The sequence below is a fragment of the Bos mutus genome, chromosome 10 (genome assembly GCF_027580195.1).
Source record: "Bos mutus isolate GX-2022 chromosome 10, NWIPB_WYAK_1.1, whole genome shotgun sequence".
In the NCBI taxonomy this organism is placed as follows: Eukaryota; Metazoa; Chordata; class Mammalia; order Artiodactyla; family Bovidae; genus Bos; species Bos mutus.
In genome coordinates this window covers 3,746,978-3,891,156 of record NC_091626.1, presented here as the reverse complement: position 1 = coordinate 3,891,156, position 144,179 = coordinate 3,746,978, and the positions used below count along the sequence as shown (strand labels likewise).

The following is a 144,179-nucleotide window of genomic DNA, read 5'->3' as shown; positions in this document are numbered from 1 at the left end:
AGAGGTGATATTGAGAGAGCAAGAGAATTTTCTAGGAAGCAGTAATCCACGAGTCCAGGTCTTGGGGCAACTTCTTCTTATCTTGAGAAACAGAGTTTGGTGGCTTGTGCTCAGTGCAAGGAGGGAGAGCAATAAGACACAAGAGTTGATGGAGGCTAGAGATGTGGAGCTTTTTGAGTTGGGATAAGGATTTTGGATTTGATTCTAAGTGGACTTGGAAATAGTTAAAACCTTTAGGCAAGGGAATGATGTGACTCAGTTTGTGTTTTAAGATGTGCCCTCTGGCTGTCATTAGAAAGACTGAATGAGTTGGAAGAAGAGAGGGCGTGAGGTGTCCAGGTGATGGTGGTTGGGATGGTACAGTGACGTCAAGGCCAGTTTGAGTCTATGTTGGGATTAGAGAACGGAATGACTTTCTAATTAGTGTTAGTCGTATCTGGCCCAACTACATTTGGGCTCTTCTCATCCCACGTAGTCAGTTTTGAAGAATCTGTAATTTGCTTTTCAGTAGTTGTCTCTGATCTTGTTGTCATGGTGTTTTTGTTTGTCTTTCTGTTTTTGCCACACTGTGTGGCTTGCAGGATATTAGTTCCCTCTCCAGGGATTGAACCTGGGCCACCACAGTGAAAGCATCAAGTCCTCACCACTGGACCGCCAGGGAATTCCCCCATTTTCATGTTTGATCAGTATCAGCATCAGCTCACTCAGAAGTCTCCTGTCCTGGTTCTTACTCCTCACCTCCACGGCGTGGGTCTTTCCCTGTCCCCTTCCTGTGGGGCAGGAAGGAGGAAGATGATGGGAACCTGTGAAGGAGAAAGAAAAGACTGTAGGGAGGGAGCCAAATGAAGGCTGGCGCCCAGAGGAGCTTTGCTGACCTCTTCCGGGTTTTGCCACAACTTTTACTTTTTACTGCTGTTTGTGCTTGGAAACAGAGCTGCTGCGGGCAGATCACTTTTCACATCCTGCCTCTCATGTCCCCGCATAGTAGAGACAATGCTGAGAAGGCTGTGTGAGCAGAAGTACTGCCTTTGAGGCTTGGCAGCCAAAGTGGCTACAATTGTAGTGATTCCTTTGGAAAATGAGATACTCTCCAACCTCTCCCCCTCCCAGGGGAAAAGTTTTTGTTTTTTTTTTCACCGATGTCTGAAAATGTCTGAGGGAAGTGGGGAAGTGCTGCAGTGGGTGAGGATACAGTCGGGGATGAAGGGATGGACTGCAGGTGCCTGGGAACCTTCCCGGGAAGGGTTTAGAGTGGACTTCATACATGCTGGAGCCCTGGGCTTAACCTGAAGACTCCTGTGAGAAGTCAGGTGAATTTCCTAGAAAGGACAGTACACGAATGCATTGACCTTTTAACTGTAAACCCTTAATTAAATTATGGAATGGGAAGGTGTTGAGCATTTTCTTAGTGACAGAGCTTCGGCTGGACCTTGTGTCGGGCTTTGTTATTCACAACAAGCCCCTTTCCATCGTACCCCAGTTTATGCTGACAGAGCGACTCTGGAGTGTTGGTGGGGTCCTGGGTAGCTTCACGCTGGAGCTGAAAGACTGAACAGGTGAGTCGTGGGTTGGAACTTTAAGCCCCTGCCCCGCCCCCCCGCCCCCCCCGCCCCATTCTTCAGGGCAGAGAGAGAGGAGTTAGAAATTGAGTTCAGTCACCAGTGACCCATGGTTTGATCAGTTGTGCCTATGTAGTGAAACCTCCGTGAAAACCTCTAAAGCCTGGGCTTGGAGACTTCCAGGAAAGTGCTGACTGACCCACTTCCAACAATGTAAGTTGATCCAGGTGACCCGATAGTTTTGTTAAACGTATTTTTGTTGACTAGGTTTTGCTGCCCAGCATCCTTCATCCATTTCCCCTTTCCTCTGATAACAGGATATTCATTTTCCTGGAGAATACATCCTCCTGCTCTTTCAGGCCATGGGAGGAACTGACCCTCCCTATTCCCAGTAATAGGAGTAGTTCACAACCCATGGTGGCCAGTCAACAGAGTCCATCCTTTTAAATAATAATAATAATTGTTTCAAAAATGGGCACATGAAACAAGTTAGTTTAGTAAACTTAATCCTTGGATTTTTGCTCAACATTGCAAAAGAAAATTCTGTTTTCTTTTGAGATTGCTAACCTGGATGAATGTAAACAGAGACTTTCCCATGGCCATCTCACCTCCATGAGGGTGGTGGTGCCTGAGAATGGAGCCCAGACAAGAGGCAACTGAAGGCTGTGTTGCAGCGGGGAGGGAGAATCTTTCTATTGTAAGAGCCAATAAATTCTTATTTAGTGAGTTCAGGTTGGGTTTCTGTAACTTGGAACCAAATATATCCTTCTTAGCATTTTCAAATGCACCTTCCTCTTTAGTCTGAGATGGCTTGGGAGGAACATGGACAAAGCTCCTAAATCTATTGTCTGAAATTATTTAGGGTCAGGAGACTCAGTTTAAGTCCTGGTGCCACCCTTATTTACTAATAATGATCATGACAAGACATATAATCTCCCGAAAACTGTGGATGAAAATGCCTCCCCTGCCTGCCTCATGGGTTATGACTATACTAGAATGAGATGAAGGGCGTGCATATGCTATCTTAGCCATGTGAGCATACTAAAAACATTAGTGTGGAAAAGAGGAGAAAAGCACTAATGATATTTGGTCTCTGCTTGTGCCAGACACAAGGCCAGGCATTTCACATATGTAATCATATTTCATCTTTCCAGCAACCCCACACCTAGTATATTTCCTGGTTTGGAGAGGTTGTTAAGTATTTATTTCCTGTCATAAGTGTGCTGCCAGCTTAGGAATCTGAGATAAATAACATCTCCATTTCTCAGATTTCTTCAACTGAGGAGGAAGAATGGTGGCTTGAATGGTATTTAATTCATCTAAGCTGAATTGTTTAAGACAGATTTTGGAATTTGGCTTGAAAAAGAGTTCTATGATCACAAAAGTTTGGGACATGTGAAATCAGAGGTAAACAGGCTCTTGTCCAAGGTCATGTAACAAATCTGTAGGTGATGCGATGTTCTACATCTGATAGGGGTCTGGGTCAGCCAGGTGCATGCATTTGTCAAAACACAGCACCTGTTACCTTAGTATGTGTGCATTTCGTAGTATGTAAATTTTGTATCAGAAGTAAAGATCTGTAAAAAAAAAAACTGAACTCTAATTAATAATATGCTTCCTGAAGTATTTAGGGGGTAGGGTATTGAGGCCTGTACATCACTTTAATGCACCCAAGTTAGCATGGAGTAATGGATGGATAGAGGGATAGATGGATGGATGTGATCATGCAAGTATTGTAAAACGAGGGACCTCCCTGGTGGTCCAGTGGCTAAGACTCAGAGCTGCCAATTCAGGGGCCCAGGTTTGATGCCCAGTCAGGAATCTAGATCCCACATGCCACAACTCAAGACCTGCATGATCCCACATGCCACCACGAGGATCAAAGAGCTTGCATGCCACAAGAACCGGTGCAGCTAAACAAATAGGTGTGAAAAAAGAAAGTACAGTAAAACAATAATGATTGAATCCAGAGAGGATTGTGCCAGCGTCACTGCAAAGTGCTTTCAGCTGTGCTGTACATTTGAGATTTTTTATAATAAAACGATAGGAAAAAAATACCCCACAGCCAGGCTCAAATTCCAGGCCTGAGCTTTCTAATCTCTCTAACCAGCCCACGGCTGCGGCTTCCCTCTGGGCCCCCAGGAGAAGGCCCATGGCCCACAGACCCAAGAGCTCAGTCTCTGTAAGGCCCCTGAGCTGGAGCAGGCGCACTGTGTTTTGTGGTGATTCGCCTCCTAGGTAAGAGGGTCTCACCTTTTTTCATAACCAGAGAAGCGTAATTCCCATGTCACTAAGAGCCAGAGTGCTCTTCAGTCGCAGTGAGCAGGTCCGTGTCACCCCTCTGCCTCAGCTGTTGTCACCAGAGACTGTCTTGGCCGTGGCACCTCCTGTCCTTCAGCAGTCACTCTGCCGCCATCACGGCCACCTCAGCCTCCCCTGGGCCTGACTTCGGGGCCCAGCAAGCCCTAGACTCTTTGGAGCTTCTTCCTTTGCCTTCTGTCTTTCAGTCTCATCTAAGATGAACCCAGAGCTATAAGCAAACGGTTTTTAGTTTTCAGGTGTTTATGATTTTAATTTGTTTAATGAATTAATCAGGCATATCAAATCTGCTCCTGCTGTGTCTGAAACTCTGCTCTCAGTCCATTTTTGCACAGTAATAGTTCCTTTATTTGCGTATGTTTTTTTTCTTTCTTGTATATGCTTTTCTTAATACCAAGCAGCTTCTGCCTCTCTCCGTAGCTCATTTAAACTTTCCTAAGATAGACCGGTAAGTATCATTCCGTTTTCTCAGATGGAGAACCCGGGAGAGTGCAAGCTAACATCTATTGAGTTCCTACTGTATGCACTCACTTGCTGCTTGTCGCCCTGTACACTGTCCCACTGAAAGCCCACACCCTCTTTGTGAGGTGCTTAGTGTTTTGGTGCCACTGTAACAAATGAAGAAACTGAGGCCCAGAGAATGTTTCTTGAGGTCCAACAACCAAATGGCAACTGACCCCAGAAGTGCAGTCCCACAGAGCGACAGAGGAGGAGGGGACGCCAGTGGCTTCCTAGGCCAACCACTGCCTTTTCCACTTGAGGACCCTGAGGCCTCGGGAGTAGATGGGAGCTTTTTAGAAGAGAAGCTGGAATTAGAATTCAGGTCTAAGTTTTCTGACTCAATTTAGAAAATGAGATGCTCCATATAGACTTAGACATATGGGCAAAGTTGGAGTGTTTCACACCCACAGGGTAGCTGTGTGCCACTCGAGGCTGGTGTTACTGTTATTAAATCTGCCGTGAGCTGAGGGCCGGGTTGTGTTGAAAGCTTAGCCACTCACAGTCTGCGAGACACTTGAGCAGCCCAGACATAATTGATGTTCCTTGTGTGACAATCCATGTGCTCAGAGGCTCTGAAAGCAGGAGCAGAATCAGCACTTGTCATATAAACATTGACACGAGCAGTGAATGGAAAAATCACGGTACCAGCTCAGCACCTGGGCCTGCTCTTACAGCTTCTTGCTGTCACACCCTGACTCCACTTGGTTGGGCCTGAGGTTGAACAACTTGAGATCTCCCGAGTCATCCATGTGGGAACCGTTATAGCCAATTCACTCTTTCTCCCTGAGTGGTGGTTCCGAAACTCATCAGCACACGGGAACCATCTGGGAAGCTTCAAAATACATGGAGACCTGTGTCCCACCCCTGAGGCTGTGATTTAATTGGTCCATGGTGTGGCCTGCACTTAGAAATTTTCAAAAGCTCCCTGATGATGCTAATGTGCAGACACATTTGGGAAGCTCTGCTCTAAGAGTAAAGTCCTGCGGGACCTCAACTTAATGTGTGGATATTTATCAGACTCTCCACTGAGCAGGCCCTTTTGTCTGTTTTGCCTGCTGAGGCTGCCAAATACCCCAGCTCCACAGTGCAGCTGTTTGCTCCCAATCAGGGCAAAATGACTTTGAATTCTTGACATGGGACTCAGATTTGGCATGGTAATCCTTTGCCGTCTCATAAACAATTTGATGCTTTTAAGAAAAGTTAAAATATATTAATTATTCATATTTATAAAATATATTAATTATTATTTAATATATTTAAGTATATAATGCTACATATAGTACCCTGATAGCTCAGTTGATAAAGAATCCGCCTGCAGTGCAGGAGGCTGTGGTTCGATTCCTGGGTCAGGAAGATTCACTGGAGAAGAGATAGGCTATCCACTCCAGTATTCTTGGGCTTCCCTGTGGCTCAGCTGGTAAAGAATCTGCCTACACTGTGGGAGACCCTGGGTTAGGAAGATCCCATGGAGAAGGGAAAGGCTACTCACTCCAGTATTCTGGCCTGGAGAATTCCATGGACTGTATAGTTCATGGGATAGCAAAGAGTCAGACATGACCGAGTGACTCTCACTTCACTTCACAGTAATTATGTATATGTGTGTGTGTGTGTGTGTATATCTATATCTATATCTATATCTATATATAAGCTGAAACTCCAATATTTTGGCCGCCTGACGTGGAGAGCTGACTCATTTAAAAAGACCCTGATGCTGGGAAAGATTGAAGGCAGGAGGAGAAGGGGACAACAGAGGATGAGATGGCTGGATGGCATCACTCACTTGATGGACGTGAGTCTGAGTGAACTCCAGGAGTTGGTGATGGACAGGGAGGCCTGGCATGCTGCTGTTTATGGGGTCGCAAAGAATCGGACATGACTGAGCATTTGAACTGAACTGAACTGATGTGTGTGTGTGTGTGTGTGTGTGTGTGTGTATTCTATACATTCTTTTCCATTCAACAGTTGATCTAAATGGAAAGGTTACTCTAACCTGTCATTAAGGGATTTGAAAGTCCTCCAGTTGCTTTTTAAAAGAGGGAATAGGAAGTTGTATCATAGAGTTCTTATCCTTCTGAATATATCTTCTAGGTTGAAACTTAGTTTTCCTTCACTTATTTGAAGACAGTCTTATTGATCCCTAACATTCATTGATCTCTAGCACTCTGTAGCTGTTGAAAAATCCTAGTCCTCCTGATGCCTGTTTCCTTGTCAATGAGATTTTTTTTCCTCTGTGGGGACCATTATGATCGTTTCTTTTCCCTCAGAACTCTGACATCTCAACTTACGTATTTTGATGTGGGTCTTATACCATTCATTTTCTTAGGTATGAAAGAGACACTTTCAATTTGGAGATTTTTGTTTTTACTGCTAAGAAATGTTTTTACCATATTGCTTTGATATTTCCCACTTCTCAATTCTCTCTTTTCTCTTTTTTAAGAAATCATTTTGGTTGGGTGATTGACCTCTTGGGTTCATCCTCTACCGTAGTTATCTCTTCTTTCCTAATTTTTAGTGTTCTTTTTTTGTGCCAGTTCTTAAAAGAACTAGCTTTTTCCCAACTTTATTCTCCAACTTTTCTATTGAATGTTTTATTTTGATTAAAATTTTATTTCTAGAGGAAAAGTTTATTTTTTGTTCTTTGATTTATCCTTTTACATAACCTCTATTTCTGGGTGTAAAGAGACAGTATCTTCACTCATTTCCCTATAATCCTAGATTTTTAAATGTTAAATCCCCTTCTGTTTGTTTCTTCTAGATATTTTTTCCCCTTATTCTCATGTTGGTCTTTATCTTTTGTGGTATAGGTTTCCCTCTATTGTCTGGGAGCCTTGGTGCTCTGTTCATATTTAAGAGTGGGCCTCTAGTGTTTGGGGGCCTTTTGTGAGTGGACAGGACTTACGAACCTTGTCCGGCCCATTTAGGGGTGTTTGAGCAGAGGGGTTCATAATAAAGAGAAGGAGGGGACATAAAACTGGAAGCTTTTCTTTAGAGCCATTTAGTCGAGAATGAATCTTCTGCTGTTCTTCATGTGTCTGTCAGCTTAGGGGGGCAGTTTTGGGAGAGAGAACTATGTAATTCAACCATTTCTCTTTCGGACTTCCATGTGCCTCCCCACTGCTGCCTCCATCTGGGTAACCCTGAATCTGTCTTTCCCATCAAGTTATACAGAAAATAACTCTTAAATCACCAATCGGGAAAATTAGTAGCCTGACTATGTGCAGTGAGGGAAGGATATGATTACTCCATAAACAAACTTTCAACAACTATTTTTGGTCCCTCAGGATGACTGAGTCCTTCAGTGTACCTTCCATCTCCAAAGCTGAGTGTCTCAGGTTTTCCACTGAGGTGACCTGACTCACTTACTGGTGGTCATTCCCCTCCAGGTGACAGACCATTGCTTCCTCTGCCATGATAAGTCACTTACCTTTTCTCTATCTGTGGGTTTAAAGTTCTTGCTTCTTCTGTCTGCCATATGATGGATGAGGATAAGTGGCTTGTGCAGGCTTCCTGATGGGAAGGACTGGCTGTGGGGAAACTGGGTCTTGCTCTGGTAGGCAGGACCATGCTCAGTAAATCTTTAATCTACTTGTCTGCTGTGGAGCTGTGCTCCCTCCCTGCTAGTTGTTTGGCCTGAAGCAACCCAGTCCTCAGAAGAACTATAATCCCACAGTCTCCAGGATGAAAACCACAATCACAGAAAGTTAACTAAAATGATCACGTGGATCACAGCCTTGTATAACTCAGTGAATCTGTGAGCCATGCCATGCAGGACCACCCAGGATGGACGGGTCATGGTGGAGAGTTCTGACAAAACGAGGTTCACTGGAGGAGGGAATTCCAAACCAATTCTGTATTCTTGCCTTGAGAACCTCACAAACAGTATGAAAAAGCAAAAATATATGACACTCAAAGATGAAGCCCCCCAGGTTAGTCAGTTCCGTTGCTCAGTTGTGTCCAACTCTTTGCGACCCCATGGACTACAGCACACCAGGCCTCCCTGTCCATCACCAACTCCTGGAGCTTGCTCAAACTCATGTCCATTGAGTTGGGGATGCCATCCAACCATCTCATCCTCTGTCATGCCCTTCTCCTCCTGCCTTCAATCTTTCCCAGCATCAGGGGCTTTTCCAGTGAGTCAGTTAGTAGTTGTCCAATATGCTACTGGGGAAGAGTGGAGAAATAGCTCCAGGAAGAATGATGTGACTAGTGGTGAAGGTATAGCCCGATACTCTACAGAAAAAAATTGCATAGGAACCTGGAATGTTAGGTCCATGAATCAAGGTAAATTGGACATGGTCAGGCAGGAGGTGGCAAAAGTGAATATTGACATTTTAGGAATCAGTGAACTAAAATAGATGAGAATGGGTGAATTTAATTCAAATGACTGATATATTTACTGCTGTGGACAAGAATCCCTTAGAAGAAATGGAATAGCCCTCATAGTCAACAAAAGGGTCTGAAATGCAGTACTTGGGTGCAATCTCAAGAACAACAGAATGATCTCTGTTCATTTCCGAGCAAACCATTCAACATCACAATAATCAAAGTCTACGCCCCAACCACTAGTGCTGAAGAAGCTGAATTACAATGGTTTTATGAAGATCTACAAGACCTTCTAGAACTAACACCAAAAAAAAAAAAAAAAAGATGTCCTTTTCATCGTAGAAGATTGAAATGCAAAAGTAGAAAATCAAGAGATACTTGGAGTAACAGACAAGTTTGGCCTTGAAGTATAAAATGAAGCAGAGCAAAAGCTAACAGAGTTTTACCAAGAGAATGATCTGGTCATAGTAAGTACCCTCTTCCAACAACTCAAGACACAGCTCTACACATGGACATCACCAGATTGTCAATACTGAAATCAGATTGATTATACTCTTTGCACCCAGAGATGGAGAAGCTCTATACAGTCAGCAAAAACAAGACCTTGAGCTGACTGTGGCTCAGATCATGAACTCCTTATTGCAAAATTCAGGCTTAAATTGAAGAAAATAGGGAAAACCACTAGACCACTCAGATACGACCTAAATTAAATCCCTTATGATTATACAGGGCAGGTGACGAATAGGTTCAAGAGATTTGAGCTGATAGACCAAGGGCCTGAAGAACTTTGGATGGAGGTTCGTGACATGTACAGAAGGTGGTGACCAAAACCAGCCCCGAGAAAAAGAAATGCAAGAAGGCAAAGTGGCTGTCTGAGGAGGCCTTACAAATAGCTGAGAAAAGAAGAGACATGAAAGACAAAGGAGAAATGGAAAGATATACCCAACTGAGAGTAGGGTTCCTGAGAACAACAAGGAGAGATAAGAAAGCCTTCTTAAGTGAACAATGCAAAGAAATAGAGGAAAAACAATAGAATAGGAAAGAGTAGAGATCTCTTCAAGAAAATTGGAGATACCAAGGGAACATTTCATGCAAAGATGGGCTCAATAAAGGACAGATATGGTATGGACCTAATAGAAGCAGAAGATATTAAGAAGAGGTGGCAAGACTACACAGAAGAATTATACCAAAAAGGTCTTAAAGACCCAGATAACCACATTGGTGTAGTCACTCACCTAGAGCCAGACATCCTGGAGTGTAAAGTCAAATGGCCTTAGGAAGCATTACTACCAGCAAAGCTAGTGGAGGTGATGAAGTTCCAGCTGAGCTGTATCAAACCCTTAAAAAGATGCTGTTAAAGTGCTGCGCTCAGTATGCCAGCAAATTTGGAAAACTCAGCAGTGTCCACAGAACTGGAAAAGGTCAGTTTTCATTCCAGTTCCAAAGAAAGACAATGCCAAAGAATGTTCAAAGTACTGTAGAATTGTGTTCATTTCATGTGTTAACAAGGTCATGCTCAAAATCCTTCAAGCTAGCCTCCAATAGTATATGAACTGAGAACTTCCAGATGTTTAAGCCAGATTTGCAAAGGCAAAGGAACCAGAGATCAAATTGGCAACATCCATTAGTTCATAGAAAAGGCAATGGAATTAAAAAAAAACACATTAAAAAGAACATCTACTTCTGCTTCATTGACTACACTAAAGCCTTTGACTGTGTGGATCACAACAAACTGTGGAAAATTCTTCAAGAAATGGGAACACAAGACCACCTCACCTGCTTCATGAAAAGCCTGTATGCAGGACAAGAAGCAACAGTTAGAACTGGACAGTGAAACAGACTGGTTCCAAATTGGGAAAGGAATATGTCAAGACTGTATATTGTCACCCTGCTTGTTTAACTTATATGTAGAGTACATATGTGAAATGCCAGACTGGATGAAGTACAAGCTGGAATCAAGATTGCCAGAAGAAATATTAATAGCCTCAGATAAGCAGATGATACCACTCTAATGGCAGAAAGTGAAGAGGAACTAAAGAGCCTCTTCATGAGGGTGAAAGAGGAGAGTGAGAAAGCTGGCTTGAAACTTGACATTCAAAAAACTAAGATCATGGCATCCGGTCCCATCACTTCATGGCAAATAGAGGGGGAAAAAGTAAACAGTGGCAAATTTTGTTTTCTTGGGCTCCAAAATCACTGCAGATGGTGACTGCAACCGTGAAATTAAATATGCTTGCTCCTTGGAAGAAAATCTATGACAAACCTAGACAGTGTCTTAGCACTTTACTGACAAAGGTCTGTATATTCAAACTATGGTTTTTCCAGTAGTCATGTATAGATGTAAGTGTTGGACCATAAAGAAGGCTTTGTTGCTTCTTTATCAATGAAGAATTGATGCTTTTGAGCTGTGGTGCTGGAGAAGACTCTTGAGAGTCCCTTGGATTGCAAGGAGATCCAACCAGTCCATCCTAAAGGAGATCAGTCCTGAATATTCATTGGAAGGACTGATACTGAAGCTGAAACTCCAGTACTTTGGCCACCTGATGCAAAGAGCTGACTCATTAGAAAAGACCCTGATGCTGGGAAAGATTGAGGGAAAGAGAAGGGGACGACAGAGGATGAAATGATTGAATGGCATCATTGACTCAATGGACATGAGTTTGAACAAGTTCTGGGAGATGGTGAAGGACAGGGAAGCCTGGCGTACTGCAGTCCATGAGGTCGCAAATGGCTGGACACAACTTAGTGACTGAACAACACCAAACTTCTCTGGTTCTGTCTTCCAAAATTTCATTAAATTCTCTTGTCTGTTTGTCTTGTTTATTCTCTTTGTCTTTTATAGGTTTCTATTTTGTTGTTGTTGAAGTTTTATTATCAGTCAGTGGCATCCCAAGAAAAAATGGTGATAGAAATCTTTATTCTTAAGACATATCCCAATTAACTTTAGATGGCTTGTCTCTTAAAAAGAATTCTCTTGGGGCTTTTACTAAAATTGCTTTGGATTTATCAATTAATTTGAGAATTGTGGATTCTGTGCTACTGTGTCTTCTCATTCAAGAATAGGGTAAATCTTTCCATTTATTTTGATCATTTTGACCTTCTTCAAGTTTTTGCAGTTTTCTTCATGTTAGTTTTATTTATTTTTTTAATTTTATTTTATTTTTAAACTTTACATAATTGTATTAGTTTTGCCAAATATCAAAATGAATCTGCCACAGGTATACATGTGTTCCCCATCCTGAACCCTCCTCCCTCCTCCCTCCCCATACCATCCCTCTGGGTCGTCCCAGTGCACTAGCCCCAAGCATGTTAGTTTTATTACTGAAATATTCCTCTGCTGAAGAGCACAGCACAATGACAGAAAGGAAGAGTATGAAGGTTGACCTAAAAAACTGACCCAAAACATTGTGCATGCAAAAGGACAAAAAGAAAAAAAATAGGTGAGAAGAGTGAGGAAACTTGGGAAACTGAGCTAGCAATTCCCACAGCCTTCTAGTAAGAGTTTCACAAGGGAAGAACAAAGAGGGTAGAGGGAAGACGCCATCAAAGAAATGAAAGAATGAATATTCCTTAAGTTGTAGAATGAGGCACACACACAGACACCCTACTCCTGTGAACAACATTTCAGAAAGATAATGAGGAAATTCGAAAGGGTTCAAGAGAGTGAAGATAAGTTCCATTAATTTATACCCTAAAGACTTTCTCCACTCATCACAAACAGATGAGAATCACTGACGATAGAGCTGGCAAATAAAAACTGCAAATATTTGTGTCTTGGGAGCAAGCATCCTCTGTCAGCAGCACCAGGAGGCAGGTGAACATCTCAGTCGTCTGTCACTGTCCTCATGGCGAGACCACTGTTAGCAGCAGATAGCGCCGGACCCATCTGTCATCCAGGCAGCTGCAATGACTTCATACTCCCAAGTCTTTCATCAAATGTGCTCCACTTGGAGGATCACCTTTCTCCCTCATTCTTCCAACATCTCTCTGGAACAGAGTGAGGCTTGAACCCTTAGAGTTGAAATCTACCCATCATCAGAATGGTGAAGGAAGATACTTCACTTACTTTCTGACACCGGGAACTGGTTTCATGGAAGATAATTTTTCCACCTCCACGGGCCAGGGAGTGGAGGGGTTGGTTTGGGGATGATTCAAGTGCATTACATTTATTGTACACTTTATGTCTACTATTATTTCACCAGCTCCACCTCAGATTATCAGGCATCAGAGCCCGGAGGACCTCTGCTCTACATGAAGGAAAGGCCCAGAGCAAGACCCGAGGCTGCTCAGTTTCCAATCTTATATTTCCTCACCTTTCCTTCTGAGATCCAAGAAGAAAAGATGTTAATTCAGAGAACCTTTTGAGAGGTTTAAGTGCTCTTGCAGATATGTCACTAACAATAGATGTGATATATTTATATGCAAATGTAAGGTATATATGTAAATGTGTTCTAAATGGCAGCCTGAGAGGTGTAGGTGGACAGTCTCACTTGTCATGAGGGTTATGGAGAAGGCAAATTTTTATGCTGATTATGAGACACCTAACTGTTATAGCAGAAATTTTTGAAACGCTTTTCCTTTTTTTAAAAAAATATTTATTTGGCCACATTGGGGCTTACTTGCACTACATGGAATCTTTCATTGTAAGCTTCTCTGCAGCTGTGGCTCACGGGCTCCAGAGCACACAGGCTCAGTAGTTGTGGTGCCTGGGCTTAGTTGCTTTATGGCATGTGGGATCTAAGTTCCCCAACCAGGGATCGAACCTGCGTCCCTTGCATTGAAAGGTGGATTCTTCATCACTGGACCACCACCAAAGTCCTGGAAACCCTTTCCCTTTGCCTTCTTCAGATGCCCCTGAGTACTTCCCAGCTGCATATCTGGGACTCCATGAAGCATAAGCATCAGATCCATTAGGCTGAGAACCTAAACTAGCCTGAGGACATGAACCTATGTTTGAGACACAGTCCACTCGGTGTTCACTTGCTCAGTATAATGTGAGCTTAATGCCTTTAAGAAGAGAAAGATGAACTTGGCCCCATTCTAAGAACTTAACATATACTAACTTACCTGGTTCACAATAGCCCTGTATTATCCATGTCATAGAAAACTGAGACTCAGAGTATTTAAAAAACGTATTAAAAGTCACAAAGCTAGGGACTAGCAGAGCTGGGGTTTGATCCCAGGAAATGTGTCCCCTGAGTCTAGGCTCCTAACCACATTGTTATCCTAGCTCTAAAATTAGATTTGATTAACTAGCTCAGGGTCAAGAAAATCTCCCAGCCTTGACAGCATCTAGCAGGGTGCTGACATTCCTTGATTCTTTGATGATTTAAATACAAGTTAACTCTGAGGCTCCATCACTTCTGTACCCCAAACTCCAGCCTACTAGACCTCCTGGATACCTGAGTAGCAAGCTAATGGCATGTTGAACTGTATGAAATTGTCAGTATTTGGTCATTTTTGGTCTATACAAATGGCAGTTGCATATGATTCAACCTAATGTTACTGAGCTCCCACCTCCATGCGAGGCTTGTTTCCAGGAGTTCTCCATTTGTTATCTGTTTTAATCTTCACTATAGTACTTCATAGTGTTTCTTTCTTTTTTTTTTTTCAGTTCAGTTCAGTTGATCAGTCATGTCCGACTCTTTGTGACCCCATGAACTGCAGCACGCCAGGCCTCCTTGTCTATCACCAACTCCTGAAGCTTGCTCAAACGCATGTCCATAGAGCAGGTGATGCCATCCAACCATCTCATCCTCTGTCGTTCCCTTCTCCCACCTTCAATCTTTCCCAGCATCAGGGCCTTGTCCAATGAGTCAGCTCGTCCCATCAGGTGGCCAAAGTATTAGAGTTTCAGCTTCAGCATCAGTCCTTCCAATGAATATTCAGTACTGATTACCTTAAGGAAGAACTGGTTGGATCTCCTTGCAGTCCAAGGCACTGTTATTCTGTTTTTCAACTGGAGAAACAGGTGTCAGGAGGTTAAGTGCTTGCTGCAAGCAGGCTTCTCTCTAGTTGCAGTGTGAGGGCTTCTCATTGCAGTGGCTTCTTTTGTGTAGCCGGGGGCTAGGGTGTGTGGGCTTCAGGAGTTGTGGTTCATGGGCTCAGGAGTTGTGGCATCTGCAGGCTGAGCCCTGGGAGCTGAGCTGTGGCTGCTGCTCCTGGAAGCAAAAAAGAAGGGTCACAGTCAACTGGGACGTTCAAGTTATACTAGTTTTGAAGTGAAACATGAGTCAGAAAGGGGTAAGAATATCATCTCTGAAAAACAGATATGACTCAACTGTCAGTAAAAGTTCACTTTGGAAAACTGAGTCAAAACAGCTTGATTTAATTCAATATGGTCACAACCACTGGCCTCTACACACTTGGGGGTGTGCTGGCTGCACCTTTAAAGAGAAACTGGGAGTTGAAGAACGCTGTGCCTCATTGGAGAGCTCTGCTGTGGGTCGTTGGACAGGAGAGCCCGGATGAAGGGCACCTGGAAGAGCTGGAGACTCTTGGGATAATCACTTCAGGTCAGTCGCTCAGTCGTGTCCGACTCTTTGTGACCCCGTGGACTGCAGCACTCCAGGCTTCCCTGTCCATCACCATCTCCCAGAGCTGGCTCAGACTCATGTCCATTGAGTCGGTGTTACCATCCAACCATCTCATCCTCTGTTGTCTCCTTCTCCTCTTGCCTTCAATCTTTCTTTTTGTAAGGGTCTTTTCCAGTGAGTCAGCTCTTCACATCAGGTAGCCAAAATATTAGAGTTTCAGCTTCAGCATCAGTCCTTCCAATGAATATTCAGGACTGATTTCCTCTAGGATGGACTGGTTGGATCTCCTTGCAGTCCAAGGGACTCTCAAATATCTTCTCCAACACCACAGTTCAAAAGCATCAATTCTTCAGCACTCAGCTTCCTTTATAGTCCAAATCTCACATCCATACATGACTACTGGAGAAACCATAGCTTTGACTAGATGGACCTTTGTTGGCAAAGTGATGTCTCTGCTTTTTAATATGCTGTCTAGGTTGGTCATAGCTTGGGATAATGGGTTGAGACAAATACACCTAGAGACGTGAGGGGTCATGTGGGGAGAGCTGTGATGGGGAGGTCTCTTGCAAATACAACCAAAAGAGTGAAAATGTGTGGCTCAATCCTTGGTGCTGGCCAAACTGTTGGGAGCATGAGAGTCCAGTTAGACCTTCTAGAAATGTGTGGAAAGACTGTAAGTTGTAAGGTATGAAACTGGGACCAGGGAAGTAGGAGTGAGTGTTCAATGGGCGTGAACACATGGAAAGGTGTCCCAAATAATGGGACTGTCATTCAGCAGTAGATGCAGAAATAGTTGGAACAGTCTAGAGGCGTTCATTTTAATTCTTTGGTTTCCCTCTGTGGGTAACTGCTTTCATCGGGTCCTTTTGAATATGGATTGAGTCACATTCTTTTTATTTGACATAAGCATGTACTTGCCGTTAAGTATTTTAAAGCACTGGACAATTGCTGCCTCATTCTTAGGGCTTTGATTGGGGCACTCTTGCTGAGCCACTGTCTCGCCAAGTGGAGGAATTTGAGATGAATCCCCAGTCACTGGAACAAAACCTACCAAAAGAAAGTTCTCGATCAACCCAGATCTTTAACTTTTTTTCTGGGTCATCTGCCAGGTATTGGGAGTACAAAGGCTTGCAGGCTGCCTTTTAAGAGCTTATCATTTGTTTAGGGGAAAATATGACATATACACAGAACACAAGGCAATGTTTTACAAATGCCAGATGTATGGTGAAGAAAGAATGCAACTTACAGAAAGCAGAGGGACTGCCGTTTGCAATGCAGCTAATGAGACGAGGCTTCCTGAAGAGGGTAGGTTTGAGCTAATCGTTCAAGAATGAGTGTTTCAGGAAACAGGAGAGTGACAGGAAGTCATTGCAGGCAGAGGGAGTGATACACAAACATGTGCTTGCACACACAGTCCAGGGGTTGGAGAGCCCATATTTGCTTAGAACCTAAGTAGACTGTTTTGGGCAGAGTGAAAAGTTTGTTGGGAAATAGGATCAGTGGCCCCCTCTTTTTCTCACTTGCATGTTCTCCTGGGTGAACTCACTCAGTCTTGCACGTTTCAGTGGTATCCGCGTGCTCATCCCTGGACTTGGAACTCCAGTACAGACCTCCTATATGCTAGACTTCTTTATTCAACTACCCTACTCAGCATCTCCAGTAATCCCACAGGAATCTCACACTGAACACAGCTACAATGAAACTCTTGGATTTCCCCTCCTGACTGGTCCCTGCCCTCCCACGTTTTTGCCCTCTTGGTGAATGGCGTTGTGCTTCACCCTGTGATCAAGACAAAACCCTGGGAATCATGCTTGACTCCTTCTCTCACTTACTCCCCGACCTGTCCTCCATCCATGATACATGTCATCTCTTCCAGGAGAATCTGTGTCTTCCTGACTCTCATTGCTGTCACCCAGGTAGGCAAGCTCAAGGCACCAACCTCCCTTGTCTGTCATTCTGTAATGCTCCCTAATTTCAGTCCTTCCAGACCTTGCTCCCTGCAGTCCTTGCTCTGCCCAAATGCCATGTTTCATTTAGAGCACTGGTCAGAATCAGTATCTCACTTGCTTGTTATCTGGCGCCTCCATTGAAAATATGAGCTTTATGTTGGCAAAAATTTGTCTGTCTTGTTCAGGCTGTACCTCCAGGGTCTAGTGCCGTGCCTGGTATTGGTATGTGTGCTTAGTTGCTTCAATCGTGTCTGACTCTGTGACCACTTGGACTGTAGCCCACCAGGCTCCTCTGTCCATGGGGATTCTCCAGGCAAGAATACTGGAGTGGGTTGCCTTGCCCTTCTCCAGGAATCTTCCCAACCCGGGGATCAAACCCATGTTTCCTGCATCACAGGTGGCTTCTTTACCCACTGAGCCACCTGGGAAGCCTGCCTGGTATTCAGTAGCTGCTTAAATAAGTGTTTGTTAAATGACTGAATGCATGCATACATGCTTGGTTCCGTAGATTCACCTTAATGGGGAGGAAGAGATAGGAAATATTTGCCATAAAGGACAAGAGACACAGCTGGAAAAGGCGGTCCTCCCCTTTCTTGCAGGCTCTTACCTGGGAGCCGTGGCACAGAATGTCCTGCGGAGTATGTGACTGCAGCTGGCCGTGCTCACCACAAGCCTGGGGTGAGTCAGGGCAACAGACGGTTGACCCGGCTGGTATTCTCTGCTGGCCCAGGCCTGGGTGCCGCGCTCACCCTACCTGCAGGTCCATCTCGGGGCCACGTCAGGTCATGGACTGGTCTTGGCCAGGGTTGTTGTGCAGAGGTATCGGGTCAGGGTTACCTCTTCCTCTTTAAGACGTGAAACCACCCATTTATTTGAAGGCTTGTGGAGGGAGGGAGGCAGTCACCTGTGAAAGGCCTGGCTTCTCCAGCTTTTCCAGAAAGGCTTTTGAGTGTCCTGCTACTGACTAAGTGGTAGCACTGACAGCAAAGGGTTAGTTGCTCAGCCATGTCTGACTTTGTGACCCCCAAAGGGTAGCCCACCAGGCTCCTCTGTCCATGGAATTCTCCAAGCAAGAATACTGGAGTGGGTAGCCATTCCCTTCTCCAGGGGATTTTCCCGACGCAGAGATGGAACCTGGGTCTCTCACATTGCAAGCAAATTCTTTACCATCTGAGCCACCAAGGAAGCGTGTCTCCTGTACTGGCAGGTGGATTCTTTTACTGCTGAACTACCAGGGAAGCCAGCACTAACAGCAAATGTGTATTTGCTTCATGCTGGGACTGTTCTCAGTGTTTCTTGTGTATCAAGAGTTCTAATTCCCACAGCCACTGAGGTAGATGAACAATGCCCACAGATTGTTTGACACTCTTCCCACTGCGAATTGGGGTCTGTGTGCCCTCCCCTGGAATCTGGATGGCCCCCTGCTGCCTCTGATCCATAGAATGTGGCAGAAGTGCTGACAGGCCAGCTCTAAGCTGACTTTGGAAACCCTGGCTCTTGGACACTCACTCTTGGGGAACCACATAAGAGATTTGCCTGCTCTGCTGGAGCAACCATGGGGAGGGCCCTGAGACTACAGAGAGGGACGGGGCCGCCTCAAGCTGTTCCTTGTGAGGCATCAGACTCAGCAGAGAACAAGCCATCTTGGATCCCACCACCCCACCTGGGTGTCATCCCAGTACTGTGCAGCTGAGCCTGCTTAAATTCTTGACCCACAATCTTTTTTTTTTTGAAGTGAAGTACAGTTGATTTACTGTCCCACAGTCTTGTGAGCAAGCTAAAATGACTATTTTAAGTCACTACATTTTGCGTAGTTTGGATTCGGCAATAAATAACTAGAACAGCCACGCTACCTTATAAGTATTGTTATGTCCTCATTTTACGGACGAGGAAACTGAAACCAGAGACTTGTTCGAAGTAGCGCAATCATAGTGTCAGATGTGGAATTCAAGCCCAGGCAGTCTGGCGCCAGAGCCTGGCCCATTCCTATAGGGGCACACCAGGCTCTACTCATTCCTGGTGTCAGCTGCCAGCAGAGAGTTCTGCCTGCCCTGGGCTTCTTAGAGTCAGGATGGCTTAGCGCTTAGCACTTTCTTCTTCTCTGCCAAATGACTAGGGCTGAAGTAGGTTAAGGGCTTCCCAGGCGGGCACTAGTGCTAAAGAACCCACCTGCCAATGCAAGAGATGCGGATTTGATCCCTGAGTCGGAAAGATCTCCTGGAGGAGGGCAAGACAACCCACTCAGGTATTCTTGCCTGGAGGGCTGTGATCCGTAGGGTCAGAAAGAGTCAGATACAACTGAAGTGGACTTTGCACGCACGGACTAGGTTAAAAATCTAAAGCAGAGTTTCTCGACCTGCTTTTTGGCTGGGTAATTAGGCCAGATAATTCTTCACTGTGGGCCATGCTGTGATGCTCAGCAGCCTCCCTGGCCTCCACTCACCCTCGCTGAGTGGGTCCAGCCCCTCACTGTGACAGGCAGAGATGTCTCCTGACACTCCCTGGGCCGCCGCCAGCCGAGAACTGTCTCCAGTCCCTTCTAGCCACGCCTTCACGGTTTCCTCCCCTCTGCAGCGCTGCCCCCTCGGCTACTCTTTTTTTTTCTTTCTTTTTTTTAAATGTTTATGTATTGATTTGGCTGTTCCAGGCCTTTTGGGGCATACGGGATCTTTTTCAGTTGTGTCATGTAGGATTCTCCAGGCCAGAATGCTGGAGTGGGTTGCCATCTCCTTCTCCAGGGGATCTTCCTGACCCAGGAATCAAACCCTTGCAGGCAGATTTTTTTACTGACCAAGCTACAAGGGAAGCTCTAATTCCCTGACCAGAGATCAAACCCAGGCCCCCTGCGTTGGGAATGCAGAGTCTTTGCCACTGGACCACCGTGGAAGCCCCATCCTTAGCTACTCTTAACTCTTGTTTAAAACTGAGGAGGTACCATGCAGCCCAGTCCAGTGTTCTCGCCTGGAAAATTCCATGGACAGAGGAACATAGCCGGCAGTAGTCCATGGAGTAGCAAGAGTCAGACATGACTGAGCATGCACGTTGCATCTCGTATCCTCCATGACTCCTCCTCTCAGCCTCTTTGCCCCTGGGGTGAATTATGTGCCCCCCTTGTGCTCCATCATGCCTGGGGGTCTTTCCATGGTATGATATGGAGATGAGCCTGTGTCCCTGCTGGCTCATAAGCTCCATCAGATCAGAGACTATGTCTTAATTGTCTTTGTACCTGAAGTATTGAACACCAGTCCTGGCTGGCTCAGGGCTGGTGCTCAGCAAATTCTTATTAAAACAAGGAATGAATGAGGCGGTACCTGGTGGTCGTTTGAGGAACGTGGGCTGTGTGTCAGGCTGAAGCCAGTTTGAGTCTTGGCTCTCTGTTTGCTAGCACCATTCAAGTTGGCAAAGTTACATAACCTCCTCAACATTCCTCTCTGGAATAGAGACAGTGAAATCTCTACTTCACTGGGAAAGAGAAAAGGAGAGAGTAACACAGAAAGGAGATGAATTCTCTTAATTGCTTGGCACAGTTTGACACAGAGTCAATGCTCAGTAAGTGGTCTCTTTTACAAAACAAATGCATGTTAGCATTTCATGTCTCCTCCCCTTCACATGACTTATTCTGCCCCTGCAGTTCTGCAAGCCGAGTTTCTTGGCACAGACACTCATAGAAAGTCTCTTCTTCCTCTTTTCCTTGAGACTGCCTCAGTGTTGTTGTGGGCTTTACTCAGTCCTGGATTTGAATTTGTGCAGTTTTTTCAGCATTGGCGCCAGGTGCCATCCCACCCCTACATCCTCGGACAGACCCAGAGAGCAAGGGGCAGGGCACCTGAAGCCTTAGGGAGGCCTTGTGACTTGAGGCTGGAGAGAAGTGAGGCTCAGGCGATCAGGTGTGGCCCTTATCCTCAGACAGGCTGGACTGGGAACCAGAGCGAGGGAGCTGGCAGGCAGTGCAGGGCAGGGGAGATCGTGGCAGACTGTGGAGAGCTGTAGGGGAGCGGGGTGTGCTTCTAACCCTTCCGTCCTCTTCTGGGGGACATCAGTGTGCATGGCTGTTGCTTTCAGGGAGCATAGTTGCGTTTCATTCATGAACAATCACAGTGGTATTCAACAAGGCTGGGGTGGTAAGCCATTAATGGTAAACCATTGATAAGAAATCTGGCAGAAAGACTGCTCCAGGATTGGCTAATTTATTTAACAGTGTCATCAAAGACCCCGCTTCTTTTCGACTAGACTGTGTTGGCTTGTCTGGCTCCCCTAGTCTCAAAGTGGCTGCCATAGATCCAGGCTTCACACACAGTCATGCGCAGAGGCAAAAAAAAAAGGGGGGGGCACTCTTTCTTGCTTAGTCTCTTATCTCTTTTATTAAAGAGTTGAAAAAAAACGTTCCCAGAAGCCTCCCTGGCTGTCTTCCTTTGTGTCTCATTGCGTCGCTTCACATGTTCATCCTAACCCTACTCCTGGAGGCTCAGATCAGTCCCTGAGTGCACAGATCCTGGGGGGAGAGGGAACAAAATTTGGGTGCTGTTGAAAAGTGGACAGTCAGGTAAATGTTGGTTCGGATTTAACAGGGTCTGCTATATAAAGTTATCCTGTTTTGTTTTTTTGGGAAAAAAACAAAATGTGAAAAAAGAAACACATGAAAGAAACATGCGCTATAAATGTGAAAGGGGCCTAAAACCATGCGTAAGGGAAGGGACCTGTTAGTTGGCAAGAATTCAGAGGTGCTTCAGAAAACCTGCATGGAGCTCAAACTGACCACACTTTGTGTGTATGGCACAGTCTGTCTCAGATTTTAAAAGGGGTTTCTCTCTTCCCAAAGTCAGGAGCTTTAACTGCTTTATCGTATACTAACTGACCACACTTTGTGTGTATGGCACAGTCTGTCTCAGATTTTAAAAGGGGTTTCTCTCTTCCCAAAGTCAGGAGCTTTAACTGCTTTATCGTATACTAACTGTGTAGCCTCAGGCAAATTAATTAGCCTTTCTGAGCCTCAGTTTCCTCTTAGATAAAATGGGAATAATAATATATTTTCAGTCTTGATTTCTTAGTTCTTTTCGTTTGTTTTTGAAACAAATTTTATTGAAGTATAGTTGATTTATAAGGCTGTTTTAATTTCTGCTGTACAGCAGAATGATTCAGTTATATATATCTCTGTGTGTATATGTATATATATTCATTTTCATATTATTTTCCATTATGGCTTATCAGGGAATATTGAATATGGTTCCTAAATAGGGATAATTATAAACCTTCCTCCTAAGGGTTGTTGTGAGAATTAAATGGGGTAGAGTATAACCCAGGGGCTGGAGTATGGCAGCCAGTAAATACTATTATTATGGTTGTTACTGTGTTGTTACATCATCATCATTTATTATTATCATTATTATCTTTGTCATTATCTTTGAATATTCAGCACTTAAGTTGAGGTACATGTTATTTGTTCAATATATGTTTATTGAATGAAGATGAGTGTGGGAATGAATGAACAGGAAAAGGGTATATAAGTGTTAAATAATGGTCATAAAACTAATTATAAAGCAGGTTAACAGTGCAGGCAGACCTAACGAGATGGCAGGGTGTGTAGCTGGTTTCCCCAAGGGAGGTGCCTACGAGCAGGGCCGCAGAGTGAAGCGTCCCTGTGGGGTGGAGCAGGCGGGCAGCCTTCAGCAGGAGGCTCTGAGACCATCCGTCTAGGATGGTGGGCTGAGGAAGGAGACAGGGAAGGGGGACATTTTCAGGGTAGAGGTCCCCCCTCCTCCTCAGACCTGACAGCTTAGAAATTGCGAGCATCGAGGACGTACCCTCAGGGAGCTGAGGTCTGGTTTGGTTTTTAGATCCGTGGCTTACTTAGTTCCTCAGGTCCCAGCCCAATTCCAGCACCCGTTTGATTCTTGCAGGAAAGTGGGCAGCTGCCGCCGCGCCAGGCCCACACATCTGCAGAAGCGGTCCCTCAGTTAACCCGCTCTCTATGACAACCATTGCATGTGTTCTGGGGTAGGGGCCAGCTGACTCAGGAATTAATCAAACCCTTTTATGCCAGTTCTCATCAGCTTTCAAAGGGTCTTTACACAGAACACTCTGCACTGAGCAGCGGATGAATATTCATAGATACGGTTTCTCCACCGCTGATCCGGAAGGACCTGCCTTCAGAGCTGCTGGCTGTCTCTGGGTGCAGGGACCGCCTTTGGCCTTTGTGCTTACTGCCGAGCAAAGAGGGAAGTGAGTCACCCTCTGACACTGGAGGCACGTGTCCTCCCCCGCCGGTGCACCACTTGTCAGAGGCATGCAGTGCTGGGGAAGGGTCAGAGGGTTTCCAAGCAGAGCCTGTGTCTGCAGTGTGTAGAACAGGTTGGCTCACGTCTTCTGCACAGCTGACCCAGGTTATACCCGAGAGACCCATTTTCTCATAACCCGCTTGTCATGCATTTGCCCTCTGCCTGATCTGCCATCCTCGGCGTGCTGGTTGGACACCGCCTTTCAGTTAGAATAACTCCTACAACATCTCCCTGTTGGCTCAGCCGGTAAAGAATCCGCCTGCAATGCAGGAGACGCAGGTTTGATCCCTGGGTCAGGAAGATCCCCAGAAGGAGGAAATGGCAACCCACTCCAGTATTCTTGCCTGGAAAATCCCATGGACAGAGGAGCCTGGCGGGCTACAGTCCAAAGGGTCGCAAAGGGTTGGACACGACTGGGAGACTTAGCAGGCACATTATAGTTCGTGAGTGGCTTTCATCCATGTGATCTGATTCCCTAGACCACCCTGAGGGGAATGCAGGGCAAGGATAACAGAACCTATTGCTTGAGGAAGACACCCGAAGCTCGGAGAGCGACGTAGTCATTGCCAGGCTCAGGTGAAAGGAGAACTGTCAATCCTGAGCCCCGCCCACCGCCCTCCCATCATTCACAAGGGTTCCAGCCACTGGCCCTGAGAGGCTCATAAGCTCAAAAGCTCTTAATAGGCTTTTTCTTTTTTTCTAACAAGTATAGTTGACTTACAATGTTGTGTTAGTTTCTGGCATATAGCAAAGTGATTCAGTTACACACACACATATGTTCTTTTCCATTATAGCTGATTACAGGATATTGAATACAGTTTCCTGTGCTATACAGGGGTGCCTTGTTTGTTTATATATAACAGTTTGTATCTGCTAATCCTAAGCTCATAATTTATCCCTTCCCATCCCCTTTCCCCTTTGGTAACCTTAAGTTTGTTGTCTATATCTGTGAACCCATTTCTGTTTTGTAAATAAGTTCATGTGTATCATTTTTAGATTCCACGTATAAGTGATGTCTTAGGATATTTGTCTTCCTCTGACTTCACTTAGTATGACAATCTCTGTGAAAGTTGATCCATCACGTCCAACTCTTTGTGACCCCTGGACTATGCAGTCCATGGAATTCTCCAGGCCAGAATACTGGGGTGGGTAGCCTTTCCCTTCTCCAGGGGATCTTCCCAACCCAGGGATGTAACCCAGGTCTCCCGCATCACAGGCGGATTCTTTACCAGCTGAGCCACAAAGGAAACCCTCACCCTAATCTCTTTAGGTCCATCCATATGGCCACAGATGGCATGACCTCATGTCTTGAGGACATGAAACCATTGTTGGGTTCTTCTAAGGGTCTAAAGCAGTTGGTCATGTTCTGTTCTAAAATAGGCCCCCAAGGGGTGGCCATGCACAGGGCACTTTCTGAGCCCATGGGGACTCCAGTGGGCTTGTTCTCTCTGAGCCTCATTCCGGGGTTCTTCTGGATGCTACTCAGACAGCACCCAACTGCTGCTGCTCAGCGCTCTGTCTCAGGTTGTCTTCAGGGCTGCCCCTTCTCGGGGAACTGGCTCTCCTCAAACATTTCCCCTGCCAACACGCGCTTCCCTACGATGCTTGTGAGGCCACGCAGGCCAGCCTGATGGCAGACAGTTGGGTTTTATCCCTCAAAATTACAAATGCATTAGGCCGCGGGTCCATCAATCTCACTTCTGGGAATTTTTCTATACGTAGCTTTCATATATATAACAGGACGACTGTATTAATATAACATTTTCCATTGTAGCCCTTTTTTGTAATAGCAAAAATCGAACACAGTCTAAGAGACCATCTACAGGGGACCAGATAAATGAATTATGATGGAACCACATAAACCCTACATAGTTATAAAAATGAATAAGTTCTTAGTAAACTGAGAGAGAATGATTGCCAGCAAAAATGCAAAACAGTGTATACAGTTGGCTACATTTTGTGTAAGGGATGGGGAATGAGCATTTTCATATTTACTTGTATTTGCATAAAGGAACACTGCAGAGATACTGAGAAGCTAGTGAAATGCTTACTTTAAGGGGTGGAGAATGGGATGGATAGTGTGGTAGTAAGCAAGAGAACTGTAGATTTTTCAGTGGGCACATTTTATTCTCATTTTGAGTTTGGATTCTGCTCAAGTGCACGCATATATAGGAAGTCTCCACCTTGGCTGTCCAGGAGGGGGAAAGTTTTAAATATTTGTTTAGACATTAATGGATTGTTGTCATTACATTCAGCAAATTTTCCCCCTACCAGCTGTCAAGGCAGAGGCTTCCTAGATATGTGTACACTTGAGCTGAATCCAAATCCTTAACCCCTGAGCCATCAGCCAGGTACTTTGGTCAAGTCATACCTAACAGGAGCCAGTCAGGAGAGAATGTGTCCCTTCCAATGTAGATGTGATAAAAAGTAAGGCATGTCCTGAGCTGGGCAGGAGCAGGATTGCTTGCAGGATTGAGATGCTGCCCAAGGCTGTTGTGATGACTTTGGGATTTTGTGGAATGCAAGGCCTCACCCTTCAGAATCCCCAGGTCATCTTTCTGCTGTGCTCTGGCTTGACTGATTCCTGTGGCACCGAGATAATGCCGCTCAAAGAGTTAGTGGGCATTTGGATGCCAGCTCTGCTGCCAGCCCTGGCCCCGCCTGCAAAGAGGCCTGGTTTGACCTGGCTTCTGAGAGGGAGGTCTTGGCACCAACTATTCTGTTCTATTATTGGGCGATGCTGGAAACCTCAAAGCACCCCAGGGCATCAAGTTTTCCCACTTAGCAACCACCAGGTACCTGGCTGCTCTGGCCCTGCCCTGGGATGGCTAAATCATTCAGCTGCCCCTTAACCCCCCCCTCCTAACACAGACCATGCCCTCTCCTCTTGTTATTGGTCCGGATTCAATTCAGGAAGCCTCCTGCGTCTTAGTCTTACTTGACAGAATGAGTCCAGCCTTCGCCAGGAGCGCTGGCGGGAAGTCCTGATGGGCCTCCCTGCTTCTCCTGCCCGACCTCCACCTCACTGAGCCATGGGGACAGATGTGGGAGTAACTTTGTCATTCTTACAGTTTTCCTGAAGCAGTGAAAATAAGGTAGAAAAGTAGCAGATTTTTCCTGCCAGGCAAAATAGGCTTGCCCTTCACAGTTTAGAATGGCTCCAAGCTGGCGTCATTTGTTAGGCGTTTTGAACCATGTGGTTAGCACACGCTCTGCACCCGTGATCCCTCAGTAAGTGCTTGGGGATGGAGTGAGGTACACTGGGACCTCTGGCCTCCTCCTTCAGGTGTAACAGAAATGCACAAGGAAAGTGGGGTGTGCTGAGCAAAAGGGCTTAATTTGGCAGATCTGCTCTTTCATTTACCTCCACCATGAATGACAGAAAGGGACGTTTTCATCGGTTTCTTATTTCTCTCCCTTTATCCCAATAGAAGAAATACTTCTTTTGCTTCTTCCTGCTTTTTCAAAATATCTAAATGGTCAAAAGAAGACTAGACAGCTTAATAGAGAGCACGCTGAGTTGAAAGTCTAGGCTTATGAGTCTGTGGTTCCTTTCATCAGTCTGTGGGCCTCAGCATCCTACCTGAGGAATGGGTAGCATGAATCTCTTTTGAATGTTATGAAGGACGTTGTGAAAAGGGATGAGCTGGTTCTCCACCTCTGTGGTCCCTCTCTTCTTGTCTCCCTGCCCGTCGTGTTTTCTCCCTGGTACTGCCATAGGTCCCTTCAGAACACCCTGTGTTAAAGTCTGTGCAGTCTGGGCTTCCCTGGTGGCCCAATGGTTAAAAATCTGCCTTGTAATGCCAGGGACATGGGTTCAATCCCTGGTCAGGGAAGATCCCTTATGCTGTGAGGCAACTGAGCCAGTGCACCGCGGCTACTGAGCCTTTGATCTGGAGTCCCCAAGCCACAGCTCCTGAAGCCCTCACGCCCTCGAGCCCATGCTCCACAAGCAGAGGAGCCAGCGTAAGGAGAAGCCCGCACACCACGACTAGAGAGCAGCCCTGCCCTCTTGCAACTAGAAAAAGCCTGTACACAGCGGTGAAGAGCAGCAGAGCCAAAAATTAAAAAACAAATATTAAAAAAATCCCCTGCAATCCATGTCTTCAAAGCGGTCCCTGTTTCTAACCGGAAGGAAGCAAAGCCCATACTGACAGAAAAGACCGAGAAGAAACAGATGCTACACCCTTAACAAGATTAGAGTCATGTAGCAGGACAGTGACAGAGGAGCCCACGGGGCAGAGTCAGGAGTGGCTGGAAGGTGCAGAGACAGGACCTCAGAGCCAGCTATCTCAGGGGTAGGGGTGGGAACCTGCCCTTATCTTCACGATAGGAGTTAGTGCAGAGGGAGCTGCGCGGTGAAGTTTTGGTGGGGACACTCACCTGTGGGCATGTGGAATGGCTGAATGCAAAACAGTGAGCCAGCAGGACCTTTGGTGGATGCACAGACCTTCCTGCAGGCAGGGCCCAGCCCCTCAGCTGTCAGGTTGTGAGCTCAGGGCCGGCAGGACCCGAGCAGACATTCAGGGGTGGGAAGGAGAGGTGGCAGAGCTGACTTCTCAGCCAGTGAGGACAGTGTGGCACAGAGAGCTATGGGGGGTAGGTGCTTGGGGAGGAGGGGGTCAGCAGGCCCCCACCTAGGTTAGCACCTAGCCAGTGTCTCTGAAGCAAGGAGCCCCAGCTTATTCTCAGTCCTGCAGAAGGCCAGAACTGGGCATGCCTGTGTTATTATTTTTGTCATTTGTCACTGCTGTCACCAGGTAACTGCATGTGGGAGCAGGGTCTTTGTCTGGGTCTGCTGGTGCCCGCCCACAACCACTGCCAGCTCCTTAGGCTGGTCTGAGTCAGCCCAGTGTCCCAGCCCCCACCCACAGGAGAGGTCCCAGCGGCTGTGCTGTCCCTGCACATGTGGGAGGTGTTGGTGAATCAAATCAGTGACCTTTAGTCCCTCCACTGCCTGCCCAGCTGCATGGCAGATCATTTCTCATAATAACACGTGTCTAAGTATCTGTATTAGGTACATTTATGGTCACAAATAAGGCTAAGGAGAGAGTTTTTAAAAACCCCTGCTTCTTTAAAGTTGAGGCATCTGGAAAAGTGAGAGCATCTCACAGTCACTTTTAATACAAACTGTGTTTGTGTTAAAAAAACAACCAACCTAGCTCACATGTTCCTGATGCGTCTAGCTGTGTTTTCCAAAGTTCTGGAAGAAGAGTAACATAGTCAAATGTTAACCAATGTATGTACAATTATTAACCAATGTGTGTACAATATATATATATACATTTTCCCTGAGAAAAAACTAGCTGTGGATGAATCAGATTACAGTAAAACTTGAGGAATTTGATGGCATATTGGTTGAACATACTTCCAGTTGAAGATTTGCCCTATTTCGCTTTTCATCTTAACTGGGACCCCACTCAGCAATTTGCATTTCGTGTTCATCATTGGGGTTTCTGCTGTGCTGTAGAGTCAGAGTTGAGTCTGTTCACAGACCATACTGGCTTGTTCAGTGATGGAGACTGAGTGTGCAGTGCACTAGGTAACTGGATGGAAAGGGATAAATTTCATTAATTATCTGGAGGATTCCTGGGAGTCCCTGAATATCTGCTTTAGAAAAAAATAATCAGAGGGCTTCTAGGGCATTCACATTTTATCTAAAAACACTTCTGGATCCACTGGTGCTGAGTCCTTCATTTCCCCGTGCAGCCCCAGGGCCTCTGAGCCGTGTCAGACTGCTGTTCATGTTTGTTCTGCAGAGGTACTTGCACTGGAGATGGGTTGGCAGTCATTGTTCTAATTTGTTCTTTAAGGAGAGTGAAGATGAAAGCTTGTTTTTGTTTAGAATCTTGGCTTGCTTTTACTTAAAACAGAGGAGAAGAAAGGCTGAAGTAATCAGGATGAGATCACAGGCAGTAATTGGTGTAGGGAATGTCTCCACTGGCCCCTCTGAAATGAGTCTTCATGGGTCAGGCCAGAGATGAAGATCAGGGTGAAATCTGCAAGACTCTTTAGCATGTTTTTATAGGAAGAGCCTGACTGGTGGGTGAAATGAAGTTTTAGTTCTGAATGACTTAGATCAAGGGTTCAAAAATCCTGTAATGGGATCAGGCTTGTACATTAAATAGAGTGAGAAGGAAGTATGGCTAATTGGAGCATCTAGGCCCTGTCCCAAGGGGTGGGCACTTGCATTAGCTCCAGCCAAGTGTCGTCCAGTGAAGAATGCAGGTCCTGTGTTTCTCAATGTCACAGTTTTTCAAGAGAAGCTGGAAATCCAGCTTTTGTATGTGTATTTCTGATTTATTGAATGTTAAGCAACTAATTTAAAAATGTGTTTAAAACCTTATGAGAATCATCAAAGTATATTTGCAATCAGTATGTGGCCACTAGATAAACAAGATTAACACATACTTCTTTCTACAAAGATCTATGAAGTACCTTCTATGAGCAGCACTATGATCCTTTTTATGCATTGTTGGATTAAGTTTGCTAGTATTTTGTTGAGGAATTTTACATCTGTATTCATCAGAGACATTGGCCTTTACTTTTCTGTTTTGGTAATGTCTTTGTCTGGTTTTGGGGCTTCCCTGTGGCTCAGCTGGTAAAAGAATCTGCCTGCAATGCAGGAGACCTGGGTTTGATCCCTGGGTTGGGAAGATCCCCTGGAGAAGGGAAAGGCTACCCACTTCAGTATTCTGGCCTGGAAAATTCCATGGACTGTATAATCCATGGGGTTGCACATAGTCAGACATGACTGAGCAACTTTGACTTTCACTTTTCACTTGTCCAGTTTTGGTCAGGGTGATGGTGGCATCATAGAATAAACTTTGGAGGTATTCCCTCCTTTTCAGTCTTTTGGAATAATTTGAAAAGGATAGGTATAAGTTCTTTGTAATGTGGGTTGAATTCCCCAGTGAAGCTGTCTGGTCCTAGACTTTTGTTTGCAGGAATGTTTTTGTTTTTGTTTTTTTTAAATTACAGCTTCTGTGTTACTTCTAGTGATTGATCTGTTCAAGTTATCTGTTTGTTCTAGACTCAGTTTTGACAGGCTGTATGTTTCTAGAAACTTGTACATTTCTTCTAGATTGTCCACTTTGTTGGCATTTAACTGTTTGTAGTCTTTTCTTATTATTTTTTACATTTCTGTGCTATCATTTATTATTTCTTCTCTTTAATTTTTTATTCTATTCACTTGGGTCCTCTGTCTTTTCTTTTTGGTGAACCTAAGAAGAGATTTGTCAATTTTGTTTATTCTTTCAAAACAGCAGCTCTTGGGTTTATTGATCCTTTCTGTTGGCTTTCTGTCTCTATTTTACTTATTTGCTCTCTGATCTTAGTTCCTTCCTTTGTTGACTTTGAGTTGTTTGTTCTTTTGCTAATTCTTTTAGGTGGTAGTTTAGGTTTTTATTTGCATTTTTTCCTTATCTCTCAAAGAAGACCTATATTGCTATGAACTTCCATCTTAGAACTACTTTTGCTGCATTCCATGGATTTTGTATTTTCATTGCCATTTGTCTTGAGATATTTTCTGATTTCCTCTTTGATTTTGTTGTTGACTCATTTTTTTAATAGCATTTTGTTTAGATGCCACGTGATTGTTTTTTCCCCCCATTTTTCTTTCTGTAGTTGGTTTCTGGTTTCATACCACTGTGGTCAGTAAACGTGCTTGAAATAAACTCCATTCTCTTAAATTTGTTGAGACTTGTTTTGTGTCCTAGGGTGTGGTTTATCCTAGAGGAAGTTCCATGTGCATTTTAAAATAATGTGTACTCTGCTTTTTCGGATATAGGGTCCTGCAGATATCAGTTAAATCCAACTGTTTCATTGTGTCATTTAGGATTTCTGTTACCTTATTGATTTTCTGTCTGGAAGGTCTATCCACTGATATCAGTGGGATGTTAAAGTCTCCTACACTGATTGTGTTCCTGTCACTTTCTCCATTTATGTCTGTTAGTATTTGTTTTATATATTTAGGTGCTCTGATATTGGGTACATATGTGTTAATGAGTGTAATATCCTTTTCTTGTATTGACTCCTTTATCATTATATGGTACTTATCTTTTTTATGGACTTTGTTTTTTAGTCTGCTTTGTCTGATGTGATTATTGCTACCTCTACTTTCTTGTAGTTTCCATTTGCATTAAATACCTTTTTTCATCCCCTCACTTTCCATCTATGTGTGTCTTTCACCCTACAGCATGTCTCTTATAGACATTTTGTAGGTTCTTGGTTTTTTATCCAATGATAACTTTTTGACATATTGAAATTTAGGTACCAGAGGGACAGCTAGGTGGGGAGGTCCTGAATATGGGGAAAAAATATTAGTCTAAAGCTTATGAAAGAAGTTAGCGCTAGAAATACATGTTTTGGAGTCTTCTTTATCATGGTGATTAAGTTTGGGAGTAGATAAAAGTGTTACTTAGTGGTGGAGAAGAGAGCCCAGCTGAAGAAAAACTTTGGGAAATACCATGCTTAGGATGTCAATTAGAGATTTTCCTGCAAATAGAGAATCAGAGGGAAAAAGTCAAAAAGAAAGGCATAGTAACATTTCCAAAAGCAGCTAAGGGTCAAAGATACTAGGGACCCAAGAGAATCTTAAAGAGCCATCAAGAACTCCCCAGGGCATGGCTTCAGTTGGGTGGAAGTAGAAAGCAGAAGGCAGGGTGCAAATATATTTAACAGTAAGTGGGTGATGAAGATTTAGCAATAAGCCATAAAGGAAACTTTTTATAATTTGGGCAGGAAGAGGAAAAAAGAGGGCATAACTGAGACAGTACCGATGAATACCGATGGAATGTAATGGGGGCAGGTGATGTTCTGAAGGGCTGCTTGAGGATGTGGTTTCCCGTATGTGGTTGTACCCAGGCGTTTCCCCGACTTAGGCAGCTCCAGCCTTGGAGTATGTATGACTCAGGGAAAGGCTGCTGTAATAGACTAAAGATTTCTTAGAATAGCATCAATAATTTTGGGTGAATTTGAGGCTCCCTGGTTTCAGGACTAGAGAAAAACCCCCTGGTTAAGGAAGAAGGAGAGTGGAGGGGAAACAAAGGGTTATATAAACATTATATTTCCAAGAATGGGGTCCTGCTCTCTGCATCTCTGTGATGGTTAATTTTACATGTCAACTTAGCTAGGCTATGGTGCCAAATTATTTGTCAAACAGCAGTCTGGATGTTGCTGTGAAGGCATTTTTAAAGTTGTGGTTAGTTAATAGACTTTAAGTAAAGCAGATTACTCTCTGTGATGTGGGTCGGCCTCATCCAATCTGTTGAAGGCCTTAAGAATGAAGACTGGAATTTCCCAAAGAAGAAATTCTGCCTCATAGATTGCAACATAGAAACCTTGCCTAAGTTTCTAGATTTTAGACTTTAGACTGCAAGATCAGTTCTTACCTCAATTTCTAGCTTGCCTATAAATTTTGGACTTGACAGTCCCCACAATCACATGATCCAAATCCTTAAAAATCAATCAGTATATCTCTTTGCTCTTCTCCATCTGTAAGTACGTGTGTGTAGATAGATAGCTAGGTAGACAGATACAGAATATCTGTCTATATCTTTATCTATCTAATGATTTTCTCCAGAAAACCCTTACTAATACACGATTCTTAAAACTTTTATAGTTCAGGGAGTCTGAGAGCAAGGAAAACTTTCCTAAGACCCCAGAAAACAAATGATAACTGACGTGAGTGAAGTCGGAGTGACAGAGACAATGGTGAATTAGGGACCCAGACTCCTTCTAAAAGGAGTGATGTCTTCTCAACCCCAGGCAAGGGTTGCCATTTGGGCATGGAGTCTGGTGTTATTAGACAATGTGATTAATTAAGAGAAGCCAAAAATCTGAATTATTGTGAGAAATCACAATAGAAAGGATTTTGTAGAAGAGGTAGTTTTGAGCATGCCCACAGAAGTGCAGTCTACACTGAAGTGTAGGAAATACTGAGTTTGAAGCCATATAAAATAAACACAAATCCCCCTTTATACCCAAGGACCTCCCTACCCAAAGAGGGAAATAGGTCCCATGAGTTTGAGCCTCTTTGAAGAAAATAAATAAACTTAACTTTGGTCAACTGAGGCATGTGTTTTTATTTAATCACCAAATGTTTCCTTTTTAAATAAAAGAGAGAAGTGAATAGGGCTCACCTTTCCATCAACTTCATTTCTGTCATTTTTAAAAAATCCTGTCAGATATATTTTAAGAAGTCTTTGAATGAATGGCGTTTCATGAAGGCAAGGTAGCTTCCTGAAACTTCAATCGAAGTTATTTCTGGCTTGGTACTTTCAAAGGGCATCAGAGCTCACAAAGCAGAAAGAAGAAGGAACAAACAGCGAAGGTGAAAAGCAAGCCCTTGCACGTAGGAGGCAGGCTTGCATGGAACATGCGATTATGTGGCAGGAGGTATGGATATGAATCACAAAATTGTATAGCAATTTTTTCCTAGGAAAAAAAGTTCAGTGAAACAGACCAACCTATCATTGAAAGTGACATAAATGCTGGTTGGTATTATTGAACCGTAGAAAGCTCAAGTGATGATGATTTTTTTCTTTTAAAAAGCAGCTAATTGCCAAAAATATATTTCCCCCTGCTTTTCAATGCAGTCTTATGTTAGAAAAATTTGATGATTCATGTGATTGAACAAAAACATGTGTTATTACATAAGAGGAAAATGATTAAACTATCGCTTGGATGTGTCTCATTTCCTAGTTCATTATGCACCATGAGAAGTACCTTGAAGTTTTCTATTCTCTTAAGAGTGAAAAATATCCTTTGGCTGAAATGGTTTTAGGTGAGCCATTTTTTTTTTTTTGCTAAGAATTTAGCACCCAAAATAATACTACCTTAATTCTTGAAACCTGCTCTGAAATATGCTGAGTGCCAGATGGCACCAGTCACATCAATAAAAGACAGTAATTTCGAAGGCAGTCAGTGAAATGCTCATGGCAGATGCCACTAGCTGCAGGGCCACAGTGGCTGCAATGGGACCTCTGGTATATATTTTACAGGTCGAATTTTTCGCCCCATTCAGCTTGCTCTTCCAGAAGACTGCAGAATGAAATAGGATAGTAGTTCTTAACCTTGGCTGCAAATCACCTAGCGTGTATGTGCTGTGCTGTTGCTTCAGTCATGTCCAACTGTTTGTGACGCCATGGACTGGAGCCCTGCCAGGCTCCTCTGTCCATGGAATTCTCCAGACAAGAATAGTGGAGTGGTTGCCATTCTAGCTCTTATCATCAGAAATATGCATGCAATTGGTCTGAGTTGTGACCTAGGCATTGGGGGGGGGCAGTATATTTAATATTATTCATTCATTCAGCCAGCTGCGCTCAGTGTTAATTTCAGGATCTTAGATCTTCACTGTGGCTTGCGGGATCTTTTCTTCTTAGTTGCAGCATGCGAACTCTTGGCTGTGGCGTATGGAATCTGCTTTCCTGACTGGGGATCAAACCTGGGCCCCCTGCATTGGGAGCTCGGAGTATTAGTCACTGGATCACCAGGGAAGTACCCCTTGGGTTATTTTTTAAAGCTGTCAAGCTATTTCTAATGTTCAGCCAAGGCTAGGAGTCACTGCCCTGTTGCAGAGCTCAGGAAGTTGTGGATTGTAGACTGTCAGAGTTTACAGGGAATAAATTCCTTGTTTTATAGATTAGGTGACTGATGGTCAGAGAGACTAAGTGATTTGCTCAAAATCACACATCTTTATTAATAGCAACATGGTGACCAGAACCCACCCTGATGTTTTTTTTTATAACGCTCTATCACACAGGCTTTGGTTGATTGGCTAGTGAGAAAGTAGGGACTTCAAAATGCTTGTGAAGTTATCAAAATATTGTGTAAGGAGCTAACCAGTCCCCCTATACACAGGACCTTCCACAAGTTCACCAGTCAAAAATGGTGTTCTGGGGTATTGGGTATCTAGTCTAGATGGACTCAGATATCCTAGCCTATTTGGGCTTCTTGTTTGAAGTTAAAATGCTTTCTAAGGTAGGCAGGTATCTACAGAGACTCAACCTGTATGAGTCTTATTAACAACCTGTGTGTAAGTTCTGCCCTTTAGTGAGGTCCTTTGTCTTTGCAGACTGCCATACATGGCCCTTGCTCAAAGCAAACCCCTTGGTTTTTTATTGTTCTGAGGGAGTCAATCAATCGAGCAACAAATGGTGTTGAGCTTCTGTTAAGCTGAGGGTCTCTTCCCGCTGCTTTTAGCAGGAAGATGCAGGATATGGTTGAATGCTGCTTTCAGCCAACATAAGATATAAATGAGGGATAAGGCATCATGGTAAACATCTTTTCTTGCCGCCCAGCATCTCTTGCAGAATCACCTCTTCTCATTCTGTTTACATGTATGTGGGCAGCCCCGCCTCTAGATTTATGGCTGGGATTAACCCAGCCTTGGCCAAAATAGCCTGGAACTAAGGAGGGGCAAGTGATACAAGCTGAACCACACAGGGACAGCCCCAGACTTACTGAAGTGATGACGAGGAGGCTCCAGTTTGTAGAATGTTACCTCCCTTGTTCCAGGCAACCAGAGCTGAGAGAGGAAAGACAGGAGCAGTGTTCCTGCCCCTGTATTCAGACTGGCTTGAAGTCCCCTGACTTTCCTAAAGACCCAGGGGTCCCCGGGTACATTAACCATAACCTCCCCACCTCCTTTTTTATTTTGAGCTAGTTTGAGTTGGGCTTTTCTCCTTGTCGACTGAAAGAACCCTAAGATGTGGAGCTTTACGTCAGACCACTTGGATTGTTTGAACGGTTTGCTCCCATTCATCTCCTGGATGTCAAATCCAGCTGAGAATTTTGGCCAGCATGAGTGCTGATAAATCGGCTGTGCTGCCAGACCTGTCTAGTGGCTATTTTAGATTCAATTTGTTTTTGGTTGCTGGTAGAAAAACCTGGAGACATGTGTTGGGTTATATGTAGATTAATTTGATTTTTACTGGTAATACCCTCCTTTGCTGGAGCTCTGGCATCACAGTTAGCCATCCTTGGTGAGATTTGTCACTGTTTTGAAAAATAAATTCATCTCCTGTCTGAGTACCAACCAGAGGGCCACACTTGGAGCATCTTTTCATTCTTTGGCTATTGTGTGTATGGGATGTAGTTGAGTATGTGACTTGGGGCTTAATGGCCCATAGTCTTGGGTGTGCCACTGATGGGGCTACTGAACAGGCAAACTCAGCCTATAATTAGGGTTTCAGAAAAGACATGTTTTTGAAATATATTTGATATTTCAAGAAAGCATCAAAGTATGCACAAGAGGAAATATTAGAACTTTGTAGTCATTCTACTACTCATTTTGGGATTTAGAATTGTGTTAGTTTTCAATTATGTATCAGTAAGGAATGGGAAATGTATCATAATTTAGTCTTTGGAGGTTTTAATCTGTCTCTAAATGCTAAATAGCATAAAAGCAAGAACTGAAGAAGAAAAAAGTTTTCCAGCATGGAAAATGAGGGTTCAAAGAGGGGAGAAAATCACTGGGCTGCACAGTACTTCTTAGTAGAGAATATTTTAGAAATGTGTGAAAGGTTTGCATTATTTTATGTAGAAAGAGGTGTCTCAATTCTTTTGTAAATAATTTGAGGTTTCAAAGACTTTTGGCTTTCTGACTTATTTCAAACAGTCATTGCTTCATGAATTGGCCTCAAGCAGTCCTCGGTAAATTATTTATATGGTACTTGACTGCTGCTGCAGGCTTAGATCAAGTCACAGCTGTATAAACAGAGACTGTTAACCTGTTGGTTGGATTTAGCAGGCACTTTGGTCTATTTAAATCCACTGACATTTCAAATTACTTGTCCTCAGATTCTTCACAGAATAAGTACTGAAGGTGACACTGCTGATTTCTAAATAGCCCTAAGGACAAACGATATATGTTCTAAAGAACAGCCACCGAGTAAAGGGGAATGGCATTCGATTTACACTCAAAGACACGGAGAGAAATTTCAAAGAGGATGGACGGGAGTCAAGATGTCCCGGAGAGGAAGGAAGTTTCAGTCCTTATGTTAGTGATGCAAACTCTTGTATTTTCCACATAGAGTGAGTACTAGCAGCAGTTTATTGGCCAGCTGTGAAATACTGGGATTTTCCACATCTGTATTCTTTTTTAGGTAAGCTCTTGGGTGACTGTTTTTGTCTGAGCTCCCCCAAACAGATCTGCAGACAAGGCTGAGGTTAGTCAGTTCTTTGGGAGTGGATCCCAGGAAGCATCTCTGAAGGAATGGGACTAGTAAAGCAGGAGAGGAAAGCTGGATTACCCCTGCTGGCGACTGTGGCTCGGTCCCACCAGGACCATCAAGTAAGTGAGTAAAAGGAACATCACAACTTTCCCAGGGAGGGTCAAAGAAGTTGGAAGTATTTATCCATCAACTCTGCCCTCCTTGGTTGAGGATTTCCCTGGAGGCTTTGAATCCTGAAAAAAATCTCCAAGTAGAGAAGGAGAAAGGCTTGTTGCTTTAGGTGAGAAGCTGCCAGAGGGCAAGGAATGGGTCTGCCATCTTGTAGGTGAATAGATCAAGGGAAATATGGGCTGGAATATCAAAAGGGTCAGTTACACTGGCCATTTTTATATAGTTGGAAAACATCGGTTTGTCATGAGAAATCGTCGTTATTTTCTCCATTAGGAAGAGAATCTATTTGTCTGTTTCCTAACCAGAACTTCAATGGAATGATTTGGGGCAGGATTCCCAGTCTGGGACTCCTCCAGTAACATTAATATGAGGTGTGAAGAGAATAGTAATAGAAGCATGGCTGAATTATCAAAGTACCTCTGTGGTAAGAAATATGAAACCATTAACATCATGCTTTTGGAATTTTTAATAACGTGAAAAATGCTAAGTGAGATGTTACCACTAAGTGAAAAAAGTCAGGTTACAAAACTACAGTTTTTGTTACATTAGAAAAATATTTTTACACAAAAAAGAAAAAGACTGGAAAGAAATATACCAGCATGTTAGTGGTGCTATCTTCGGGTGATGAAATAATGTATAATCTTTTAACTTAGTCTTCTTTTCCTCATTTCCTAAACTTTCTATGTTGAACTTTTTAACCTTTTTTTTTTTTTTTTTTTTAAATTGGCTTTTTGAGTCACTGTGTTTTGGGTTTTTGTATGGTCAGATGGGGAGCTTGCTGGGTAGACAGGTGGGTTTACCCTTAGGCTTGCTGGTTGAGCACAGAGGGCAGGCTGTTACCCAGGGCATTCTGACAGTCTGTGGGTACTCATTTCAAGGTTAGCTCATCAGACTTTTCTACATGAACTTGACAGACAAAGTGGGCATTCAAGGATGGGTACCTGCCGAGCAAGACTCCTGCAAGGACTGTAGGGAGACAGTGGCTGTTATCTGCTTGGGTCAGAGAATACCACCAAGGAGGCAGTACCTGGGAGGGGTTATCTGTTTGTCCTTTTTGGATCAAGCTGAGAATCACATCATGATTCACTTTTATATCAATTTGTCATCTTCAGTTACAGCCATCAAAGCTAGTGGTGGTCACAGGCAGCTTCATCTTGGAATAAGCATGGTGCTGGGGGTGGTAGAGGAATACAGACAGGGGTATCCTTAAGGAGGTAATATTCCAGAGAGAAGATATTGTTATCCATTGAAAATAATTGTAAAGAGCATGTTATTAAAGACCAGCATAACATACAAATATAGTATGTGTTAGGAGTTTGAGAGGTGGTTGGGGAGGGGTGTGCTAGAAAAGAGTCCCTGTGGACTGGAGTGGTTGAGAAAGGCTTTTTGAAGAAGGTCATGCTTTGAATAATGAGTCAATGATGAAAATACATACCATTGTCTCAGGTCATGTAAGCCCTGAGTGTGTATCTAGAAGTCCAATCATGGTTCTGTCTCAGATTCCCTCTGTGTCATCAGGAGTATGTTTCCTGTTTTATAAAATGCCAGTGCTTACACTCCTCTGCCCAACAGGCATGTTAGGATGAGTAACTGATAGGAAACATCCTGGGGAAATTTGGTGGTGCTTTGCTAAAGGCTTAAAAATGTCAGATTAATTCAATAATTAAAAATGTCAATTAATTCAATAATTAATTAATTCAATTAATTCAATAATTAATTCAATATAGAGAATTCAATAATTCTCTAGAACTAGTAGGTTCTAGAGATAAAATACAGCGAGAGTGATAGAAGTCTCAGGTATGCTTAAGGTGGCATCCAGTATCAGCAAATTGATTCCGGAGGAGTTTTTCTCCTTGGACATTCTAGTTTCAGGCTAAATACAGAGAGGTGGAATCAACAGAGGACTATTTATTCTGTTCCTTGTGTGTGCTTAGCACTAAGTTGGGTAACAGGGAAATTTAAAACATTATTAGCAAGAGTGTTGTTTTGGCAACTTTAGATTCTGAAAGAGATGGGAATGCCAGACCACCTGATCTGCCTCTTGAGAAATCTGTATGCAGGTCAGGAAGCAACAGTTAGAACTGGACATGGAACAACAGACTGGTTCCAGATAGGAAAGGAGTACATCAAGGCTGTATATTGTCACTGTGCTTATTTAACTTATATGCAGAGTTAAAAACATCATGAGAAATGCTGGGATGAAGGAAGCACAAGCTGGAATCAAGATTGCCGGGAGAAATATCAATAACCTCAGATATGCAGATGACATCACCCTTATGGCAGAAAGTGAAGAGGAACTAAAGAGCCTCTTGATGAAAGTGAAAAAGGAGGGTGAAAAAGTTGGCTTAAAGCTCAACATTCAGAAAACTAAGATCATGGCATCCAGCCCCATCACTTCATGGCAAGTAGATGGGGAAACAGTGGCTGACTTTATTTTGGGGGGCTCCAAAATCACTGCAGATGGTGATTTCAGCCATGAAATAAAAAGATGCTTACTCCTTGGAAGAAAAGTTATGACCAACCTAGATAGCATATTAAAAAGCAGAGACATTACTTTGTCAACAAAGGTCCGTCTAGTCAAGGCTATGGTTTTTCCAGTGGTCATGTATGGATGTGAGAGTTGGACTGTGAAGAAGACTGAGCACTGAAGAATTGATGCTTTTGAAGTGTGGTGGTGGAGAAGACTCTTGAGAGTCCCTTGGACTGCAAGGAGATCCAACCAGTCCATCCTAAGGAAATCAGTCCTGGGTGTTCATTGGAAGAACTGATGTTGAAGTTGAAACTCCAGTACTTTGGCCACCTGATGCAAAGAGCTGACTCATTGGACAAGACCCTGATACTGGGAAAGATTGAAGTCAGGAAGAGAAGGGGATGAAAGAGGATGAGATGGTTGGATGGCATCACTGACTCAATGGACAAGAGTTTGAGTAAACTCGAGGAGTTGGTGGGGACAGGGAGGCCTGGCGTGCTGCAATCCATGGGGTCGCAGAGTCGGACATGACTGAGCGACTGAAGTGTGAGTGAAGGCACACAGACGTGGACTGGAAGCTATAATTCTCAGGAGTGCACACAGTCAGCTAGATTTGTATCACAGAGTTTACAAAGCCCTGGGGAAAAACCCCGAGAGAGGTCACTCTTCCCCAAAGATCTGATTCACCGCAGAATTGAATTCATCACCTCTTTGAGCATAGGAAAGCCTTATGCACCTGGTTATTCTATTAATGTGAAATGGATTCAAGCAATCAGGTAACCCTGCACCAAAAACAAAAAATAATAGAGAACTGACCCCAGTTCTCAAAGAGAGCATACATTTCTTTATGAACTGTTTACAGCCTGGCTGGATCACCCCTGCTCACAAGCTGGGTAAATATCAACAGCCAGCTCTCCTGCCCTTTGGGATTAGGCAGTCCTGCTGATTAAAGAACTGAGGAGACGTCAGGGTTTCCTTGGTCAGGTCTGGCTTTCAAGAGGGACTGTGTGGCTATTTCTTGTTCAGCAATGAACCTTTCTACCCCGAGCTGCAAACCACCTGATAAGAGACCTTATAATGAATCTGGAGTAGAAAAACAATAAACAAACAATAAAAATGGGGCCATGGAACATATTAATAACATTTCCTTGTGGTGATATTTGCAGCACTTTTGCAAATATTGGCTCACTAAATAGGAGAGTGAGAAGCTAAACTGTTTTAGAGCTGGGCCAACCATGTAGAGCGCTGGCTACTCACTTAGAGAGTTTTTCCTGGCCCAGGGATCAAGCCTAGAAACGAGCATTCCTTTATGTGCAACCCATATTGTCTTCTATACCCATCTAAATTCAAGAAGGGCTTACAGCCTTTTCTCCCAGTGATTAGAAACATAAGGAGGCTAGAGCAGCTGCATGTGGTGACATGTGGGCTTAATGGAAAGAAGCCTTCTATTTTAACGTGGAAATGTACTGTTTTCACTCCCCTCTGCCCTTTTTGTCTACATCAAATGGAGCTAACATAATCTTCTCTCTTCTTGGGAGTGTTTGCTGATCAGGGCCTCTACCCCATGCGTTTGGTTTATCTTCAGACTCGGGGTAGAGTAGACCAAAACGATTATCTTAAAAGAACGGAAAAGAGAAGAGGCAAGTGTCTTAAAGGAAGCTGCTTAGTGAAGAGGAGGGCGGTTCTCTCGTAGCATAAGAGGAAATAGGTCAGTGGGTTTCTGGAGAAGGGAATGTGCCCGCCATTTGGTCAGAAGTGTTACTGAGTCCAGGTTCATACTGCTTACTGCATAGCAGGCCAGTCAGGTGAGAGACAAGGTGTTGGGACAATGAATAGCAGTGTTATTTGTAAAGCCAGCAGACCAAGAAGATGGTGGACTAATGTCCCAAAGAACCATCTTGCTTGGATTTGAATGCTAGTTGTTTTAATAGAGCAGAGAGGGAGAGTTGAGGAGATAAAGTAAAAAAGGCAATTTGTTGTTGTTGTTGAGTCACGTCTTACTCTTTTGTGACCCCATGGACTGTAGCCCACCAGGTTCCTCTGTCCATGGGATTTCTCAGGCAAGAATACTGGAGTGGGTTGCCATTTCCTTCTCCAGGGGATCTTCCTGATCCAGGGATTGAGCGCACATCTCCTGCATCAGCAGGCAGATTCTTTATCACTGAGCTACCAGGGAAGCCCCCTAAGGCAGTAAGTTGTTACAGATATTTCCTGGTTCCAGCCAGACTCTGGAGGGAATGTGTTAATTTCTTCTTTCCTTGATAGGTGGGCCTAGTCAGGATGTTTTCTGTGATCTAAACAAAGATATTTTAGTTTAACACCCAGGCATGAGAGGCAGGGCTCTTGGAGATGGGCCATTATGTACACTTTAAGCTGTAGACAACACCCCTTTAATGATTAATTGGTAACAAAAGCAATAGAACGCAAAGGTTAAAAGTAAAAAAAACCAGATGCAGTATGGAGTCAGATTTGTTCTTCCCCGTCAGTGGAGCCCAAGGAAGTGGCTAATCCTCAGGGGGATGGTTGTATGCTGTGCCTGAGGGGATGGGGACACAGACTCTGAAGTTTTTGGTCTTGGCAGAAATTTGTGCCAAGCATGGACAGGGCAGCCACCCTCAGGGGTGTGTGTGCATGTGTGTGTGTGTGTTTGTGTGTGTGTGTGTCTGCGCACAACAGCTCAGCAGAGTGGGACGAAATCAGGTAGATTTCACAGAAAATAGAGAGATGTGGTCCTTGTAGTAAACCTAAGTGGAAGAGGCAACTCTGAGCGCTTCAGTCCAGGACCACATCAGCCTGCCCTGCACATGTGACTCTGCTACAGAATCTTGACCTGGCACACTCAGGGGCTAAATATGTAATCTGGAGAAGGGGTTTCTTTAAGGAAGGAAAAAAACAAACAAACGTATAAACATAAAATTAGCTAGGGAGCCTTTGAAGGAGCCTTGTGTAATTGAGGAAATCTGAGCTTGTGCCTCTTTGGGGTTTTTATTTATTTGTTATGTTTTGCTGTGCTGGGTCTTCATTGCTGCGCATGCTTTATCAAGTTGTGGGGAGAGGGGCCACGTTGCGGTACCCAGGCTTCTCACTGCAGTGGCTTCTCCTGTTGCGGAGCACGGGCTCTAGGGTATGTGGCCATCAGGAACTCTGGCTTGTGGGCTTAGTTGCCTCATGCATGTGGAGTCTTCCCAGACCAGGGATCGAACCCACGTCTCTTGCATTGGCAGGCAGATCCTTTACTGATGAGCCACCAACGGAAGCCCTACCTTTCTATGTGCAACCATTTGTAAAAGAAAATTTTGGTGTCAGCAAGCAACCCAGGAGATTGGAAGGAGGGAGGAAGGGGACTATATACCAAACCTCACTAGAATTGCTTATCTGGGTCTTGAAGGGAGACTGATTTGTTCTTGATCGTGAAAGCAGGCGTAGCTAGGTCTCTTTCCTGAAGTACAGGTTCCCTAAGATGGTTGGCTTCCTCAGAGCTGGAGGAATACTCAGTTTACGTAACTGGTCAACATTCTCTGTGTCATCATGGTTCACAGATGAAGGTGCACAGTGGAGTCTTTTTTTGGGTGGCCTTTGCTAGAGGAGGTGGTAAGAGCCCAGTTTCACCAAGGTATAGGGTCATTTCACTGAAGACACGCAAGTACTCTAAAGGAAATTATTAAGACTATTTAGAAAGAAGAATTCCAAGACATTCTGAGCTTGGTGTTTATTCCACTCATTCAGACGTTTGATTTCATTTGTATAAGGAAATCTCATTGGGAATCAGATTTCACTTATATGTTAAAAATACCACAGAATGTTTAAAGGTGTGGTACTTAATTGACATTTTCTAATCTTCCCTGCGTTGGGTGTAATGGGTAAAGAAATAGCATGCTGTCACTTCAGTCATGTCCAACTCTTTGTGACCCTACGGACCATAGCCCGCCAGGTTCCTCTGTCCATAGGATTCTCCAGGCAAGACCCTGGAGTGGGTTGCCGTGTCTACCTCTAGGGAAAGAAAGAGCAGGATCATGCAACAGAAAAGGAAGAACTTGTGTTTATTTTCCACATTTGGGTTGATGATCTTGCCTCTATTTTCTTTTTCAATGCCTTCTATAAAAAGCAATGGAAAATCCCAAGTCTATAGAAGAGGATTCAAAGGCCCCCAAAATAGCCTTGGCCTAAGGTGAAAGAGCAGCACACAGGAGCCAGGAGGCCTGGGACCTAGGTTCCCTTTGGCCACTGGCCAACCAGTCTGGGAATCTGATCCATGTCCCTCAAGCTCCCTACCTTGATTGCTTGTCAGTGCCATGAGAAGCTGGGCTAGATCATCCCTCAAGTCATTCCCAGCTCCAGTGTTTGTTTAATGCTTTTCCTTTGAGAATTCCAAAGCCTTTACATCACTCACAAGTAAGAGTCCATTTAGGGAAGTCCAAGAGCCTCAGCTGTGCTCTCATCACGTAGAACTAGTCAAGTTCAGAAAGGTTCCCTGGCCAAATGTAGGATGGGAACAGTGTGTTCAGACACAGACTGGGAGAGCGAAGAGGATTCATCATCCTTTGGAGGCAGGCTTTGGAATGGGGCTGTTGTCCAGCTTGGGGCTTGATAAGGGAAAAATGACCTTTGGTTGGAATCCTAGTGTAACGAATAGACGTGGAAGGAGACCTGAAGTCCAGGATGGCCCAGTTCTGACGCAAAGATTGTCCAGCCTTTGTCTAAGTCACTCACCTCTCTGGGACAGTTTGTTTATAGGTGAAGTGGGGTTGATAGAGTCAGACACTCCACATCTTATTTATCCATTCATATATCGATGGACACTTAAGTTGCTTTCGTATCTTGGCTGTTGGAAATAGTGCTGTGACATTGGAGTGCACATATCATTTTGCACTATGGTTTTCTCCAGGTATATGACCAGCAGTGGGATTGCTGGGTCATATGGTACATGTGTTTTTAGTTTTTAAGGAACTTCCATACTGTTCTTCATAGTAGTTATACCAATTTATATTCCCACCAACAGTATAGGAGGATTCCCTTTTCTCCATATCCTCTCCAGCATTTATTGCTTTTATTTCTTGACGTTGGCCATTCTGACTGGTGCGAGGCAATATCTCACTGTAGTTTTGATTTACGGTTCTCTCATGATTAGCGATGTTGAGCATCTGTTCAAGTGCCTCTTGGCCATCTGTATGTCTTCTTTAGAAAAATGTCTTTTTAGATCTTCCACTGATTCTTTGATTGAGTTGTTTCTCCTAGCTTATCTGCATGATAGAATTGACTTTGAACCCTCTTTGCTTGGATGGTAAATCCTATTCTCAATCATTGTGCTCTTCTGCTTCTCTTGGTTCCACAGATCCTTATCAAGTCATCCCAAAGTTGTCTAGATTTTAGTAGAATCCCAAAGTAAGGATTGAGTCAGTTCTGTACAGTGAAGAGACCAAGACACAATAGTGATTCAAAAACGGCCTGATTTGATCCTTTTGGGGGAACAAAGATAAAGTAAATAAAAATCCTGTAGTTCTACGCTGGTGTAGGAAAAGTGAGATGCCCTGGAAGAGATAGGAATGATTTGTGGTTGAGCATTCCAGCTCGTGGCCTACTGAGGAGACCTTTCACCGGCTCACATCTGCCTTCAAGAGCCAATTGTATGCATCTCCTCCCAACTCCATATTCAAGCAAGTTAGCTGAGTAGCTTGGTCTTGGCCTAGGTGGGAGTATTAACACTGTGGAAAATGGCAAACACAACAAATTGGAGTTTTATTTCCCTGTAGAGCCAGTTGTTACTCGGGTCCCTGCACTGATTCTAGCCTTGTCTGTCATCTTTTCCAGTAAATTATACTTTCCTATTAAGAGTTGCTTCTGGAGTTTGGTGTCTAAAAGGAAATCTTCATTCTACGTATGTGGATAGTTTACATGGATTAAAGGAGCCTTTCTAACATGTGCAAGTAAAGACAGCGCTGAAAGTTGCTCAATAACTAAACGTGCTCAAGACAAGGGACTTGGCTGCTGGTTCCAGAAGAGCATCCTTCTCAGCGATGCTGACCACCTGCAGTGGTCAGTTTCCTTTGGCAAGGCCTGGTGGCTTGGACTGTGACCAGGAGACTGTGTGTGTCTGTGTGAAAGACCTTTTCCTTTTTGGCATGTAAAAATAGCCTACTGAAGATAGCACAGGTAAATGAATTGAAGCACGGAGCTGAGAGGATTCAGTTGAGACAAATATTTTGCCAGATCACGTAACTTTTCAAGTACATGTGCCTTCACCAGTTACGGCACTTAGGATGTTATCTATAGAATCACCTCCCCTGATTTTCCATGGAACTGGGAGTGAGGAATAGAAGGAAGAAGTAGATCTGCTAGTGACCTGCATCTTAGTTTTCCTGTTGCTTCCAGAGTCTCTCCTGTTAAGGCTTTTCTCTGAACTGGAGGAGAACCATGCATTTCAGGTGGCTTTCCAGCTCCTTCCTTCATTCCTCTCTGCATGCAAGGGCTCTCAGGGAGGTGGCGATGTCTATTAGACAGTTACCCTGATGTCCTTTAACAACAGTCATGAGAGAGTTGCCCGGCACCATCTCTCTTCCTCAAGTCCCTTCTAGTTCAAGGATTCTGTGCCTAAATAGCTGTCCTCCATGGGGCTTGCAGTTCAGCCCATCCCTTGAATAAATGTGCTGCTGCAGCCACTCGGGGTAGGGATGGGCCTGGGTTTCAGTCCTAGTTCTCTGGCCCGGTCAAGAACGTTGTCCTTTCAAAGAGTTCTTGCTTTCTTGATCTGGACTTAGCAAGTAGACGGATACCTTCCCTCAGATTCCCTAGTAAGGTAGCAGCCAGAGCTGTAGTGGAAATAACAGGTGATGAAATTAACCACCCTGAGTTAGCCAATAGCTCGCATGGCAGGGGCAGGGAGTGCTGGGCCAGCTGGGAGGCCCTGCCTGGTGCGGTCCTACGTCTGCTGGGCTCTGCACCTCCCTGGAGAGTTTTATATAAGTCTCGGTCACAGCAGCCTGCCCCCTCCACGCTGGGACAGTTCACAGGACCCAGGATTAGCCGGCTCTAGCCAAGCTCTATTTCTGGAAGGCAGAAAGTTCACTGAAAGGGTAGCCACTGAGAAGGTACTCGTTTACACCATTGAAGGGAGCAGAGACAGAGACTCCTAGAGGGGAAATTATTTTAGGAGACTGTTTTGTACAGATAAGCCAAGAACATTTAGGATCAGAGCAGAGGAAGAAAGCAGAGCGTGAATACACTTGAAGAGTAACGGTGTTTCTCCCATTGTGATCCTTTCTTTGGCTACTGCACTAATTCAGCCCCAGGATTTTAGAAGTATAATTTATCCAGTAAGGCTGCTGAAACAAGACTCTTACAATTTCGTCTTTGCCACCAAACTAAACTTATGTTTGGACACACATTATACATCAGTACATCATACAGTAAATTCTGATCATTCAACATCCCGGGGAGTCTCTGTACGCCAAGTAAATACCAGGTCCCCATGTCAGGCTGGACATCTGTTATTATATTCAGATTGTGGGGAGGGGCATTGCTGTCATGCATGCGTTTAGCCGTGTTACTGCCTCACCACGTGATTAATTTCTGCAAGACAGAAGGAAATAGGAGGTATGGTGATAACATGGCCAATTAAAGAGAAATGATTTGGCCTCATGTGTTTAGTGGTGATGACGGTCATGTGCATGTGCGTGTGTGTGGGAAATGACGGAAATGACAGTTTGGGAAAGGGGGTGGATCCGCAACTGGGACGAGGAGAGCCAAGCTGGGATCTAGGAACAGAGGTTAAAAACTAGCCACCAAGGCAGGTTGAAAGCAGGGACACGGCATGTGGGCATGGAAAAATCCAGAAGGCAGAAACCAAGTCAGGGAAGGGCAATCTTCCAGCCGGAAAGGATAGAGGATGTGAACCAGGAAACTGAGCTTTGAGGAGCCCTGGACATTCCTAAAGCCCAGAGGTTAGCCAAGAGGGTGCACACACCGAGGCCCAGACTAATTCTGTCTGAGCTATAGGCAGGGAATTGATTCTGTCTCCCAGATACTTGAACACGCTGCTTGATACCTGATACTATATATTCAGGTGAGCCTTTTTGGAGGACACATTCTGGAAATTGCTTTCAGAGACAAGATTTTGAACCATGCAGAACATGAAACATAAGTTCTTTGTCAATGATTTTATTATGTTACTCTTCCTATATTTAAGCAGAAGGGTGCAACACCAAATTTGGGCTGGGTGGGGGATAGACGGGTGCAATGCAGGGACCGTATTTGGGTTCTTTGTTTAAGCAAATTGTTAAAAAGTTGGAGACTTGGAAAGCTGAACACTGGCTTTTTGTATTAAGGAGTTTTTATTTTTACATGTGATGATGGCATTGTGGTGTTTTTGTGAGTCTGTTTTTTAGAGATATATGCTGAGATATTTATAGAGGAAATCATAGGACTGGAGTTTTCTCCAAAAAATATGGGGGAGTGGGAAGGAGTTAGCTGAAGCAAGATTGTCTCTGAGTTGAATTTTGTTAGAGCTGGAGGATGGATTTGCGGGGACTCATTATGCATGGAGCCAAGGCTTTCCTGGTGATGACAGCTGCCACTGCCATGCGCCAGAAGCTTCTCAGAGCTACATGTCTGCTCTGTGTATCGATGAACATTGCTGTTTCTCTCAGATGAAGCCATCCAAATGCCCGCTTTAATAGAGAGATGAAACAGAGCCATGAGAAGGTGGGAGTTGTAGAAGAGCTTTTTTGTTTGTTATAAATGTCTGTATCCAGCTCTTTCTGCTAAAAATTGAAGAGAAGAAACATTTTGGAGTTTATCAAGATGAGTAATGATGTGTGGGAAAAGCTCGTTGCCCCCTTTCTCTTGTACTTCCTTAGAAGCTGAACCTAATTGTTTAACAGGCTGAATGGCTGCCCAAATATTCCCAGCCCCCTTATTATAAGGCATGGTCATTTGATTTTGTTCTGGTCAATGAGATATAAGCAGAAATGTTATATAGGACTTTTTGGAAGGCTCTTTAAAGGGAGCTAACTCGTCTAGGAGGTGTGTCTCTCTTTTCTGTCCTCTCTTTCTACTGCTGCCTGGAATGCAGTTGTGAGGTATTGAGCTTCAGTAACTACACTGGACCACTGAGGGTAGAAGTCACATACCTGGTGTAGCAGAGCAGAGAAAAAGAAGGAACCTCGGTCTCTGATGACTTTCTGAAGTGCCAGTCTCTGATCTTATTTTACAAAGAGAAAATATACTTTCATGTAGTTAAGCCAAAACTACTCTAGGTTTTTAATTAGATACAGAAAGCCTAAAAACTAATTAATACAGGTAACAGATTGTTTATTGTACAATAAATACAGCACTAATCAAAAATAAAGGTGTATAGAGTTGTTGACTCAGCAATTCCAGTCAGGATTTCACCTGGTAGATATTCACCAAGAACCAGTATTGTTTGTAAGAGCCAACACTATAAGCCGCCTATGTATCCATGAATGGGGACTGGTTACAGTAATAAGCCTTCAGTGGGATATCAGGCAGCCAGGCAAACAGTGAGACCTGGGTTGGCATGAAAGAGCCTTAGGTCTTATCATTCAGTGAGAATGAGTAAGTTACAAAAAAGCATGTGTAGTTTGATCTCTTTTGTATAAATTGTATGATATAAATATAAATTGTGTATATAATTGTTGTTCAGTTGGTCAATCATGTCTGACTCTTTGCGACCCCATGGACTACAGTACACCACCCTTCCCTATCCTCTACTATCTCCCGGAGTTTGCTCAAGTTCATGTTCATTGGGTCAGTGATGCCAACTAACCATCTCATCCTCTGTCACCCCTTTCTCCTTTTGCCTTCAGTCTTTTCCAGCATCAGGGTCTTTTTCAATGAGTCGACTCTTTGCATCAGGTGGCCAGAGTACTGGAGCTTCAGTCCTTCCAATGAATATCCAGGGTTGATTTCCTTTAGGATTGACTGGTTTGATCTTCTTGCTGTCCAAGGGACTTTCAAGAGTATTCTCTAGCACAACAATTCAAAACCATAAATTTTTTAGTGCTCAGCCTTTCTTATGGTCCAGCTCTCACATTCATACATGACTTGTGGAAAAACAATAGTTTTGACTAGATGGACTTTTGTTGGCAAATTATGTCTCTGCTTTTTTAATATGCTGTCTAGGTTTGTCATAGTTTTTCTTCCAAGGAGCAAGCATCTTTTAATTTCATGGCTGCAGTCACCATTGGCAGTGATTTTGGAGCCCAGGAAAATAAAGTCTGTTACTGTTTTCACTTTTTCCTCATCTATTTGCCATGAAGCAAAGAATACCCAGCTGTGGATGTGACTGGTGATAGAAGCAAGGTCCGATGCTGTAAAGAGCAATATTGCATAGGAACCTGGAATGTCAGGTCCATGAATCAAGGCAAATTGGAAGTGGTCAAACAAGAGATGGCAAGAGTGAACGCCGACATTCTAGGAATCAGCAAACTAAAATGGACTGGAATGGGTGAATTTAACTCAGATGACCATTATATCTACTACTGCGGGCAGGAATCCCTCAGTAGAAATGGAGTAGCCATGATGGTCAACAAAAGAGTCCGAAATGCAGTACTTGGATGCAATCTCAAAAACGACAGAATGATCTCTGTTCGTTTCCAAGGCAAACCATTCAGTATCACAGTAATCCAAGTCTATGCCCCAACCAGTAATGCTGAAGAACCTGAAGTTGAACGGTTCTATGAAGACCTACAAGACCTTTTAGAACTAACACCCAAAAAAGATGTCCTTTTCATTATAGGGGACTGGAATGCAAAAGTAGGAAGTCAAGAAACACCTGGGGTAACAGGCAAATTTGGCCTTGGAATACGGAATGAAGCTGGGCAAAGACTAATAGAGTTTTGCCAAGAAAATGCAATGGTCATAACAAACACCCTCTTCCAACAACACAAGAGAAGGCTCTATACATGGACATCACCAGATGATCAACACTGAAATCAGATTATTATATTCTTTGCAGCCAAAGATGGAGAAGCTCTATACTGTCAGCAAAAACAAGACCAGGAGCTGACTGTGGCTCAGACCATGAACTCCTTATTGCCAAATTCAGACTTAAATTGAAGAAAGTAGGGAAAACCACTAGACCATTCAGGTATGACCTAAATCAAATCCCTTATGATTATACAGTGGAAGTGAGAAATAGATTTAAGGGCCTAGATCTGATAGATAGAGTGCCTGATGAACTATGGAATGAGGTTCATGACATTGTACAAGAGACAGGGATCAAGACCATCCCCATGGAAAAGAAATGCAAAAAGCAAAATGGCTGTCTGGGGAGGCCTTACAAATAGCTGTGAAAAGAAGAGAAAAAAAAGCAAAGGAGAAAAGGAAAGATATAAACATCTGAATGCAGAGTTCCAAAGAATAACAAGAAGAGATAAGAAAGCCTTCTTCAGTGATCAATGCAAAGAAATAGAGGAAAACAACAGAATGGGAAAGACTAGAGATCTCTTCAAGAAAATTAGAGATACCAAAGGAACATTTCATGCAAAGATGGGCTCGATAAAGGACAGAAATGGTATGGACCTAACAGAAGCAGAAGATATTAAGAAGAGATGGCAAGAATACACAGAAGAACTGTACAAAAAAGATCTTCATGACCCAGATAATCACGATGGTGTGATCACTGACCTAGAGCCAGACATCCTGGAATGTGAAGTCAAGTGGGCCTTAGAAAGCATCATTACGAACAAAGCTAGTGGAGGTGATGGAATTCCAGTTGAGCTATTCCAAATCCTGAAAGATGATGCTGTGAAAGTGCTGCACTCAATATGCCAACAAATGTGGAAAACTCAGCAGTGGCCACAGGACTGGAAAAGGTCAGTTTTCATTCCAATCCCAAAGAAAAGCAATGCCAAAGAATGCTCAAACTACCGCACAATTGCCCTCATCTCACACGCTAGTAAAGTAATGCTCAAAATTCTCCAAGCCAGGCTTCAGCAATATGTGAACCGTGAACTTCCTGATGTTCAAGCTGGTTTTAGAAAGGGCAGAGGAACCAGAGATGAAATTGCCAACATCCGCTGGATCATCGAAAAAGCAAAAGAGTTCCAGAAAAACATCTATTTCTGCTTTATTGACTATGCCAAAGCCTTTGACTGTGTGGATCACAGTAAACTGTGGAAAATTCTGAAAGAGATGGGAATACCAGACCGCCTGACCTGCCTCTTGAGAAATCTGTATGCAGGTCGGGAAGCAACAGTTAGAACTGGACATGAAACAACAGACTGGTTCCAAATAGGCAAAGGAGTACGTCAAGGCTGTATGTTGTCACCCTGTTCATTTAACTTATATGCAGAGTACATCATGAGAAACGCTGGACTGGAGGAAACACAAGCTGGAATCAAAATTGCTGGGAGAAATGTCAATCACCTCAGATATGCAGATGACATCACCCTTATGGCAGAAAGTGAAGAGGAACTCAAAAGCCTCTTGATGAAAGTGAAAGTGGAGAGTGAAAAAGTTGGCTTAAAGCTCAACATTCAGAAAACGAAGATCATGGCATCTGGTCCCATCACTTCATGGAAATAGATGGGGAAACAGTGGAAACAGTGTCAGACTTTATTTTTCTGGGCTCCAAAATCACTGCAGATGGTGACTGCAGCCATGAAATTAAAAGACGCTTACTCCTTGGAAGGAAAGTATGACCAACCTATATAGCATATTCAAAAGCAGAGACATTACTTTGCCAACAAAGGTTCATCTAGTCAAGGCTATGGTTTTTCCTGTGGTCATGTATGGATGTGGGAGTTGGACTGTGAAGAAGGCTGAGCGCCGAAGAATTAATGCTTTTGACTGTGGTGTTGGAGAAGACTCTTGAGAGTCCCTTGGACTGCAAGGAGATCCAACCAGTCCATTCTGAAGGAGATCAGCCCTGGGTGTTCTTTGGAAGGAGTGATGCTAAAGCTGAAACTGCAGTACTTTGGCCACCTCATGCGAAGAGTTGACTTATTGGAAAAGACTCTGATGCTGGGAGGGATTGGGGGCAGGAGGAGAAGGGGACGACAGAGGATGAGATGGCTGGATGGCATCACTGACTTGATGGATGTGAGTCTCAGTGAACTCCGGGAGTTGGTGATGGACAGGGAGGCCTGGCGTGCTGCGATTCATGGGGTCGCAAAGAATCGGACACGACTGAGCGACTGATCTGATCTGATCTGAATGGGACCAGATGCCATAATCTTCATTTTTTGAATGTTCAGTTTTCAGCCAGCTTTTTCACTCTTCCTCTTTTACCTTCTTTAAGAGGTTCTTTAGTTCCTTTTGCTTGCTGCCATTAGAGTGGTATTATCTGCATATCTGAGGTTGTTGATATTTTTCCTGGCAGTTTTGATTCCAGCTTGTGACTCATCCAGCCTGGCATTTCACATGCTGTACTCTGCAGGTAAGTTGAATAAATAGAGTGACAATATATAGCCTTGTTGTGCTCCTTTCCCAGTTTGGAACCAGTCCTTTGTTCCATGTCTGGTTCTAGCTGTTGCTTCTTGAGCTGCACACAGTTTTCTCAGGTGGCAGGGAAGGTGGCCTGATATTTCCATCTCTTTAAGAATTTTCCACAGTTTGTTGTGATCCACAGAGTCAAAAGCTTTCTCGTAGACAATGAAGCAGATGTTTTTCTGGGATTCGCTTGCTTTCTCTATGATCCAGTGAATGTTGGCAATTTGATCTCTGGTTCTTTTGCCTTTTCTAAACACAGCTTGTGTATCTGGAACGTCTTGGTACATGAACTGCTGAAGCCTAACTTGAAGTATTTTTACCATTACCTTGCTAGCATGTGAAATAAGTACAATTGTATGGTAGTTTGAACATTCTTTGGCACTACCCTTTTTTGGGATTGGAATGAAAACTGACCTTTTCCAGTCCTGTGGTCATTGCCGAGTTTTCCAAATTTGCTGACATATTGAGTGCAGCACTGTAACAGCATCGTCCTTTAGGATTTGAAATAGCTCAGCTGAAATTCCATCACCTCCACTAGCCTGGTTGGTAGTAATGCCCGAAGGCCCACCTGACTTCATATCACACTCCAGGATGTCTGGCTCTACAGTGACTACACCACTGTGGTCATCCGGGTCATTAAGACCTTTTCTGTACAGTTCTTCTGTGTATTCTTGCCACCTCTTTTTAATCTCTTCTGCCTCTGTTAGGTCCTTACCGCTTCTGTCCTATATTGTGCCCATTTCCTTGCATGAAATGTTGCCTTGATATCTCCAATTTTCTTGAATAAATGTCTAGTCTTTGCCATTCTGTTGTTTTCCTCTATTTCTTTGCACTATTTGTTGAAGAAGACCTTCTTATCTCTCCTTGCTATTCTCTGGAACTCTGCATTCAGTTGGGTATATCTTTCCCTTTCTCCCTTGCTTTTCGATTCTCTCCTTTCCTCGGCTATTTGTAAAGCCTCCTCAGACAACTACCTTGCCTTATTGCGTTTCTTTTCTTCGGGATGGTTTTGGTCACTGCCTCCTGTACAGTGTTACCCACCACCATCCATAGTTCTTCAGGCACTCTGTCTACCATATCTAATCCCTTGAATCTATTCATCACCTCCACTGTGTAATCATAAGGGATTTGATTTAGGTCATAGCTGAATGGTCTAGTAGTTTTACCTACTTTCTTCAACTGAAGCCTGAATTTTGCAGTAAGGAGCTGATGATCTCAGCCACAGTCAACTCTTGGCCTTGTTTTTGCTGCCTGTATAGAGCTTCTCCATCTTCAGCTGCAAACAGTACAATCAAATTTGATTTCAGTTTGACCAGTTTGTGATGTCCATGTGTAGCGTCGTCTCTTGTGTTGTTGAAAAATGGTGTTAGCTTTGACCAGTGTGTTCTCTTGCCAAAACTCTGTTAGCTTTTGCCCAGCTTCATATTGTACTCCAAGGCCAAACTTGCCTGTTACTCCAGGTATCTCTTGACTTCCTACTTTTGCATTACAGTCCCCTATGATGAAAAGGACATCCTTTTTTGGTGTTAGTTCTAGAAAGTCTTATAGGTCTCCATGAAACCATTCAGCTTCATCTTCTTTGGTGTTAGTGGTTGGGGCATAGACTTGGATTACTGTGATGTTGAATGGTTTGCCTTGGAAACAAACAGATAATTCTGTCATTTTTGAGATTGCACCCAAGTAATGCATTTCAGCCTCTTTTGTTGACTGTGAGGGCTATTCCATTTCTCCTAAGGCATTCTTGCCCACAGTAGTAGATATAATGGTCACGTGAATTAAATTCAACCATTCCTGTCCATTCTAATTGATGTTCAAATATATGGCATATATAATTATGTCATATATCTTATTATATATATTTATTCATTGTATAATATATAAACATATACCATATATAAATTATATATAATTAAATACATATTATATATTTATTGTTTTATTGTGCCATATATTAATTATGTATCTATAATTTAAGTTAAAAAATAAATGATATACCATATACAAAATTATATATACATATATAATTTACTGTACCATATATGTGTGCTGCTGCTGCTGCTAAGTCACTTCAATCGTGTCCCACTCTGTGCAACCCCATAGACGGCAGCCCACCAGGCTCCCCCATCCCTGGGATTCTCCAGGAAAGAACACTGGAGTGGGTTGCCATTTCCTTCTCCAATGCATGAAAGTGGAAAGTGAAAGTGAAGTCGCTCAGTCATGTCTGACGCTTCTCGACTCCATGGACTACAGCCCACCAGGCTCCTCCATCCATGGGATTTTCCAGGCAAGAGTACTGGAGTAGGGTGCCATTGCCTTCTCCATATATACTTTTTTTATGTGGAGTGTATGTGTGTGTATATGTTTATTCTTTTTCCTCAGAAGGAAGTTAAAATCTGCTAACTGAAGGAAAAGTGGCCCAGGAATTTGGTGTGGAGAGAGTCTTTTATTTGTCACTGTATATATTTTTGTACAGATTGAATTTTTTCTCTACAATCTCTCTACAATTTCTTTTTATTAGTAATAGAGTTATTTCCAATAGCACAATCCTCCCCAAGCCTGATTTTCTAAATTAATAGCACAAAGAGTTTGCATTTGTTAAATTTCCTTCAGTATCATTATCTGAATATTTAAAGTACAGACTGACTTCAGTCTGTATTAATTTAAATGGCTGCAATAAAGGTATTATTTCCCACATCCCATCTCCCTGTCACTGTCCTTCTCTCTTTCCTTTCCCTCTCTTTTACTTCCACTTCTCATCTTCCCCTCCTTCCCTGGCTCTCCTCCTTCCATAAATGTGGACTATTAATTGGCTCTCCAAGGACCTGGCCTTCCCAGGGCCCATGCAGAGAATCGGGGCAACAGAACACAGAGGAGCGTCTCCCCAGGACCCGCGGAGCTAGTTAGGGAATCTGTCCGCCAGCCCCTGGATGGGAACTGACACTGCCTGAACACGCACTCCTGGGAACGGGCAGTGATCTCCATGTGGTTTTTGCCTGGTTGTTTGCTTCTTGCTGATGGGTGAGGACACATGTGCACCCACAGGAGTTGGCATGTGCCCAGGAGTTTATTTACTCAAGGCTTCAAATGAAGGCAAAGGTTTATTTTGACTCTTTCCTGTGGCATCAGAACCCTGCTTATGAGAACAGGATGAGGACACAGCAGGAAGATAGCAGCAAGACCACCAGGTGCCATGAGGCAGATGGTGGAAGAGGTGACATTGGTTTCCGAGGGATCTCACGGCCTGCCAAGCTCACGGGAGCACAGTTAGGGTTTTCCATTTTAGGACAGTTACTTCTATGGGAAATAACCTTGGTTCCTGACCACATACTTTAATGATAAAATCTGAACTAGGGCAACCGTGTGAACCAGAAAGAATTATGTCGGATGATCCAGAAAACTCATGTCTAAAGACTAGCAAGTTTCATGGGAAAGAGTTAGAATAAACCTTTGCCTTCATTTGAAGGCAAGGCTTCCTCTAGAGTTTTGTAGGTGATTACTTGCTGCCATGGGACCCTGAGCCTCAGTGACAAGAGCTTTCCCATTTAAGGCCCCTGTTTCATGTATGTGAACCCCCATAGGCTTTGGAACCTGAGACCCCTGCCCTAAGTGAGGGCACTTGGCTCTGACTTGGGGGTGCTTCTCAGGGATCCCAGTTCCTGCCCCTTCTGAGCTCTAATTTATTAGTCATCATCCTGAGTTCCCAAGACTTTTTCATACCTAGAGTGGGCATGCTCCTTTCTCCCTTCTACCCCCACACAATTCACCACTTATCTGAGCAAATTTGAGTGGGTTTCAGACCTGGCTGCAAAGAACTTCTGAGAATTAACCTAGCAAAGGCATGATGCCATGGGGAAGGGAGCTGGCGTGTGTGGCACTTCATTTCCATGCTGTCACCTGGAGCCGCTGGCTCTTCTGAAAAGGTCCTCCAGCCCCTCCTTGATGGCCTCAGAGCCTCTGTTGTTGTGGCCTCTTTCCGGCTTCATCCCACCCGCAGCATCTGGGCACAGCTAACTATATCATAGAAGACATCAAGTTATAAATGACTTGCCTTTTTTTTTTTCCCCCCACATTTTTGTTCAAGTTGTCAACTTGTGTGCTTGGAAGGTATTTTTAAATGTTTGCTTTTGTTTTGCTGGATGTGGGTGACCTCATTCACTGTTTGGCGATGCCAGGAGAGGAGAGGGGCCTCGATGTTGGCACTCGGGGACTTGGGTGTTTTTCGGCTCTGGCCCAAGGGAGTGGGTGTGCAGCCTGTTTTAAAGCCATCATGCTGTACTTTGCTCTCTCCTGTGAGTCAGAGTCATGTGCTGTCTAAAATGGGCGGTGAGTGTGGGCAGGGCAGTCCAAACACAAATACAGCTCATTGAGTTTCTCCCGGGGAGAGTATGACCCCTTGTCTAAAGCCACAGTGAACCTCCTTTTGGTTCTTGTAAGGGTCGGATTGAGCATGTAAACCTGCTGAATTGACTAGTTCAACTCAGCCCTGGTGATCCACGCGTACAGCCCCAGGCTCTGTCCTTTGGGAGACAGGAACCAGCGGAACAAATGGGAGCAAGACCAAACATCTGGACCGAAGGCATGCACGTGCCTGTGTCTGGACTTTCCTGATAAACTGTATAGAGCGTGTGGTTCCCTAAGGATGCACACGCTTCCTAATGTAGCTCTAGACTGAGGCACATTAGCGGGTTTTACACCTTTAGAACATGTGTTTGGAGAGGAGGAAACCTCCTTCGCCCCACACACTTGTATGAACATGTTCTCATGATGTTCATGTGATGTGAATGCTTGACCAGTAGTTCATGCTGGCATAGGAGAAATTGGCTGAGTTCTCCATCTGCCTGTGGGCCCTCGTGCTCAGCTGGCTCCATTTTAGATCACTGACAGGGTCATCCTGTGACTTGCAGCAATCTCACGTGAGACCTGGGGAGGGGAGCATTCTGACTTGAAAAGACCATGTGGTGATGAGTGGATTCCAGGCAGTTGGCATCCGTATTGCATCAGAGCAGGAAATGGACCCCTTTTCTCTAGTGCAAGGAGGAGGGGAAGAAGTTGTCTAGAAACACTGCAAAATCCTGGTGCAGGAAAAGCTAGGGATTTCCAGGGATTACATATGCCCATTGCCTGTTGTGTCAGAGAAGACTTTTAGAGCTCACTCTGAAGGAGGTGAGGAGGAAGGTCCCTGGACTAACACAATACTTACCTGCCTCCCAGGCTTGGCACAGGCAGGTGTGTGGCAGGTTATCCTTTAGCTTCCCTTTCTGTCCCAGTTTTCTTGACCTTGCTCCTGGTTTTTGCATCCCAACCCAGCACCATCTGTGCTATAGGTAACTGTCACTCTCACTGCCCTCTTATATTCCTCATTTTTTTTTTTCTAGAATAAGTATTAGTCACTGTGTTAAGTCTTCTGAGAGAAGGAAATGGCAACCCACTCCAGTATTCTTGCCTGGAGAACTCCATGGGCAGAGGAGCCTGGCAGGCTACAGTCCATGGGGTTGCAAAGAGTTGGACACGACTGAGCGACTAACGCTAAGTCTTCTGAGATGATTCTAAGCTTTGCTGTTAACTGTGGAATAGAAGAATGTATTTCCCTTTCACTGACTATCATCAGAAGGGAAAGGGCCTGTGGAAAATAGGAGGACTTTTGTACTTTCTTGACACCACGAATCATGGTTTAAGGCATGCTTGGCTAAAGGCAAAAACCCTAGCATATCCAAGAAGAGACCAGAACCATAAAGTCATCCAAATAGAGGGGCAGTGTCCCCGAAAGGGGCTCAAATGATTCTTATGTGTTGCTGTTTTCATTAGTTTTTTGTTTGTTTTAATTTTTTTTTTTTTAATTTTATTTTGTTTTAGTTCTTTTTTTCCCCAAGAACTTGACATTTCCCCTCCCTCTGGTGCCCACAACTACGGAAGCAGCCTTGGCTGGCACATGGCATCTCTTCGGGACTCAAGAGTCACTACAGCTTCCAGGTAAGATTTCAGGTCCTGAGGGTCCCTGCCTCCTGCATTTTGGGAAGACATTTTAAGTAACAAGAGAGCAACTAACAAACTACTTGCTGTCAGATGGTAGTTGTTATATATACAGACAGCCTGAATCTCAGCTTGCCTTCACTTGTGAAGCCTGCCTCTGAGCCCCAGCCCCAAATACATACAGATATGTCATCTGATTGCCTTGTTACTTAAATTTGTTAACTTTTGAGAGCAATATCATGGAGACTCAGAAAAGGAAGATTCTGGGATTGTTAAACTAGCTAAAAGTTTTTACCAGTTCTCAAATGATTTCTGAAATGATCACATTTGGAGACATATTACATGCAACTTTTCTACCTCTTAGAGCATGAAATGACCATTCCAAATGGTAATTAATGGTGCCAGGAAGTGAATCCTATTCTTGCTAGGTGCAAACCCCTTAAGACTTCATTTGCTTCAAAGTAATTGACCTGGACTTCTTTATTTACCTAAGTTAATGGTTCTTTCCAGTGTCCCAGTGTTCACGGGATATGTAGTAGGCATTTTCTTTTTTTTAATAAGGAGAAAAAAATATTGAGAAAGCATAACTAGAGTTTGTTCTGAGTCTGTTCCTTTTTTTTTTCTATCACAATTCTATCAATTCTCTCGCCAATATTTTCTGATTTCTTTCTTAGTTCCAAAGATTTTCTTCTAATTTATTCCACCCTCAAATTCCGCCAAGTAACAATGTCCCATTCTCTTCCCAGAGTCTTTCCAGTCAACTTCTAACTTTGCTTCCTCCTCATTTCTTTCATCCCATGACTTCTACCCTTTCCCATAATCATAACTGGGTGGGCTTCCGCCATCCATGGAGTAGTGTGACTCAGTGGGAGATCTGATACATTCCCCAATCCTTACAGTTTTCAGTAACCAAATTCTGTTTGCAGGTGGCCCAACATCCTCTTTACTTTTGAATGTTTTTTCCCAATCCCTTGACATGATGGAAATTTCCTCAGCTCGCTGAGAGAGGTACTGCTGTGTCATAATATTCAAAGTTCTTTCACATCTCCAATCTGTTGTCCTTCCTAATACCTTTTCCCGACCTTAACTCTGTTCTGACTTGTTTTCATTCTACATACCTGGTGTTTTCCTACCCCTTGCTGGAGAAGGCATCACAGTAAAGCTATCTAGATGGTCAGCCACCAGAAGCACACAAGGATTTCACAAGACCATGATCCTAGGCCTGACTGGAGAGTAAGGACATCCTACAGTTGCACATAAACATGTTCCCATTTTCCTTTACACAAGTTTGTGTCAGTTACTGGGCTTCCCTGTGGCTCAGCTGGTAAAGAATCCACCTGCAACGCGGGAGACCTGGATTTGATCCCTGGGTTGGGAAAATCCCCTGAAGAAGGGAACGGCTACCCACTCCAGTATTCTGGCCTGGAGAATTCCGTGGACTATATTCCATGGGGTCACAAAGAGTCAGACACGGCTGAGCATGTGTGTGTGTGTGTGTGTGTCAGTTACTAGTAGAACATTTTTTCAAATTTTTACATAATTGAATTGTATTTTGGGTTACTTCATCTTCAGAATTCATTTAATTGGCTTTTCCCCAGGTTTTTAGTTAGAACTAAACAAAAGCTATTGTAGACTAGAAAATCTATCATGATTTCATTGCAAGTTGGTTTCACAAGCTGCATGCTTGAAAATACAGGCATTCCCCGGTGGCTCAGACAGTGAAGAGTCTGCCTGTGATTCGGGAGACGTGGGTTTGATCCCTGGGTCAGGAAGAGTCCCTGGAGAAGGAAATGGCAACCCACTCCTGTATTCTTGCCTGGAAAATCCCATGGATGGAGGAGCCTGGCCGACTACAGTCCATGGGTCACAAAGAGTCGGACACGACTGACTTCACTTTCACTTTCATACTTGAAAATGAGCACCATTAGCTGAGTTTAAATACAATAGAACTATCAGAGAGCTTGACCCACTGGGCACACAGGAAAAGGTGTTTATTTAAGCAAGCTTCCAAAAATCAATAAGTAGATGACATATTTGATGTGGCAGTTGATAAATAACACAGATAAAATGAAAAGGGTTAGTTATCCATGGTGATGACTAATGATAAAATAATGATAAAACATCGATTGCTTAAATATTTCTGTGTGTGGGCGGAAAAAATGACAAGGCAGACAGAGCCTTTTGTGATGAATGTTCCAGCTGGTGAGACTGCCAGGTGGTTTTTGAGTCTCTGCTGAAAACTTTTTTGAACGCTGGCTATCTCAGAGGAAGTCAGCTCTGCTGTTAAAAGTGCATGTGTGCATGCTCACTTGCTTCATTTGTGTCCGACTCTTTGTGACTCCATGGCCTGTAGCCCACCAGGCTCCTCTGTCCATGGGATTCTCCAGGCAAGAATACTGGAGTGGGTTCCCATGCCATCTTCCAGGGCATCTTCCTGACCCAGGGATTGAACTTGTGTCTCCTGCATTGCAGGCAGATTATTTAACTGCTGAGCTACCTGGGAAGCCCCTACTTTAAGGTAGTGGTTTACAAAAGCCAGGGGACTTTGTAAGTTCAACATAGTACTAACCATGGCTTCCACCCATGATAATTAATCAAAATATCCAGGGTGTCAGTGTACGTCTTAAAGCTCCCAGCTGATTCTTACGTGTGGCCAGAGTTGAAGGGCACAGCTCTAGGCTTGATGACTTACGTATTTTGAGGGTAGACAAGGAAATTTGGTTCTATTTCAGGATGGTGGACCAGCGTCTTCATTCCTATAGCAAGGGCCTTAACTAATGATCCTATGTAAGAAGTGAAACTTTCAGTGAACCAGAAACCATGATAAATCCTAAAATATGGGATGTAGACTGCATTGATGCAAAAACACAGAGCCAAATCTAAAATGCTTATAGAGCCTAATACCCAGAAGGGGAAGGAGCACCAAGACTCCATCCCCACAGGTGGCAGACCCGAAAGCAGAAGGGTATCAAGGACAATTGACACATCGGTCCTCGGGGCACTGCTGCAGGAGGGCCAGCAACTCATCCTCTACTGATGCTCTTCCATCTGCTCTTGAGCCAAACAGCAGTGACAAAGTGTCAGCCTCAGGTAGGAGTCATGGCCAGGGAGAACAGTTTAGACAGATATGGCCCTGTGCCATAAGGAGGGAAATTGGGCAACAGACCTGAACACCCCAGAGAAATCTCACCCCGTGGATTTTCCTTCTTCCTGGTCCCTGAGAAAAGGCCAGAGGACAATTTAGACCAGCAGTCTTCCCACGAATATGACCCACTGACAGAGGATGTAATTCATGCAATCCAGCAGGGAATCTCAACCTTAGACATTACAGAGACAAGATCGCCACGCATACGAGCAAGACCAACACTACCAAAGATGACAGATGCAACATGAAGGATGAACCGACACTCAAGCAAGATAAACAACAGAGCAAGCAAAGCAGAAATTAAGAATAAGCATATGTAGATTTTTCTGATAGATGTGTGAGGATAGAGGAGTCACAAATCAACTGGAGGTCATGAAGGTGAAAACTTGGCCTGTTTAATAAAATACTGAATAGGTAGATATTTTTTTCTGAAGTCCAGTTTTTTTATGATAAGAACTAATGATGCCTTATAACCTAGTGACTAGTGATAGTTCATAAGTTCAGTATTTTACTTCTTGGAAAGCATCTAACAGTATAAGACATTATAGAAAGTATTTTGGAGAAGGCAATGGCACCCCACTCCAGTACTTTTGCCTAGAAAATCCCACGGACGGAAGAGCCTGGTGGGCTGCAGTCCATGGGGTCGCTAGAGTCGGACACGACTGAGCGACTTCACTTTCACTTTTCACTTTCATGCATTGGAGAAGGAAATGGCAACCCACTCCAGTGTTCTTGCCTGGAGAATCCCAGGGACAGAGGAGCCTGGTGGGCTGCCATCTATGGGGTCGCACAGAGTCGGACACGACTGAGGTGACTTAGCAGCAGCAGAAAATATTTTAAAGTATGAAATGTTTTCTGTAGATCTTTTTAAAAGGCTTGGTCTGTTTTGAAAAACTGACAATGAATGAAAAAAATCAAAAGAAAGAAAAATAAGCCCCCTCCCCCCACCCTGCAAATACATAAGAAACATTTGATGGTATTTGTGTTTTAAGTGCCTGGAATAAAATGGGATGAATTTTTCAAAGGCAGTAATAGTTTGTACAAGGACTTGTTTCATTTGATTTAGCACTAACTAAAATAGAGTAAAAATATCATTTAGGAAATAGCCTAGCTTCTCCTTGGCTTCTCATACTGCTCCACTAGTCCAGGCCATAAAACATAAGCACACATTCTCCTGACCCCACCGAAGGAACCCAAAATGCTTATTTTAAAATGGCTGCTCAGAAAAAAGTGGCAAGATTTTCTTCTCTTAAGATGGGATGTCAGTGAATGCCAGGAGGTATCAACTTCTTTGATCAGGAATAAAGAACTCCACCTTCAGCAAATTCAGTTACTTTCCTAGTCCATTCTATCATATAAAGCCTTTCTAGTGCCACATTTACTAATTATGATGGCTTTTTCTAGCAAGTAAATTTCCATTTACTAATTATGATAGCTATTTCTGTCAAGGAAATTTCCCACCAGGCATGCTTGATCTATTTTTGTTTCTTAATTATACACTATTTGTATTTTACATAACGGCATGAGTTTTTTTATTCATTCTTTGTTTTTTTAATACTTTAATGTGTTACTCACCAAGGCATATTGATCAAAAAGAGAACTGGCAAGAAGATCCTAAAACACTTTTTTTTTTTTCCTGGCCACACAGCATGTGGGATGTGGGATCTTAGTTCTTCACCCGGGGATGGAACCTGTGCCCCCTGCAGAGGAAGTGTGGAATCTTAACTCCTGGACTGCCAGGGAAGTCTCCTCAAACACACATTTCTTAACATCTGAAAACATGTCAATTACATTTTCCATTAAAGAAAATTTATTCAATTTTGGTGCTTATACAAGAACTTCTAATGTCAATCTCTAACATAAGTTATATCTCTCAGTAAACATGTATTTTCAAAAGAAAACAAGTTCTATCTAAATAATATTTACCTAAATGTTGATTTTTTTAATAAAAAATAGAAAGTTCTGAGGAAATGGAAGGTATGTTTATCAACAAAATTAATGTAGCTCATGTGGCCACTTTATAGATTTCTTAAAGTCAGCAGTAAATTTGCATTCTGCATTCAGTTATTTTTATCTGGAATTTTATAGAGATAGCATCTCACAAAATCATGTCCTCCATGTTAGAAATGTCTTTTTTTTTTTCCTTTTTTTGGGCATCTGGCTATGCAAAAGCTTCTGATGAAATATTTTCTCCAAATTAGTATTTTAATTTTTTACTTTTCTGGAAAAATATAAAACCTTACCAGTCATTTATTATTACTAAACAAAAGTTAGATTACTACCAATTGCTCTTTTACTTTTGGTCTAAAAGAATTTTTTAAAGTTTAGACATCTCTGATGTTTTTGAATTGCACACCCATAGAAGACAGCTGGATAAAACACACTAGACAATTTTAAAAGACAATTCTTATTATCAGACTCATTTGGCATATCCTTTATGTCCAGAATAAAATCCACAGAAATAAAACTAATATAATTTTCAAAGAATTCGTACATGGTGGAGTCTTAGAACGAGGACCTTCTTGTGAAAGAAGGAATAGTTCTGTTCATCTTACTGATCACAAGGATTTTTCCTCCTGGAGTAACTGAGTTTTTGGGTGTCTCAGTGGGACTTTGGTTTGCAGGAAAGCCTGCATACAGGGCCAGATCTTACTGGTTTCTGTTCCAGAAAATGTTTCCAATACTCCCTTTTTCTGATAATATTCCAGGACCGGTTTCGTTTGGTCTTGGTAAACCTTCATTCTTTTGCTAAGTGTCTCAGGTTTATTGTCTACAGGCTGAATGAGAGGCTTTCCAGTCACATCGTCCACACCGACCACTTTGGGAGGGTTAAATCCGAGGTTATAGACGCGGCCACTGGCTGGATGAACCCAGCGAGCCTCGAGGCGATGCCAATGACCTCAAATGGTACATTCAGGTTCATCACCGAGTGTACCTGATGGACTCTGTCCAGGGCTTCAGCCTGTGCAAGTGTCCTGGGGAAACCACATAACAGCCAGTTATACTGGATGGCATTTTTCAGCTTCTGGAGCAACAGCCGAATAATGAGGTTGTCCGGGATGAGCTTCCCCTGGTCCATGAAGGTCTTGGCCAGCACCCTGATTTCTGTGTCCCTTCACATGTTGTCTCGGATCAGATGCCCACTGGAGAAGGTCTTCAGCTGGAAGTGTTTGGTAATGAGCAGTGCCAGGGTACACTTGCCGGAGCCCGCGGCACCCACGATCACGGGAGTGCAGGAGCTGCCTCGATGGCCCCATGGCTGCCAAGCGAGGCCAGGACCGCGGAGATGGTTGGGCCCCAGGGTGGACACCAGCTGCGCCTGCGCCCCCGCCTTCGCTGCCCGGCATCTGGGGTGGCACCTAGAAGAAGCGCTGCTTCAGAGGGTGCGACCCACGGCTGATGGAGGTATGGAAGAGGGCATGTGTGAATTGAACGATTGGGGTCAAGACATTCCCCCTAGGAGGGTGTAAAGGTGGAGGAGATGGGAAGTCTGAAAGGAAAATGAAGAAACAAAGTGTAGATTCAGAAGTTCCACTATTCACAGGAGAAAAAGGAGAAGAGGGAGGGATACAGTATTTAAAGAGAAAATTAAAGGGACTTCCCTGGCGGCTCAGTAGTTAAGACTTCTTCCTCTCACTGCCAAGGGCCTGGGTTCAATCCCTGGTCTGGGAATTAAGATCCCACATGCCCACATGGCCAAAAAAAAAAAGATAATTAAAGACAAGAATTTCCCAGAATTAAAGATGGTACAAGTCACAGGAATAGATAGTGGAACAGTTCAGAGAGTCTAGAAGCAAATGTCAGCAAAGTTGGTTCGTAGGCCTCTCACACTCCGCTGGTGGGGTGTCCTCACAGCTGCTTGGGAAGGCAACTTGGCAGTGGCTATTTTTTAAGAAATTACTTCTTCAGATCAGATCAGATCAGTCGCTCAGTCGTGTCCGACTCTTTGCTACCCCATGAATCGCAGCACCCCAGGCCTCCCTGTCCATCACCAACACCCGGAGTTCACTGAGACTCACGTCCATCGAGTCAGTGATGCCATCCAGCCATCTCATCCTCTGTCGTCCCCTTCTCCTCCTTCCCCCAATCCTTCCCAGCATCAGAGTCTTTTCAATGAGTCAACTCTTCTCATGAGGTGGCCAAAGTACTGGAGTTTCATTCCTTAGACAAACACTCTTGTGTGGCAAGAAGGCACATACATGATGTTCATTTCAGCCTTATTTGTAACAGCAAAAAAATCGTTAACAATTTAGCTGTGTATTAATTAGAGAATAGCTAAGGGAACCTGTGGAATACTACCCAGCAGCTAAGAAGACAGATCTATGTGCTAACATGAAAAGATTTCTGATATTGTAAATGTAAAAAGTTTCAGATTGATACAATTTAGGTTAAAGAATGGTGTAATTTATGGTTAAATATATTTAATAAGTGAACTCAGAAGCCAGGTTTCTAGCAGTGGACGGACATGATTTTTACTTTTAGACAATTGCTTCGTTTGCAAGATGGCGAGCAGTTAGAAGGCTATTTCAGTAGACCAACAAAGAGGTGAGAAAGTACACTAATTTTAATGTCTTCAATGTAAGTGAGATTGAGCATCTTTTCATCTCTTTTATGGGCCATTTATACTATTTCTCCATGGAGAATTTTTAAACTGACAGTTACCTGCTGATCACTTCCTTGGAAAAATACTTCGGGTTTGGTTTACGCAACAAAATGTGAAACAGGTGGACAGTTTTGTCTTGGGTGGTCCAAGTATAGACTATGCATCACGTGGGGCTTCTCTAATTAGAGGTTGCTGAGCCACCAGCCCTGCATCCACTTCCTTCTCTAACCATTCTTGAGCCACTTCATTTCTGAAAAAAGACCCATAAAAATGCTGTGGTGGCTGGTTCTCATTCTATAAGCAAGAAAGAAAGCTATTTCCAGAAAAAAGGCTTTGAGAGTAGAAACCTAATTTCTGTATTTGTATTTTGTGGCAGCAAAGTAGAATGGCTGCTCTAATTTCCCAGACTTGAAAAAACTTGTTTCTGCTATTTCGGATCTTTAAGTTAGTCATATAATTTCTTTTATTGTTGCTATATCCAAAAGAGTTAAACTGAATACATCAGGTGATTCAAAAGGTAGATGAATATTTAATAGAAATTTAGCTCATATCTTCCAGCAAAAGGACAAAAAAAAATCATGCTATGATTTGAATCAGTATTTTGCATAATACTAATTGCTTTGCATAATAAAGTTGCACAGGATGACTGTCTTTTAGGATTACTAATTATATACACAAAAAGTAATACTGCCAAGGCCTTTCTATCCTCCCAGATAGATTTAGACTTCTGGTATATTTAACCTTTAATTGAGATATCTAATTTGGTACCAGCCTCTGATCCCAGAATATTTCAGAGGTGTATCTGTGGAGTGTGGGCAGGGTTCACTTGGCTAAAGGTGTGAGTAGGGTGTAGCTTAGAGCAGACATGGTGAGCCTGTTGGTAAGAGTCTGGAAGCACATTGAGTCACTTTGGCCTCCTGGGATTACTTCACCCCTTCCTCCTTTTCCAGACTAATACCAAACAAGCCACTTGGGACAAAGGGTTATCAAGCTTATTCTTATTAGCAGATGGTAAGATATTCTTTGATGAAATACATATAAACTAGTATGAGCCAAGTAATATAGACAGTACATTTAACAAAAAGCCTCTGGGGCCAAGCAGATGTGATTGTGGAAGTTTGTGGAAGCTTTCTAGGTATTTTTTCACAGTAATGGAAGCCAAATGGTATAGCAGTAAAAGAAAAACAGCAGGGACTCCTCAGATTATGCCTGCTTTTACAGTACTAATCATTCTGAAGTGAAAACTTCAAAGAAAATTTCTAGGGAGAGTTACCAGTTTAGGGTATCCAAGGAGACAGAACTGAAAGTCACAGAGAGGCTAAGTGGTGAGATACTCATTCATTCATTGATTCAGCAAACTTTAATCAGGCATTTACCTGTGTGACTAGTTGTTCTAAGCACAGAGGATGCAGCCCATGAAATATAATGAATCCTGAGTGTCCCTGTGATATGACCTTCTCATGGGTCTCTTGGGCTACTGTTTACCAAGGTGTGACAATTCCTCCTCTGGGGAATGGGACATGCTTTTAGGTCTCAGTAAAAGAAAAGTTGTAACCAACCTAGACAGCATATTAAAAAGCAGAGACATCACTTTGCCAACAAAGGTCTATCTAGTCAAAGCTATGGTTTTTCCAGTAGTCATGTATGGATGTGAGAGTAGGACTATAAAGAAAGCTGAGCGCAGAAGAATTGATGCTTTTGAACTGTGGTGTTGGAGAAGACTCTTGAGAGTCCCTTGGACTGCAAGGAAATCCAACCAGTCCATTCTAAAGGAGACCAGTCCTGGGATTTCTTTGGAAGGACTGATGCTGAAGCTGAAACTCCAATACTTTGGCCACCTGATGCAAAGAGGTGACTCATTTGAAAAGACCCTGATGCTAGGAAAGATTGAAGGTGAGGAGAAGGGGACGACAGAGGATGAGATGGTTGAATGGCATGGCCGACTCAATGGACGTGAGTTTGAGTAAACTCCGGGAGTTGGTGATGGACAGGGAGGCCTGGCGTGCTGTATAGTCCATGGGGTCGCAAAGAGTCGGACTCAACTGAGCGACTGAACTGAACTGAAAGAACATTCCTCTCCCCCACCCCAGGTTTGATAGCTATGTTTTATCTTATTTTTAAAGCTGTTTTATTTTGAAATTTTCAAAGCTGCCTAAAATTAAAGAGAGAATGGTATAGTCTCATGTCCTCGTAATCTAGTTTCAACAGTGATCAATCTTTTGCCAGTCTTGTTCTATCTCATATTTTTTTCTTGATATTTTAAATAACAACACCTTTTAATTTTAATGAAGGGTATCTATGTTTTAATGTGCATAAAAAAATATAGCTAGCACATCCAACCTCATACTTCACAGTATTCTTGCTTAGGACAAAACTAATCCATAAATTGGTTTTAAAACTGCTACACAGAGAGACCAGAGTTCAACAAGGGCAAACATGACTGACAAACATTCCCCTTCATCTTCCTTCCCTCAGTGAGGCTGGGATGGTTAGAAGTGATTTCTTCTGTAGGAGATGCTTAGCACCATGGGTGTCACCTAAGAAGCACCTACAAAAGAGAAGCTAATGTTGTGTTTGGGAGGCATCTCTGATTCCAGAGAACTGATCCTGGCTCACATTTATTAAGCACTTAGTGTGTACAGGCACTTTGGTGGGAGATTTACATATGTCATCTCATTTCCTTTTCACAGATTTACTCTGAGTGGATGTTGTGATCTCCATTTTCTGAATTTAAAATCAAGGCTCAGAAAAACGAAGTAACTTAAGGTCACAGAGTTATTAAGTAGTAGGGCTAGGACTTCAGTTGAAAGCCTGTCTTCCTCCATGGTTTTCTGCCAGGCCCCCAGGACAGCCAGAGCCCACAGCCAAACTCTAGGAAGCAGTTGGGGAAAGAACTACGCCTGCGGAGTTCACACCTCATTCTTCCATTTGCTGCCATTGTGACTTTAAACATTTCACTTCACTTTTTCTGACCCCCTGTTTCTTGTGCATACAATGGGAACAGTAAGATTAATTATGCAATTTTTGAGCACAGACTGAAGTTATTTATATGGAAATTTAACATTGTAGGCACTAAATAAATGTTAGTATTATATTCACATGCCACTAACAGGGCATGTGATCTTGAGCAGTCTCCTTCCCTCTCTGGATCTTGGTTTCTTCAGCTTTAAAAATGATGTCATTGGCCCTTAAAGTGCTGCTAGGGTTAGTTGTGGGCTTCCTTGTTGGCTCAGTGGTAAAGAACTCGCCTGCCAGTTCAGGAGACTCGGATTTGATCCCTGGTCGGGAAGAGCCCCTAGAGGGGGAAATGGCACCCCACTCCAGTATTCTTGCATGGAGAATCCTGTGGACAGAGGAACCTGGCAGGCTACAGTCCATGGGGTCACAAAGCGTCGGACACAACTGAGCGGCTGAATAGCAACAAGGGGATAGTTGTTCCTCGATTGCATTCCAGTTGGATCACAAGAAATATTTACTGACTGAAGTTAATGGAAATAATTTGGTAAACTTCCATTCAGTGTGATTTTATTTATAATTGTTAGCAATGAAGAATTGATGCTTTTGAACTATGGTGCTGGAGAAGACTCTTATGAGTCCCTTGGACTGCAAGGGGACCCAACCAGTCCATCCTAAAGGAGACCAGTCCTGGGTATTCATTGGAAGGACTGATGCTGAAGCTGAAACTCCAATACTTTGGCCACCTCATGTGAAGAGTTGACTCATTGGAAAAGCCCCTGATGCTGGGAGGAATTGGAGGCAGGAGGAGAAGGGGACGACAGAGGATGAGATGGCTGGATGGCATCACTGACTTGATGGACATGAGTTTGGGTGAACTCCGGGAGTTGGTGATGGACAGGGAGGCCTGGTGTGCTGCGATTCATGGGGTTGCAAAGAGTTGGACACGACTGAGCGACTGAACTGGTATTTATCTGGGTCTGATTCATTCCTTAGAGGAGAAGGAAATGGCAGCCCACTCCAGTACTCTTGCCTGGAGAATCCCATGGACAGAGGAGCCTGGCAGGCCATGGTCCATAGGGTCGCAGAGAGTCGGAGAGAGGTTCCTTAGAAAGCAGAGCCAGACAATGATATGTTGCTGCTGCTTTGTTAGGCGGTACAGTGCCAAGGAGCAGAAATGAGAGACCTGAGAGGCACCGGAGTAAGGCAGGGAAGGAGAAAGAGGAACTGGAGCAGGTGTAACTGAGCTGCTTTCCACCCAGTGTTCCTGGTTGCTCTGTCTTAAAGAACCAGCCTGTGCAAAGCTGCATCTCAGGACAGTCTTTTTGGAATGAGGAAAAGAGGATGAATTTATCAACAGTTTCCATCTCCCATTTGGCAACGCTTTGACCACAGGATGTCAATTCCTCTGCAGATATGAGCTGTACACTTCTGGGCTCTGGAGCAAGATCCCTTGTGCCCCGTACCTCTGTGTGAACAGGGAAGTCAGGGATGGGAGCTGGGAGATGTGTGGCCTGGACACGGGGCTGGGCTCTGAGCAGTACACCTGCAAGTCCTGGGAACTGGTTGCTGTAAGGGCAGTTGGAACAGGAGATGGGAGACCGAGAGGACCTGCAGTGGTGTAGGTGTGTGATACAGCAACTCTTGCCCCATGACTTACAAACAGAGTCTGAAGGTACTTACTTATAAAACGAGGATGATGAGAAGGAAATAATTCATAGACATTTAAAAAGAAATGACCTCAGTTTATTACCCACCCCATGGATTGTAGCCTACCAGGCTCCTCTGTCCATGGGATTTTCCAGGCAAGAATACCAGAGTAGGTTTCCATCTCCTTCCCCAGGGGATCTTCCCAACCCAGGATCGAACCTGGGTCTCCCGCATTCCAGGCGGACGCTTTACCGTCTGAGCCACCAGTGAAGCCCTATTACCTGAAAAGGGAGGATAATAATAGTACTTACCCGTAGGGTTGTTGCAATGACAGAATGATTTCAGGAAGCTAGTATTTGTAGAGCATTTAAAATATATGTGGCATATAAAAACCACTATGTGGATGTTTGTTTAAAAGAAGAAAATACTTAGCCACATGAGCTTTGATGGTTTCTGCAACTAAACATTACATTTGCCTCTAAGCTTTCTAGCAGTTAAGGAAAAGGGAAATATGGTAGATTTCCTAATTTGCATTATCTGATCAAAGTGAGCCTGCTAATTCTGAAAGACAGCCACCAAAAATCTACCTGTTACGAAAACCCAAAAGGAGTTGATTCCAAGGGACATTAAAAAGCAGACTAAATAATGTTTTCAAAATGGTTACTTAAGTAAGACATGCTGAGGAATGTCTCATGTGACTAATTCTTTTGCTGATATTTTATCAGACGCAGCGATTTTCTGGGAGCTAAGGTAAAGAGGTTAAGATTTGTAGCTTTCTGATGTGTCACCTTGACTCGGTGGTTCTTAAACAGGGGCAGTTTTGCGTCCCTGGGGACATTTGACAACGTCTGGTGATATTTTTGGTTGTCACAACTTGGGGTTGGATAGTGGCGATGCTACTGCTACCCAAAGGATGGAGGCCAGGGATGCTGTTTATATTGCATGGGGTGTACATATACTGAAGCAATTTGCTGCTGTCTGAAATTCACGTTTGGGAACACAGTGTTTAAATTTGTGAACTCTCGTAGCCACACTTCCTACAGTGCACACGACAGCCCTCCACAACACAGGATTATCAGGCCGAAAATTCGAATAGACCTGAAGGGGAGAAACTCTGCCCTAAACGCGTACAGATCCATGCATGCTTTCCCAGAACAAGGCAGACATAGTATGAACATTAAAATATCTTTCCCTTAGTCAGACTTTTGTCTGAGATTAGTCAGCTGGCAACTTCAGGTCAAAACCTTCGACCTCACCTGGCTTTTTTATATGCATGATGCTGACAGAGGCTTGAGTTGTGTCTCCAACAAGTAGCAAAGTGGGCCTTGCGTGGGAAGCTTCTTGAACATTCCCATTGTTCTTTTTAAAAAAATATTTCTTTATCTGGCTGTGCTGGGTCTTAGTTGCAGCCTGCAGGATCTTCAGTCTTTGCTGTGGTGTGTGCGTTTTTTAATTATAGCATATGGGATTTTTTTTTTTTTTTAGTTGCAGCACGTGGGGGCTTAGTTGTGACACATGGATCTATCTGGTTCCCAGGCTACAGATCAAATCTTAGCTTAGTCACGAAGTCTTAGCACGAAGTCTTAGCTACTCAACCACCAGGAAAGTCCCCCATTGCTCTTTAACTGTCTCCTCGTACCAATAATTTGGTGCTTAATCACCTCGTGCCTCATCTGGTTACTTGGAGAGATTTATTGCATAAGCACTAAGCTAATCTGATGTCAAACAAGGTGATTTGGGCAGCAAGAAAGAGGCAAGAAATAGAGCCTGCAGTGTCTGAGGGGCTTATATTCAAGGGAAAGAGACTCTAGGAAGGCATTGGCAATCTTGTCTCCATGTAAGAGTAAGTAAAGTTCCATGGTTGACTGATTGACAAGCTGGGACAGAGCTGGGTAAAATCCACTTTCCAGTCCATTCTCTTGTCCCATCTGTGTGGGTGGGCCATGGTTGGGCTCCAGAAAGACGTGGTCTTTGCACGGAGAAAGCCCTGGCAGGCGTACAGCCCTGAAAGAGGATAACGGGAAAGACTTGGTAGGAAGTCAAGGTTTTAATTCCTCTCCTCTACTTTTCTAATGACCTATCACCAAGGTTCACATCATACTGCTTTCTTTGGTTTTATTAGACGCTCCTTCATGTGCGTCCATGCTCAGTTGCTTCAGTTGTGTCTGACTCTGTGTGACCCTATGGACTGTAGCTCGCCAGGCTCCTCAGTCCATGGGATTCTCCAGGCAAGTCTACGGGAGTGGGTTGCCACGCCCTCCTCCAGGGTATCTTTCTGACCCAAGGATTAAACCTGTGTCTCCTGCATTTCTTGGATTGCAGGTAGATTCTTTAAACTCTGAGCCACCAGGGAAGCCCCCTTTGTGTAACAGAAGCCAAATAATTCCCCCCTGATATACATCACAAACAAAATATTTCCCAGCTAGAGCTGGGAAGGATCCCAACTTAATCTTCCTCCTGAAAATATCAATGAGTTTACTCCTCATCTCTACCTGCTTCTCAGGTCTGGAATGAGGTCAGTAGGGATGACTGGGTTCTTCAGTTGTTCAGAGGATTTGTTTTACATTCAGCAAACTACAGAAGATGCATTGCTGCTGCTGCTAAGTCGCTTCAGTCGTGGCAAGAGTACTGGAGTGCGGAGAAGGCAATGGCACCCCACTCCAGTACTCTTGCCTGGAAAATCCCATGGACGGAGCCTGGTGGGCTACAGTCCATGGGGTCTCTGAGAGTCGGACACGACTGAGCGACTTCACTTTCACTTTTCACTCTTAGGCATTGGAGAAGGAAATGGCAACCCACTCCAGTGTTCTTGCCTTGAGAATCCCAGGGACGGGGGAGCCTGGTGGGCTGCCGTCTATGGGGTCGCACAGAGTCGGACACGACTGAAGAGACTTAGCAGCAGCAGCAGCAGCAGGAGTACTGGAGTGGGTTGCCATTGCCTTCTCCGAAGATGCATTACTAACAGAAAAGGCACAGAAAGGGAAATTCAGCTGCCAGCTGCTCTCCAGCTGAATTGCTAATGTTTAAGAAGGTGGAAGATGCTCTCTGCTCCATGGGGGGCTCACCTGTGGTTCCACACATACGTGTCATATCTGTAATCCATGTCCTTGGGGCTTTCCCTAGTCATTTCATGGCTGTGGAGAGATGGTCCCTGCATTTCCAACTCCATGACTCAGTAAAGAAAGCTAAAGGCAGAACCATGCTTGGTATGATGTAATATAATAGCAGATGTTCATACCAATGACCCTGATTAACCCAGAAAGGATTCAATTGCATTTAGTGTCCTCTGCTCAGAGGGCAGGGAACTTTTATCTGCTTTTGAAGCCTTGCCATGAAAAAAAAAATGCTGAAAATAATGGGGTTTTTTTGTGACTGAAGGATTAGTTTCAATTTTCTGAAACATTGACCTCCATGGTACACTTCCTTCTCCATCTGTGCTGGGAAATAAGGTACCACTGTACTTTCATAATGTGCTATGACTCCCAAAGGCACAGAGGATTTCTTGTTGGCTTCATTTTGCATTGGAGAGTTCTTGATGACATACAGTCACTCTTTAAAAAACAACTTTTTTTGGATGGAATAATGTAGAATTATAGAAAGGGGGGCTTCCTTGGTGACTCAGATGGTGAAAAATCTGCCTGCAATGCAGAAGGTCTGGGTGTGATCCCCAGGTTGGGAAGATCCCCTGGAAAAGGGAATGGCAACCCACTCTAGTCTTGCCTGGAATTTCATGGACAGAGGAACCTGGTGAACTACAGTCCATGGGGTCACAGAGAGTCAGACATGACTGAGTGACTGATTCTTTCACTTTCACTTTGTTTAAGTAGTACAGAATTTTCCTATATCCCATCATCCAGTTTGCCCCATTTTTAATATCTTACACAACCATGATACATTTGTTACAACTAAGAAGTCAGCACTGGTACATTATATTAACTAAATTCCAGACTTTGAATTTCACCATCTTTTGGATTAACATCCTCTGTCTGTTGCAGATTCCATTCCAGGCACCCACATTTCGTTTTGTTTTTGTTGCAGGCTCCTCTGGTCTGACGGTTTCTCAGTCTTCCCTTGTTTTTTTTTGTGACTTTGACAATCCTGAGAAATTGGCAAGTTATCCTGTAGGACGGGTTTGTCTTTTGTTTTTCACATGATTATGTTTTGGAAAAGATACCAAAGAGGTAAAGTGCCCTTCTTGTTACATCATATCAGGGGTAGGGGGGATTCTAAAAAGGAGAGAGGTAAAGCAGAAGCTAATTATCCTTTCTGATGTTTCCTATGTTCTCTTTCTGCTGGCTGTCCCTCTGGTTATTCTTTCTATCTGGCTACCCTTCTCTCCAGCCCCTGTCCCTTGACTTCCCACCTTCCCAGGTGTAGCTGAGTCTTCAGACCAAGTACCTAATAATCAGTGAGAATGTGAGGGATGGCCACACCAGCCCTCTAGAGACAGTGCAAAGCCCTATAGGACTGAGGGTAATAGGGTTTCAGCTCCCGAGTTCCAAACTCAAATGGCTTACAGCTCAAACTTGTCGTGTTGCAAACTAACCTTCTGCCGAGCTGTTCTTCTGTTAATGTTCCTAACTTCGGTAGCCGTCCAGTAGTCAAAGTCGGAAACCTAGGAGACGTCTTGACTCCTACCTTTCTCTCTCCTGCCGCTAAATCATGTCCTGTTATTCTTTTTTCCTAAATAACTTAATTCTTCGATTTCTCTCTAGCTGCATGCCACCACTCGCACCCAAGTTGTATTAATATCCAAGTTGCTGTCACACGTGCTTAGCTGGACTCCCAGCCCCCAGTCTTGCCTGCTCCCATCTCCCTTTCTTCCATTCTGCAGGCGAGAGAAATCGAGTCATATTACTTTCCCAGCTCAACCTTTCCCTCTGGTCTTAGGACAAAATCTGAGCTTCTAACAAAATTCACTAAAGCCCCAAAGCTCTCTTTTGCTAGTGTCTCTAGTCTCACTTCCTCCGCTCTTTGCCTCCACCTTTATGGACCAGTCATAACCAGTTTCTTTCGCTTTCCCAAATGCACCATGCTCCCTGAGTTCAGAGGCCTTCACACGTGCTCTGCTGCCTTCTCAGAATCTCTCCGAATCCAGCTTCAGTCAGGCTTCGACTTATAGTTGAAATACTCCTTTCTGTGCAACAAGAACTCTGGCAGAGACTTTCTTCTTGACCAAACTTTAGACAGCCTCCTTTGAGCCATTTTTTGGACTAGACCTTGTCCTTGGGCCCTATTCTTGGCCTGCTGAAGGCAGTTTTCACAGGAATCCTGTTAAGTGAGTGTAGTGGGAACTCCCCGCTTCCTTGGTGTCCTACCACTTTTGATATCTGATCAGTTTCCTCTGGTGGCTCAGATGGTAAAGAATCTGCCCGTACTGCAGGAGACCTGGGTTCAGTCCCTGGGTTGGGACGATCCCTGGAGAAGAGAATGACTACCCACTCCAGTGTTCTTGCCTGGAGAATTCCATGGACAGAGGAGCCTGGCAGGCTACAGTCCATAGGATCGCAAAGAGTCAGGCATGACTGAATGACTTTCACTTCACTTCTTCAGGGTCCTCATCCCCCAGCCTTGATGTCTCAGTCCCTGGCCTGCCCTGAGCAAAAATCTTGTTAGGGCAATTTAGCCAGAATCCTTCATCCTTGAGGTGTCCGGTTAGTGGTTTTCCATCCACTGACTCCCTCACTCTGCTTGTTGCCTGTGAATCCCTACCTGTCTCTACTGTATTTGGACTTCTGCTTAGTTTTATACTGAGGTCTCTTCCCCCTACTGTAGTGGTTCCTGAGTGACATCTGCCTTTAGTGCCTGTAGCTAGTGTCTGGCTTGGTTTCTTTTTTGCAAGTCCCTGACCGCTAGACTCAGTTAGGACTCCTGCCCTACCCCTCTTCTACTTGCCTTATCCTGATTCTCAGTATACTTGATTGTAACTTCTGTAATTGTGTTTTTTCTTACCAAACCACACGTGTCCTGAGAACATGGATTAGGACTTGCAGGTGTAGGACAGTCATCGTTTGTGAAGTAATGGAACAGATTTTCAGAGTTGCTCACTCACTCCTATGGAACAAGCAGGACAGGCAGTCTCGGTGTGTGGGTCCGTTCTGCAGGTAGCGGGGTGGACTCTCGCCGTAGGTGGACTGAGTCTGTATCTACCTCTGGACCATAAGGCAGGTTTTTCTTGGGTTGGGTCTGCCCTGAAACAGAAATACTGAGCTGACTTTCCCTAGCGTGGTTTCCAGGTGGAACTGGCAGCTGCCTAATTCGTCCATTCATTCAGGCAGACTCTTATCATGAGTGCCCAAAACCCATGACTGCACATTTCTGTGCTTGTTTACCCATTGTTCTATTTTCTGCCTGCCACAAAAAAATAGACTAGACCTAAATTAATCAAATTTAATGCTCAGGCACAAAAGAGGATTAAGTTCTTTATTTAACCCAACCACTCCTCATTTACCTTTGTCTGCTTATTTATCTCATCGATGCTGGGAAGTAACTGATTTTGATATGTTTCGGCACACTGACAAAAAGTATCAGACATGTTTGGAGGCTCTCTGCTATCATGAAACAGAGGCGGAGATAATTTTCAAGCAGCAATAGCTTCATTTTCTAATGTATTTTAACAAAACTTGGAGTGTGGGCAAATGACACAGTGGTTCCATTAAGTGAAAGTTATCTTTTGTTAAGCAAATAGGTTAACAGCAAAAGGCTCTCATTAATATTGATATGAAGGGACCAGAGGGACCACCTGGGACTTCTTCACAGACCACCAGTACTTCCCTCTGAAGTGGGGAAGGTCTCATCGAAACCCGTGTGACTCATGAGGCGGTGTCATAGTTTTGAAGGTTCGTGGCAAAGAGAATTCCGTAACCTCGCTGGCAAACCCTTCTAGGTGCTAGTTAATGCTGATTCTAGGAAACCTGAGTCTATTGATTTTTCACTTAAATTCTTCAGGCTACAGGTAGAACCTAACTCCATTTCTCTTTTTGCAATGTAGGAGGAAACATAAACCTAAAGATGGTAATACCATTACTTGCCCGTAATCTTAGCTAGTCGAAGGCAATGGCACCCCACTCCAGTACTCTTGCCTGGAAAATCCCATGGACGGAGGAGCTTGGTAGGCTGAAGTCCATGGAGTCGCTGAGTTGCACACGACTGAGCAACTTCACTTTCACTTTTCACTTTCATGCATTGGAGAAGGAAGTGGCAACCCACTGCAGTGTTCTTGCCTGGAGAATCCCAGGGACGGGGGAGCCTGGTGGGCTGCCGTCTCTGGGATCGTACAGAGTTGGACACGACTGAAGCGACGTAGCAGCAGCAGCAATCTTAGCTAGTAAGTGGTACATTTAGATTTGCACCCGGGTCTCTCTAACTCTATAACACCCCTCTTTTGTTCTTAGCCATGACACTGCCTTGCCCAATTAGTGAGACTATTAAGTAAACAAGGTCATTCAGTTTCTTGTTAACTTCAAGATAGCGCCCACTATTGGCCATAAACCCACGTGACTCCCGCTCTGTGTCCAGGGCTCAGGTCAGTGTGAGGCAGCTCACAGGCTCCCTCTGGAAATACTGGGAAAAAAGACTGCAGTGCCCCATGGCCCAGTGTGCTTCAGGAGGAAACCACAAAGCTCTAGCACTGAGTATCCCAGGCCTTTGGAGCAATTTCAGACTTCATCTGTGCATGCGTGCTCAGTCGATTCAGTCATGTCTGACTCTGTGAGACCCTACAGACTGTAGCCCTCCAGGCTCCTTTGTCCATGGGATTCTCCAGGTAAGAATACTGGAGTGGGTTGCCGTGTCCTACTCAAGGGGAATCTTGCAAACCCAGGGATGAAACACGAGTCTCTTATATCTCCTGCATTGGTAGGCGGGTTCTTTACCACTAGTGCCACCTGGGAAACCCTTTACACTTCATATTACCCTGTAAGATTAGTGCTGATATTTGAAAAGGCATAAAGGCTAATCTAAGTTCTGTTCAGTTCAGTTGCTCAGTCGTATCCAACTCTTTGCGACCCCATGGACTGCAACACACCAGGCCTCCCTCTTCATCGCCAACTCCTGGAGTTTATTCACATTCACATCCATTGAGTCGGTGATGCCATCCAACCGTCTCATCGTCTGTCATTCCCTTCTCCTCCTGCCTTCAATCTTTCCCAGCATCAGGGTCTTTTCAAATGAGTCAGTTCTATGCATCAGGTGGCCAAAGTATTGGAATTTCAGCTTTAGCATCAGTCCTTCCAATGAATATTCAGGACTGATTTTCTTTAGGATTGACTGGTTGGATCTCCTTTCAGTCCAAAGGACTCTCAAGAGTCTTCTCCAGCACCACAGTTTAAAAGCATCAATTCTTTGCTGCTCAGCTTACTTTATAGTCCAGCTCTCACATCCATACATGACTACTGGAAAAACCATAGCTTGGACTAGATGGATCTTTGTTGGCAAAGTAATGTCTCTCCTTTTTAATATGCTGTCTAAGTTGGTCATAGTTTTTCTTCCAAGGAGCAAGCATCTTTTCATTTCATGGCTGCAGTCACCATCTGCAGTGATTTTGGAGCTCCAAAAATAAAGTCTGTCACTGTTTCCACTGTTTTCCCATCTATTTGCCATGAAGTGATGGGACCAGATGCCATGATCTTCGTTTTCTGAATGTTGAGCTTTAAGCCAACTTTCTCACTCTCCACTTTCACTTTCATCAGGAGGCTCTTTAGTTCTTCTTCACTTTCTGGCATAAGGGTGGTGTCATCTGCATATCTGAGGTGATTGATATTTCTCCCGGCAATCTTGATTCCAGCTTGTGCTTCATCCAGCCTAGCGTTTCTCATGGTGTACTCTGCACATAAGTTAAATAAGCAGGGTGACAGTATACAGCCTTGACGTACTCCTTTTCCTATTTGGAACCAGTCTGTTGTTCCATGTCCAGTTCTAACTGTTGCTTCCTGACCTGCATACAGATTTCTCAGGAGACAGGTCAGGTGGTCTGGTATTCCCATCTCTTGAAGAATTTTCCATAGTTTATTGTGATCCACACAGTCAAAGGCTTTGGCATAGTCAATAAAGCAGAAGTAGTTGTTTTTCTGGAACTCTCTTGCTTTTTCGATGATCCAGCAGATGTTGGCAATTTGATCTCTGCTTCCTCTGCCTTTTCTAAATCCAGCTTGAACATCTGAAAGTTCATGGTTCATGTACAATTGAGGCCTGGCTTGAAGAATTTTGAGCATTACATTACTAGCGTGTGAGATGAGTGCAATTGTGTGGTAGTTTGAACATTCTTTGGCATTACCTTTCTTTGGGACTGGAATGAAAACTGACCTTTTCCAGTCCTGTGGCCACTGCTGAGTTTTCCAAATTTTCTGGCATATTGAGTGCAGCACTTTCACAGCATCATCTTTTAGGATTTGAAATAGCTCAACTGGAATTCCATCACCTCAACTAACTTTGTTCATAGTGATGCTTCCTAAGGCCCACTTGACTTTGCATTCCAGGATGTCTGGCTCTAGGTTGGTGATCACACCATTTTGATTATCTGGGTCATGAAGATCTTTTTTGTACAGTTCTTCTGTGTATTCTTGCCACCTCTTCTTAATACCTTCTGCTTCTGTAGGTCCATACCATTTCTGTCCTTTACTGAGCCCATCTTTGCATGAAATGTTCTCTTGGTATCTCTAATTTTATTGAAGAGGATCTCTAGACTTTCCCATTTTATTGTTTTCCTCTGTTTCTTTGCATTGATTGCTAGTCCAGGTTGGAGACTAGTAACTCTGTCTCAGATCCCTTGTTTGTAGAATGAGGGTAATAGTAGTTCTAGTAGGATCAATGCCATATTACATGTGAAAAGGTTGGTACAGGGCCGAGGGGATAGCAAAATCTTAATAAAGCTTAGGTATGAAAAATACATTTAAATCATTGCTATTATTTTTGCTTTTATGATTATAACAACATGAGAACTGAGTGTTTATACACAGCTGAATAAGCAGTATGTGAGGTTCCTGACTGACCAGTGACTAAGCTGGTAAAAGATGGTGACTCCAGAAGCTACTGCTGCAATGCGTATATTTACATAGATGCCTACACACCTCGAGAATTCTGTGCATTCAATGTAACTCTTCCCAGAATTACATCCACTCTCTTAAAGAATGTTAGTATCTACTAACATAATATTTATTGTATTTACCTCTTGTCTCCAAAGCCTTACTTTGCAGTACTCCCATTTACCATGTAATTCTTGGGTTTCTCTCTTTCATTTCATCTTGAGATTGTTTAGTTTAGTCTTAAATTTTTATATTTTCATATTTTTGACCATCCTCCTTATTGTTCTTGAATTGTTCTTCCTCTTCTCACTCCTTTTTGTAGTTTTGTTAGTTTTATACTATGACCTTTTCTCTAATCTTGCGTTAGTAGTTCTTACGTATAGGTCATCGGGGGTTTTTTTTTTTTATACTTTTTAAAAGTTCATTTTTATTGGAGTATAGTTACTTTTCAATGTCGTGTTAGTTTCTGCTGTACGGCACAGTGAATCCGTTATATGTACACATATATTTCCTCCTTTTTGGATTTCCTTCCCGTTTAGGTCACTGCGGAGCATTGAGTAGTTTCCTGTGCTGTGCAGTAGGTTCTCATTAGTTACCTGTTTTATACATAGTAGTGTGTATATGTCAGTCCCGACCTCCCAGTTCATCCCTCCCCCGCCCCGCTTACCCCCTTGGCATCCGTAAGTTTGTTCTCTGCGTCTGTGTCTCAGTTTCTGCTTTGCAGATAAGTTCATCTGTACCATTTTTTTAGATTCCACATGTAAGTGATGTTATACAATATTTACTTTTCTTTTTTTTCCACTTCTTAAAACTTAAAACCTTTGCTTAAGTTACCTAAGTGTTCAAACTGCACTGGATTATTTTCATGCTGTAAAACATTCAGACGTGCTTAGAATTTTTATAATCATTTGTCCATACTTTATGGTCTTGCAGGTGGCACAGTGTAAAGAATCCACCTACCAATGCAGGAGACACAGAGACTTGAGTTCCATCTCTGGGTCAGGAAGATCCCCAGAGTAGGAAATGGTAACCCATTCCAGTATTCCTGCCTGGAAAATCCCACGGACAGAGGAGCCTGGCAGCCTTCAGTCCATACAGTCCATGCAAAGAGACACGACTGAGCACAGCACAGCAGCAGCTATACTTTATTAGCCTCAAAATACTGAACATCTGTTTAAAGTTATAATTGTAGAAATTCCCCTGACATTGTGAGTGGTTCTTTAATTAACAGCATGGTCTTCTCAAGCTCCCTATATGCTTGTACATTCATTAGCAGTCCCATATGAAGGGCTGTTTCAGATGAGTGAGAAGGAGGCATGTCACCCCAGCCCACAGGTAAAGCTGACTGGGTTTCCCTTCTGCCTTGCCCACAGATTGCAAGCCCACTTGCCTGGACTGTCCCAAAACTTCCTCCTTGAAGACTATAGATGAAGAGATTCATCTTGATCAGCCTTTATCTCCCTCATGCAGGAGGTGTGTCTCAGGAGTACAGGAATATACCCAGTCGTATATCCCCAGCCACCCCCCACCCAGCCCCAACTGCCCTGCATTTGTGAGTCAGCGTGCTTTACACTGACCGACTCGGGTAGAAAATACCTAAGGAAGTTTGCTAGGAAGAAAAACAACATGTTTCCATCCTTCCTTGTATTCTAGACGCTGATACACTTGAGGCCTCTGTCATTCACGTCTTTTTCTTTCTCTTAAGGCAAACCCTGTCATGAAAATGGCATCATGACTGTGCAGATGAACTCATGCAAATATAAGGAGGTTATTGAGAGGTCAGGGTCCTAATTTAGGAAGATTTAATTGGACCTGCTCACAGGACCTTCTGGCTATTTTGCTAGCGAGTATACACTAATTATGTATGTCTCTTCAGGGCCTGCTGCCCACGTTGAAAGTTCCGAGTATCCACGCAGTGAGTCAGCGGGTGGCTCCACCTCCCAGGGTGTAAGCACTCCGCCTCTTTCAGCTTCTTCTTCCGGCTGGTGGGAGCAGGAAGTAGCCTCATGAATGGAGGTGAAGTGTCCAGGTTGGAGAAATAAAAAGCATCAGGAAGTGAAAGGTTTTTCAGACATTTAAAGTTCCTGATGATATGACCTGAGGTTAAATTTGTAGGAAACTTTGCTTCAGAGATTGAGGTAAAAAGAGTCACGTTTCTGAAGTCTAATTACGACTTGGCAAACCACCGGGGGCACTAGATCCAGGAGGGATGAACCCCTCGCTCCGTGTCAAAGCCGCAGTTGGAGGGCGAATTTATCTGGACAGTCACAGCAGCAGAAAGAACCAGGTTTCTGTGAGGACCTGGGCCAGAGACTAGCAGACGTTTTTCCAGGAAATGGCTGCAGTGCCAGCGTACTTCTGTACTAGACGCAGAAGTAATGGACACAACGTCAGGCTCTGAAATAATTATTGTTAAACACGGTTTATTCTGTTATTGGAAAAACAGAGATATTCTTTTTTCCTATACTTCCTGTAATCCCTAGCAGGCAAGGGAGGCTGCTGGCCTCCTAAAAGTTCTCTAAGGGAGTCTGTTACAGTCCCCACTTTTGTGTTCATAGGAGAAACATCAAGACAATAGACTGCATAGAAACTTTCATAATCTTGATTCTAAAACGTCCAACCTGACCAAAAATCTCTTTCTGTATAATTGGTTGAAAGTTCATTTCTTAGCTGTGCAGTCTTTTTTTTTAATTGTATTTATTTATTGTTGGTTACTCTGGGCCTTCGTTGCTTTGGTTTCTGGAGTTGCAGTACTCCAGCTTCTCATTGCGGTGGCTTGTCGTTGCAGAGCACGGGCTCACAGCCAGCAGGCTCAGGAGTTGTGGCACACATGCTCAGTTGTCCCAAGGCAGGTGGAATCTTCCCAGATCAGGGATCAAACCGTGTCCCCTGCATTGGCAGGCAGATTCTTAACCACTGCACCACCAGGGAAGTTCTGCAGTTTTTTCTTGAGCGATTCGTAAAGTGAAATTTTAGCTGCACTTATACAGCATTTTGGAGAAGGCAATGGCACCCCACTCTAGTACTCTTGCCTGGAAAATCCCATGGACGGAAGAGCCTGGTAGGCTGCAGTCCATGGGGTCGCTTAGAGTCGGACACGACTGAGCGACTTCACTTTGACTTTCCACTTACATGCATTGGAGAAGGAAATGGCAACCCACTCCAGTGTTCTTGCCTGGAGAATCCCAGGGATGGGGGATCCTCGTGGGCTGCCGTCTATGGGGTCGCACAGAGTCGGACACGACTGAAGCGACTTAGCAGCAGCAGCAGCAGCATACAGCATTTTGGAGAAGGCAGTGGCACCCCACTCCAGTACTCTTGCCTGGAAAATTCCATGGATGGAGGAGCCTGGTGGACTGCAGTCCATGGGATTTCGAAGAGTCAGACATGACTGATCGACTTCACTTTTACTGTTCACTTTCATTCATTGGAGAAGGAAATGGCAACCCACTCCAGTGTTCTTGCCTGGAGAATCCCAGGGACGGTGGATTCCCTGGTGGGCTGCCATCTATGGGGTTGCACAGAGTTGGACACGACTGAAGTGACTTAGCAGCAGCAGCAGCATACAGCATTTCTTCTGCATTTCCTTCTATCTACTCAATAGCATTGACTCAGATCCCTACCTTGGAAGAAGGACAAAGGGAGATGGGAGAGAAAAGCAGTGTTACTGATTTTTGGAAATGGACCCATATGCTAAAAATTCATTTTCCAGAATCAATATTGGAGATACCTTTTGCCACATAATAAGCTGCCTCCAAAATTGTAGGTTAAAACAATAGCCACTTGTGTGGCTAACGATTTTGTGGATGAGCTTTGCTGGGCAGTTCTTCTGGTCTTGGAAGGCTCAGTCATGAGTCTGCAGGGTTGGCTGGCAACTGCAGGGTGGGCCCAGCTTGGTTGGCTTATTGCTGCTTTATAGTGTCTCCTACGTTCCAGCTGGCTGACTGAGGCTTTTGCACATGGTATCTGGGTAGGGATCTGAGAGAGAGTAGAAGTGCTCAACTGCACGACATCAATTGCACCACATTCTATTAGCCAAAGCAAGTCACAAGGATACCCGGGATTCAAGGGCTAGCCTGCCTCTTGATGGGGAAAGTTGTAGTCACATTCTAAAAGCTCAGGTACAGGGAGGGGAAGAATTATAGTCATTTTTACAATCTTTTACACCTACCAAGTAAAAATAAAGTAGATTCAAATAATTTTATCTATTTGCTTATTTTTGGCTCTGCTGGGTCTTGGTGTGTGGACTTTTCTCTAGTTGTGGTGTGCAGGCGTTTCATTGTGTGGCTTCTCTCATTGCGGAGAAGGGCGTGTGGGTTTCAGTAGCTGCCACTCCCGGGCTCTAGAGCACAGGCTCAATCTTCGTGGGGCACAGGCTTAATTGCTCCACAGCATGTGGGAATCTTCCCAGACCAGGGATTGAACCTGTGTCTCCTGCATTAGTAGGTGTATTCTTTACCACTGATCCACCAGGGAAGCCCAGATCCAAATCATTTTACCCACAGACAAAAAATGGGCTGGCAAATACGTTGTATGAGTTTGCACCTTACTTGAAATAGTAATTATTCTTGCTGATATTGAAAGTATCAAAAAAGGAAACTCAGATTCTCAGTTAATTCTTGTCTCTCTTCCAAGGTTTCATACACCATAAATCTAAGGCTCTTCCATTTAATACCATACCTTTTTGTTTTTTACTTTGTTTCTTTAAAAAAAAATTTTTTTTTATTGAAGGTTAATTGCTTTACAGAATTTTGTTGTTTTCTGTCAAACCTCAACATGAATCAGCCATAGGTATACATATGTCCCCTCGCTCTTGAACCTCCCTCCCATCTCCCTCCCCAGCCCACCCCTCTAGGTTGATACAGAGCCCCTGTGTGAGTTTCCTGAGCCATACAGCAAATTCCCGTTGGCTATCTGTTTTACATATGGTAATGTAGGTTTCCATGTTACTCTCTCCATACATCTCACCCTCTCTTCCCCTCTCCCTGTGTCCCTAAGTCTGTTCTCTGTGTCTGCTTCTCCCTTACTGTCCTGTAAATAAATTTAATACCATAGCTTTAATTTTGCCAGTTTGTATAGATGTTGTTGCAAGCTGGGCTCTTTGGGAGGTTAGACTCTGAGGGGGAGTGGAGTTTGAAGGATGTTCACTGGATCGCATCCCTGGGATCCACGCTGGTGGGGGAAGGAGGGCGGAGCAGAGGGAGAGGCTGAGTGGCCGTGTGGTCCAAAGCCTCAGTCAGCCCTTCAGAGAGCTCTGGGTCTGAGACAGCTATCAGAGTCATCCCGGGTGGGGCCAGGGAGGCTGGGCCTTTTATAAACAAGCGTCCCTTCACCAGTGACGGGATGCAGGCCTCCTCTGGGAAGGGCCTGACCTCGGGCAAAGTGGCTTCTGCAGCTGAGGCATATCTTATGGTGCCCGTGGATGCGGAGTGTCTGTGGACAGCTCTTCTGGGGCTGAAGGCCCTGCCTTCCAGGTGCCGCACAGTGTTGGTGGGATGATGGTGAGACTCAAGCTTCACAGCGCTGGTCTAACCCACAGGAGAAGCAGCATGTGCACATAACATGATGCTGTTTATTGACTCTTGTTTACTTCGATTCACTCAGTTGTGTCTGACTCTTCGCGACCCCATGGACTGCAGCACGCCAGGCTTCCCTGTCCATCACCAACTCCCAGAACCTGCTCAAACTCGTATCCATCGAGTCGGTGATGCCATCCAACCACCTCATCCTCCGTCCCCTTCTCCTCCTGCCTTCAGTCTTTCCCAGCATCTGATTTTCCAATGAATCAGTTGTTTGCATCAGGTGGCCAAAGTATTGAAGCTTCAGGTTCAGCATCAGCCCTTCCAATGAATATTCAGGACTGATTTCCTCAGAGGATTTAAGACAGCTACATAAAGGGACTCTCAGCAGTGCTGAATTCATTGCTGCTGGAGCTGAGCAATAAATACTGGGTTAATCGAGGAATTAATTAGCCATCGTGCAAACTGCTTTCACGTGTGTTTCATGTTGCCTTCTCCTCCTCCTCCAAAGGAGCACTGATTCCTGCTACCCTGCCCTCTGGCCAGCAATTCCTGGCACTTGGCAATGAAGATTTTCTCTCTCTTTTGTCTTGATCCTCAGTCACCCACATTGTCAGTGGGAAGTGAGTTGGGACTAAGTGGGGGTCAGGGGCCAGCAGTTGAATCCATCTCTAAAGTAGTCATATCCATAAAAATTAAAGCTTACCAAATAGTTCTCCTAGAATTAATTGTATTATAGTTACATTTTTCTTCTCTTTGTGAAGACATAAGGCTACCTTCCCTAGTGTGTTTGGAATAGATTTGATGTGTGTATGGCCTTTCAGTCATCTGCTGCCCTACAGCTGGATTAGGAAAGCTCTAGTGCTTCCCATCGGAATATGGGACCACCATTTTAAGGGCCTTAGCATGGTCTTTGTAAGAGTTTGACCAGCCACACTGGGAGGCAGCACTGCCTAGAAGTTAAGAACCCAGGACCTGGAATCTGACTGTTCCAACTCTAGTGTTTTCTAGATGTGTGTTCTTGAAAGGAGTCCATCCCTCAAAGCCTCAGTTTCCTCATCTACCCGATCAGATCAGATCAGATCAGATCAGTCGCTCAGTCATGTCCGACTCTTTGCGACCCCATGAATCGCAGCACGCCAGGCCTCCCTGTCCATCACCAACTCCCGGAGTCCACTCAGACTCACGTCCATCAAGTCAGTGATGCCATCCAGCCATCTCATCCTCTGTCGTCCCCTTCTCCTCCTGCCCCCAATCCCTCCCAGTGTCAGAGTCTTTTCCAATGAGTCAACTCTTCGCATGAGGTGGCCAAAGTACTGGAGTTTCAGCTTTAGCATCATTCCTTCCAAAGAAATCCCAGGGCTGATCTCCTTCAGAATGGACTGGTTGGATCTCCTTGCAGTCCAAGGGACTCTCAAGAGTCTTCTCAACACCACAGTTCAAAAGCATCAATTCTTTGGTGCTCAGCCTTCTTCACAGTCCAACTCTCACAGCCATTCATGACCACAGGAAAAACCACAGCCTTGAGTAGATGGACCTTTGTTGGCAAAGTAATGTCTCTGCTTTTGAATATGCTATCTAGGTTGGTTATAACTTTCCTTCCAAGGAGTAAGCGTCTTTTAATTTCATGGCTGCAGTCACCATCTGCAGTGATTTTGGAGCCCAGAAAAATAAAGTCTGCCACTGTTTCCACTGTTTCCCCATCTATTTCCCATGAAGTGATGGGACCAGATGCCATGATCTTCATTTTCTGAATGTTGAGCTTTAAGCCAACTTTTTCACTCTCCTCTTTCACCTTCATCAAGAGGCTTTTTAGTTCCTCTTCTCTTTCTGCCATAAGGGTGGTGTCATCTGCATATCTGAGGTGATTGATATTTCTCCTGGCAATCTTGATTCCAGCTTGTGTTTCTTCCAGCCCAGCATTTCTCATGATGTACTCTACATATAAGTTAAATAAGCAGGATGACAATATACAGCCTTGACGTACTCCCTTTCCTATTTGGAACCAGTCTGTTGTTCCATGTCCAGTTCTAACTGTTGCTTCCTGACCTGCATACAAATTTCTCAAGAGGCAGATCAGGTGGTCTGGTATTCCCATCTCTTTCAGAATTTTCCACAGTTTACTGTGATCCACACAGTCAAAGGCTTTGGCATAGTCTATAAAGCAGAAATAGATGTTTTTCTGGAACTCTCTTGCTTTTTCTATGATTCAGCGGATGTTGGCAATTTGATCTCTGGTTCCTCTGCCCTTTCTAAACCCAGCTTGAACATCAGGAAGTTCACGGTTCACATATTGCTGAAGCCTGGCTTGGAGAATTTTGAGCATTACTTTACTAGCGTGTGAGATGAGTGCAATTGTGCGGTAGTTTGAGCATTCTTTGGCATTGCCTTTCTTTGGGATTGGAATGAAAACTCACCTTTTCCAGTCCTGTGGCCACTGCTGAGTTTTCCAAATTTGCTGGCATACTGAGTGCAGCACTTTCACAGCATTGTCTTCCATCTTTCAGGACCTGGAACAGCTCAACGGGAATTCCATCACCTCCACTAGCTTTGTTCGTAGTGATGCTTTCTAAGGCCCACTTGACTTCACATTCCAGGATGTCTGGCTCTAGGTCAGTGATCACACCATCGTGATTATCTGGGTTGTGAAGATCTTTTTTGTACAGTTCTTCTGTGTATTCTTGCCATCTCTTCTTAATATCTTCTGCTTCTGTTAGGTCCATACCATTTCTGTCCTTTATCGAGCCCATCTTTGCATGAAATGTTCCTTTGGTATCTCTAATTTTCTTGAAGAGATCTCTAGTCTTTCCCATTCTGTTGTTTTCCTCTATTTCTTTGCATTGATCGCTGAGGAAGGCTTTCTTATCTCTTCTTGCAATTCTTTGGAACTCTGCATTTGGATGTTTATATCTTTCCTTTTCTCCTTTGCTTTTCGCTTCTCTTCTTTTCACAGCTATTTGTAAGGCCTCCCCAGATAGCCATTTTGCTTTTTTGCATTTCTTTTCCATGGGGATGGTGTTGATCCCTGTCTCCTGTACAATGTCACGAACCTCATTCTATAGCTCATCAGGCACTCTATCTATCAGATCTAGTCCCTTAAATCTATTTCTCACTTCCACTGTATAATCATAAGGGGTTTGATTTTGGTCATACCTGAATGGTCTAGTGGTTTTCCCTACTTTCTTCAATTTCAGTCTGCATTTGGCAATAAGGAGTTCATGGTCTGAGCCACAGTCAGCTCCTGGTCTTGTTTTCATTGACTGTATAGAGCTTCCACCTCTTTGGCTGCAAAGAATATAATCAGTCTGATTTCGGTGTTGACCATCTGGTGATGTCCATGTGAAGAGTCTTCTCTTGTGTTGTTGGAAGAGGGTGTTTGTTATGACCATTGCGTTTTCTTGGCAAAACTCTATTAGTCTTTGCCCTGCTTCATTCCATATTCCAAGGCGAAATTTGCCTGTTTTCCAGGTGTCTCTTGACTTCCTACTTTTGCATTCCAGTCCCCTATAAAGAAAAGGACATCTTTTTTGGGTGTTAGTTCTAAAAGGTCTTTTAGGTCTTCATAGAACCATTCAACTTCAGCTTCTTCAGCGTTACTGGTTGGGGCATAGACTTGGATTACTGTGATATTGAATGGTTTGCCTTGGAAACGAACAGAGATCATTCTGTTGTTTTTGAGATTGCATCCAAGTACTGCATTTCGGACTCTCTTGTTGACCATGATGGCTACTCCATTTCTTCTGAGGGATTCCTGCCTGCAGTAGTAGATATAATGGTCATCTGAATTAAATTCACCCATTCCAGTCCATTTCAGTTTGCTGATTCCTAGAATGTCGACATTCACTCTTGCCATCTCTTGTTTGACCACTTCCAATTTGCCTTGATTCATGGACCTGACATTCCAGGTTCCTATGCAATATTGCTCTTTACAGCATCGGACCTTGCTTCTATCACCAGTCACATCCACAGCTGGGTATTGTTTTTGATTTGGTTCCATCCCTTCATTCTTTCTGGAGTTATTTCTTCACTGATCTCCAGAAGCATATTGGGCACCTACTGACCTGGGGAGTTCCTCTTTCAGTATCCTATCATTTTGCCTTTTCATACTGTTCATGGGGTTCTCAAGGCAAGAATACTGAAGTGGCTTGCCATTCCCTTCTTAAAAGCTGTTCCCTCCAGGAACAACTACAAGGATTCTGCAAGGTGATGCCCATGCAGAGACTGGCATGGACCCTGGCACGTGAGTGTTAGCTTCTCTCTAGGAGGAGGAAGGTGATGATAATGGTGGTGGTGGTGCTGGGACAATCGGGGTCTGCCCTCTGTCACATTCCCACAGACCCTCATGCTCTTTGTGGTCTACTTAATCTGCCAGTTTTTAAATTTTTCTGCTGTGGGAGACCTGAAGCAATAGATCGTGGGGAAATGTGAAAGAATGCAGAGGAGAGAAATGTATGTTTGAAAAATACTACAGATGCACATTTCAAAATAACATCACACAGAATATATCTATGAGAATTACATCAAAATAAATCACTGTGGCTGCTTCAGTGATGCCCGAGAGTGGGTACCCGAGGCAGTAGAGAGAGGTGTGTGTCCCTGGGGTCATGGCCCCTGGGAGTGAATCAGGTGGGCTCAGCAGTGGGGGTGTGGAGTGGGGTCCAGCATGGGGAGCCCCAGTGCGTGCCCCCTTGGGAAGCACCCAGAGCAGCAGGCCTCTCCCCGTTGCACCCAGCGGTGTCTAACCAGCAGTGACTGATGAGAGGGACAGCGACCAAGGCAAACTGAGCAAGGTTTCTAAATATAAGGACTTTTGACGTAGTCAGCGAAACCTCAGCTGTTCTATAATAAGGTTTAACCTTGGTCCACCGGAGCAAGACTTCACCAGATGGTGGTTTACTCTTGTTTGGCCTTGAGTCACAACTGTGTGTTGCAGAGAGGGACGCTGCTGAATTAACAAACCAGAAACACAGAGATACTTACTTTTTTAAGTGTGGATTAGCTATAAGCTTCATGTTCTACAGTGGGAAGGAAGACCTCTGTCTCTGGCAGTGGTGATTGTTGGTGTATTTCTAGATCTGGTAAACTCTTATTTAGTTGGCCTGATGGAGTTCTGGTGTGTCGTGATTAATCCCTGTGCCTTGCTGAGCTGTTTATCACGGTTACACTCGGGTTACCAACCATCAGAGAACTAGAATACAGTGAAATGCACGAACACTGAAGCAAGTAAAATGAATTTACTCTCTTGGGCAATTTAGAAGAGCTTTAGGATCTTCGAGGACCTCACTGCTGCCGTTATCACCGTGCGGTCCTACAGGTTGGACACAAACTGTCGGGCCTAACAGAAGCCCCGAGGCTGCCTTGTGACCAAGTCCTCAGCATCTGATTCTGAATGCTTCTTTTTTTTTTTTTTTAAATAAAAGGCCATGCCTCAGGAACTGCTTCAGAAACTACTTGCAGTCGTTTGAGTCCTCTCTGGTCTGGGTTCTGGGTCCATGGGATTGTCCTGCTGCAGAAGGCCTCAGATATCTGCCATTCCCGAGCCACGCTGAAGTGGAACCATGGATAGACATGCTCTGGAGGGAAGTACTGACGGGAGATGCTCTGCCTGGGAGCTCCAGGCCCTCTGCTCTTTCCAGGCCTGGGGACCGGCTGGAAGGTGGGCTGCTGATGTCTCAGTCTGCTTCTGGCTTTCCAGGAAGGAAAGTGGCCTGAAGGGCTTCTTAAGTCATCAATGAAAATGTAAATCACTGTTCTGGTAATTCATTCCTGGCCACGGTCAGACATGATCCGTAACCTCTAAGGGCCTTATGCATGTCTGTGGACTGCAGCCCGCCAGGCTCCTCTGTCTACGGGGTTCTCCAGGCAGGACAACTGGAGTGGCTTGCCATTTCCTCCTCCACAGGATCTTCCTGACCCAGGGACTGAACCCGCGTCTCTCACGTCTCCTGCACTGGCAGGCAGGTTCTTCCCGCTAGCGCCACCTGGGAAGCACCCAGGCCTTATATCAAAGTCTTTTTGTCGTTTCTGTTCTAGTTGTTTTAATCATCTTTAAAAGGAGAGAAAGCTTCTCATTGTATTCTCGATCCTATTGTGTAGACAGTTTGAAACAAGGAGACCGGTTTTCTTGGATAACTGTTGAATGGATTAACTTCAAATGGGAGTCCTGGGAGGGCTGTGAACAGCACAGCAAGTGAGCAGCTGTTTCTGTTAAAATACGTGGCCAGCCCGGACACGGGCTCCGCCGCCGATCGCTTGGCCCGTCACCCTTAGGTGGGCTGGCCAGGCTGTCCCCAGATACACAGCCATGGGAATGAACTCCTCCGGGCCCTTCCTTCAGTCCCCAGCCCATCTCCCGAGCACTTCTCTTACCCTGCCTGCTGCTCCTCTCTAGCTCGTGACCGGGGCATCTCAGCTCTTGCCTGCAGCTTCTGGCCTCCCCCTCACCCGTCATCAGCCCTGGTGCCTGGTGAGCTGCCCCCGTGGCCACCCCTGCACTCTGCTTCGCACTCACACTTGGGTCACTCTGGGTCACACCCCCAGTCCTGCGGGACCCTGAGCCCTCACCCCAAGGCTAGTGCACATGTGTATGTGGGCGTACACTTGCCTCAAGAGAAAGGTACTAACAGACTTGTTTTACAAACACCTTTTAATGGGTTTTCAGTAGATCTGACCAGTTCTGCAATAGTCCTTCGTTGTACAAGTTCAGCATTTTTGGTTATTGACTCATTGACTGACATCTATTAAGACCTACTCAGGAGGAGTGCTAGGCTTCACATTCAGAAGTTACTGGTTACCTTCAGTCTTGAAGTGGACGTAAGGGTGATCTGACTGTGAGGTCTGTCTCCCCACACATAGGTGAGTTGACCACACTTTATCTCCATGGTTGAGATAGACATTTTCCCGCCAAGTCCACACGAGCATTTCCTGAAGCTGTCAGAAGAGAGACGTCATTCCCAGATGGATCACTGCTTCATAAAGTGCCTGCACGTTGTCAAGTGCAAGCACTGGAAGTAGAGTTTGGTGTACAGTGTATTTATGTCCATTGAAAGAGCAAAGGAGAAACTAAATATATAGAAGCTCTGGAAGAGTGAGCAAGAAAATGATAACGTAGAATTCTTCTGAAGAAGGGATTCTGGCAGCTTGGGAGTCGGGGGAAGAAGGGAAATTTTTCACTGTTTGTACTTTTGCAACTTTGGAATTTTAAATTCTGTGAATATTATGGCTTAAAAAAAAAACAAGTAAAATTTATTTTTAAATGTTAAGTCCTTGAAAAGGAGGTGGGGCTAAGATGCTATCACCTGGAATCTTGAGCGAACTGATGAGAATGGCACACAAGTATAGATACTGAAAGTGAATCCGTGGGAAATCATGGAAGAAAGAAGTGGAACTCCGCAGTAGAGGATTAGGTGTGGTAGCTATTGTTGTTGCTTCCTGAAAATATATTGTCCACCACTCATGAATGTGCACCTGCTGGGTCTCTGGCCCATGGCTGGGAAGGGAGTGGGCAGGTGGATGACAGGCCTAAGTAAGATGCTCGTGGGAAGCTTCGTGCTGTAGTGAATCTGAGACTGCCAGCTGCATTCCTTCTACCTAAACACAAGTGTGGGTTTCTGTGAGGGTCCAGCATCAATTAGGGATTTGAAAACTGGCAAAGTGTTTATCTTTGTGAGGCCCGTCTGAATTTTAGGCAGGAAGATACTGGGTTTGGTGATACCCTGTCACAGTATCTTCCTTAGTGAATGTCTCTTCTCAAAACAGAATAAATTTGTGTTCCTTGGTGTAAACAGTAAATAACATACACAGAAAGTGCTTTATAATATTGGTTAAGGCGGTATCTACAATCTGCTGTTTACGTTCCCGTCTCTTTTTCTTGGTGACAAATGAGCCTAATACACTGAAGAAGCTACAACAGAGCCCACAGAGGGGAAATCTCAATTCACCAAACACATAGCTTGGTTATCGAGTTTGCAGATTGACCAGTGGGCCACCAGCACTAAGACTCTTCAAAGGATTAACACAAATGTTAAAAATTAGAATTTACTTACTAAGCATACTGAATTAGCTTCTGTGCACAGTCTTTTAAACATAGGATTTTTTTTTTTTTTTTTAAGAAAAGCAGAGCATGCCCAAGATTTATTTATTGGGTCATGTTTGATGGACATTTAAAATTTCATGCCCAAATAGTCTTACTGCAACTCTAAACTATGGGACGTTGGAACAAAGACAAATCCCGGAGGTGGGCAGAATTTTCTACTGAGCTATAACCAGGTGAGCCACCACTTCTGGGATCACAAAGCAGGACCAGAGTCCTTCATTTTGCTTCTCTCATACATTCAGGTTGAACATGTTCAGCTTCCAGCTCATCATCTTAGTGTCATATATTAGGTCATTTGTGTGGGTTATTCAATCTTTACAACTGCCAGTTGGACTCTAATTATTCTGTTTTATGGATGAAGAATCTGGGACACAGAGAGGCTAAGTCGTTTGCCCCAAATCACAAAGTCAGTCAGTGGTTAAACCTAGGTAGTGTGACTCTTAAACCTGCCTTCTAAGCACCAGATGGAAGAAAAATGCTGTGCTTAGTGGGACCTTTTTATATGCCATGTTTAATGGGAAAGTATTAACTATGTTTGAATGGTAGATGAACACTGTAGTAAGCTTGGGTGGCCAGATCCAGTCATGCATGTGTGCACAGCCCAGCTGCAGGCTCATCCGTGTTACAGCCCCTGTGAGGGGATCCCTCGGTCCTGTGTAGTGCTCAGCATACACAGCCGTGTGCCATGACCCCGAGTCCCTGAAAGACTGGTGAGCTTTACATAGCGATGTCTTTACACTGAGTGATACTAGTTCCTAAATCATCCCTGTAAAGTTAGGAAAGTTGATTATAGAAAAAGAAAAGCAGAGGAGGGGAAGAGAAGATGTAAACCATGAAGAGATGGGCAAATTTATTTTTTTAACTATATGCTGCCAATTTGACAGACTGAATGAATTTGCTTTGCTGTGAGAAACTTGGAAATTTAAATTATTCTCCCACATCTCTTCCCTCTATCTTCTGGATTGTGTTTATCACATCATTATTTTTACATGATCAAGATTTATAGTATTTACAATATGCTAGGTATCATAATTCCCACAGTTGCCTAGTTTTAATCCTACATCTAAATAGACCACTGGACCTTCTATCATGGGCATTCCATGACTCAGAGTGATTAATTTCTTAATTGGCCCCCATATTATCACTGAGTTCCTATTATTTTGTGACTTTTGTTTAAGTATTTAAGTGGGATGGATTCCAAGAACTTGGATTGGGAAACAGGGGACAAGTATTTAAAATTTTTGTAGGCATTGTCCGATTGGCCTCTAAATACCTGGATCAGGTTATACAATCACCAGGTCTTTGAGAATATCTTTATGCCTTGAATTTGTTGTTGATGTTCGGTCCCTAAGTCACGTCCAACTCTTCGCGACCCTACGGACTGCAGCATGCCAGGCTTCCCTGTCTTCCAACCTTGAATGTTAACCAACCAACCTTGAATAGTAACACTTAAATTTTTCTCAATTATTTAAAGGATTGAGAAGAGTATCTCACCCCAATACCTAGAGATAATGATTATTAATAACTTCTTATATATTTTCCACAACATTTTGCTGATATAGAAGTATAAAATGTACACATCGCACACATAAACACAATGTCTTTTTTTAACAGGAAAGGGCACAGTCAATGCAAACTGTTCTCCGACTTGCTTTTTTCTCCTTTAATCTTATAGAAAGTTTCATATCAGCATATATCCAACTAAATGTTAAGAGCTGTTGCAGTATATAAATATTCCAATATATTAATGACCATTATATAGTTGTTCCAGTATTTATTTAAGTTTCTATTAATGGTCTTTTAGGTTGTTCCAGTGGAGAAGGAAATGGCAACCCACTCCAGTGTTCTTGCCTGGAGAATCCCAGGGATGGGGGAGGCTGGTGGGCTGCAGTCCATGGGGTTGCTAGGAGTCGGACACGACTGAAGTGACTTAGCATAGCAGATTTTTACTTCAAAAAAAATTACAAAAATTAAAACAGTTAAAACTTTTTATTTGCATCTTTGAACACGTGTGAACATATGAACATGACTGTTGACTGCTGCTGCTCAGTCACTTCAGTCGTGTCCGACTCTGTGTGACCCCATAGACATCAGCCCACCAGGCTCCCCAGTCCCTGGGATTCTCCAGGCATGAACACTGGAGTGGCTTGCCAATTCCTTCTCCAATGAAAGAAAGTGACTGGACTCCAAGAAGTGAGATTTCCAGGTAGAAAGGTCTGTGCCTTTAATATTCGGATCACATGTTGCTGAAATGGCCTCTCAAGAGAGGACAGCGTTTGCAGCCCCACCCCCAGCCCTGCCCTCAACAGTGCATGAAGCTGCCTGTTTGCCCACAGCTTCTGCAGAAGAGTGGAGTGTCAGCTTTTAGGACCATTCCCGATCTAGAAAGTGAAACGTGGTGTATACATTTTAATTTTAATGCCCACTTGTCTTACAGGCAACAGTTGACAAACTTTTCAGGATGTCTGACAGTCATCTGTGTGTTCCTTTGTGTGTCTTTTCTGTGAAGTCTCTTTTTATGTCCTTTGCCCATTTTTCTATTGGGTTTTTGGTAACTGCTGTTTCTTTTTGATTTGTCAGCTTATTTATATATTAATTATAGTCATCTTTTTGTTAATATTAGTTACCCTTTATAGTCTGTCTGTATTTGAAATCTTCTTGACCACGAGGAAATTTTTTTTATTTTTATGTAGACAAATGTATAAATAGTTAATGTTTCTAGGTATTGTGTCTTCCTTAGAAAGACCTTTTTCTAATTTATATTTTTATTGAGGTAATGGCAACCCACTCCAGTACTCTTGCCTGGAAACTCCCATGGACAGAGGAGCCTGGTGGGCTGCAATCCATGGGGTCGCTAGAGTTGGACACAACTGAGCGACTTCACTTTCACTTTTCACTTTCATGCATTGGAGAAGGAAATGGCAACCCACTCCAGTGTTCTTGCCTGGAGAATCCCAGGGACGGGGGAGCCTGGTGGGCTGCTGTCCATAGGGTCGCACAGAGTCAGACACGACTGAAGTGACTTAGCATGCATGCATAGTTGATTTACAGTGTTATATTAATTACTGCTGTACAGCTAAGTGAGGCAGTTATCCACATATGCATTCTTTTTGATATTCTTTTCCATTATGGCTTGTCACAGGATGTTGAATATAGTTCCCTATGCTATACAGTAGGACCTTGTTGTTTATCCACTCTCTATATAAAAGCTTACATCTTCTAACCACAGCCGCCCGCCCCATCTCTCTCCCAGGCCCTTCTCCTTGGCCACCATCAGTCTGTTCTCTCTGTCGGTGAATTTATTTCTGTTTTGTAAATAAGTTCATTTGTGTCATATTTTAGATTCCACTTATAAGTGATATCATATGGTATTTGTCTCTCTTTTTCTGATTTAGAGTGATAATCCCTAATTGCATCCGCATTGCTGCAAATGGTATTACTTCTTTTTTATAGCTGAGCAGTGTTCCATTGTATGTACGTACCACATCTTGTTTATCCATTCAACAGTTGATGAACGTTTAGGTTGTTCCCATGTCTTGGCTGTTGTCAATAATGCTGCTGTGAACCTAGAGATGCTTGTTTCTTTCTGAATTGTAGTTTTGTCTGGATATACGCCCAGCGGTGGGATTGCTGGATCATATGGTAATTCTGTTTTTGGTTTTCTGAGGAACCTGCATACCGTTTTCCTCAGTGGCTGCACCAGCTTATTTTCCCACCAAAAGCATAGCACGGTTCCCTTTTCTCCACACCCTCTTCAGCATTTGATATTGGTAGATTTTTTGATGATGGGCACTCTGAGTGGAGTGAGGTGGTCCCTCATTGTGGTTTTGATTTGCTTTTCTCTAATAATTAGTGATGTTGAGTATCTATTCATGTGCCTCTAGGCCTTCTGTATGTGAAAAGACCTTCTTTATTCCAATATTGAATTTTAAAATATTCCATATTCTCTCCTAGTGTTTTTGTGGTTTCTTTTTAAAATACTTCAATATTTGACTTATCATTTTAGAGTAAAGTAGACATTCGTTTTCCTTTTTATTCTCACTGTTGGCCTATTGAATGTTGAATGATCCATCTTTTCTGCACTGCTTAGAAACGCTGATCTCAGATTTCCCTGGTAGAGCAGTGGATAGGAGTCCACCTGTCAGTGTAGGGGACACAGGTTCAATCCATCCCTGGTCTGGGAAGATCCACATGCTGCAGCAGCTAAGCCTGCATGCTGCAGAGCAGCTAAGCCTGCATGCTGCAACTACTGAACGTTCATGCTGCAACTGCTGCCCTGTGCACCTACAGCCTGTGCTTCACAGCAGAGAACCATCACATTGAGAAGCCTGTGCCTGGCAACGAAGAGCAGCCCACACTCGCTGCAATTAGAGAAGGCCTGAGCAAAGCAATGGAGACCCAGCACAGCTAAATATAAATAAATAAATAAAATTGAGAAAAAGAAAAGGGAAAAAAAATGCTGCTGTCCAGAAATTTCCATAAATTTCCATACAATATACTTTTAACTAGTTTTCAGCCTAGACATACACTGTCCTTCCCTGTCCTCCCATCTCCCCAGCTGTGGTGGGAGTTGAATGGAAGTTTTACTTCTTATTAATTAGATATTTTAACAGTGTAGGACAACCTTAGGGTATTTTTTGTTTGCGAAAATTAAAACTAAACATCCCTGGAGTCCAGTAGTTTAGTCAATTCAGTCCAGTCCCTCACTTGTGTCTGACTCTTTACGACCCCATGGACTGCAGCCCGCCAGGCCTCCCTGTCCATCACCATCCACCACTCCTGGAGCTTACTCAAACTCATGTCAGCTGAGTTGGTGATGCCTTCCAACCATCTCATCCTGTGTCGTCCCCTTCTCCTCCCACGTTCAATCTTTCCCAGTATCAGGATCTTTTCCAATGAGTCAGTTCTTCACATCAGGTGGCCAAAGTATTGGAGCTTCAACATCAGTTCTTCCAATCAATATTCAGGACTGATTTCCTTTAGGATTGACTGGTTTGATCTCTTTGCAGTCCAGATCAGATCAGATCAGTCACTCAGTCATGTCCGACTCTTTGCGACCCCATGAATCGCAGCACACCAGGCCTCCCTGTCCATCACCAACTCCCGGAGTTCACTCAGACTCATGTCCATCGAGTCAGTGATGCCATCCAGCCATCTCATCCTCTGTCCAAGTGACTCTCAAAAGTCTTCTCCAACACCACAGTTAAAAACCATCAATTCTGCGCTCAACTTTCTTTATAGTCCAACTCTCACATCCATACATGACTACTGGAAAAACCATAGCCTTGACTAGATGGACCTTTGTCAGCAAAGGAATGTCTCTGCTTTTTAATATGCTGTTTAGGTTGGTCATAGCTTTTCTTACAAGGAGCAAGTGTTTTTTAATTTCATGGCTACAGTGATTTTGGAGCCCCCAAAATAAAGTCTCTCACTGTTTCCATTGTTTCCCCATCTATTTACCATAAAGTGATGAGACCAGATGCTATGATCTTAGTTTTCTGAATGTTGAGTTTTAAGCCAATGTTTTCACTCCTCTCTTTCACTTTCATCAAGAGGCTCTTTAGTTGCTCTTCGCTTTCTGCAATAAGGGTGGTGTCATCTGCATATCTGAGGTTATTGATATTTCTGCCTGTAATCTTGATTCTAGTTTGTGCTTCATCCAGCCCAGCGTTTCTCATGATGTACTCTGCATATAAGTTAAATAAGTAGGGTGACAGTATACAGCCTTGACGTACTCCTTTCCCAGTTTGGAACCAGTCTGTTGTTCCATGTCCAGTTCTAACTGCTGCTTCCTGACCTGCATACAGATTTCTGAGGAGGCAGGTCAGGTGGTCTGGTATTCCCATCTCTTGAAGAATTTCCCACAGTTTGTTGTGATCCACACAGTCAAAGGCTTTGACGTAGTCCAGTAGTCCAGGTGCAGTCCACCCACATCAGACATGGGAGAACATCTGTGCCCCTTGCCCAGAGCTTTGCTTCTCTCTCTTTTTTAAAACTATGTATTTATTTTGGCTGTGCTGGATCTTCATTGCCGCATAGGCTTTTCTCCAGTTGCGGCGAGCAGGCTCTACTCTCTCGTTGTGGTGTATGAGCTTCTCATCGCAGTGGCTTCTCTTGCTGTGGAGCACAGGCTCTGGGGCAGGTGGGCTCAGTACTTGCGGCTCCCAGGCTCCAGAGCACAGGCTCAGTAGTTGTGGCGCATGGGCTTCAATGCTTTGTGGCATGTTGGGTATTCCCGGATCAGGTATTGAACCCGTGTCTCCTGCACTGGCAGACAGATTCTTTATTTCTGAGCCCCCAGGGAAGCCCCTTCCCTTCTTGTTTAGATCCTGCTATCTGGTCCTGTTCCTACAGAGCATCATGCAGCTGCCACAGCTGCTTAAAAGCAGATTGTGTATGATGATCTCTGTCAAGCAAGGTGCGAAGAATGCTGAGGTCTGTTATCTCCTGGAGGTCTGAGGGTTGACAAAGGAAAACCTGACTGACTGGAAACAGCTTGGCATTTCTTGACACACACATAAAAATTCATAGTCAAAAAGACAGTTCAGTTTGCCATAGCAACAAATCCATTTCCTCTAGTGAGGTAGGCCCTTGCAAGGTTATTAGCTGCCCTCACAGCTCAACATGCACTTGGCCTCCAAGCTGCAGGCTCCGTGTGCAAGTGCCCTATGCAACTCCAGATTCAGGCCCCAAATGTCATCTAGATTCCATGCTGGTCAGATGGTCCCCAGGCCTAGTCCTACCCCAAGGAAGTCACAGATTAGGTCGTGGTTCCTCCCCTCCCCTTCAAGGGTGATGCTTGGTTTGGGGATGTATAGGGAGGCAGCAACAGCCTGGATTCATCAGTGCTCTTGGAGGAGATTTGTGTCTTGTCATGGAGCAACCAAGGGTAAAATAATCAAAAGCAGGAAAGAGAGGAGTCCAGAGTGAGTCAAAGAGATCATCAGAGCATCTGGGGCCTTGCATGGGAGCTGTTCTCTCTGCTTCTCCAGGGTGTGACCCGTTCCCCAGCACCCTGAAGAATGGGGCTGAGGGCAAGGCAACCACTCTCATTGCCCCCAGCCTGACCCCTGACTCCTAGTCCCCTTCTCTGGGGCTCTCTAGCCTCCCTCAAAGGGAAGGCGGGCCCTCGGGTCTTAGATAATGAGATGGCTGCTACACTGAGGAGAGAGAACAACCAGAAATCTTCAAGAATTCAGGGAAGAAGAAGGGGTGGCCTTCTATCCAGGCATGAAGAAGGGGTAGGCCGTTAACATTCCTCGGGCCCAGCCTGATCCTGCCAAGGCCTGGAGAGTCACTGTCCAGTTCAAGTTGGAGGTCAGACCTTCAAGAAGAGCCCCAGAGAGAGGTTAGGAAGAAGGATACTCTCTTACTCTGAGAGGAAGGCCTTCTCTTCCACTTGACCACTATCTTTCCCACCATCATCTTCACCTGAGGTTATGCCTGGGTGAGTTGGAAAGTTGCCAGTCTTTGCAAGGGGAGCAAGGAGACACTGAGCAGAAAAAGAAATCTAGGAGATAATGTCCTGGGCCCCAGAGGCATTCTCCTTCAGTGTATCTAACACGACAGAAGCTCGCCTTCATTCTCCTTGTTTCTAGATTGACTTTTGCCCTGCAGGTAGTATTTTCCTTCTTGTGACAAGCCTCCTACGTATCACTCCCTTCCAGGCAACCAGCCCACTCATTTGGAGGAGGTTATTTTCGTGCACAATTTGCTTGTTGGAAACTAGTTGCTTCAGTGTGAGCAGTGCAGATGGAAAGAAAAACAGAAAAAAATATCCAGTTCTCTGCCTTGGTGGTGAGAGGGGAGAATCAAAGCAGTAGTACCTGCAGCTAACAGGCATTTAGTGGTGAGGGGCGAGGTGAGCAGGGAAGGGTAGAGGGCCCAAGGTCATGGCCAGGATGTGCTCCCTCTAACAGTGTTTGGTCTAGGTCTGACCATCTTTCTTTATACCTAGTTCTCTCCTCCAGAAATAGGTGGGGTGACCCCAAATAAAAACACTAAAGCAAATGGGATGCCTCTTTAGCCCTTTGATGAGTTGAAAGTTGTCTTTGCCGGTCAGTTACAGTCAAAGCAATCTATAGAGAAACCTTTTTTTTTTTTTTTAATGATGAGAATGACACCATGACATAAAAATTGACAAATTAATATCAAGTAGCCTGGAATTTTGTGAAATGAAAAATGATAACAGAAACATCAGCCCTTTTAGTTGTTAAGGAAATGAGTGAAATGGAAAGGGAGAGGCCTCTATCCCTTAAGGAGGTAAGTATGGAAAAGGCTGGTTTTCATTCCAATCCCAAAGAAAGGCAATTCCAAAGAATGTTCAAACTACTGCACAATCGCACTCATCACACACGCTAGGAAAGTAATGCTCAAAATTCTCCAAGCGAAGCTTCAACAGTACATGAACCAAGAACTTCCAGATATTCAAGCTTGCTTTAGAAAAGGCAGAGGAACCAGAGATCAAATTGCCAACATCTCTTGGATCACAGAAAAAACAAGAGAATTTCAGAAAAACATCTGCTTTATTGACTACACCAAAGCCTTTGACTGTGTGGATCACAACAAACTGTGGAAAATTCTTAAAGAAATGGGAATACTGGACCACCTTCCCTCCCTCCTGAGAAGTCTCTATGCAGGTCAAGAGCAACAGTTAGAACTGGACATGGAACAACAGACTGTTTTCAAATTGGGAAAGGAGTATGTCAAGGCTGTATATCGTCACCCTGCTTATTTAACTTATATGCAGAGTACATCATACAAAATGTCAAGCTGAATGAAGCACAAGCTGGAGTCAAGATTGACGGGAAAAATATCAGTAACCTCAAATATGTGGCTGACACCACCATTATGGCAGAAAGTGAAGAGGAACTGAAGAGACTCTTGATCAAAATGAAAGAGGATAATAAAAAGCTGAGTTAAACTTCAACATTCAGAAAACAAAGATCATGGCATCTGGTCCCATCACTTCATGGCAAATAGATGGGGAAACAATGGAAACAGTGGCAGACTTTATTTTTGGGGGGTGCCAAAATCACTGCAGCCATGCAGTGACTGCATGCACTGTAGCCATGAAATTAAAAGACGCTTGCTCCTTGGAAGAAAAACTATGACCAACCTAGATAGCATATTAAAAAACAGAGACATTACTTTGCCCACAAAGGTCCATCTAGTCAAAGCTATGGTTTTTCCAGAAGTCATATATGGATGTGAGAGTTGAACCATAAAGAATGATGAGTGCAGAAGAATTGATGCTTTTGAACTGTGGTGTTGGAGAAGAGTCTTGAGAGCCTCTTGGACTGCAAGGAGATCCAACCAGCCCATCCTTAAGGAACTCAGACCTGAATATTCATTAGAAGGACTGATGCTGAAGCTGAAGCTCCAATACTTTGGCCACCTGATGCAGAGAACTGACTCATTGGAAATGCCCCTGATGCTGGGAAAGATCGAAGGCAGGAGGAGAAGGGGATGACAGAGGATGAGACAGTTGGATGGCAGCGCCGACTGAATGGACATGAGTTTGAGCAAGCTCCAGGAGTTAGTGATGGACAGGGAAGCCTGGCGTGCTTCAGTCTATGGGGTGGCAAAGAGTCAGACACAACTGAGCATCTGAACTGAACTAATGGAGTCTCCAAGTACATGCTGAGAACCATGAGATGCTCTGCCTGAGCATATGAGAATGTGGCTGTAAGATTCTCCACACAGAAGTGTTTTCTTGGCATCCCAAGCGTATGAAGTAAACAGACAGCCATGGAGACCTCTCCCACTTGCCATTGTTCTAGTAAATACTCTGAGATAACAGGTGGAGCTTAAACATTCTCCCTTCAGTGACACTGCCCACCACATCAGAACATTTGAAGCAGTGACTGTGGGAAATTTAGAATGAATTGGAAAACTCCCTGCCAACATAGGAGCCCTCCAGCCCCAGAGAACGCCCTGAGCTGAGTGAGATCAGCGCCTATATAGCAAACCCTACAGAGGGAAGGGAGAGGACAGGGGGCACCGCAGCAAGGAAAGAAAGGCTGATTTCAGCCTTTGGTGTCTATCCCGGGATGCAGAAGCCCTGCCTGGGTGATTATCAGTGGATGAAACTGTTAGACAGAAGGTTGATGGGAAATTTTACGAAGGAATGACCAAGATGAACCCACCGGAACCCCTCAGACCCAACTTAATGAAACTTGCCGTCTATAAGAGTAGCACAGCCATCCACATGTCTCCTGATACTGTGAGCTAGGAAATACGCAGCATCACCTATCGTGTTTTCTTGCCAAGAAAGTTTAACCTAAATTGAAATAATCCTATAAATCTAACTTCTGCGCAGGTAGTGGAACAAAATTAAATGATTGCATTTAAGTCAAAGGCAGATAATGGAATGTTCTACAGCGGTTGGCTATGTATTTTTCAAAGCATCATTGAGATTAAAAAGTAAGAGAAAGAAGGAAAAGCTAAAGAAAAAGATACCAAAGAAGAAAGATTGGCTCTGTATTCAAAAGATACTTAAGGCACATATTAACCAAATGTAACATGTAGATCTTAACAGATCCTGATTATAACAAGCTGTGGGGAGAAAATTTGAGGTAGTCAGGGAAACTTGAATATGAACTGCCATTAAATAGCATGGAGTTATCGTTAATTTTGTTTATTATGATATTAGCATTGCAGTTATGTGAGAAAATGTTCGTAATTTTAAAAGATGTATGCTGAAGTTTTAGAAGTGAAATGATAAGATGTGTGATACTTGCTTTAAAATACTTAAGAAAAAAAGGATAGGTAAGGCAAGAATACTGTAGTTTAGAATTCTTATGAGATGCTTTTTATTAATGATACATGAATATACAATGTGCACCAGTAAAACACATTTGCTCTGTGAAACATACACACAATGAAAAACATGTTAGGCCTATTAGCTCTCACTTAAGCAGAAGAAGTGCTTGTCTGAGTCACTGGAAACAGATGTATTCTTTATCTTTCAAGATAATCAAAATTAAAAAAGCTTCTTTAGGAAAGAGATAGACAGCTCACATGCAAAGAAATATGGATGACTTTTGAAAAATACCATTTCTTTGAAAATCCTCTAATTTCAAAGAAGCTTAAGGAATGTTAACCTCAGATTTGCCACTTGGATCTTTGTCTAGTGCCCAGGCTTTCTTTAGGAAAGTAATCTTCACAATATCACCTGGATTTTTAGAAATGCAGTCTCTAGGTTTGCCCCAGACCTACAGAATCTGAAATACTTGGAGATGAGGCTGAAATCTCCTTTGAACAAGCCCCCTCAGTGATTCTATGGACACTTAAGATGAGAACCACTACTCTAGGAGCAGCAAGTTAAGTGTTAAGAGGGTATATCAGTTCTGGGAACCTCTGAGAGGCTGTTCACTGCAATGCAGTTGTAATGCACTAAATGATTCATGACTCTTATTTGCTAAATGATGGGGGTTTATCCAGTCATAATATCCCACATTCTCTCTTACAAACATAACTCAGCTGTCGAGCTGTTGTCAGGAAGTGTGGGTTAACAATTCTCTTAAAATCAGACCTGACCAGGAGATTATCGTCTCCAAAGGATTTTGAATCTGGTTGGCAGCTTGTGTTCATATAACATCTCATTCCTTGTCCATACCTCAGCCTCTGTTTTGGTGAACCTCATCCTTGAAGTATTAGCTTTAAATTAGACTATTTGGTAGGTCCTTCAGCCTCAGAGGACTGAGTGTATCCACTCCTTAACAGGTCCCCACTCAGGCATTTATATTTTTTCAACTAGTTGGTTCATGCAAAAATTAGAAGCAGAGGTAGAGATATTAGCAGAAATCTGTGCATAAGCCAGAAACATTTTTTTCTCCCATGATCTCTGTGAGAAGTGAGAAATTAGCAGAAATCTGTGCATAAGCCAGAAACATTTTTTCTCCCTTGATCTCTGTGAGAAGTGAGAAATTTTTTTTCTGCAAGAAAAATATATTGTTCAAAGAGATTAGAAGCTCTTCTTGGAAATTTCGTTGTACTTCTGAAATGATCATCTGAATGTTAACTCAGGTGAAAGCAGGAAAATGGAAAGTCACTTGAACAGGTTGAGGCAGAGTTGATGGAGGGGTCAAGGAACCAGAGTCTACCGTGGAAGAAAATCAAGTGGGTCAATTTTTTACTTTCAAACACAATGCTGACTATGCAAGTCCAATCTCACTAGGCTCAGGACTGCCTACCAACTTGGAGATGTAGGTCTGAATTTCTAAACGTGGAAGCTGGTTTCCTAGTAAACTACAGGACAGGGTAGAAAGAGCATAGATCTCAAAACCTGAAAGTACAATCTTTGTGTCTCAAATTAACACATATTTGTTTGAACTAGGTCAGATGTGTTCTTCTGAGCTTCCATTTTCTCATTTATGAAATAACAGTAACACCTGGCTTGCAAAGTTTGCGTGAATTCTCTCACTCTCACCTTCTCTCTCTCTGTCTCACACATACACAGAGAATATTCTGTTTTTCTGCAGCCAGTCTTCTGCAAACACGAATGAGCTCATACTTGGCCGGTACAGAGTGGAGCAGGGGTGGCCTAACATGAAAGTCCTGATGGACTTCACCAGCACACTACTGTTTTCCTCCATGGGTACCAGCAGCTCATCATAGGGTGTCTCTATACAGCTGAACATGGCAAGTGTGAAGAATACAGCATTGTCCACGATGTCTAGTCACCCCTTATTTGGGTGACTCAGTTCAATCCATTGCTCTGTCCAGAAAGTGTTCATAGCATGTTTTTCCCCAGTCTTTGGACATGTTACACTTGCTGCCATAACTCAGCAGCCTGACATTCCCTTATACCCCTTCCATCAAGATACATTCATTTTTAAAGTATTTTTAGGTAAAATTTTTAGATTTATTGTAGTATTTCTTTATGAGGACTTTAACTTTTTTGCTGTACTTTTTATTAGGATTGTTATTATTTTGTTGATAACCCCAGTTACAAATTTGTACAGATTTTAAGAGGGAGGCTCCTAATAATATTTTTCCTATAAGTTGTGTTAGTTTTAATATGAATGCTAATTTTAGTATTAATTTTATAGAATGCTAGGTTTATCAGGAAGGCAAATATTGCAATTAAGCAGAAATTACGTAATGTACCAGGAGAAAAGAGGAGGAAGGATAAATCTAGAGATTGGCATTGACATATACATGCTGCTAGACATAAAACATGTAACTAACAAAAACCTACTGTGTAGCAGAAGGAACGCTACTCAATACTGTCTAGTGGCCGGTATGGGAAAATAATCTTAAAAAGTGGATATATGTGCATGTATAACTATTTAACTTTGCTGTACATCTGAAACTGACACAATATGGTAAATCAACCATACTCCAATAGAAATTAAAAATAAAATGACAGAAAAGGAAAGGAATTGCATAATGCACGTATACACACATACACACTCATATAAACGTATATACACGTTGGGGTTCCTGGTAGCAGTGGTGAGCTCTAGTCACTCATTTTAATTCAAACTTCTGTTTTTTGGAGAAGTCACTCTTACCCTTATGACTTCAATGGGGACAAGGATTACCTGTCAGTATTGTGTCTGAAAACACTGGAAACTCGCTAGCTCAGCCCCCTTGCAGCTCAGGCAGAGCCCATCAGAGCCCAGCTATGCCAGGACTCTGATGTGAGAGGTAGTGATAGTGAAACCCAGAGGCCAGGTGCTGTCAGTCATTTTTTGTGGCAATGATGTCAATGATTTCCTCCTCAGAAGGGTCTTGGGCCTTAGCTTTGGTCTTAATTCCTGCTTAGCCTGGAGGTAGGTCTTCAGGGGTATGAGACATGAGTTACTCACTGTGCTTTCAAAACACTTGCCTGCTTAACTCAGTCAGAATTAGCTTCTGTTTATCGCTATGAAAAATTCTAGCTGACATAGTAGTTGTTATTATAAGAATATGATTATTTTTTTAAACGTTTCCCACATTTACTGTGCTTTAAGTGATACCCAAATCATCAAATTACCTGTCTGTTCCGGGTATCTATTGCTGCATTTGACACACCACCCTGAAATCTTAGACCCTTAAAACATTTAGCTTTATCTTACATGTTTTTACAGGTTGACTGGGCCCAGGCAGGGGATTCCATCTTGAAGTCTCTTATGTAGCTGTAGTAAGGAAATGGCTGGCACTGGGGTTATTATCTGAAGGATGGACTGAGGTGGTTGCCCAGGATGGTTTCTTCACTTGCATGTCTGGTTCCTTGTCTTCTTTCTACATGGTGTCTCATCCTCTGGGGCCTCTCCTGGTAGCCTGGGGCTTTTCACAGCATGCTGATCTCAGAGCAGTTATGCTTGGTAGCTGGATTCCAAGAAGCAGGAAGTCAGCACATTAAAGGTAACACTTGGAATTGACATGTGTCACTTTGTATGCTGTTGAAGTAGTCACAGGCCTGCCGAGGTCCAAGGGGGTGGAGAAATGGACTCTAGTTCTTAAAGTGAGACTGGCAATATTAGGGATATTTCTGTGGTCAGCTTTGGAAAATGCAGTCTGTCACGCTACACGTGCTGTCCAGAGAATAATGTGGAAAACAGTCAGCAATATGTTTTTTTTTAATTTTTTTCACTGATGTATAGTTGATCTATGATGTCTCAAGTCTACAGGAAAGTGACTCAGTTATACATTTGCTGCTGTTTTTAGTTTCAAGTCACAGCCAACTCTTTTGCGATCCCATGGACTGTAGTCTTCCAGGCTGCTCTGTCCACGGAACCTTGCCTGGGAAATCCCATGGACAGAGAAGCCTTGCAGACTACACTCCATGGGGTTGCATAGGAGTCGGACATGACTGAATGACTGCGCACGCACACAATAATTAATGGTGTTGAGCATCTTGTTGGTCATCTGTGTGTCTTTGCAAAAATACCTATTTACGTCTTCTGCCCATTTGTAATTGGGTTATGTTTCTTTGGTATTGAGGTGCGTGAGCTGCTTGTATCAGCAATGTGGTTTTTAAAAGGTAAAGCACTCATTCTTAAGGGGTAATGCTGTGCTGTGCTGTGCTGTGCTTAGTCCCTCAGTCATGTACAATTTTGTGACCCCGTGAACTATAGCCCGCCAGGCTTCTCTGTCCATGGGGATTGTCCAGACGAGAACACTGGAGTGGGTTGCCATGCCCTCCTCCAGGGAGTCTTCTCAACCCAGGGGTCAAACCTAGGTCTCCTGTATTGCAAATGCATTCTTTACCATCTGAGCCACCAGGGAAGCCCAAGGGGGTAATATTAGCTGTGAATAATACAGAAAATGTACAGTAGTATCGTCTTTAAAGAAAAGTATTAACTTCTCAGTAGAGAGAGCTCTGGAGAAGGCAATGGCACCCCACTCCAGTACTCTTGCCTGGAAAATCCCATGGATGGAGGAACCCAGTAGGCTGCAGTCCATGGGGTCGCTAAGAGTCAGACACGACTGAGCGACTTCAGTTTCACTTTTCACTTTCATGCATTGGAAAAGGAAATGGCAACCACTCCAGTGTTCTTGCCTGGAGAATCCCAGGGACTGCGGGGCCTGGTGGGCTGCCGTTTCTGGGGTCGCACAGAGTCGTACACGACTGAAGTGACTTAGCAGCAGCAGAGAGAGCTCCCCCCATCCACTTCACATGAGGTACACTTTATTTTATGGCAAATAATATGGTGTAATTTGGAGACCTTTTGGAGTTTCACAATTTAAGAGAAAAGTTCTCTTCCAGTTATTGACTTTTTTCATTACTTGGGAAAATCTATCAGATGAAGAAATTGGTCAGTAGTCTTCTAGCTAGTAGAGCTTTGGAATTGAGTGTTAAAAAAAAAAAAGTAAATGAAAAAGATAGTAAATAAACTGCTGAGCAGCAAGCATTTTCCTGAGGTACCTGATACATGAGTGAGCCATTAAGGAAGAGGGACGGCACTTCTGAATTTCATTCCCATGGTCAGAAACTGAGCATATGTCTAAACACAGCTTGATTTACCATAATGCTGCCCAAATAATAATCTGTTTACCTTCACACTAAGCAGTCTCTCCTTACGGCTATGCTTCAGGTATATATAATAAAGCATGCATTGTCTCTGATCTTTAATACATCTGACTCTTAAAGATAGTTTTTCTTATTTACTATTTTGACATCATTGCTTGGGCAACATATATTCTTAGTAGCAAGTACCTAACAGAAATAAAGGTTCATACAGTCAAAGCATACTGAAAAGCAGAGACATTACTTTGCCAACAAAGGTCCGTCTAGTCAAGGCTATGGTTTTTCCAGTGGTCATGTATGGATGTGAGATTTGGACTATGAAGAAAGCTGAGCGCTGAAGAATTGATGCTTTTGAACTGTGGTGTTGGAGAAGACTCTTGAGAGTCCCTTGGACTGCAAGGAGATCCAACAAGTCCATTATGAAGGAGATAAGCCCTGGGTGTTCTTTGGAAGGAATGATGCTAAAGCTGAAACTCCAGTACTTTGGCCACCTCATGCGAAGAGTTGACTCATTGGAAAAGACTCTGATGCTGGGAAGCATTGGGGGCAGGAGGAGAAGGGGACGACAGAGGATGAGATGGCTGGATGGCATCACTGACTCTATGGACGAGTCTGAGTGAACTCCAGGAGTTGGTGATGGATGGGGAGGCCTGGCGCGCTGCGATTCATGGGGTCGCAAAGAGTCAGACACGACTGAGCGACTGATCTGACTGACTGACTGACTGACAGTCAAAGCTATGGTTCTTCTAGTAGTCATGTGTGGATGTGAGAGTTGCATCATAAAGAAAGCTGAGTGCCAAAGAATTGATGTTTTCGAATTGTGATGTTGGAAAAGACTCTTGAGAGTCCCTTGGACAGCAAGGAGATCAAACCTGTTACCCTAAAGGAAATCAGTCCTGAATATTCATTGGAAGGACTGATGCTGAAGCTGAAGTTCCAATACTTTGGCCACCTAATGTGAAGAGCCAACTCATCAGAAAAGACCCTGATGCTAAGAAAGATTGAAGGCAGGAGGAGAAGGGGGTGAAAGAGGATGAGACAGTTGGATGGCATCACCGACTCAGTGGACATGAGTTTGAGCAAACTCTGGGAGATAGTGAAGGACAGGGAAACCTGGCGTGCTGCAGTCCATGGGATTGCAAAGAGTCAGACATGACTTAGAGACTCAAGAACAACAGAAATACCTCTATTGGTTGCACAAAGCTTCTGAATCTAGCTTTAAAAAAAGAATATTCATCCTGGGGCTTTTCCAAGCTTGACTAGGAAAGTGTCCTGCTGTTCTGGAGCATTAGGGGTTTAAGGTCTGATGTATAGTTTCTGTTTCATGTACCTCATTGGGACTAAGGTTCTTTCCATTTGATTAACAGAATGAGTCAAAAGTTCTCAGTGATGTTTCTCTGAATCTTGGTTCACTAATTTCTGCTTTGCTTCTGTCAAGGTTATATATAGCAAGGTTCCTATAAGATACTTAGAGTCTTAAGGTCTAATATTATGTTCCCCTTTATGTAAAGTTTTCATGGGCTTCTTCCCGTTGTTGTTCAGTCGCTCAGTTGTGTCCAGCTCTTTGTGACCCCATGGACTGCAGCATGCCAGGCTTCCCTGTCCATCACCAACTCCTGGAGCTTGCTCAAACTCATGTCCATCGAGTCAGTGATGCCATCCAACCGTCTCGTCCTCTGTCATCCTTTTCTCCTGCCTTCAGTCTTTCCCAGCATCAGGACCTTTTCCAGGAGTCAGATCTGTGCATCAGGTGGCCAAAGTATTGGAGCTTCAGCTTCAGCATCAGTCCTTCTAATGAATATTCAGGATTGATTTCCTTTAGGATTGACTGGTTTGATCTCCTTGCAAGGGACTCTCAAGAATCTTCTCTAGCAGCACAATTTGAAAACATCAGTTCTTCAGTGCTCAGCCTGGTTTATGGTCCAACTCTTACATTCATACATGACTATTGGAAAAACCCTAGCTTTGACTATACGAAACTTTGTCAGCAAGTGATGTCTCTGCTCTTTAATGTACTGTCTAGGTTGGCCATAGCTTTCCTTCCAAGGAGCAAACGTCTTTTAATTTCATGGCTGCAGTCACCATCTGTAGTGATTTTGGAGCCCAAGAAAATAAAGTCTGTCACTGTTTCCATTGTTTCCCTATGTGTTTGCCATGAAGTGATAGGACCGAATGCCATGGTCTTAGTTTTTCGAATTTTGAGTTTTAAGCCAGCTTTTCACTCTCCTATTTCACCTTTATCAATAGGCTCTTTAGTTCCTCTTCACTTTCTGCCGTAAGGGTGGTGTCTTCTGCATATCTGAGGTTATTGATATTTCTCCCGGCAATCTTGATTCCAGCTTGTGCTTCATCCAGCCTGGGATTTCTCATGATGTACTCTGTGTATAAGTTAAATAAAAACGGTGACAATATACAGCCCTGAGGTACTCCTTTCCCAATTTTGAACCAGTCTGTTGTTCTCCCCATTATCTTTGCCTTTTCATTATTATCAGCACTATCCTTTGTATGAGTTAGTTGTTTCTTAGTTTCAAGTGACATAGGACCAAACTAAATTTGGCTTAGGGCTTCCCTGGTAGCTCAGCTGGTAAAGAGTCTGCCTCTAATGCAGGAGACCCTGGTTCAGTTCCCAGATCAGGAAGATCCCCTGGAGAAGGGATAGGCTACCCACTCCAGTATTCCCTGGTAGCTCAGACGGTGAAGAATATGCCTGTAATGTGGAAGACCTTCTCCTCTGACATGGCAGAGGGCATGGCAATCCACTCCGGTATTGTTGCCTGGAGAATCCCCATGGACAGAGGAGCCTGGTGGGCCACAGCCCATGGGGTCGCAGAGTCAGACACGACTGAATGACTAAGTGCATTTAATACTAAAAAAGTACATTTATTTGCCCAGGAAGGTCAAAGGCCCAGGGGCTGTGCTGATTTCAGACAAGGCTGGATTTAATGCCTCAACCATTAGCACTCAGTTTCTGTCTGTTTCTTTCCTTTGCTACCTACTATTCTGACTTTTTTGGGGCTTCCCTGGTGGCTCAGACGGTAAAGCGTCTGCCTGCAATGCGGGAGACCCGGGTTCAATTCCTGGGTTGGGAAGATCCCCTGGAGAAGGAAATGGCAATCCACTCCAGCATTCTTGCCTGGAAAATCCCGTGGACGGAGGAGCCTGAGAGGCTACAGTCCATGGGGTCGCAAAGAGTCGGACACGACTGAGCTACCAGCTACTACTATTCTGACTTTATCCTCAGACTCTATTTAGCTCCAGGCTAAATAGTGACAAGATTGCTAGGGCAGCTCTTAGCTTACATTTTCCCAGGTTCAAGTCCAGCTCCAAAGAGATCTTTTACAGTAGTTTCTGAATGAGTCTTGAAATATATTCCATTTGGACCAGTTTAGGTCACGTGCTCATTGTGACAGAGGAATCATTGTGGACAGAAGAATATGCAGTATATTCCGTGGCTTACACTTCATCATGCGTTCTGTCCTTAGAACCAAGGGAAGGGAGCTCACTGGGGAAGGGGCAGATCTGCAGTGGGAGTCAGGAGCTGTTGTTGGAGGAGGCAAAATGAATTCTAGGGAAGTAATCCACAACTGTGTATGTTCTATTTTTAGCATAATTATTTTTAAGCTACCATTATTTATACTGTCCATTTGGTCCCTAGTACCTGGCACAGTAGCTGCATAATCCATGTTGAAGGAATGAGTTCTTTACTAGTGATAAACATGAGGTCAGTCCCCTCAGCCACCAGTCAGGCAAGACAGGGCTGCTGAGAGTCAGGGGCATAAGTGAAGAGAACATTCTTCCCTTGAAGCATCAATAGTATATCAGACTTTAAAGCAGTTCTTCAGATCTTTGTTATTAGATTGTTTTGATTACATAGGCAGCATTTGCACATGTTATAAAGTGAAGTACACTTTATATCGCTATATAAATGGATGGTTTTAAGTCTCTCCCTAAGTGAGTGAGTCTGACATACTTCACTTTCAGCCAGGTTGGAATGCATCCAAAACCTGTTTGCAGATGTTGCAAAGGCACCTCCATTCTATTGTCTCCCTGTCTGAGCAAAAGCCTTCCCAGCCCTTGGACGGGGGAGGGCGGAGGCAGGAGAGAGAGGAGGAAATTGCCAAGTCAGCTTCAGCAGTGCAGAGGGATGGTTCTTTCTTTTGCATCGTTCCACTCCTACTGCTTGCTTTTTCTACCCTCTAAGCAGAGAAAGGCAGGACCAAGACTTTTGGTGGAGACAGGACACAGAAGATTATGTAACTATTTCTAAATTCTCCCGAGTGGTACTGAATATGACATATAGCTAGTACCATTCTGTATGCATAGAGATGAGATAATTCATTACTAGCACCATTGTATATGCATAGAGCAGAATTCTTTCATTACATATAATGCATGTTTTAGAGCAGTAGAGAATAATTCTCTCATAGAACTCTGCTTGAGAAAGGCTGAGTTAGATCTTCGTAAATCATCATCTTTGTTTTATTTGAGCCCCCTATTGTCTGTTAAAGAAAAGAAGGTTCATTATTTCTCTGGCTATGAACAGGAATGCAAACTGGGAACTGCTAAGTACACACACATAGACACATGTACGTATATGCGCACATATAACATTGGTACAATACATGTTGTGTTCGATATATATATAATATATATCCAATGTCCAACATACATTATACATTTCAAAATATATGTGCATATATATGTATATGTGTATACATACATGTACACACACATGAAGTTCTTTTTTCACCTTGGGAAGGAAGGAGCAGTATGACGTCCTGAGTGTGAAGGAGAGAAAACCCCCCCTCAGTACCCAGGGCTCCCCTTCAGAGATGCAGAAATTGCTGTTGAGGAGCATCGCAGTGGCCCAGACCCCGCTGGACTCTCTGCTCCACTGGACTCTCTAGGTCTGCTCTGCGAAGGGCGGGTGTCTTCCCCCTTGACAACACTGTGTGGGTGCCCTGGGCCCATGTGGTCGCATGGTCGCGTCTCTGCTTGGGGAGGAGAGCCAGGTGAATCTCATGGAGAAGCTCCTTTCCTGTTGCCTCCTTCCTGCCCAGCATGGCAGCCCTTCTAGTGGGAAGAGGCCCCTCCCTTCTGCAGAAGGCTGAGCTTCGTCACTGCCTTGCCCTTTTCCATGAAGCAAATGAGAAGATTCTTTTGACATATCTGTCTTCGATTTCAGTGCCTGGAATGAGAGCTCCAAAGACGGGTATAGAACCATGAGTCTTCTGACAGAGTTACAGGCGGTGTCAGAACTATGGGGCAGAGACACATGGGGCTTTCTGTGCCCTTGATTGTGGCTCCGAGCAGCAGTGAGCCCAGAGACTATGAAAGGAGCAGCCATGACTCAGGTCAGAGATCCAGATGGGCTATCTAGGGTTAGAAGGATCCTCCTGTCTTTTCTATGAAGTAAAGATCCTTTTGCGGTATGCACAGACCACATAGGAGTTGAATACCTTGAGTTTGCATAATGCTTTTCATCTTGCTACTTCAAAACACTTCTTTGGAGAGAATTTCTAAATAGAGAAATGAGAAGAAAATCGAAGCTTCATTGGCATAGCCTAACTCTGATTTTATAACATACTGAGCAGGAACGGTCTGTCATGTCACTTAATATTCCGGTGCCTTTTTTTTTCCCCTTCTCTCTCCACTGACTGCTGCTTCTCAGGGGTAATTTAACAAGCTCCAGCAGAGGATTTCATCAATCAGGGCTACATTATGAAATTTTGACTCCCTGAAAGCAATTTGGTGAGCAACTTTTCAAAGTTGATTTTTCATTAGAAAGAAGATGGGAAGTTGGGGATTAAGTGGGAACAAAACAAACGGGCAAGGATATGTATTACAGCTGTTCAGTCAAACAAACAATGAGTCATCTGGTTTTGCCTCAGCTTTTCTCTGTGGAAGCTGCCCTGCCTGTGGACTGTGCTGCCTTTTTGTATTTGTAAACTGAAAATAGGTTTTAAAACATTATTCTGATAAAGGGTGGATTCACTTTATTCTTGTTCCCTAAGGGCTGACCTAAGGATTGGATTTAGGAGTGGATTTTATTAATAAAAACTGTTCAAATATTTCATGATTTAAGTATTTATTTAATGCTTCATTTTTTAATTAAAATTCAACTGCCCTATTTCACATAGCCTTCGCCTAGGAAAAAGTGAAGTTTACCTTTTATTCTGGTGGCATTAGTGTGAAATATTTGCTTCATCACAAAACAAACTGAAAGAGCAATTTGAAATCAGGTCAAATAAAATCAAAAGTCAGTTTGGATAATAGTCTTTTCCTCTATCCTTGCATTCTATTCCTGCAGGGTTAAATTTTTCATAAGAGAAAAAAAATGTAGCAACAGAGAAAAAGGGCAAAAAATGAAAATACTAAAAACAGATTACTACGAAATTGTGTAGAACTTTCTATGACCAAATTGCTGCTGGTGACAAGTGTATATGTATGGAAATACTGCACTTATGTCTTCATTAATTTCTTAAATATTTATAAAGTACCCAGTGTGTAACAGCTATAGAAGTGATGCAAGCAAAGTGATTTTATTTTATTTTTATAATATTTTATTTTATCTTTTAACTTTACAATATTGTATTGGTTTTGCCATATATCAACATGAATCCTCCACAGGTATACACGTGTTCCCCATCCTGAACCCTCCTCCCTCCTCCTTCCCGGTACCATCCCTCTGGGTCGTCCCAGTGCACCAGCCCCAAGCAACCAGTATTGTGCTTTGAACCTGGACTGGCCACTCGTTTCACATATGATATTATACATGTTTCAATGCCTTTCTCCCAAATCATCCCACCCTCTCCCTCTCCCACAGAGTCCAAAAGACTATTCTATACATCAGTATCTCTTTTGCTGTCTCGTATACAGGGTTATTGTTACCATCTTTCTAAATTCCATATATATGCTTTAGTATACTGTATTGGTGTTTTTCTTGCTGGCTTACTTCACTCTGTATAAAAGGCTCCAGTTTCATCCACCTCATTAGAACTGATTCAAATGTATTCTTTTTAATGGCTGAGTAATACTCCATTGTGTATATGTACCACAGCTTTCTTATCCATTCGTCTGCTGATGGGCATCTAGGTTGCTTCCATGTCCTGGCTATTATAAACAGTGCTGTGATGAACACTGGGGTACACGTGTCTCTTTCAATTCTGGTTTCCTCCATGTGTATGCCCAGCAGTGGGATTGCTGGGTCATAAGGCAGTTCTATTTCCAGTTTTTTAAGGAATCTCCACACTGTTCTACATAGTGGCTGTACGAGTTTGCATTCCCACCAACAGTGTAAGAGGGTTCCCTTTTCTTCACACCCTCTCCAGCATTTATTGCTTGTAGACTTTTGGATCGCAGCCATTCTGACTGGCATGAAATGGTACCTCACAGTGGTTTTGATTTGCATTTCTCTGATAATGAGTGATGTTGAACATCTTTTCATGTGTTTGTTAGCCATCTGGATGTCTTCTTTGGAGAAATGTCTATTTAGTTCTTTGGCCCATTTTTTGATTGGGTCATTTATTTTTCTGGAATTCAGCTGTAGGAGTTGCTTGTATATTTTTGAGATTAGTTGTTTGTCAGTTGCTTCATTTGCTATTATTTTCTCCCATTCTGAAGGCTGTCTTTTCACTTTGCTTATAATTTCCTTTGTTGTGCAGAATCTTTTAAGTTTAATTAGGTCCCATTTGTTTATTTTTGCTTTTATTTCCAATATTCTGGGAGGTGGGTCATAGAGGATCCTGCTGTGATGTATGTTGGAGAGTGTTTTGCCTATGTTCTCCTCTAGGAGTTTTATAGTTTCTGGTCTTACGTTGAGATCTTTAATCCATTTTGAGTTTATTTTTGTGTATGGTGTTAGAAAGTGTTCTAGTTTCATTCTTTCACAAGTGGTTGACCAGTTTTCCCAGCACCACTTGTTAAAGAGATTGTCTTTTCTCCATTGTATATTCTTGCCTCCTTTGTCAAAGATAAGGTGTCCATAGGTGCGTGGATTTATCCCTGGGCTTTCTATTTTGTTCCATTGATCTATATTTTTGTCTTTGTGCCAGTACCATACTGTCTTGATGACTGTGGCTTTGTAGTAGAGCCTGAAGTCAGGCAGGTTGATTCCTCCAGTTCCATTCTTCTTTCTCAAGATTGCTTTGGCTATTTGAGGTTTTTGTATTTCCATACAAATTGTGAAATTATTTGTTTTAGCTCTGTGAAGAATACCGTTGGTAGCTTGATAGGGATTGCATTGAATCTATAAATTGCTTTGGGTGGTATACTCATTTTCACTATATTGATTCTTCCAATCCATGAACATGGTATATTTCTCCATCTATTAGTGTCCTCTTTGATTTCTTTCACCAGTGTTTTATAGTTTTCTATATATAGGTCTTTAGTTTCTTTAGGTAGATATATTCCTAAGTATTTTATTCTTTTCATTGCAATGGTGAATGGAATTGTTTCCTTAATTTCTCTATTTTCTTCTTCTGTGTGTTGATTTTATATCCTGCAACTTTACTATATTCATTGATTAGTTCTAGGAATTTTCTGGTGGCGTTTTTAGGGTTTTCTATGTAGAGGATCACGTCATCTGCAAACAGTGAGAGTTTTACTTCTTCTTTTCCAATTTGGATTCCTTTTATTTCTTTTTCTGCTCTGATTGCTGTGGCCAAAACTTCCAAAACTATGTTGAATAGTAATGGTGAAAGTGGGCACCCTTGTCTTGTTCCTGACTTTAGGGGAAATGCTTTCAATTTTTCACTATTGAGGATAATGTTTGCTGTGGGTTTGTCATATATAGCTTTTATTATGTTGAGGTATGTTCCTTCTATTCCTGCTTTCTGGAGAGTTTTTGTCATAAATGGATGTTGAATTTTGTCAAAGGCTTTCTCTGCATCTATTGAGATAATCATATGGTTTTTATTTTTCAATTTGTTAATGTGGTGTATTACATTGATTGATTTGTGGATATTGAAGAATCCTTGCATCCCTAGGAAAAGCACACTTGGTCATGGTGTATGTCTTTTTAATGTATTGTTGGAATCTGATTGCTAGAATTTTGTTAAGGATTTTTGCATCTATGTTCATCAGTGATATTGGCCTGTAGTTTTCTTTTTTTGTGGCATCTTTCTCAGGTTTTGGTATTAGGGTGATGGTGGCCTCATAGAATGAGTTTGGAAGTTTACCTTCCTCTGCAATTTTCTGGAAGAGTTTGAGTAGGATAGGTGTTAGCTCTTCTCTAAATTTTTGGTAGAATTCAGCTGTGAAGCCATCTGGACCTGGGCTTTTGTTTTCTGGAAGATTTCTGATTACAGTTTCAATTTCCGTGCTTGTGATGGGTCTGTTAAGATTTTCTATGTCCTCCTGGTCCAGTTTTGGAAAGTTGTACTTTTCTAAGAATTTGTCCATTTCTTCCACGTTGTCCATTTTATTGCCATATAATTGCTGATAGTAGTCTCTTATGATCCTTTGTATTTCTGTGTTGTCTGTTGTGATCTCTCCATTTTCATTTCTAATTTTATTGATTTGACTTTTCTCCCTTTGTTTCTTGATGAGTCTGGCTAATGGTTTGTCAATTTTATTTATCCTCTCAAAGAACCAGCTTTTGGCTTTGTTGATTTTTGCTATGGTCTCTTTTGTTTCTTTTGCATTTATTTCTGCCCTAATTTTTAAGATTTCTTTCTTTCTACTAACCTGGGGTTCTTCACTTCTTCCTTTTCTAGTTGCTTTAGGTGTAGGGTTAGGTTATTTATTTGACTTTTTTCTTGTTTCTTGAGGTATGCCTGTATTGCTATGAACTTTCCCCTTAGGACTGCTTTTACAGTGTCCCACAGGTTTTGGGTTGTTGTGTTATCATTTTCATTTGTTTCTATGCAAATTTTGATTTCTTTTTTGATTTCTTCTGTGATTTGTTGGTTATTCAGCAGCGTGTTGTTCAGCCTCCATAGGTTGGAATTTTTAATAGTTTTTCTCCCGTAATTGAGATCTAATCTTACTGCATCGTGGTCAGAAAAGCAGCTTGGAATGATTTCAATTTTTTTGAATTTACCAAGGCTAGATTTATGGCCCAGGATGTGATCTATCCTGGAGAAGGTTCCGTGTGCACTTGAGAAAATGGTGAAATTCATTGTTTTGGGGTGAAATGTCCTATAGATATCAGTTAGGTCTAACTGGTCTATTGTATCGTTTAAAGTTTGTGTTTCCTTGTTCATTTTCTGTTTAGTTGATCTATCCATAGGTGTGAGTGGGGTATTAAAGTCTCCCACTATTATTGTGTTATTGTTAATTTCCCCTTTCATACTTGTTAGCATTTGTCTTACATATTGTGATGCTCCTATGTTGGGTGCATATATATTTATAATTGTTATATCTTCTTCTTGGATTGATCCTTTGATCATTATGTAGTGACCATCTTTGTCTCTTTCCACAGCCTTTGTTTTAAAGTCTATTTTATCTGATATGAGTATTGCTACTCCTGCTTTCTTTTGGTCCCTATTTGCATGGAATATCTTTTTCCAGCCCTTCACTTTCAGTCTGTATGTGTCCCTTGTTTTGAGGTGGGTCTCTTGTAGACAACATACATAGAGGTCTTGTTTTTGTTTCCATTCAGCCAGTCTTTGTCTTTTGGTTGGGGCGTTCAACCCATTGACGTTTCAGGTAATTATTGATAAGTATGATCCTGTTGCCATTTACTTTATTGTTTTGGGTTCAAGTTTATACACCCTTTTTGTGTTTCCTGTCTAGAGAATATCCTTTAGTATTTGTTGGAGAGCTGGTTTGGTGGTGCTGAATTCTCTCAGCTTTTGCTTGTCTGTAAAGCTTTTGATTTCTCCTTCATATTTGAATGAGATCCTTGCTGGGTACAGTAATCTGGGCTGTAGGTTATTTTCTTTCATCACTTTAAATATGTCTTGCCATTCCCTCCTGGCCTGAAGAGTTTCTATTGAAAGATCAGCTGTTATCCTTACGGGAATTCCCTTGTGTGATATTTGTTGTTTTTCCCTTGCTGCTTTTAATATTTGTTCTTTGTGTTTGATCTTTGTTAATTTGATTAATATGTGTCTTGGGGTGTTTTGCCTTGGGTTTATCCTGTTTGGGACTCTCTGGGTTTCTTGGACTTGGGTGATTATTTCCTTCCCCATTTTAGGGAAGTTTTCAACTATTATCTCCTCAAGTATTTTCTCATGGTCTTTCTTTTTGTCTTCTTCTTCTGGGACTCCTATGATTCGAATGTTGTAGCATTTAATATTGTCCTGGAGGTCTCTGAGATTGTCCTCATTTCTTTTAATTTGTTTTTCTTTCTTCCTCTCTGATTCATTTATTTCTACCATTCTATCTTCTAATTCACTAATCCTATCTTCTGCCTCTGTTATTCTACTATTTGCTGCCTCCAGAGTGTTTTTGATCTCATTTATTGCATTATTCATTATATATTGACTCTTTTTTATTTCTTCTAGGTCCTTGTTAAACCTTTCTTGCATCTTCTCAATCCTTATCTCCAGGCTATTTATCTGTGATTCCATTTTGATTTCAAGATTTTGGATCATTTTCACTATCATTATTCGGAATTCTGTTCCTTTACCTGCTGGGTATTCCTCTGTCTCTTCATCTTGTTTATATTGCTGAGTTTGGGGTGCCCTTTCTGTATTCTGGCAGTTTGTGGAGTTCTCTTTATTGTGGAGTTTCCTCACTGTGTGTGGGTTTGTACAGGTGCCTTGTTAAGGTTTCTTGGTTAGGGAAGCCTGTGTCGGTGTTCTGGTGGGTGGAGCTGGATTTCTTCTCTCCGGAGTGCAATGAAGTGTCCAGTAATGAGTTATGAGATGTCTATGGTTTTGTAGTAACTTTGGGCAACCTGTATATTGGAGCTCAGGGCTGAGTTCCTGTGTTGCTGGAGAATTTGCATGGTATGTCTTGCTCTGGAACTTGTTGGCCCTTGTGTGGTGCTTGGTTTCAGTGTAGGTATGGAGGTGTTTGATGAGCTCCTGTCAATTAATGTTCCCTGGAGTCAGGAGTTCCCTGGAGTCAGGGTTTTGACTTACACCTCCTGCTTCCGGTTTTCAGTCTTATTTTTACAGTAGTCAAGACATCTCCTTCTATACAGCACCATTGATAAAACATCTAGGTTAAAGATGAAAAGTTTCTCCACAGTGAGGGACACCCAGAGAGGTTCACAGAGTTACATGGAGAAGAGAAGAGGGAGGAGGGAGTTAGAGGTGACCCGAATGAGATGAGGTGGAATCAATAGAGGAGAGAGTGGGCTAGCCAGTAATCACTTCCTTATGTGCACTCCACAACTGGACAGCTCAGAGATGTTCACAGAGTTATACAGAGAAGAGAAGAGGGAGGAAGGAGACAGAGGTGGCCAGGAGGATAAAAGGGGGAAATGAAAAGGAGAGAGACAGATCCAGCCAGTAATCAGTTCCCTAAGTATTCTCCACAGTCTGGAACACACAGAAATTCACAGAGTTGGGTAGAGCAGAGGGGGTTAGGGAGGAGACACAGGCGACCTGGTGGAGAAAAATGAGTGTCCAAAGGGGGAGAGAGCAGTCAAGCCAGTAATCTCACTCTCAAGTAAAAATGGGTACTGAAGATTGGGTTCTTAAAGGTACAAAATTGATAACAAATACCAAAAAGCAAAAATTAAAAATCTAGAATGGAGTTTGGAATTTCGAAAATACAATGTTAAAGAAAAGAAGAAGAAAAAGAAAGAGGAAAAAAAAAAGTCACAAAACTTATAAAAAAAAAAAATAGGTACAAAATTGATAACAAATACCAAAAAGCAAAAATTAAAAATCTAGAGTAGAGTTTGGAATTTCAAAAATACAATGTTAAAGAAAAGAAGAAAAAAAAAGAGAGAAAAAAAAAGCAAAGTCACAAAAATTATAAAATATATATATATGAAGTTTGCTTTTAAAAAAATAGGTCCTTTTTTTTTTTTTGCAAAGTAAAGTAGGTTATAAAAGTGAAAATTAAAGGAGTAATAGAGGACTTAAAATTTTTTAAAAAATTAAAAAAAAGAAAGAATGAATGATTGTAAAAATAGTAAAAATATATCTAGGACTTTCTCTGGTGTTGTGGGTATTGTGGGGTCAGTTCATTTTTGGCTAGTTCCTTGGTCCGGCTTATATTTCTCAATATCTATAGGCCCCCTCCTATGTAGTCGGTACTAATGACAGGGTTTTAATCTATTGCACCTGTCGCTTCCAAGACGGTTCCCTCTGTTTTAGCTTCTTCTGTTTGCTGGTCTCTTCGGTGTCTGATTTCTGCCCTGACACAAAGGGGGCGGTGGTGGACACTTTTTTTTTTTTTTTTTAGGCTCACTTGTTCAGTCGCGCTGTGGGAAGGGAGGGACGCTGCAAACAAATAACACTGGTGTGTGCTCGCAGTGCCTCAGGCACACTGGGCCTGCCCCCGCTCACAGCGTGTGTACCCTCCCTGCCCACACTGCTCAGGTTCTAGATTGCTCCACTGGGAACCATCCGAGGCCGGCCGTGGGCTGCCTGCACCTCCCAGGTCTAAGCTGCTCAGGTTCAGGCACTCGGGTAGTCCTCAGAGGCGCAGACTCGGTTGGGCCTGCGTTTTGTGCCCTTCTCAGGTCCGAGCAGCTCAGGTGATGAGGTGTTTGGCGAGCGCGGTCGCTGTGACTTATTGCTTCCCCGCCACTCAGTTTTCTGGGTGTACAACCGACGCACCTTCTCAGGTGGATGTTGACCGTCCAGAACCCCAAGAAGTCTTAGTTAGCATAGAAGTCTGCTTACAGTTTTGTAGATAATGTCTCTGCGGCTGTGATTGCCCCCTTCTGGCTCTGGCTGCCTGTCACCGGAGGGGGATGGTCTGCAGCTGGCTATCTCTGTTCAGTCCTTTGTTCTGTGCGCGGGCCTGGCGGTGTCTTAGGTTAGGGCTGGCTTTTCGCGTGGTAGTTATCCCACAGTCTGGTTTGCTAGCCCAAGTTAGTTTGCTTAGATAGCGCTCAGGGCATTCAGGCCAGATCCTTACTCTAAGCAATGCAGCCCGCGCCTCCCTGCCCAGCCCCCGCTTGCTAGTGGTGGGTGCAGGCGTCTGTGCTGTTTCTCCACTGGGGGAGTTACGTTGGGCTCGTAATCTGTGGGTTTTAATTGTTTATTTATTTTTCCTCCCTGTTATGTTGCCCTCTGTGCTTCCAAGGCTCGGCACAGATTCAGCAGTGAGAAGGTTTCCTGGTTTTTGGAAACTTCTCTCTTTTTAAGACTCCCTTCCCGGGATGGAGCTCAATCCCTTCCTCTTTTGTCTCTTTTTTTGTCTTTTATATTTTTTCCTACCTCCTTTCGAAGACAATGGGCTGCTTTTCTGGGTGCCTGATGTCCTCTGCCGGCTTTCAGAAGTTGTTTTGTGGAATTTACTCGGTGTTTAAATGTTCTTTTCATGAATTTGTGGGGGAGAAAGTGGTCTCCCTGTCCTATTCCTCCGCCATCTTAGCTCCTCCTCACAAAGTGATTTTAGAAGGTCACGCTTCACAAACTCAAATGGCCAAGAAATATAGATGAGTGATTGTGACCAAAGTAGTAGGAGTGACCAGGCAAACAGAGAATGCTTATTCAGTTTAAAACATTCATATTGAATTTAAAGATTACTCAGGACCTGCTGTGGACTTTCAATTTTCCATTCCTGGATCATGGAAGAGAAAATCAACTCTTACAGAAAATCTTTTATTTACTTCTATTTATACTGAACCTTGCAGGTCTCCCTGGTGGCTCAGAAGGTTAAGAATCCACATGCAATGTGGGAGACCTGGGTTCAGTCTCTGGGTTGGGAAGATCCTCTGGGGAAGGGAATGTGTACCCACTCAAGTATTCTTGCCTGGAGAATTCCGTGGACAGACGAGCCTGGCAGGCTACAGTAGTCCATAGGGTCGCAAAGAGTCGGACACAACTGAGCAACTTTCAATTTCAGAATGAGTAAAACTCCTCCCACCCCCACCAAAAAAGAAAAAAGAGCAGGAAAGGGCATTCTAACCTGAGACGTCTCACAAGCACAAGCCTGACTAGCAGGGGAGAAGAGCCTTTGTGGGTAGGATGAGGTCTTGAATGCCTGTGTGAGGAGTTTGAACTTTATTTATTGTGCGTAGAATAGAATTTTTAGATCTGCTGCAAGTATCTCCTTTTCCCAGGTACCGTGGCTCAGAAAGGTGGCTACCATTCCACCTGTCAGTCTGGCCCAAACCTAAGAGCTACCATTTTTTACTTTCTTTTTCTCTCAGACCCCGGGACAGAGTCATGTTTTGTGGAAATGAATCTCATAAATTGGTGATGGGTTCTCGCAAGAGAAAGGCAATATCAGCTCAGTTCAGTTCAGTTCAGTCACTCAGTCATGTCTGACTCTTTGCCACCCCATGAATCGTAGCATGCCAGGCCTCCCTGTCCATCACCAACTCCCAGAGTTCACTCAGACTCATGTCCATCAAGTCAGTGATGCCATCCAGCCATCTCATCCTCTGTCGTCCCCTTCTCCTCCTGCCCCCAATCCCTCCCAGCATCAGAGTCTTTTCCAATGAGTCAGCTCTTCACATGAGGTGGCCAAAGTACTGGAGTTTCACCTTCAGCTTCATTCCCTCCAAAGAAATTCCAGGGCTGATCTCCTTCAGAATGGACTGGTTGGATCTCCTTGCAGGCCAAGGGACTCTCAAGAGTCTTCTCCAACACCACAGTTCAAAAGCATCAATTCTTCGGTGCTCAGCCTTCTTCACAGTCCAACTCTCACATCCATACATGACCACTGGAAAAAACATAGCCTTGACTAGACGAACCTTTGTTGGGAAAGTAATGTCTCTGCTTTTGAATATGCTGTCTAGGTTGGTCATAACTTTCCTTCCAAGGAGTAAGCGTCTTTTAATTTCATGGCTGCAGTCACCATCTGCAGTGATTTTGGAGCCCAGAAAAATAAAGTCTGCCACTGTTTCCACTGTTTCCCCATCTATTTCCCATGAAGTGATGGGACCGGATGCCATGATCTTCATTTTCTGATGTTGAGCTTTAAGCCAACTTTTTTACTCTCCACTTTCACTTTCATCAAGAGGCTTTTTAGTTACTCTTCACTTTCTGCCATAAGGATGGTGTCATCTGCATATCTGAGGTGATTGATATTTCTCCTGGCAATCTTGATTCCAGCTTGTGTTTCTTCCAGTCCAGCATTTCTCATGATGTACTCTGCATAGAAGTTAAATAAGCAGGGTGAGAATATACAGCCTTGACGTACTCCCTTTCCTATTTGGAACCAGTCTGTTGTTCCATGTCCAGTTCTAACTGTTGCTTCCCGACCTGCATACAGATTTCTCAAGAGGCAGGTCAAGTGGTCTGGTATTCCCATCTCTTTCAGAATTTTCCACAGTTTACTGTGATCCACACAGTCAAAGGCTTTGGCATAGTCAATAAAGCAGAAGTAGTTGTTTTTCTGGAACTCTCTTGCTTTTTCTATGATTCAGTGGATGTTGGCAATTTGATCTCTGGTTCCTCTGCCTTTTCTAAAACCAGCTTGAACATCTGGAAGTTCATGGTTCACATATTGCTGAAACCTGGCTTGGAGAATTTTGAGCATGTGAGATGAGTGCAGTTGTGCGGTAGTTTGAGCATTCTTTGGCATTGCCTTTCTTTGGGATTGGAATGAAAACTCACCTTTTCCAGTCCTGTGGCCACTGCTGAGTTTTCCAAATTTGCTGGCATATTGAGTGCAGCACTTTCACAGCATCATCTTTCAGGATTTAAAATAGCTCAACTGGAATTCCATCACCTCCACTAGCTTTGTTCTTAGTGATGCTTTCTAAGGCCCACTTGACTTCACATTCCAGGATGTCTGGCTCTAGGTCAGTGATCACACCATTGTGATTATCTGGGTCGTGAAGATCTTTTTTGTACAGTTCTTCTGTGTATTCTTGCCTCCTCTTCTTAATATCTTCTGCTTCTGTTAGGTCCATATGATTTCTGTCCTTTATTGAGCCCATCTTTGCATGAAATGTTCCCTTGGTATCTCTAATTTTCTTGAAGAGATCTCTAGTCTTTCCCATTCTGTTGTTTTCCTCTATTTCTTTGCATTGATCGCTGAGGAAGGCTTTCTTATCTCTTCTTGCAATTCTTTGGAACTCTGCATTCAGATGCCTATGTCTTTCCTTTTCTCCTTTGCTTTTCACTTCTCTTCTTTTCACAGCTATTTGTAAGGCCTCCCCAGACAGCCATTCTGCTTTTCTGCATTTCTTTTCCATGGGGATGGTCTTGCTCCCTGTCTCCTGTACGATGTCACGAACCTCATTCCATAGTTCATCATAGCCAGGTGCAAATATGAGTATTTCGGATGGTCTGTGCAAGTGGCAGGAAACCCACTTCTGCAGAATTTATATCAAAACCATCACTGGAGTCTGCTGCTTCTATCTTGAAAAATACATTTCCAAACCCAACTGCTTCTCCTGACATCCGCCGCTACTTCTCCAGACCAAGCAACAGTCAGCTCCGGTATTTGTTGTTGTTGAGTCACTCAGTGGTGTCTGACCCTTTGCGGCCCCATGGACAGCAGCACGCCAGGATTCCCTGTCCTTCACTATCTCCCGGAGATTGGTCAAACTCATGCCCCTTGCGTCGGTGATGCCATCCAACCATCTCACCCTCTGTCGCTCTTTTCTCCTCCTACCCTCAATGTTTTCCAGCATCAGGGTCTTTTCCCTGATGAGTCAGCTCTTCACATCAGGTGGCCATAGAAGCTGACAATTCTGCCCCCACCAACTGGCCCCCCTGCTGACTCTCTTGCCCTGCTGCAATCTATTCCAGACACATCAAGCAAAATGTTCCTTTTAAAGTCTAAATAAGATCACGTCATCTCTTTGCTGGAGATCCTTCAGCGACTATCTACCGTACAAAGAATAAAATCCAGAGTCCTTCCTCTGGGTTTCGAGGTTCTAGTGTACAGCCTCTACTTCCTTCTCAGGCAGCATCCTCTGCCACTCCCCACTTATCACCCCACTGCAAGTGCACTGGCTTCCTGGCTATTCCTTTAACAAGTCGACCACTCCACTGCCTTAGGGCCTTTGCATTTGTTTTTCCCTGTGCTTGGATCACCCTTTCCGTAAATATTTCTGCATCTCTCAGCATCATTTTGTATAACCTTAGCTAGAATGTCACCTTCTGATCACCCTGTCTAAATGCGCCACTCTTTAACCTTTATCCCTTTACTTTTGCTTTATCGTCTTTATCACTGCTCACTTTATTGTTGATTTTTCATAGTATTGTCTATTGTCCCCACTGCACGTAAACTCCCTGAAGGCAGAAATTGTATCTGTTTTACTCACTCTGTTTCCCCAAAGCCTAACAAAGTACCTGCCAGAGAGAATAGTGTAAATCCTTCTCTGGAGATAGATGGGATTCTTCAAAGCCTCCACAATTTTTCAAACCCAGCATTTCCTTTTAAAAAAACTTCCAGGCATACCAAGAAGGAGGACCAAAAGAAAAGAGCTAGAAAGTAGAATGATACCTTTAGATGACCCACTTATTGAAATTATCAGGCACAAACTCTATATTAATTAATACCTTTTAAAAAAGCCAGATTAAACATATGAGACATGGTGAAGATACAGATGCAATATGCTAAAAAGATCTAACATGAGTACAGTGGGACTTCTAGGGAAAAAAAGAAGAAATAGGCTAAAAATAATATTTGAAAAAATAATGGCCAAGAATCTTTCAAAAGTCATTCAAAAAAAAAAAAAACAAAACAAAACACCTTGCCACGAACTCAATCAGCTCTCCAAGCCCCTAAAGGGTTAGTGTTAGTCACTCGGTCGTGTCCAACTCTTTGCAACTCCATGGATTGTAGCCCACCAGGCTTCTCTGTCCATGGGATTCTCCAGCAAGAGTACTGGAGTGGGTTTCCATGCCCTTCTCCAGGGGATCTTCCTGACCCACAGATCGAACCCAGGTCTGCTGCATTGCAGGCTGATTACCATCTGAACCACCACCCTAAAGGGATAAATACAAAGCAAACCACGATGAGGCACATCATTGTAACACTGCTAGAGGTGACAGAGAGAATACCTTAAAGAAGGAGGAGGAGGGGAAAGGGAAGAAAGGGAAGGGGGAGAGGAAGGAGAAGAGGAAAAGGAAGTTAGAAAAATAAGGCACTTCCTTCAAAAGAATAACAATAAGACTGATAAATTAGGTCACATTGGAAGATGTGGCAGAAAGAGACGGTGGCGGTCAGAAGGCAATGTAATGGCATCTTTAAAGTCATGTCAGTCGTGTCCGACTCTCTGTAAGCCTATGGACCATGGCCTGCTAGGCTTCTCTGTCCATGGGACTCTCCAGGCAAGGATACTGGAGTCGGTTGCCATTTCCTTCTCCAGGAAAAGAAAATAACTACCAAAAGGTAAAATTATGTTACCTTTTCGGATCTACAGAAATGTAGGTGGTAACCTCCCTGTGATCTTCTCAGTGTGGAAACCAGTTCTTCCAAGGCCTCCTACCAACACTGGCATGCTCACTTCCTCTGCAGGCCACCCAGAGCTCGCCTCGGGCTCCATCCAGGCCCTGCGCCCTCTGCACGCTCTCATTGCTGCTCCTCTGCCCTCACCTGTACTCCATAGCGTTGCTTCCCGCTTACCCAGCGACTACAGACCGGCTCCAGGCTGGGAAAACCAGTGAACCTCTATACATCCAGTGGTCCGAGTTATACCTCCCACATGGTCTGAACTCCTGTGTTTATCCTTTTGTGAGAATTCTCTCAAATTCTCAAATAATCTCTCCAAATCTCTCAAATTCTCAAATAAGGATGCCATCTAGAATTTCCTTATACTTTACAGTCACTCTTATCAGGGTGTAGTAATTCTTTATTGTCTATTAACATTATTAAGCTTCTACTGTTTAAGCCCCTGATTGGACTCAGATTAATACAAAAGACTATGTCAAAATGATAAAGGGCCATTTCACCAAAGAAACAGAGCAAATTCTAAATTTGAATTCAGCTAATAATACAACTTCAAATTACACAAAACAAAAATGGACATAACTAAAAAGAGAAGTGAATTAATGTATCAGCATAGAAATTTAATATCTCATAGTAATTGATAGAAAAAAGCAGAAGATCTCTATATTCCAAAGCCGTTCTTTGTATAAACATCCTTAAAAAGGTGTCTTAGAACAGAAGCAGCCTGTGCCTCTATACACAAAACTTGCAGAAATTCAAGAGACCCTGTGGAAAATTATCTCCCGACAGTTGTTTGGTGGTGTATGGGTAAAAAAAGTTTAAATATTTTTCCTTCGCAGGCAAGTTTAATTTTTCTAGCTTAAAGCATTTGACTAATTTTTTTCAATGTGAGATTTGCAATATGTATAATACATTGGTGGAGGACCAAATGCTCCTGGGCCCTTTTTCTTTTTTTTGGAGAAGAAAGAAAGAGTGGCTTTATTACTTTTTCAGGCAAAGGGGGAACACAGTAGGCTAGTGCCTCAAGAACTGTGCCCCCGGGAAGTCTTAATAGATGAAATGAAACTTATTCTGTATCATTATCCATGTCCACTCTCAGTTAAGTGTTCACTGATAACTCGGGCAGCTCTAACTGGAGTGCCTTAAAAATAACACCAGTTAGTATAAATTCTGACGTATCCATGTAAAACCCAGCACAAGTCTCATCTACAACAAGATAATGTCTCGTCTTAAATTAAATGGACATTTAATGTCTTGGAAGAATATAGAAAAAGGGGTTTGGTATCATATACGAAATGAATCGCCAGTCCAGGTTTGATGCATGATACAGGGTGCTCGGGGCTGGTGCACTGGGATGACCCAGAGGGATGGTACGGGGAGGGAGGTGGGAGGGGGGTTCAGGATGGGGAACACGTGTACACCCGTGGCGGATTCATGTTGATATATGGCAAAACCAATACAATATTGTAAAGCAATGAGCCTCCAATTAAATAAATTTATATTTAAAAAAAAGAAAAAGGGGTTTGGGGTTGTCTGGGAAAGGAGAGAAAGGCTAAGAATGTGCAACAGGAAGAGCTACCTGATTCCATTATTTAACCATACATAAAGAGAAACTTTTCTCTGCATGCATAGCAGCTCTGACCTCCCCTCAGGTATCGTGACATAAGTTGGACTTCACTTCATCAGTTCCAGTGTGGGGGGCACCAGCCGACTTTGGAGTCAGATATTCCAGCCTCTGCAGCTGACTAGCTTTGAGAGTTGTGCACAAGTTTCACGTTTTTGCTCCTTAACTGGGAAGTGGATATAATAATAGCACTTACCTCATAGGGCCATTATGAAGAGTAAATTCTGAAAAGTGCTTGTATAGAGTCTAGTATACATTGTCAGTAAATGGTAGCTTATATAGTTGTTGAAAAGACATTAGTGATGATGGTCTTAATGATATATGGGAGAAAAATCATATCTTGTCCTCTATCCGTGTTCCTCACATATGTGAGGCAAAAGCCATTCTGTAAATCACCAATGGTGGGTGTAGACTCGCCATCAGAGTGATGAGGCATCTCTGAGACTCATTGCACCTCCAGGCCACCATGAGGTTTCTCTGGTTAATGATCATCTGTCCATTTCCTGGACTCTGTGCAGCCATAGAGCTCCCAGATACAGGAGTGGGCTGCAGGGTATGGTAGTTAAGTTTACAGAATGTTCAAAATGTATTCTGGTTCCACTTCGTTTTATACTGAGTTCACTTCTTTTTCATATTGAGTTATCCCTGGTGGCTCAGATGGTAAAGAATCTGCTTGCAATGCAGGAGACTTGGGTTCGATTCCTGGGTTGGAAAGATCCCCTGGAGAAGGTCATGGCAACCCACTCCAGTATTCTTGCCTGGAGAATCCCATGGACAGAGGAGGCTGATGGGCTACAAAGAGTTGGACATGACTGAGCAAGTAACAGTTTCACACTTACACGTAGTTGATATACAATGTTCTGTAAGTTTCAGGTGTACAACATAGTGACTCATAATTTTCAAAGGCTATAGTTATTATAAAATATTGGCTATATTTCTTGTGCTGCACAAATATATCCTTGTAGCTTGTTTATTTTATGCATGGTAGTTTGTACCTCTTAATCACCTACCCCTATCTTTCCCCTCCTCCCCCTCCCCCTCTCTACTCCCCCTCTCTACTAGTCTCTTCTTTGATTCATGAGACTTTTTCTCTTTTCTTATATTCTCTAGTTTGTTTTATTTTTTTAATTCCACATATAAGTAATATCACACAGTATTTGTCTTTATCTGACTTATTTCACTAAGTTATTTATTTCACTTATTTCACCATATTGTTGCAAAGAGCAAGTTTTCATTCTTTTTCTATATCTGAATAATATTCCATTGTGTATGTATATGTGTGTGTATATATAAAGTTTTTAAATGAAACAGAATAATACTTCCCAATCATCTGGGGTCTAGAAGAAGCACCTCTTGCAGCAAATCTGAAAGTCCTTAATTATTTTTTTTGTCTTACTCATTTTATTTATTTTTTTAATACAAATTTATTTATTTTAATTGGAGGCTAGTTACAATACTGTATTGGTTTTGCCATACATCAACATGAATTCGCCACGGGTGTACACGTGTTCCCCATCCTGAAACCCCCTCCCACCCCCCTCCCCATACCATCTCTCTGGGTCATCCCAGTGCACCAGCCACGAGCATCCTGTGTCATGCATCACACCTGGACTGGTGATTTGTTTCACATATGATATTATACATGTTTCAATGCTATTCTCCCAAATCATCCCACCCTCTCCCTCTCCCACAGAGTCCAAAAGACTATTCTATACATCTGTGTCTCTTTTGCTCTAGTATACAGGGTTATTGTTACCATCTTTCTAAATTCCATATATATGCGTTAGTATACTGTATTGGTGTTTTTCTTTCTGGCTTACTTCACTCTGTATAATAGGCTCCAGTTTCATCCACCTCATTAGAATTGATTCAAATGTATTCTTTTTAATGGCTGAGTAATACTCCATTGTGTATATGTACCACAGCTTTCTTGTCCACTCGTCTGCTGATGGACATCTAGGTTGCTTCCATGTCCTGGCTGTTATAAACAGTGCTGCGATGAACATTGGGGTACACGTGTCTCTGAAAGTCCTTAATTTTAGTGAGCATCAGAATCACTCAAGGAGCATGTCAAAAGTGCAAAATTCCCAGGCTCTACCCACAACATTTTTGAATGACTAAATCAGGTGGTGCCCAGTAATAAGCATTTTTAGTAAACTCCCTGGGGATTCTTCTGGTGTTGGTGATGCATGGACCACCCTTTGAGCAATATTGCCTCAAATGTACCAAGCTGGTTGGGGCTTATTAATCCATCTGATATTACTTATTTCTGTTTCTCTTTTACCATATTCCATCATAAAAAATCTGCTTTTCAGCATGAGATGTAGAACATGGTGGAGAAGATCAACCAGGGTGAGGCAGGCAGCTCTTCTGTTTCCACCCCAGAATCCTTATGTGGGTATCAGGGCCTGGACTTGACACTACAAATAAAAAATGAATTTTCCAGTGATTGAGAGACTGTGTCTTGGTTTGAGAGAAGAGAAATGGAGGAATTTCTGACTTTAAGGGCACAGAAATACATGAAAGAAAAGGTTATCAAAGAATAAAGCAAACAGTGTTTATTAAATAAAAGGAACACTATCCATTAATGTGGTTGGTCAGTGAGGATTCAGGTTATTATTACAGATAAATTCAGAAGCGATGTTTATATGTTTTCAGTGACAAAAATGGACCCTCAGGTTATAATTCTGTTAATTAATATCTCCCGTACTTGAGAAAAGTCATCTGAGGATAAAAGTGATGATAAACACTGTGTCCTTTTCCGTGTTATCACGTTGCAGGTGGACAATACATGATAGAGAGTGGCTGTCAGTTCTTCCCCCAACGTAGGACTGGGGGCAACTTGGTTATTATGGTCTGTTCCCAGCTGGCTGTTTCTAAAGAATGAAGTATTTCTGTTACAGAGACTCTGTGTTTCTACAGGTGCTTTCCTGTTCATTATTCAAATCCATACAAATACCTGCTTCAGCAGCAAAAGTTCCTTTGCTTCAGAATGGCAAGGTATAAATAGTTTTGTAAGATGAGTGTCTAGATCATCTTATAATGTTGAGAACATTGGCATATAGCTGTGAATCAGGTTTCAAGCTGTTGTACCATTTCTTGGGGGAAAAAAAGAAGTGTACTTCTTTAATTTATTCCTCAAAGGTCTAATGAATTTAATTGCTCCTATTTTGAGCCTGGCTTCAAACAGTACACCCAATTAACCTGGCTATATTTAAAGGAGGAGGAAATATCATCAAATAAAAATGCAACACCCAGAGATACAAAACTGAAAACAATGTTACTCTTCATTGAGTCATTTTTTGAGAAGAGTCGAGTGACCTCTTACATGCTAGCAAAGTAATACTCAAAATTCTTCAAGCTAGACTTCAATAGTACATGAACTGAGAACTTGCAGATGTTCAAGCTGGGTTTAGAAAAGGCAGAGGAACCAGAGATCAAATTGCCAACATCCATTGGATCATAGAAAAAGCAAGAGAATTCCAGAGAAACATCTACTTCTGCTTCATTGACTATGCTAAAGCCTTTGGCTGTGTGGATCACAACAAACTGGAAAATTCTTAAAGAGATGGGAATACTGGACCACCTTACCTGCCTCCTGAGAAATCTGTATGCAGGTCAAGAAGCAACAGTTAGAACTGGATGTGGAAGAATGGGCTGACTCCAAATTGGGAAAGGAGTATGTCAGGCTGTATATTGTCACCCTACTTATTTAACTTATATGCAGAATACATCATGTGAAATGCTGGGCTGGATGAACCACAAGCTGGAGTCAAGATTGCCAGGAGAAATGTCAATAACCTCAGATATGCAGATGACGCCACTCTGATGGCAGAAAGCGAAAAGGAACTAAAGAGACTCTTGATGGAGGTGAAAGAAGAGAGTGAAAACATTGGCTTAAAACTCAATATTCAAAAAACTAAGATCATGGCATCCAGTCCCATCACCCTATGGCAAATAGATGGGGAGACAATGGAAACAGTGAGAGACTTTATTTTCTTGGGCTTCAAAATCACTGCAGATGGTGACTGCAGCCATGAAATTAAAAAACACTTGCTCCTTGGGAAAAAGTTATGACAAACTTAACATATTAAAGGACAAAGACAGAGACATTACTTTACCAACAAAGGTGCGTCTAGTCAAAGCTATGGTTTTTCCAGCAGTCTCGTATGGATGTGAGTTCAGTTCAGTTGCACAGTCGTGTCCGACTCTTTGTGACCCCATGAATTGCAGCATGCCAGGCCTCCCTGTCCATCACCAACTCCCGGAGTTCACTCAAATTCATGTCCATCGAGTCAGTGATGCCATCTAGCTATCTCATCCTCTGTCATCCCCTTCTCCTCCTGCCCCCAATCCCTCCCATCATCAGAGTCTTTTCCAATGAATCAGCTCTTCACATGAGGTGGTCAAAGTGCTGGAGTTTCAGCTTTAGCATCATTCCTTCCAAAGAACACCCAGGACTGATCTCCTTTAGGATGGACTGGTTGGATCTCCTTGCAGTCCAAGGGACTCTCAAGAGTCTTCTCCAACATCACAGTTGAAAGCATCAATTCTTTGACGCTCAGCTTTCTTCACAGTCCAACTCTCACATCCATACATGACTACTGGAAAAACTATAGCCTTGACTAGACGGACCTTTGTTGGCAAAGTAATGTCTCTGCTTATCGAATGCTGTCTAGGTTGGTCATAACTTTCCTTCCAAGGAGTAAGCATCTTTTAATTTCATGGCTGCAATCACCATCTGCAGTGATTTTGGAGCCCCCCAAAATAAAGTCTGACACTGTTTCCACTGTTTCCCCATCTATTTCCCTGGTCCCATCACTTCATGGATGTGAGAGTTGGACCAAAAAGAAAGCTGAGCACAGAAGAATTGATGTTTTTGAACTGGGTTTTGGAGAAGACTCTTGAGAGTCCCTTGGACAGCAAGAACAAACCAGTCCATCCTAAAGGAAATCAACCCTGAATATTCATTAGAAGGAATGATGCTGAAGCTGAAACTCCCATACTTTAGCCACCTGACGTGAAGAACTGACTCACTGGAGAAGAACGTGATGTCAGGAAATACTTAAAGCAGGAGAAGGGGACAACAGAGGATGAGATGGTTGGATGGCATCACCAACTCAATGGACATGAATTTGAACAAGCTCTGGGAGTTGTTGATGGACAGGGAAGCCTGGCATGCTGCAGTCCATGGGGTTACAAAGAGTCGGGCACAACTGAGTGACTGAAGTCAACTGTACTAAATGACCTGGAGGCGTGAAGTGAACATGGACACAGTGAAATGGAATGATTGACTTCTTCACCAAGAGGAGTACACTGATCCACAGCCCAGTGAGGGGAGAAGAACCTTTCTTCTCCACCTCTCACATAGGCAATATCACACCTCCATAAATTCCTAAGAGAGAGAGTCTTCTTCCACCACCCTCCCGAATTCTGTCACAGAGGATATGATGGATGCTATGAAAGATACTGATTCAGAAACTTTCCTATAGTATCTTTAAATGAAACAGAACACCGTTTGCTGATAATTTTTAATCAATAAGACAATTGTGATTTGCTGTGCATACCTTGTTTTCCTGGCCCTTACTTAGATCGAGCTGTCTAGCCATCCATCCATCTCTTCCCTCCCACTCTCAGATTCATTGTTCAGAGAAGATCATTTCCCCAACACTTTCCACTGTGGTCACTGACTTGTCTAACTTCTTATTCCCTCTGTTCAAAAACTATCAAAGGAGAGGGATGAAACTCAGAAGGCTGTGAATTACTGCATCTTCACAAAGCACCACAGTTTCTGTGTGCATTTGAGAAAAGCACTGAGTTTGGGAAAACCAGACAAAAATAACCAGCTGATACTTTAGGGGTGCTTATCATGTGCCTTTGGCCTTGTTCTGATTTACTTAATCCCCACATAAGGCCATGCATTTATTATATCCATTTTACAAAGAAGTGAATCAAGGAGGAGGAAGGGTCAGTGACTTGCTCAAGGTCACAGTTCACAAGGCTTGGAGCCAGGACTGGAACACGGGCTGTAGAAGGCATGCCTTTAGCCACTATGTAAACAGGAAGATTAACCAACAGTGTGCACTCGAGCCCTGTTCTCCTGGCCAGACGTTAAGTGGACTGTGTGACTTGCGGAAAAAAGGGGGAAGAGCCGGTGCTGCTGCTGTCACTCAGAGTGGAGAGGAGCAGCCTGTCCACAGCTGAGAATCTTTGGAGGAAACTGCCGGCAATGTTACATGAGCCCCTCAGACCTGGGCTCTGGAAAATAGGCCTCCTTTCCTGAAGCTGCTAGCTCAGCTGGTAAAGAATCCACCTGCAATGTAGGAGACCTGGGTCCGATCACTGGGTTGGGAAGACCCCGGAGAAGGGAAAGATTACTCAATCTAGTATTCTGGCCTGGAGAATTCCATGGATTGTACTTTCCATGGGGTTGCAAAGAGCCGGACACAACTGAGTGACTTTCACTTCACTTCCTGAAGCCGCAGGACTCTAAAGATCAGTTGACATTTTGCTGAGCAGATGGTCTCTAAGGAAAGGGAGAAGTTTCATGTCTCCTTTCGGTGTCAAGACGTCCATTGCATGTGCTGGTGGGAGGGAGGCCACTGACTTTTGTCCTGACTCTGTGTTTTATCATTATTAATTATTTCTTTATTTGGTTGCACCAGGTCTTGGTTGCATTCAAGATCCTGTGGCCTGCAAACTCTTGATTTGGGTGTGCGAACTCTTGGTTGCTGCCTGTAGGATCCAGTTTCCCAGCTACCGATAGAACCTGGGCCCCCTGCGTTGGAGTCTTAGTCACTGGACTACCAGTCTCATGGCTCTGCTCTCTTGAGCCTTCTCAGCTTCATTCCCTGACACGGAGGTGCCAGAGCTCCCCCCACTGCCCCTCTGGGTGGGCGGAGTCCTGAGCTGTAAGGATGTGGTGCTGATGGAGGGGTTTTCTCTGTGAGCAAACAGGACCCTCAAGGCCCCAGGTGTGGCAATGGGAGGTGCACGCCTGAGAGAAGGAAGACCCACTTCCTGTTAGGGCCTGGTCCAGCGTGGCCCTGGGCACTCACACAGCGACACTCACGGGCATCTTTCCTGTAGTCCACTCACGGGGCAGCCCCTTTCATGTGGCCCAGGATCAGGTTCCAAGTGCAAAAGAGTATGTAAATTACACCGGTTTTAATCACTTCAGATATGCATGTGTGTGTATGTATGTGTATATATATATATATACACACACAAACTCAGAAAAATCTCTAGATGTTGTCTTCCTTTCTCTTTTTCTTTTCTTCTTTGTTTTTCTCCCACACAAAGCACAGAGTATTTTCTGCAGTTTTGAACAGCAGTTCTCTTTGCTAATGTTCCCTTCATTGTTTTAATAATAGTGCAGTAATTTCTAAACTTCAGTGCAATGCGAAGCTTGCTTGTCTTTGACAAGTAGAAAACCATTTTTACAGAAACAGAAGTGCATACTTCTGTTTATGTATGTTTGCACTAACATGGGAAAAAGATGAAAGAATACACCCTGGGTCAGGAATCTTGGTTATCTTGGAAAGGGGGATAGTAATAGGGGGTAATGGAGGCAGTTTATATTATTAAGGTTTTCTTTATATTTTTTTTATTGTTTTACTTGTCAGAATAAGCATTTTTTTGTAGACTAAGAGAACATTTTCAAAGGAAAATGTAGACTTGCACTTCTAAAAGGATGGAGTAGAGTAGACACACTTTTCTCTACTGCTCCCACCAAGTGCAACTAATAACCTTAGACATTTTATATAAAACAAAAATAAAAATACTCTGAAATGTAGAGAGAGAAGGCAGGCCAGCATCAGCCAGAGGACTCCATGGAACAACTTGGTATTTAATTCTCTGGGTTTTCCCTTCTGCCTTCTTTATTCCTGACTTTGACCTAAAGAAGCTAGCCCCTCAGAAAAGCCAATGGATACAGACACAAATAAAGCCCAGCAAAAGCCTGCTGTTTGTAACCAAAGGACCCGGGAAAGGGCAGTCTAGTAAGACAGAAAGCATTTAGATAAGAACGAGTGGGGAGCCTAGACTTCTACTTCCCGCAGACTGTCAAAAGAGGGTGTCAGAAAAGACCAGGTCAAAGCCACTGTGCTTGCCAGACAGTAACAGCCCCACACCTTTGTGATGTCAGGTGGGAGTGTGCGGGACCTGGCCTTCCACCCTGCAGGGTCAGTGACAGGCACCCCCCGCTTCCCACCAGGTAGCATCAGGGCAGTCGCCACCATCCAATGGCAAGGAGATGCCCTCCCTCCCCAGGCAGTGTCCATGGGGCAGTAACAAGGGACTTCCAGCTCCTCCCAGCTGGGGAGGTACCCACAGAGGCCTCGTGGGTGCCACCACAGCCCCTCACCCCCACTGTAACATCTATCACCAATTTTTAAAAGCTGTGAGACTCAGAATAAGCAGAGTTGTATCTTGACCAATGAGCTACTAATTAGCAATTCATTAAACATGTGCCTTGGATGTTTGAAATACCTGGTTTCCTAAAAAATTTTATATAATATATGAATATATTCTAATTTAAGAGTCTAAAGTCTATAAAAGTATATAGAAGAAGACAGTCACAGCTAGCAGTTTGATGTATACCCTTCCAGAAAATGTTATATCCATTTATATAAATATATACATATATATTTATAGATCTATGGATAGAAAAATAGTCATTGAAAATTTTAACATAAGTGGAATTAGGCTTATGTGTTGTTTTACTTTTTAAAAACTTATAAATTAAAAAAAAAACTTAGCACAATATCATGCAACCCTTTATATGATAGTACATACTAGTACATGATATTTACATGACACGGCATAGTTTTTCCTCCACTGCTGTGTATCTATTACATGCATATATCATAATGCCATCACTACCGTAATGAATATCTTTGTATTCTTTGGGCACATATATATGTATTTTTCTAAGAAAACTCTCTAGAAATGAAAATTCTGGTTTGAAAATCGTGGCGTGTTTAAAATGTTGACCCATCCCACCGCATTGTCATCAGTAAAGCGTGTGCCGGTATGTCCTCCCAACAGTGAGGGAGCCTCATGCCTCTGTATCTGGAATGCAGCGTCTCTGACCTGGGGGTGCTTGCCAGAACAGACCCTCGCCCACAGCAGCTCTCCAGCAGTGTCCTCTCTCAGCCTACTTCTTCTTGCTGTCTTTCAGGGAATTTTCAAAATATCTGTTATGGCAGTCCTTGTTTTCTAGCATTCCTTTATTTACTTTAAAAATATGGATCTTGTTAATTGAAAGGATTTGGAGAGGTAGATATGTGGGCTCTGACATCTCGTTCTGTTCTTTTAGCTCTGCACAAAGGGGAGATGAGTGATTCAGAATCGTCACAAGAAAAAGACACTAAGAACCTTTACATAGAAACTCTCTAGGAAATTTTCCTCTTTTGGACATCTCTGACCTTGAAATCTGCCAGCGGGCTCTATGAAACATCATCTGTCCTGCCAGCTTTTTGTCGTTGTTGAATGTCTCTCACTGTGGGTCATGGGGGCAGAGGACATTAGATTTTTGTATCATCCTAATGGATTAATGGCTCGAAACCATATCCTGGCAGAATATCAAAGACTTACACCAGAAACACAAGAGTGAAAGTTCCGTCTCTTGAAAATGTGTAATTTGGGACTTGTTGTAAATGTTGAATATATTTATCATTTTCTTTTCATCTAAGAAGTCAAAAGAAAACCACATGGTACCAAAGTAAGAAAGCAAGCCTCCAAAGAACACAAAATAATTTTGGAAGCAATAAAATCTACTTTAAAAGATTTGCTCATTTTGAAGAGCAGCTCAATGACCTCACGTTTTGTATCAGGTTTCTGAAGTCTGGACGATCGTGTTCTGTTCTCTGTAAAAGTCCCATTCCAGCATCCAGGCACTGCTTTCTCCAGCTGCGTTGTGCCTTGAGCTGTCTCTGCTCTTGTACAGGATTTCACCCGCTTCAGGTGGCAGGAAGGTTTCCGGCCACAAACTCCACACTCAGGGCTAGATCTCTGCAATGCTGTGAAGTCCAGAGATTTTCTTTTTAACCCCTGGCTTGCTAGTTTGAACAGCCTTTTTCTTCTTCCTCTGCATTTTCTTCTGTCTCCTGGCTATTATAAACCTTTGGTTCTTTGCTAGGGTTTAGGTGCAGATAACTGTGAGTAGCTTAAACTTTTACCCCTTTAAAAGTACCTGCCTCTGATCATCGATGTTGTAACTGTGACACCCTGCTGTCAGCAAGCAGGTGAGGGGCTGGTGACACAGGCCTCTGTGGGCACCAGCACCTTCATCTGCTTCTCTTCTCCTCAGGACTCTCACCTCCTTGTGGCCAACCAGTTCCTGTGCCTCTTCTGTTCAGAGTCTAGAGTCAGCAGGGCTTTGTATGGTCACTGCTTCAGTGTGAGCCCCTCAGAGGCCTCCAGGGGAGGAAGTTGGTGAGGGCAGGTGGGACTCCAGTCCCTCCCTAAACCCGTACTTCAACCAAAGCAATTCTTATTTTTTCCTTTTCTTCAGTGTAAAATGTTTCAAAAGGGTGTTCTGTGGCCAAAGGAAAAATTAAAAAAAGGAAAAAAGTTGTCTGGAAAGGGAAAGATCTGGGCTCTAACTCCATCTTCCTGGAGCTCAGGTGAGTTCAGTATACAGTTGTATATTGATGAATATACATGTCAGAATATACATGTATGAATGGGCAAATTTAACTCAGATGACCATTATATCTACTACTGTGGGCAAGAATCCCTTAGCAGAAATGGGGTAGCCATCAGAGTCAACAAAAGAGTCCAAAATGCAGTACATAGGTACAATCTCGAAAATGACAGAATGATCTCTATTCGTTTCCAAGGCAAACAATTCAATATCATAGTAATCCAAGTCTATGCCCCAAGCAGTAATGCTGAAGAGGCTGAGGTTGAATGGTTCTATGAAGACCTATAAGACCTTTTAGAACTAGCACCCCAAAAAGATGTCCTTTTCATTATAGGGGAATGGAATACAAAAGTAGGAAGTCAAGAGATACCTGGAGTAACAGGCAAATTTGGTTTTAGAGTGCAAAATGAAGCAGGGCAAAGGCTAACAGAGCTTTGCCAAGAGAACACACTGGTCATAGCAAACACCAACTTCCGACAACACAATAGAAGACTCTACACGTGGACGCCCCCAGATAGTCAATACCGAAATCATATTGCAGTCAAAGATGGAGAAGCTCTATAAGTCAGCAAAAACAAGAACAGGAATTGACTGTGGCTCAGATCATGAACTCCTTATTGCAAAATTCAGAATTAAATTGAAGAAAGAAGGGAAAACCACTAGACCATTCAGGCATGACCTAAATCAAATCCCTTATGATTATACAGTGGAAGTGACAAACAGATTGAAGGGATTAGATCCGATAGAGTGCCTGAAGAACTATGGACAGAGGTTTGTGACATTGTACAGGAGGCAGTGATCAAGACCATCCCCAAGATAAAGAAATG

The 144,179-nt window shown here is 43.3% G+C and overlaps 1 pseudogene; it reads right to left on the bottom strand.

The window, feature by feature from the left end:
• Positions 1-65,402: 65,402 nt before the first annotated feature.
• LOC102272390 (GTP:AMP phosphotransferase AK3, mitochondrial pseudogene) lies at positions 65,403-66,101 on the bottom strand (annotated as a pseudogene).
• Between the last annotated feature and the right edge of the window lie 78,078 nt (positions 66,102-144,179).